This window comes from Micropterus salmoides, unplaced genomic scaffold, assembly GCF_014851395.1.
Source record: "Micropterus salmoides isolate LMB-PRFRI ecotype aquatic unplaced genomic scaffold, ASM1485139v1 Ms_hic_scaffold_21, whole genome shotgun sequence".
NCBI lineage: Eukaryota > Metazoa > Chordata > Actinopteri > Centrarchiformes > Centrarchidae > Micropterus > Micropterus salmoides.
Genome location: NW_024041262.1, coordinates 27,573,688 through 27,677,088, shown reverse-complemented (window position 1 = coordinate 27,677,088; position 103,401 = coordinate 27,573,688). Strand labels below are relative to the sequence as shown.

Genomic DNA, 103,401 nt, shown 5'->3' with positions numbered 1-103,401 from the left:
GTCCGAAGACTCGTGTCTTCATCGTGTCTGTTTTCATTCCCAGAAACACACAAACAAAACTCCATCACAGCTTCCTCAGACTGAAACAAACCCAAGAGCACCGGCGAATAAACAAAATCATGCAAATGCAATGCGTGCTGGGAGGTGTGCTAAATGACAAGCTGATTGCCCAGAGACGCTTTCCAGCAGAGAACGAATGATTTAGTGGAGATTCAAATGTTTGAAGGCAGTTTTTATTGAACTGAACCTTTATTTAACCTGGATTTAACAAGTTTAACAGCTGCCATGTTTCCCCTGCGTGTGCGTGTGATTGTGCGTGTGATTGTGCGTGTGATTGTGCGTGTGCGTGCGTGTGATTGTGCGTGTGCGTGTCAGTAGGTGAAGAGACCTTTACAGAGCACTGTGATCCACATACAGACCGTCGGTCAAAGGCCTCCTGCAACACACACACAGTCCTGCTGGTTGGGTGTGCGTTATGTTTGTGTATTTGCATGTGTGTGTGTGTGTGTGTGTCCACAGATAGCAGCAGTTAAACATTAACGCCGGCCGGCTCGTAAAGCTAACACCAAGACAGTGAACCTTTGGAGTTTGATATGATGTGATCACACACACACACACAGCCGGTGAGGCCGCTGATGACACGTGGACACGCACACACTCTGTCCTCAGAATGACACAGCTCTGAGCGGAGGGAGGTGATCTCTGAAATTGCTCAGGTGAGTTTTTCTGTTTTTCATGAAAAGAAATTTTATTTCTTTTTAAGCCAAAGAAAGAGAGAGAGAGAGAGAGAGAGAGAGCATGCAAAGTAAGTGTTGTTCAACCACTCTTCTTCTCTGGTGTTTGATGACCAGTAGCCATCAGGAAGGCTAACTGGACAAACAGGCCGAGCAGCGTTCATGTGTTAGAAAGGAGAGAGAGAGAGAGTTGAGTCGGTGTCTCTCGACCGCTGTTAAACTGAGAAAAAGAGAAATATAATGTCTGAACTTTAAATATAATATAAACAGTGTATTCAGATACTTTACTGTAGTACTAACACGTTGTAAAAATACTCCATTGCAAGTAAAAGTCCTGCATTCACAACGTTACTGTAGTAAAAGCAGAAATATTATGAAAAATACACAGTGATACAAATACACAAGTACATTTCTGTGAGGTTTAAGGTGTTTTTAAAGGGTTAAATATCCGTTTATTAAAGTACTCAGGGACACAGAGAAGTATTTGGATATTTAAGTAATACCACAGCGTAAAATACTCCATCCACAATGCTACTGAAGTAAAAGTACATAAGTATTGTAAAGCAAAATGTACTTTAAGTAAATTTATATAAAATAAAGTTATAAAGAAGCAGTAATTTATACTTACTACTCATTTCACGATAATGGTGAAAATTCAGCCTTTAAAAATCTCCTTCATCCACAAAGAAAAGACTTTTTAAACCCTGAATAGATTGAAATCCTTAAATTTTAAATGTTTAACAAAGCGACCTGAAGTCCTTTCAAAGTACAAATTAAGGTGCTTTTTTTTAGTATTTGTTCAATTTAAAGAGTTTTTTTTAACTGAACAAAGTACCTTTTAGTCAAACTACAGAAAATGTACCTAAAGTATGTATTTTTAAGTACATTTATATTTCTGTGAGGGTTTAAATAAAAAGAGCCAGAGAACAGTTTCACCCAGCTGACGCAGCTTTCCTCACATCTGATCTGTTCCAGAAGCTTTCATATGGGGTCCAAATCAGGTCCAGGTTTTTAAAATGTGACCTCAGTCTGGGCGCTCAGGTCTCTCTAGAGCGCCGGTCGCCACAGCTGTGGTGAACGCCAACATGGAGGACGTCCTCCTTATCATCTGCTCAGGAATTCCCTTTTTATTCTATTTGAAAATGAAAATAAAACCACAGACGCTGACCTCTGTGTGTTTGCTGGCGTGCGACGTCGGGTCTTTCACAGTCAATCAAAAGAAAACTGGCTCCGGGTAATAATTCAGGACTGCAGAGTGTCAGAGGAGGCGTTAAAACTGAATATAGTGACGGTAAAGTTACAGTTCAGAGCAACGCATGAATGAAACGTCTAGTCCAGTCAAATCCTGGATCTCCAGGTTCAGGTTGGACTCTAGGGAGCGGATTCAGACCTGATCCCAGACCATCTGAGACTATTTATAAACACACAGATCTGAGAACTGCGGTCTCTCCTGGTCTTAGGGAGGACTCAGCTGCAGCGGCGTTTCTCTCAGAGTCTCTGTTAGCACATTAACCAGGACTGTCTTTGTTTAGCGTGTCAGCACGCTAACAAATGCTAATTAGCACTAAACACAAGTCGAGTCAACAGACAGGAAGCTGCTGTGTGTGTCTGTGTTCACGAGACAGAAGATGAATTTTTAATTATTAACCGACTGAGATTAACGTGAGAGGCTGAACCTGGCTGATAAGGCAGGTTGGTTGAAATGCATGCTGGGAATCGTAGGAGAATGCGCGACTGAACCTCACTGCTGTCAATCATGTCGGTGTCAGGGGGCGGGGTTAACGTCACAGCTGATTGGATGAAGAGACAGACAGGAAGGTGACATCATCAGTTACACTGGAGATAACGGATTAATTATTCAGTCAGCTGTCGGTAAAAACTGTTTGTACGGAGGCTCGTTCACGCCTCCATACAAGCCTGAACAGTTATTGTGATTAAAAGAAACATAAAGTCATTTCTGGTGCACATCTGTCCGTCCTGAAAGAAGAAGTTTCCTTTTATTTATTTATTTGGCTGCCTGGATAACCGATCGATCAGTCTGGTTTACGGAGGCTCGTTCATGCCTCACAACAGGCCGTGGAATACGCTTCTTATATCACAGTAATGCTGTTTAGCAACCCTTTACCTGTGATGTAATAACAGTATACTGCGGCCTGAAGTGAGCTGAGGCTTTTATAAAACCAAGACAGGCTAAAGTAACAAAACGGTCCCGCCTGTCTGACTGCACACAGCAGGCTGGGCTTTAAGTTTCCTTCAATATTTAACTATTTATTTATATTTATTTGCAACCCGTCGTCGCTCCCCGACCCGTCACATGTGGACGCATGGTCAAGACCCATCGGCGTCAGTTTGTGACTCTGTAGCGCCACCGTTCAGAAAGCCCTGTGGCGTCAGGTATATGATGTTTAACAGAACAGACTGAGGAAGGAGGTGGATGGAGGGCGAGGCGAGTTACGTAAATTGCGTAAGTTATCTTATGTGTTAACTGACCTACATAGTTATTTTAACCCAAACCATTATCTGCTAAGCCTGGACCGCGGAGCCCTAAACGTCTGAAACCGTCCAGCGTCAGTAGGCTGACTTTGGTAACTTCACGCTCTGTGAGGTGGAGATGTGTTTGTGCTCCTCCTCCTCCGGCAGCCAACAGCTCTGGAGAGGTTCCACTCTTGTAATCTCTCTGCGTCGGACAGTTTCTGCAACATTGTTGGCAGGTGACTGATCTCGAACCCGAAACACACCGAATGTATTTTTAGATGATGCCCTAAAATTATTTTATTTTCTATATTCCCGAGACAAGAAGGTGACAGTTTGTCAGATAAACGTGTAAAAGTGTTGGTTCTCATAAGACACTTTTTATCTGTGTTTCTTTACGTGACATCACACAGTCACAGTTTGGGCTTCAAATGTTGACCTTCCTTCTTGTAAATTTAAAACCCGATGAAACTTCTGTCCCACGGAAGGAAAAGCTGAACGAGTCGCTTTGAACTAAAACATTTGTTTTTCAGCTGAACACTGAAAATAATCTTTAGCGTGTAACGTGTGCACGTGTGCGTGCGTGTGTGTGCGTGTGCACGTGTGCGTGCGTGTGCACGTGTGCGTGCGTGTGCTAAACGCCCCTCTGTCCTCTGTATTGATTGGTGGATTCCAGCTGCCTGTTTGTCCACCAGCAGCCTCTCGGGTCACCTGAACCCGTTCACCTTTGACCCCGCCTCTCCTCCATCTGTTCAAATACACGTTCATTAATTTAACTAAAGTATTTCCATGTTTTCTGAGATGCGTTATTTTCAGCACTAATTTGATATACTTTTACTTTACTTGAGTATTTCTACGTCTTTACTGCACCGCATGTCAGAGGGAAATATTGGACTTTAAACTGCTCTGTATTAATCTGTAGTTACTTTTTACAGAAGAAAACATCTGATATGATGCAGTACTTTACTACCAATACACAAGTACACAAAGTATCTAAAAGTGGCTCCACATTAACAAGCAGTAAAATAATCTTTTATGTTTTCATTAGTGATAAAAACATAATGAACTCAAGGAAATGAGCCAGTTTACATTCTGAGTACTTTTTCTTTTGATGCTTTCAGTACGTTTTGATGATGCTACATCAATACAGACATTTACTTTTACTTAAGTATCAATGTGAATTCAGGACTTTTACTTGTAGGAGACTATTTTTAGACGGTATTTCTACTTTTACTTGAATACCAGATTAATAAGTTCAGCCCGACAGATTTGGGATCTTTTTTGCTCCTTGCAGAGTTTTAAATAAAGTTGAGAGTTTGAACACGTTTTCAGAGGCGACACAGAAACAAAACAGCTGAATTTTGCAGCTTCAAACGCTGCAAAGAGACGTCGTGTGTTTGTAGCTGCTCTCATCATCATCGTCATCCCGTGACCTTCGACCTCTCTCTGTTTTCCTTGCTCTCTCGCTCGTCCCTCCCTCTCTGATGTGAAGTGCTCATCTCTCATTTTCACTGCTGTGTTTCTCTTTGAAATTGAACAGAAAGAAAGAAAGAAGGACAGGAAGTGTGTGATCAGCATGCTAATGGATGCAGTGAAGATGCAGCAGCAGGCTGTTTAGCATTAAACTGATTAGATCAGCCTTTCTTTAAGGTTCAAAGGGTTAGCGTAAAGTAGCCACTTAGCTGTGTGCTGATGAGGGCTCTTTCTCTTTCTGTGAGCTCAGTTTGTTATTTTAACAGATAATTCAGAGGCTCAGTGGTGTTTTTCAAAATGTTCCTTCTTGATACGAAACATCATCCTGTTGGCGGCTCTCTGCTCTGAGCCCATTGGTTCACTGTAGTTTCTAACATCTGTTGGGGACTATTTTCAGCGGAGGATGAATCCACCTCTGGTGCTGTAGTGAGTATTTGCTGCAGCAGGACGGCGTCTGTGGGACTGAGCCTGAATAAACCACAGTGTTTGTGTTCCCATGGCTCAGTCCACGTCTCTTTATCTGCTCAGTGATTCGAACACGGCTGTTTCTCCGGGTGGAAGAACAACCAAACGAAAGTGAAATGTGTTCATCTATAATGCTAATTACTGATCAGTTTATTAAACACGACTGCTTTTGAAACAATGCATGTAAATAAAGCTTAATGAATGACACTGAGGATGGTTCATTTCATCAGGTCATCTCATTTTCTGAGAGCGAGGGCACTTTTAGCAGGTTAGGATGTTTTTAGAGAGTTAAGACATGCTGTTTGAGGCTGAGGCTCAGTTTCGGGGTTTCAGGGTTACAGTTGGAGGGAGGAGTTACAGGATAAGGCAGGTTTTATGTCACTGAGGCCCTCACATATTTAGAAGCATAAAAATGCACGCGTGTTTAATAAATTCAGTTCCCATAATTCCCCGGTGAAGCCTTGTATGTTTCCACTCAGTCAGCCAGGCTGCAGCCTGTCCAGAGTCTCTGTCAATGATTACTGAACAGACCTTGACCTCTCTGCTGCTGACTTCCAAACACGCATCATGTAGCAGGAAAACAGGATGGAGGACCAGCAGCTCTGAGGAGACACGGTCTGTAAAAAGAAGTGGACGTAACCACCGTGACGTCGCCCGTTGGTGTGTGGACTGCCGTTTTGAAGCGTCCGGTTTGGCAGATTATTTGCAGTCCGGTGGTGCGACGGCTTCTGTATCTCTTGTCAGACGGCAGCAGGGTGAACAGGTCCTGGGCCGTGCACATCCCACGCCAGTCGGTACTGTTTCCAGCCAGGATGCTGAGTTTCCTTAAGAAACGCACAGTCTGACTTGTTGGACACAGAGTTAGAGGTGAGGGGCCTTGCTCAAGGGCAGCGAGGGAGAATTCTCCAGCTGGTCCAGGGACTGAACTGATGACCAATCAGAAGGCAGCCTATCTAACCTTTATGCCACCATTGCTCTGTCGTCAAGGACACAGAGGTGTACCGGCACATTCGTAAGGTTTTGAAAAGGGAGCCATCAAGAGCACAAAGATCGTTTTAACTAGATGTTATAGAAGTTACGATACTGCACGTTTCACTCCCAGGTAACCGGCATGCCTTTCGGTCGGTCCTCACCTTCTTCATCTACCAAAGATCATCTAAAATGTTGTGCCCATGTTCTGCAGTTCAGGCAACTTCCAATCATCTGAAAGTCATCAAGTGGGACAGAGTCAAGATTTGCACTGTTGACTGAATGGCTGCTGTTTAATTACACTAACAGTGGAAATCCTGCCAGCGTCCTTGATCCTTGCTGCCGTGCACAATCAATGATCTTAAAGAGTTATTAATCTGCCTGTTATGGTTTGATATTTTATTAGTCGAAGTTGCTGAAATGTAAATCTCCATCTATATGCAGCTGATTTCCTGTATTGTCAACCCATCTTCACCCAACTCGTCCCAAGACGTTAAAAAGCGACATTAGGGGTTCTGACCAAGCGTCCATATGTGAAGCGTTGGGAGTGACAATGTGTTGGTTTCTGTTTTCACACCAGCTTTAAATTCATGTTGATCAGAATGGAAGTTTGCACAACTCTGCGTATCGAGGGACAGCCAATGTTGAAAATCTCTGATTTAAAGCTTCACAGAACACAGTAACAAGAATAACACCTATGCTGTTGTTTTCTGTCATTTTCCAGTGAGCACCCCTAATTTCCCTGATTTTCATATTGCTGTCAATCACACCCAATGGAATCCAATCAGAAAGCAAGCGGGGACGGGCTGGCGGGGACGCCGAAGGAGGCAGCACTGCGAGCGCTCATGCAACGCACAGGATACCAACTGCAGCAGGTAGGAAACTGTTTCAGATGTCTGAAACATCTGGACGAGGCGGACGAGAGGATTTTACTACATTTCAGTCTGTTTCTTTCTGAAGTGGGACAACATTTTTAGAAGCTGCGATGTCTTTTTTCTCAGCGTCCTTCAACAAGTGTGAAGGTTTAAATGTGCATTTTAACAAACAAAACTGATCTTCAAACACAACTTACCGCATGTTGTTATATGTTGAATATTCATTTAAAAAGTGCAAAGTAAAGTTGTACAGATGTTGGTTTAGTTGCCTGAACAGCCGGCCCTTGATTCTCAGATGGAAATAGACTTTAGTACATATTCTTCAGAATCATTACTGTATGTTTTTTACTGTTCTCATTCTTTATTCTTTGGGCTGTGTGTTTCAGGAGAACGGCCAGCGGCGGTACGGAGGCCCGCCGCCTGGCTGGGACGGGCCGCCACCGGAGAGAGGCAGCGAGATCTTTGTGGGGAAGCTACCGAGAGATCTGTTTGAAGACGAACTGGTTCCACTCTGTGAGAAGGTGAAAGGAGTGTTTTTAACTACGGTATGATATTTTGATGGCCTGTCGTTCTTGAATCTTTTTTCATTCCTCTCTTCCTGTCTCCAGTTCGGTAAGATCTACGAGGTGAGGATGATGATGGACTTTAACGGGAACAACAGAGGTTACGCCTTCGTCACCTTCAACACCAAACAGGAGGCCAAAGCAGCCATGAAGCAGCTCAACAACTATGAGATCAGGTCAGGGTTTCCCAGACAACACAACCACAGCAACAACACACTCGAGACTCGAACCAACAGTCATTTGCATTTTCATTATTAACTCCTCGACAGCCGGGCGAGTGCTGCGTTCGTTCAGAAACCCTTCATCTTGATATCAGAACGACCGAAGTTTCAATCAGCTGTTAAGCAGCCTTCTTGAATCTGTCCAAAGAAATGCTAATGAGCTGCTGCAAGTATTAAGCCCGGAGCAAAGCAGAACATCCAAGCAACCACCAAGGAACAGCCCACCCATCATCCAGCAACACATTACAGCCGCACAACCAGCTAAAATCAATCAACCCCCCAGAACCTCGAGACCACACAGCAGCCTAGCAACGGACCTCATAAAGCACTCGCAGAGAAACACATCAGAACCAGAAATCACCAAAGAACAACTTGCCACCCATCTAGAAACACCCTACCAACCATCCCAGCCACCCAGAGACCAGGTGTTACTGATAGAAGCATTTGATTGAATTATCTTATGGAATCAGAATAATCTAGAATCTTTTATTCAGTCTTATGAGGTCCATTTCTAAGTGTTAGGGCTAAAGTTTTTAATGTTCCCAAACTGAACCTCCAACATGAAAATGAGCTGAGAAGCAGAATGACACTTTCAAACAGCTGTAGTCTCCTGATTCACAGCCAGAAGCAGATCAGACTCAAATGTTGATCTGAATCAAATCACACTCACATATAATATTTATCTGAAAAAAACTTTCATTTCAGCCACTACTGAATTTATGTTTATTGGCAACAGCTGATCTACATGCTGCTGCTGATGTCTGCCTTCAAATTAGAATGAAATGTTTTCTGTTGATCTTTGCTCATAATAAGAGTAAGAAGGGTTAGATGTTTGGAAATGTCATCTCATCACTGTGCTTCTCTTCCGTCCTGCAGGAATGGCCGCCTCCTGGGAGTTTGTGCCAGCGTGGACAACTGCCGTCTGTTTGTAGGCGGGATTCCCAAAACCAAGAAGCGCGAGGAGATCCTGACTGAGATGAGGAAGGTCACTGATGGGGTTGTGGACGTCATCGTGTACCCCAGCGCTGCCGACAAATCTAAGAACCGAGGCTTCGCCTTCGTCGAGTACGAGAGCCACCGAGCAGCCGCTATGGCCCGCCGCAAACTGCTGCCAGGTAGACACCGAACACTGAATGTCCAACTTTATGTTTTTGTCAAATTTAAGTGAGAGGATCGCTTCATGAAAGCACACCTGAGGGGCTGGGATGGACTAAACACATGCAGCTGGAATGGTTTCACTAACAAGTTATTTTAAAGTACCAACAATTCCGCTTAAAGAAACACCTTGTAACAGTAAACACAACCTGATAAAAAAGGTCAAAGTCTCCATTTGATTGACAGCATTATCAGCAGCCAATCACAGCCTGTGTCCCTGGGTCGGTGTCCAGTGGAAGAAGAGCTCTGACAGGTGTGATGATAAGATAAAACTCTAAATGATGGGGGTGAGCGCAGCTTTCAGAAATAACCATAAACATCTTCAGAGCTGAAAACCTCAGTGAGCAGAAGATCCTTTACGAAACACTGAAGCAGCTGCTGAGTCCCTGGTGGTCCTGTTGGGCCACGAGTCCAGTTTTTATATTGAGATACTGCAAGCGGTGTAACAGTCAGTTCAGTACTAGCTGTAAATCAAATATTACTGCTGAAGACACTTTCATTAGGTCTATTTCTGAGCACGTGTTGAACATAAATTCTTAAGTAAGACTTTGGCAATGGGTCAACTGTGGTCTGTTAGCTAAACAATGCCATTGTATGTATGGCTCAGTATCTCACCGATAATCTGCACTAGCAACAATATTTATTTCTTCTATTTCTTACTGACGGAATACCATGTTTGAGTGCAGTAATTTTCACAGTGAGATTTATAGCCAATGACACAGCTTATCATTTACATTTTCAAAAGAAGTGACAAACATGCCACACCGAAAATGTTCCGAACCCTGGTCCCAAAACTGAGGTGCATACTGAAATGTGTAAATTGCGAACTGTGAGCTAAGCTCACTGGATCTCCCATTTCTTATTAATTCTAGCGTGACTTGAAGGCATCATAAGACAGGAGGAGGTTTTCCAGACCTAATACATAAACAAAGACTTTAAAGACGATACACAAGAGAGTGAAACCTACCTGTTGTCTCAGGTCGTATTCAGCTGTGGGGTCACGCCATCGCCGTGGACTGGGCGGAGCCTGAGGTGGAGGTGGACGAGGATACCATGGCAACTGTCAAGATACTCTACGTCAGGAACCTGATGCTGCAGACCACCGAGGAGACCATCGAGAAGGAGTTTAACAGCCTCAGACCAGGTACTGCAACACAACGCAATCCAGCAGTTAACTCTCAAAGCATAACAATGGATTACTGATGTGCAACAAGTTTCAGATGATGTAAAGAGAAACCTTTGGTCAAAAAGAGCTCAGTATTTAATAAATGTTTGGGCTTCAAACACAGTTCATATAAGTTGTGGTGTACCACAAGGATCCATTTTAGGAACCTTTTTATTTCTTTTTCATATTACTAATTTTTTGTTGTAAATCTTCTTTTGTGTTCACTGATGATACCAGTATGATGTGTTCACATACAGATTTACAAAGAAAATACTACTGAGGAAATGAGTTGGTAGATGTTTGAACTTAATAAGCTCTCTTTAAATATAAAAAAGTCTAATGTCATTATATTTACACGGTGCAGGAAGTTTGTTAGGGATTACGCTAAAGCGTCAGTAGATGGAGCGGAAATTTATTATTTCATTTTCATTGATGCAATAATGCAAGACTATGAAGTCACTGGGAATTATCAGTAAACACTCTGTAGAATCTATACAGGCTGAATAAAGATAAAAACTTGAGTTTCCAGAGCGGCTTGTCGTGTTACAGGTGCAGTGGAGCGAGTGAAGAAGATCAGAGACTACGCCTTCGTCCATTTTACTCAGAGAGAAGACGCCATCAACGCCATGAACGCCCTCAACGGAAAGGTCAGCAGCTACACAGCCAAAGAGTTCCACGTTTACTCGTTCCTCATGCTTTTGTTTTTTTTTAGGAACGGCCTTATAGAATATGATTCACTGCATCTTACATTCTGATGATTATACGGATAAACTTTTACTTAAGCAATGTTTGGCAGGACTTGGAGTATTTTAACAATGCGACCAACACGCCTTCATACCTACATAACTATGTTTCGATTTTGAAGTGTCCCAAAACAACATGCACAAGTCACATGAATTTTTAACGAGGAAAATGTTGTGAAACGGCCGTAGTTTGGTTTGGGTTAAAATAAGTAGATTATTTACGTCATCTACAAAATGTTATTTAACTTTAAACATGTCACCTTTGACTTTCTTCCACACGGGACTCCTGAGTGAAAGTCCTGAGATTATTTCACTCTTCCATCCACCCCACCACATTTTTGAAATGTGTTTTTTGTCCTGCTCCCTGCAGATGGTTGACGGTTCTCCTATCGAGGTGACTCTGGCTAAACCGGTGGACAAGGACAGTTATGTCCGTTACACCAGAGGGACTGGCGGGCGGGGAGGACCTCTGCTGCAGACCGACTACACTGCCTACACTCTGGGACAGGTAGGACACCGAAGACACCACAATGTCTGACACCGGGTTCATGCGAGTCCTGCAAGAGGAAGTCCTCGCTCCAAATAATCTGACGCACAACAGTGTTTGTTGAAGAGGAGGAAACATCAACATAGTGATAAGGGAATCATTTATTGTTGTTCTCTAAGCATAATGATGATGGTGAACACGCTAATACTGTTTTTTTTATCTGCGTATTTTGATTTGTGTGCTCATTTAGGAATATAGAAGTGGATTATTCTAATTTTACATTTACAGTATTATATTATTGCAGAATAGTTGGCGTATAGGCTTTACAATCTGTGTGTTTTTGGTGCTATTCTCAAGTTAATCCTAAAGCAGCTTTAATGCATTAATGAAAACAGTTTAAGGACATGCACTTTTTGATTTTTCAGTCTGGAATATGTTTAAAAAATAAAAAATAATTAGTCATTTTCTGACGCTTTTAGTGAATGTGCTGGCTATGCATACATGTCAGAGGTCGCACGCCTCTGGAGCAACTAGGGGTTATGTGTCTTGCTCCGGGACACGTTGGTGGATGTCCCTATGTACAAAACTTTGTTGTAACATTAGCTGCTCCCTGAAGGTTAACCTCCATGGAGACAGAGCAGGGGTGTGAGTAGTGATGCTTGGATGTACAGTAGATGTCACTGTGGGAAACAGCTCCATCTAGTGGACAGTTTCAATCATTACACTGCAAAGAGGCAGCTGAAGGCAACTAATGTTAATGCCAATAAAATAGTATTATTATTAATATATAACCCCCCCAAAAGAAACAGATAGTAACAACAACAATAAAGCACAAACAAACGTTAATAAAACGTTCTAGATAAAAAGTAATTTTATCTGACTCATAATCCAAACTAAAACATTTCCTTTTTAATAATAATGTCTATCAAAGATAAACAGGAAGCACTTGTCCCTCCCCTCCTCCTCTAGGTTTACGACCCCACGGCAGCGTATCTTGGTCCGCCCGTGTTTTATGCCCCTCAGGCCTACACCGCCATACCAGGTCAGTTTCGCTTCCCGCCAGCCAAAGCTCCAGTTGGAGGCCGAGGTCTGATCAGGACGCCGTCTGTTAGAGGTGAGGACGGACACACTTTGCTTCCCTCCTAATCTGAAACAGAAGAAGGTGAATGATCCTTCTCTGCTGGCTGCATGTTAAACAAGACTTACAAGGTGAGCTCACATTCAGAAACAGAAAAAAGTGAATGCTTTAAGGGATTCAGGAAAGCACCCAGAATGCCTTGAGTTTAAAAGTTAGTCCACGTCAGCCTGTCAGTCTCTGTGGTGTACTGGGGGTCCAACTGCAGACCTAAAGTTTGGCGACCGCTGGTCTGTGAGCTTTGCTCTAATTCAATTTTATTAATTCAGATTATAAACTTTATTGCTTATAAAAAACAAAAAACATAACAAGTTCAGTCTTTGGGAAAGATGCAAAAAGCTGTTGCTTCTGAGTCGGAGCTCCCCTTGTGTTTTGAATTTTAAACGGCTGCTGTCAGTTGAAAACCCCACATCTCTTTTTTCAGTTCAGATAAGAAGAAACACTACACAGCTGGAGATACAGGGTTTTCACAGGACAGCATGAACGTTTCTACATGATCAAATAGATTTCTGCTGGTGAACTGACCGTTTGCTGAACTCCTCCCCCAAACACTGGAGGACCAATCACAGCTGAGCAACCACTGGCAGAGATACTCTTTATACAAAAAGTTTCCAAAACAAAAATCAGAAGAGCAAAAGAGCAAGGAATGGATTTATCTGCCCCTGCTAGTGTTAGCATGCCCGGCTAACTAGCCTTCTACCTACAGTAGTAACCTGCGTGACTTCCAAAGCCAAGGAGCAGTTCCCACTCTGTGGCATTCGAGGTTACGTAAGAATCCCTGTTCCACAGTGGGAGCTGGTCCTGGAAGCTGTCAGAGCTCAAGCTAACGTTAGAGGTTCTGTCCTGATCTTTACTGGATACGGGGATGTTTGCTCTCAGAAACTCTCGTCAGCGTTGTGTCACCAAACACAAACAAGTAGACCGTGTAGGCTAAGAAGCTAAACAGGGTCATGTAAGAACCAAATTCCCGTAGTTAACACTAGAACAAACTATCTCCACACTGCCATTCAACAAACATCGTGTTTGTTTAAACGGATCATCAACTGGTGAGGATGATGACTTTTTACCTGGGACATATTAGCTTTAGCCTCAGTCTGTTAGCATGATATATTATATATCATATATATTTATCATATTAATACGAGTCAGTTTGAAACCCTTAAAAAGTCGGCTGGAGATGGATTTTTCAATAAACAACTTGAAATATCTCAATTAGCAAGTCAGCTACAGCTGGTGGTAAATCTGCCACTGTTTGGGGATTGACAGGCATGCCAACACTTTTGGAACGGTCAATTCACCAGTAATATTATTTCAATGATGGGCATATACTGCTTTGAAAGTCCACCTGAACTGGATCGAATCAAAATCACCCAAATATAAAGAATGTTATTATAAAAAAGTTTTATGCCTGAATGTTGTCGTTAACCAGGAATCAGATGATCCACTGAATCAAAGTGAAACTTTATTTTGTTAATCAAATATTAAACCCTGGAAGAATGGTGTGAAGATGAAAAACTGGAAAACAAATCATCCAGAGAAATAATCCTCAGTGAACGTGAGACGCCGCAGCAGTACAGGTGTAATGTTACCATGACTACCGCTGTACCTGTTGACTCTGACTGAATAATTTGTCTGACTGTCTGATTCTTCTTCCCGGTTGATTTCCGGTGATTTGATTGATTTCACTGCCTTTTCGATCTCCTGTAGAAATTTACATGACTGTACCTGTAGGGGCTGCCGGGGTGCGGGGGCTGGGTGGGCGGGGCTACCTGGCCTACGCTGCCGGGGTCGGAGCCATGGGTCGAGGCGGCAGCGCCTCCTATGGCCTGAAGGTGGACAAGCAGGCGGAGGAGAAGCTGTATGACCTGCTGCCGGGTATGGAGCTGACCCCCATGAACCCCGCCTCCATGAGCCTGAAGGCCACCGCCATCAAACCTGCACCACAGGTAACAGCACAGCTGACAACCAGGATTTCTTTGCAGGGTTAATACTTGCTGGAAGAACTTCTGTGTTATTTTTGTAGTGTTGTCCATGTAGTTCAGCTAATTGTTCAATGACCAGGACGGAATCAAGGATACTGAAATGGTCTTGAGAGTTTGTCCATCCAATCTACTTTTTTTCTGGGCGCCCCCGTCTCCTTTAGGGGATCTTTTGGGAGGTACTATAAGATACCAGCATGCTTACTATGACCGGAGGCAGAGAAGTGTCTCTGCAAGTCAAGCACATCCTCAGTAGGTGTTGGGTTCTGCCGGGGTCACCGGTTCTGTTTGTGATGTGATGGACAGCATCTGCGGGGTGCAGCGTACGGTGCAGACGCTGTCCGACACGGTGGCCTCAGGATAACGTCTCTGCCGGCGTCATCAGACCGCTACATCACGTCTGACCACGTCTAAGGCCGAGGGACGCTGCAGGAATAATGGTAGTTTAGGCAGAAGCGTGTCACTGCACCCAAGTAAAAGGGTTCAAGTATCTCGAGGTCTGGTTCGTAAGTGAGGGTAAGATGGAGCATGAGAGTATCACAAACTGGCCCAAGCATGAGCGTGTTAGCTGCTACAGAGGTGTTGAAGGTGCAAAAAGAAAATGAGGATGCAGTGGACGTCTGCTAAAGAAGGGGGGTAGTGAGTACGTACAGGAGCCACCTTTGTAGCCTGGAAGGCCCCGCTGAGCTCGACAAGGCCAGCCTGAGACGGGAGGAGGGGCGTCACAAGACGGACTGGTGGACAGGGGATGGGGTTTGATTTTACTGAATCTTTTCAAATCCCTCATCCAATCTTTTAAGGTCTGTGTTTGATGGGAACTGAAGACACCTTAAACGCACTGTTTTTATTATGTGAAAGGATGTCAAGCTTTTACCACATAGTTAATCTCTGTAACATTCATTAACGATGTCCTGAGTCCTTTTTTATTTTGCTCTGCGGGGAAATCGACATTTGCACCTCACTGCGATGCACACAGGAAATTTTATTCATTCTACTTTATCATTTAGCAAATATCTATATATCACTAAATGAATGGATGCTCTGAACTGGTAAAAGTGGCATAGCTACAGGTCACAGTACCTGGTTGGTCACTGGTAGGCCGAGAGCTCGTTAAGTTCAAAAAGAACAGAAGTTCTTACTTTAACATGCTGGACGGTAAATAAATATTTCAGCAAGGGATTTGTTGTTGTTTGTTGTGAGTTCCCTCCTGCAAATATCACATTTGGCAGTTGTTTCATTGACTTTGATGAAGTCTGTCCGCACCGTGTCACCGTGTCACCGTGTCACCGTGTCACCGTGTCAGTTCACTGGTTTAGCACGAGTTTGAGAGTCACAGGTTTTTCTTTTTGGAAAATGTCTGCAGGGTCAGAAAGAGGATAAGGAGTCTATCTAAGAGAGATGGTGATTGAAAGATTCAGAACTTAACAAATGTGGGAATTTTACCATCTTGGAAACGGATCCAGAAAAGAGTCCGTCCTAAGAGGAGCTGTGTCGGCGTAACGGACCACCGTGGTGAAGAGGTTTACTGGTTGATCTATGTTCCCACCCTCACTGTGGCCTGAACGTTGTGTAATTACTGACAGAATGAGATCATGGATAGAAGTCTGACTGACTGTATTTCTCTCAGGTTCTGGAGGAGTTGTGTCAAAAGAATAACTGGGGTCAGCCCGTCTATCAGCTCCACTCTGCCATCGGTCCAGACCAGAGACAACTCTTTCTCTACAAGATCACCATACCAGCTTTGGCCACACAGTACCCCAACGTGTAAGAATACTGCTGCTACCACTACTACTCTTGCTCCTCCTACGACTACATGCACTCACGTTTGTCACGCCACGAAATATTTATACTCATATCAAGGTGAAAAGTATTTCAACCACAGCTCCTGTGCGCCCTTATATAAACCTTACATGCCCAATTATTAGGTCTTATCCAGCTACATTAGATGTGGATTCTCTCTCTGCAGCCATCCCTTCACGCCCGCGAAGCTGTGTGCGGCAGTAGAAGAAGCTAAAGTCCACGCAGCCGAGCACACCCTGCAGACGCTCGGTCTGCAGACGGAGGGCGCCGCCGAGTCCAGCTGTGCTACTGCTGCCGCCGTGGCCTCAGTAGCCTTCCCAGGTATGTGAAGGTCTGTACCCAAAGCCAACTAACTCCTCACTCAACAAACCACTAGCAGACTAACTCTCAGGCAGGAAAGTGTCCCAGCTTGTTGTGGAGTTCTGCAGGATTTCCAGGTCGTGAGCGTTCATTGAAATACAGGGCACAATGAAAAAACACTGATCACACACTAAATTCCTCCTCAGTGACCAACTAACATGTAAACAGCTGACTATAAAGTGAAAGACTCGTTGATAAAAGTTTGGAGCTGTTGTCTCGTCTCTCTCCAGGTTACACTCTGGCGAGCCCGGCGGCGGCGGCGGTCGCCTCCCAGCTGAAGCAGGCTGTGTCTCTGGGGCAGGACCTGACCGCCTACACCACCTATGAGGGCTACCCGGCCTTTGCTGTGGCGACGCGCCACACCGACGGATATGGCGTTTTCTAGATCGGCGTTTTCTAAAGAGGAAAAACACTCGTAGCTGAGGTCGCATTCACACCAAGCTGCTTCACATTTTCCATGTTAAACTGGTTTTTAAAAGTTTCCTCTTTCTGATTGGCTGCTTGAAAACGGTACAGGCTCGTCCGCAGTGTGAACTCTGTGTGAGGCAGAGTTTTCTCTACAAAATCTAAAGCAGAGTCGTGTGAATGCACCTTCTACATCGAGACAAAACCGCTGTGGCCGTTCGACACAGACACATTTTGGACTCGCCAGTCGCCCTGAAACAAATTCACCTCACCTGACACACTTTCTTTTCTCATGTTCTCTCTCTCTGCTCTTCTCCCTTTATTTGATCAGAATTATGTGTACGTACTTATCTGTGATCATTGTATGGTTGATTACGTAGCTGGCCTGTGATTGGCTGTAGCTGTGAATTCATGTTTTGATCAGTTAATCAGTTTTAGTTTGTTTGCTTGTTTCTAGTAGTATGTTTACAATAGATTTTGTTATTTTATCCTACTTTGCAACCCTGCATTATTATCTCCAAGATAAGATAGCTGGGATTTGTAGTTCTTCTCTTAGTGTCTCTAACTTTCAACTGCAAATATATTTTTGCACTGTTGTCTACTTTTTGACCACTTCAGTGATGTAGTTTGTCACAATACAACAGAAGAAAACTTGAAGATACAACTGACATGTGGACGGAGTCTGGGATTGTAAAATGGAAGCCGTGTTTTGGACATTCTGGATGATTTAGTTTAACAAACTGTGAATTTGTAGTTTTTAGATTGCGTCCATCTGAACGGAAACCAAATGAACATGGTGTCATAAACCTTTCCTCCCACATCCTTAACACAGGAGACCAACGCTTGGACTAAATGTTTTCACTTCATTCTGATGTGTGTTACGTTAACAAAAAGAAGAAAGCTCACTGCTGTTCTGCTACACCGATGCTCAGCATTAAACCAAAACGCCTTCATGTAAACCTCAGAATCAGAACAGAAACATCAGCTGTCAAAATGCTTCAGGGCTTCTTTACCTTGTTTCAGTATTTTCATGTTCACATCGTGTGTCATTTGTTCCACATCTACCAAAAAAAGACCAGCCAGCTGCGACCCTAAAACTCACCTCGTCTCCACAATTTTTCCACCCTGTCGCCAAACAACAACGACGATTCGCCAAACCTCAGATTACGTTCAGTTTATTTGGAAAGAGCTTTTACGGCTGTCCCTAAATGATGGTCTCAAATATAGGAATTCAGTTCAAACAAATTAGAGCCACTAAAAATCTAAATCTAAATTTGTTTCCTCATTGAAACCATCTCTGTTTAACTATTGATTTGAATAAAATATTAAAATGATATTTTTCAAAAAAGGTGGTGAGTGTGAGGTTGTGTTGTGCACAAGACAAATCGATGTCTCTTTTTCCAACAACAACCAAAGCAGACGAAGCATCAGCAGCATCAGCAGCAGCACAGATCATTCAGTCCGACTTGAGTTTTCTTTCTTTTGTGTTTCTGGAGAGTTTTACAATTGACGACACACGCTGACATCCGAGCTGTGAACATGCCAAAGCAGAGACAGTATTAAAGTGTGTGAAGCACTTAGAACTTATTTTTATACCAGGAAAAAGAATAAATATCCAGATGCTATTTGTATAGAGTTATTTTGAATTCTCTTTGGCTTCGTAATTGACCTGGAAACAGAAACGTGACACTGAATCAGTACTAATCTGTAATGAGAAGAGAGAATTGTGGGTATTCTGGAGGGTTTTCATAACATAAAAAGAAAACTGCTTTGATAAATTCTGATGTTTTATGATCCATAATATTCAAGAAATAAACAAAGTAAAATCTGAAGAGGCTCTGCTGTGTCTGCATTACTTTACAGGTACCTCATTTACGTAGTTCTACCTTTGTGTTCAGTTGGGTATCATTCAGACTGACTGATCAAGGCACACAGCATCTGACTTCAGATTCTAACGGGGTTTTTGTTTTCCCTATTCCCTTATTTTCACATCCTAATGTTGACAAGTATGCTCTTTGTCAACTGAACATGACGTCAATGGGATGTACAGTATCTCACAAAAGTGAGTACACCCCTGACATTCTTGTAAATGTGATTATAACTTTTCATGTGACAACACTGAAGAAATGACACTTAAATACTACAAAGTAAAAAAAAAAAAAGAAAAGAAAAAGAGTGTCCTGGTCTGGAGCTACAGCTCATTGAGGGAACCGTGAACGCCAACATGTACTGTGACATACTGAAGCAGAGCAGGATCCCCTCCCTTCGGAGACCGGGCCGCAGGGCAGTAATCCAACATGATAACGACCCCAAACACGCCTCCAAGACGACCACTGCCTCGCTGAAGAAGCTGAGGGTAAAGGTGATGGACTGGCCCAGCATGTCTCCAGACCTGAACCCTATTGAGCTTCTGTGGGGCTCCTCAAACGGAAGGTGGAGAAGCCCAAGGTCTCTGACATCCAGCAGGTCTGTGATGTCGTCATGTAAATGTTGCCTTCTACATCCTTTTACTCCACTTGTTGTTCCAGTCATCACCGATCAGGAAGAATGTCAGTTTAAATAGTCATTAACTTCCCCTTCTCTGCAAACTGGGTCAAACCAGTTTCCTTGGCACTATTTTTTTGCTCTGGTCACAACCCCCAGCCAGGACACAGAACCTCTTAAAAATGGTCACTGAGATTTAACATAACATTTGCCTCAATTCAACACATTGTCTTCATAATGTCATCATTTAGCGTGGAATCAGGAACCAAGGAGGAACCGACAACAAACGAGGACCAGGACACTTGGTCTGGAAACTGTGCCAGATCATACCTGGGGGCGTTCTGGTACGGTGTGTGTCACAGTACAAACCCCAACGGGGTTTATCGTGGGGGTGCTGATGGCACTATTTATGCTGTTGCAGTGGAGTGGTCTGCTTGGAAAAGTTATAACTACTCCCTGAAGACCATCAGCATGAAGATCCGTCCTGTGCAGTAGTTCTCCAGGACCAACGTACAGCAGAATATCAGCAGCTGATCTCTCTCCTCATTTCTTTCTATTTCTCTCATTTTTGATTTGTTACCACCTGTGGCTCAAAGCAGTCCCAGCTCCTCTCATCTCTTTTAAAAGCAGCAGATGGATGAAATGGACCGGGACAGCTTCTAGTTTTGGCAACTGACTTGAAATTGAAGCTGTGACCTACCCAAACTCAATTCCGCAACTCTCCTTAAAAGTGATTCAAGAGTGGCATGTGACATTTAATGACAGAATGAGTCGCCACAGATAGAAACTCCAAATAAAAACAAAGTCCTCTGAAGGGGAAACTTCTTCCAACAGTATAAACTCAAGAGGCTAATGCTAAAGCTAGCCCAGAGCTCAGATTGGAAGAGGACAGCGCAGCAATACTCTCCACACTGAAAACATTTAGAATAGAGAACAATGAGAAGCTGAAAGCAGAGACATCGGTTATGATCTCCCTGGAACATCTGACGTACGTAGAGAGACGGATTAACAGGGTGCTAGACTGTCAGATGGAACAAGCCCACAGGTCCCTCCAGAAGAGATTGCAGAAAGCCTGTTCTCACTTTCACGTCGGCACATATGGACTCTCAGTCAAGACCAAGAAGGATTCAAATTCAAGCCTATTTGGAGTTAAACGATCCGGGGGAGGTGGGCCAGCCATGCTATTGGACGCATTCAAGGCACATAAAGGGAAATTTAACTGCATCGACAGGCCGTATTGCAGATCAAATAAAGCTGCAAAGAGAACATAAATCAAACTAACTAGTTTCAACACAACGTTTGGTGGAGGTTGAGTTCAGTTTTGACGTTTTGTGCGGGTTTCCTTTTTGCTGCTTTTGTCATCGTATTCTCAGCATCCAGAGGGAGAGTAAAACCAAAAAAGTTCAAGTGTCAGCAAAACATTAGAAACAGACTCTTGCGTGAAACCATCACAAAACGTCTTCTTAGTATTTTGTAAGTACTATATGCTTGTAACTCTGGTCAAACTACTAATAACAGAGATCAAACATTTGATTTGACTAAATAAATTTCATTTATTGTTTCCAAACTCTCTGCTCAAACACTCAAGTATATAAAAGGTAATGAAGACAAAAGTAATGAAATAATCCAAACTGGATGGATTTTTAATTAAAGTCTTAGCTCAACATTTATCCAGATCAGACAATAAAACTCTATTCATGAAAGTCTATCAAAGAAAGTTACATGTGCTCACATGATAGCAGTTAATAAAACATTTTTACAGATAATGAGAATGGTGTTAGATATCCATCCTGCGTACAGGGTCGTGGGGGGCTGGAGCCAATCCCAGTTTACATCGGGTGAAAGGCGGCGTACACCCTGGAGAGGTCGGCAGTGGTGTTAGATATTTAGATGTGTTTTCTCTGAAGAATTATGAACATTACGGTGCCACAATCTGCAATTACAATTCTTCAGGCTTTTAAATGTAAACTGAAATCTGGACACCACAATTACATAATTATTTAAAGCCCCCTCCAGCCAGTTTCAACTGCCGTTTTTGATGAACGTTCATTCTCAAACAGAGAACGGGGGTGTGGTCAATAGTCGGACGTAATACATTACCATGACAACCAAAAACTGACCGGCTGGAGTGTTCACTAACGATATGCTGTTTTTAACATCACTACACTTTACTGTCTGGCAGGAGCAGCTCTTACTTACCCATGACAGAAACTAATGTGCGCGTATCAGCTGTCAATCATACAGTCGACGGTTCTGTCACGCACTGCACACGATAACTCCCACTACGTTTTATGGTGCGCTTACTTTACCCCGGGGGTGTGGGGGGGGCCTTCCGCTGATGCATTGGTATAACAGGCGTAGTAAAATGCATGTTGCAGACTGTATAGAAGATGGTTGCAGGTGAAAGTGTGATGCGTTTTCTGTCATCTGTCCTCCAAATCAACAGATGCCATAATGACAATGAGCAGCACACTAAACCAAGAGGAGGAAACTAAAAAATAAAATGAAGACCTTCTGTTTGCCGACTTTCTAACTTCACATGGCTAACTGCAACTTTGTTAACTTAACGGTAGCTAACTAAACTAGAAAGACAAACCAACAATCAGACACAGAGAGACATACCTACTGTAAGTTCTAAGTAAATTACGTGATAAATTGGTTAGATGCTCTGACTTAACGAGGCGCGACGTCGTTTTTTAACTTGGAGAATGACGTATGACTTATGGAGTTACCACAGTCATGCGTCACCACCCCGTTTTAACAACTAAGTAATTTTTGCAAACAAAATTAAGCTATTTGGCAAAAAATATTTGGCAAACTATGTGGGTAGTCAACATTGTGAGGAAATGACTGAGGAAAAATATGAAATATCATAGAAATATCTAAATACACTGGCTTTAAGATGTTATTAATGCTGTACGTTATTAGAGCCCAGTTTGTGTTAGGCAACAAGACAACCCCGACCTCCAACAGCTGACATATTTGGACATTATTCCGAGAGATACTGGGCTGCAAAGACCTGGTTGAAAATCCCTGACGGAGCTGATGCACAGTTGTGTTGAAGCTGAGCAATCCATCTGGATGTGGGAAAAGCTCTTTGGAGGTCCTACTCTGCTGCCTCGGCTCCTTCCTCTTCAGCCGGCCCCCCTTCAGCTCTGCAAACACCGAGGTTATAATAATCCAGCTCCACATTCTCCTGTGGGTCTGGCTTCTGCCCCCTGGTGGCCTGGAGAGACATGGCAGCACACAGATATGAGTCGCTGCATCACTGCTCTCTTCAGTTCAATGTTCAGAAGCTGAGCAGCCAGTCCTCTGATCAACAGAGATGTGTACGTACCTTATGGATGAAGCAGATGGCAGCGATGAACAACAGCGGCAGGACCACCAGTCTGGAGATAACAACTGCTGGATCTGATGAAACACATCACATCAGATCACATGACATCAGGAGTAAATGTAAATGTAAATGCTCCGTACTTGTATAGCGCCTTTCTAGTCTTTCGACCACTCAAAGCGCTTTTACACTACATCTGCAGTAGAGTACAACATGAACAAACTTCAGTGATGTTAAATCTTCATGGACAAAATTCAAACAATTAGACAAGCAATCAGTGCCTCCATGTCAGTAACAGGATATGTCTTGTCCCTGTGTCCACTTAAAAACAATTCATATAGCATGAGACAATTTGATTCTATTAACCATAAAAACCTGGAGGACATAATACAACATCTGAAATCCTCCTCATGCTGCCTTGATATTCTGCCAACAGGTTTTTTCAAAAATGTTTCTAAATGCATGGCCTCAGATTTACTACAAATTGTCAACATGTCTCTTCTCTCAGGTTTTTTCCCACAGGCCCTGAAAACTGCAGTCATTAAGCCACTCTTAAAAAAGAGCAATCTAGACAGTTCACTAATGAGAAATTATAGGCCCATATCAAATCTCCCATTTTTAAGTAAAATCATTGAAAGGCTGTTTTTCAACAGCTTAGTGCTTTCTTGGCACTAAATAACTGTTTTGATGTCTTCCAGTCAGGTTTTCGACCACACCACAGCACTGGGACGGCTCTTGTTAAGGTCTTCAATGACATCCATTTAAACACTGACAGTGGCAGAATTTCAGTCTTAGTATTATTGGATCTCAGTGCTGCATTCGACATGGTCGACCACAACATATTACTAGACAGACTTGAAAACTGGGTTGGACTTTCTGGCACAGTACTAAACTGGTTTGAATCCTACTTAAAGGACAGGGACTACTTTGTGTCTATAGGTAATCACACATCTGAGCTGACAAAAATGACATGTGGAGTTCCCCAAGGCTCCATTCTGGGACCTCTTTTAACATTTACATGCTTCCACTGGCTCAGATTATGAAAAACAAAATATGTTATCAAAATTATGCAGATGACACACAGATTTACATAACCATTTCAACAGGGGACTATGATCCCATACGGGTGCTGAGTAACTTCTGCTTCGTTACGAACCATCCAGATCTCTCAGGTCGTCTGGGGCAGGTCTGCTTTCTGTCCCCAGAGTCAAGACTAAACAAGGAGAAGCAGCGTTCAGTTATTATGTTAAAAATCAAACTCCCAGAAGAATGCTGAAACTGTCAGTTCTTTTAAATTAAGACTGAAGACTTTTCTTTTTACCATTGCTTTTAATTAAATATTTAAGATTTTTCTTTTTATTGATAACTTACACTGCACTGTAACTTTTACTGTCCTGTTTGTTTTTGGCTTTGTATTATTTTCCATTTATCTCTTTTAACCCTGATTATAACACTGTAACTTTTATTATATTTTATGTTTCTTTTAAACTTTTACATATTTCCCTGTTGCTTTTATGTTTTATGTAAAGCACTTTAAATTACATTGTTGTTAAATTGTGCTATACAAATAAACTTGCCTTGCCTAAAATCACTTCAGCATGTAACTCTCTGATTCTGTTCTTACAGAGCGAGGTCCTCTGATCCTCTCTGTGTACTGATAGTTGAATTGTGATAGTGATTTACAGCCTGCTGGCTCTCTTCTTAATGCACCTGTCTGGCTGAAATGAAACAGGTTAACATCAACATCTGTCACTGTGAATGATGGTCCTACCTGAGCAGGTGATCTCCATGATGGCAGAAGAGGAACCTGATGACACACACTCCCTCAGAGCAGATCCAGACTCAACACAGTCAGAGCTGATCTCCCATCTAGGTCTGTCTGAGGAGTCCTCTCTGCTTCGTGTTGAAACAGCAGATCCACAATCCAGCTGTCTACAGACTGCAGCTGCTGACTTCAGGATCCAGTTAGAGCCATTAACTTGTCTCCAGTCTCCCTGTTTCACCTCCAGTGTTCCTGCACAGCGACTGGCTCCTCCCGCCAACCTGACAGGTTCTGAACAGAAACAAGACAGTCATCAGCAAAACAAAGTGTTTCACTAGAACAGAGATGAAGCCAAATCAAAGCTGCAGCTCCTCTTCTACCTGAGCAGGTGAGTCCAACAGCTTTTCCAGATGAGCAGGTGTTTCTAGCTGAGCCTGAGCTTCTACAGTCCAGGAGAGCAGACTCATGGCCTCCACACTGGAACTCTTTGGTCCACATCGGAGCCTCCACTTCTCCATAGAGCGCCCCCTGGAGGACTGAAGGAGCCCCACAGCCAAGCTGCCTACAGACCACCTCTGCATCCTGCTGGTCAAAGTCAGCTTCACACACTGAGGACCACCTCTGGTTATACTGGTTAGACTTCACCTCCAGTCTGCCTGAACACAGACCAGTCCCGTTCACCAGCCTCACAGAGTCTGAAGAGAGAGAGAGAATCTTAATTTGTGATTGTATATACTATGAAAAATGCATTATATAGATCATTACAAACAGTACAGATTTACACATTTCCAAACCATTAATTCAAGATTGTTAGCTATTAGCTTCATAGCTGAGCATGATGATGGTCCTACCTGAGCAGGTGATCTCCATGATGGAGGAAGAAGAACCTGATGACACACACTCCCTCAGAGCAGATCCAGACTCCACACAGTCGGAGCTGATCTCCCATCCAGGTCTGTCTGAGGAGTCCTCTCTGCTTCGTGTTGAAACAGCAGAGCCACAGTCCAGCTCTCTACAGACTGCAGCTGCTGACTTCAGGATCCAGTTAGAACCATAAACTGGTCTCCATTCTCCTCGTTTCACCTCCAGTGTTCCTGCACAGCGGCTGGCTCCTCCCACCAACCTGACAAGTTCTGAACAGAAACAAGAGAGTCATCAGCAAAACAAAATGTTTTTATTAGAACAGAGATGAAGCCAAATCAAAGCTGCAGTTCCTCTTCTAACTAATCGCATATTCATAGCAGTAGTGAGGAGTATGTTTTTTTTTTTACAAAACATAATGTTCTAAACGCCACTGGCTGTATTAAAAATTAAAGCAAGTCTCTCCTGTCTAATGTTTTTCTACACATGTAGTTATAAGAGCAGTATTAAGTGTTTTTACAAAACATCAAAAGTTGCTTAATGCCACTTTCTCCAGAAAAGTGCATGCAGCACTAACAGCAGTTTTCATGCTGTGCTGCTTTAGATGCTTCAGTAAATCAGATGTAGAATTGTTTACGGTAGAAAGCTTTTTGCTGGTCGCACAAATCTTGTCAGGTGTCAGGACCAGATGGTCTTTGTAATTTGAAAGAATGTTTACTGAAACAGGGCAAAACATAACCCACTACAGAAGATGAGAAGTTGTGGAAATCAACAAAGGAATGTAACAAAAAGAGATCCTGACGTACTGCTGTAAGCGTGCCGACTCTTTTCCGTTTCCGGTGCTTGTGTGTTGATACCGTGTTGTGCTGCTCTCGCTAAATACCAGTTAAATTTGTTAGATTACAGCAGCCAACTGTCTGCTAAACACTTTTTCTTACAGTAATTTTGCCTAAGCACTCACAGTTCTTTCCATCTTTTAGTGACTGCTGTTCAATCTCATAGTTGTTCAAAAGTTTTGGTAGCTGACGCTACAGTACTTTAGCTTAGCCGTTAGCGACTTTAGCTTAGCAGCTAGCGATGGCTTCTCCTTCTCTCTCTCCTACTTTCTCCTGCTCGGTGTGTCAGATGTTCAGTTACTCCTCTGCCTCCTTTAGCAGTAATGGTACATGTAATAAGTGTAGTTTATTTATAGACATGGAGGCGAGGCTCAGTGATTTAGAAGTCCGGCTCCGCACCTTGGTAGATCAGTCTTTAGCTACTGTAGATTTTCCCCACTCAGCGACACACCCGCTGAGAAACCAACTCTGATCATTGGCAGCTCCATTTTGAGAAACGTGAAGTTAGCGAAGCCAGTGGCCATAGTTAAGTGCATCCCTGGGGCCAGAGCGGGCGACATTGAGTCTTATTTGAAACTGCTGGCTAAGGATAAACGTAAATACAGTAAGATTGTTATTCACGTCGGCGGTAATAACTCCCGGTTACACCAATCGGAGGTCACTAAGATTAATGTTGAGTCGGTGTGTACATATGCAAAAACAATGTCGGACACCGTAGTTTTCTCTGGACCCCTGCCAAATCTGACCAGTGATGACATGTATAGCCGTCATTCCGCCCGCTGGTTGTCGAGGTGGTGTCCAGCAAACGATGTGGGCTTTGTAGATCATTGGCAGACTTTCTGGGGAAGACCTGGTCTGATCCGGAGAGATGGCATCCATCCCACTTGGGAAGGAGCAGCTCTCATTTCTAGAAATCTGGCCAAGTTTATTAGTGGACCAAATCCATGACAACCCAGAGTTGAGACCAGGAGGCAGAGTCGCAGTTTAACACACTTCTCTGCCCTTCTTTTTCAGCAGTTACCCACCCAAAACCCTACGCAGAGTCGCAGTCTAACACACTTCTCTGCTCCTCCATTTCAGGAGTTACTTAGTGAAAACCCTATAGTGACGGTGTCTGCCCCCCGACCATCGAAATTATTTAAATCAAAGGTAAACAGAAGAGTAGCTGTACATAAAAACCTCATAAAAATTAAAACCACAAGAGCAATAGTGCAAACTAATGGGAAAATTAAATGTGGACTCTTAAACATCAGATCTCTCTCTTCTAAAGGTGTACTAGTAAATGAACTAATATCAGATTATGATATTGATTTATTTGGTCTTACTGAAACCTGGCTGGGTGATGGAGAATATGTTAGCCTAAATGAATCCACCCCTCCCAGTCATATTAATACTCACATTCCTCGAGGCACAGGCCGATGAGGTGGCGTTGCAGCTATCTTCGACTCTAGCCTACTAATCAGCTCTAAACCTAAACTAAACTATAACTCATTTGAAAGCCTTGTTCTTGGTCTTTCACACCCAAGTTGGAAATCACTGCAACCAATTCTCTTCGTTATACTGTACCGAGCACCTGGTCCGTATTCTGAATTCTTATCTGAGTTTTTGTCAACTTTAGTCCTTAAAACGGACAAAGTTATTATTGTAGGGGATTTTAATATTCATGTGGATGTTAGTCAGTACTGCGTTTATCTCTCTGTTAGATTCCATTTGCTTCTCTCAGAGTGTTCATGAACCGACTCACTGTTTTAACCACACCCTCGACCTTGTTTTGGTGTATGGTATTGAAATTGAACATTTAGTGGTGTTCCCACAGAATCCCTCTTTATCTGACCACTGTTTGATAACTTTTGAGTTTGTATTGCTGAACTACACGCCATTGGGCAAAAATTTCTATACAAGATGTCTGTCTGATAGTGCTATAGCTAAAATTAAGGATGCGATTCCATCAGCTCTAAATACATTATCAAGTCACAAATTAACGGAGGACTCCTATGCTAATTTCAGTCCCTCCCAAATCGATCATCTTGTTGATAGTGCTGCAGGCTCGCTGCGAATGACACTCGACTCTGTAGCCCCTCTAAAAAAGAAAATACTAAAACAAAGACAGTTAGCTCCATGGTATAATACTGAAACTCGCAAATTAAAGCAAATATCGGGGAAACTTGAGGAATTGGCATTCCACCAAACTGGAAAATTCTTGTTTAATTTGGCAAGATAGTCTTAAAACTTATAGGAAGGCCCTCCATAATGCCAGAGCAGCGTACTACTCGTCATTAATAGAGGAAAATAGGAACAACCCCAGGTTTCTTTTCAGCACTGTAGCCAGGCTGACAGAGAGTCACAGCTCTATTGAGCCAAGTATTCCCATAGCTCTCAGTAGTTACGACTTCATGAGCTTCTTTAATGATAAAATTCTAGCTATTAGAGACAAAATTCACCAAGACCTGCCCTTAACTGGCACCAACTTATCTCTAAACTCAGGAACCTTAGAAACAGCTGTAGAACCAGATATATGTTTAGACTGTTTTGCTTCCCTCAATCTTTACCAACTAACTTCAATAATTTCTTCATCTAAACCATCAACCTGCCTCTTAGACCCCATCCCGACTAGGTTGCTTAAAGATGTTTTACCCTTAGTCAGCACTTCTATGCTAGATATGATCAATCTATCTCTATCAACAGGCTATGTACCACAGTACTTTAAAGTAGCTGTAATTAAACCTCTTCTGAAAAAGCCCAAACTTGATCCGGATGTTTTAGCCAACTATAGACCTATATCTAACCTTCCATTTCTCTCTATGGTTCTGGAGAAAGCAGTTGCTAAACAGCTGTGTGACTTTCTACAGAGCAATAGTTTATTTGAGGATTTTCAGTCAGGATTTAGAGCTCATCATAGCACAGAGACAGCACTGGTGAAAATTACTAACGACCTCCTTATTGCATCAGACAAAGGACTTGTCTCTGTACTGGTTTTATTAGATCTTAGTGCTGCATTTGATACCATTGACCATCAGATCCTATTGCAGATACTGGAACATTTCATTGGCATTAAAGGAACCGCTCTAAGCTGGTTTAAGTCCTATTTATCAGATCGATTTCAGTTTGTACATGTTAACGATGAGTCCTCCATGCATGCCAAAGTTACTCATGGAGTTCCTCAAGGATCTGTCCTCGGACCAATCCTGTTCACTTTATATATGCTTCCTTTAGGCAATATTATCAGGAAACATTCCATAAGCTTTCATTGTTATGCAGATGATACTCAGTTATATCTATCGATCAAGCCAGATGAAACTCATCAGTTAGCTAAACTTCAAATTTGCCTTCAGGATGTTAAAACCTGGATGACCTGTAATTTTCTAGTGTTAAACTCAGATAAAACTGAAGTTATTGCTCTGGAGCCTAAGCACCTCCGTGACGAATTATCTAAAGATATAGTTTCCCTGGATGGCATCGCCTTGGCCTCCAGCACCACTGTGAGGAATCTTGGAGTTATCTTTGATCAGGACATGTCGTTTAAGTCTCACATTAAGCAAATTTCATGGACCGCCTTTTTTCACCTACGTAATATTGCGAAAATCAGGACTCTCTGCATAAGACCAAAGTTGACAGGCCAAGAGATATGACCCTCTCATAAGTGTTCAGTGGAATGTGTGCAATAGGGATGGGTCAAAAAGGGCATGTAACTAAAAGCATATGCATCTGAGATTTATTGTAGGACTTAGATGCTACTCAGTGGGAGAGGAGAAAAGATCGTGTACCCAGATATTATATAATTTCTGGGTCTCATATCTATGAGAGAAGATATGCGGATGGAGACATAGATCTCCATACCTGTGACAGAACATACAGTTACGGAGACATAGATCGTTTATTAAAAAACAGGGCCTATAAATTTGGAAGCTACTGGTATATGACTAGAGACGCTCTTAAGGGGGCCCAAACTCTGGGAAGTGCCTGACCCGAGAGTTTACTGGTGTAAACACATAAATGTCTTAAAAATGTTATGACTACGAAATAGTACCCTCAGATAATGTGTTTTTACAGTTAACTGACAATAAAGATGAATTAATGTTTTTAAGAAGAACAGAAGAATTAGGATTTTAAGGGAGTATAATATTACAGGAACAGGGTTTTTAAGACAGTCGTAAAAGAAAACGTCAAAGAAGAGATTTACACCAGTAGAACTGATTAATGGCCACATTAAACTGAAAAATAGGCAGGTATCTTGCAGGGGCCCCACTTCCCTGGGGAGAGCCCAGGGCTATATAATGAGAAGCTTCACACCATGTTTTCAGTGTGCCTTACCGGTCTGCTAAGGCATGCTCGGATTTTGTCTTGCTTTGACAATAAACTCTATTGCATCGATCTCTGACCGACTCCAGTAATTTCTTTCGAACTCCAAGTGTTATCTACCAGCAATACTTGTTAAGTATTGAGGACAGATCTGGACTTCCAGCGGGCCTGAGTCTAGCGTTTTGTCAGCCAGAGCGTTCAGCTATCAAGCTCCTCTCCTGTGGAACCAGGTTCCAGTTTGGGTTCAGGAGGCAGACACCATCTCCACATTTAAGAGTAGGCTTAAGACTTTCCTCTTTGATAAAGCTTATAGTTAGGGCTGGCTCAGGTGAGTCCTGAACCATCCCTTAGTTATGCTGCTATAGGCCTAGACTGCCGGGGGATTTCCCATGATGCACTGAGCTCCTCTCTCCTCTACTTTCTCTCCCTCTGTATGCAACCTCATCCCATTATTGCATGTTACTAACACAACTTCTCTCCTTTCCGGTAGCCTTGTGCTTTCTCGTCTCTCTCCTCTCTCCTCCTATCACTTCCTGCAGGTGTTTCTGGCTCTGGAGCTGTGGAGTCTGGATCTGTGGTTGCGGGTCACCTGCTGCCCCCGTGTTCCTGCTCGACACCCTCTGCTGCAACGACTATTGTTACTAGTCCTATTGTTATTATTGTTATTATAATCATTAACATTACGATTGTTACCATTAACACTATTATAAATATCTGTACCATTTTTCATTTAGTCTATAGCAACATCACCTTTACTGTCTGTACCTCTGTGTGGATATTGTGTAGGCTGCCTCCCTCCCTCTGTCTCCTAGTGCTGCTCTTGGTGGGAACTGTTGGGCTTCTGTAAATAGCATCATAGAGTACGGTCTAGACCTGCTCTTTATGAAAAGCGCTGTGAGATAACTGTTGTTGTGATTTGGCGCTATATTAATAAAATGTTATTTTATTTAAAAAATAAACAGGCTTAAAACAAAATGTACTTACTGTAAAAAATGAAAGGACTGTCTCTTAGTAACACTGACCGCTGAACATGACATATTTAGGTGACCAAAATTTAACACTTAACTTTCATGAAGTGGAAAAAATTGCAAAAGGGTCAAACCTCTAAGACGAAAACACTGACAGCAGCCAAAAACAATATCACGTTTAGTTAAATTCACACAGAGCAGCAGATACGATTCACCTCTATCCCGATTGACAGGTCGCCATGGTTAATCACAAGGTTTCTATACAATCACACTTATTTCTGCAGCCGGTGGAGTCGCCCCCTGCTGGCCGTAAGATATAATTCAGTATTATGGCACTCCTGCATTGGCTTCACTTTTCAGAAACTGAGGTTCCCGCTTGAAGACAACCAAGATCACAGACCTGGTATGCTTTGTGTGCTTGTTGAGGTTAGCTGCAGAGGCTTCAACAGCAACTCCCTACGCAGGACCATAAAGCTCTGTGTAAGACCAAGATATCGAACTGTTGGAATCCAACACTTGGCCGGTGTGTAAGAGCTTCTAAAAAATCAGATTGAGTCTAATATCAGTGGATCGGTGTGGTGCTAATGTGTATCATGGTTTAATGATGATGGACTCTTTGCCTACCTAAGCTTTTAGCGCTGTTGCAGAGGTTGATGGTGAGGTTGTCAACGATGGCTGGGAGAAACGAGAAGTCTGCGACACTGTACGTGTGAATGTCAAAGGGCTTGGAGGCGATGGATTTCAGCTCAAGCTCATTGGCATTCTTCACCCCTGAGAGAAATGTGTGTTAATACAATGCATAAAAAATGAGATTAGAAACAAAGAAAACTATTTGATTGGCAAAGTAATAAATTGTGGATTGTCCAAACTAAACCTTTGGCAGAGAAAACTAATGCTTGGGAGTTTTTAATCCTGTTACCTAGAAATCATATGACCATACTGCTGACTGTCTGCTCAAACAAACCCCATGTTTTTAGCAGGACTTTCTTCCTTCTAGACAGCCATTAAGTTCTTTATTTTGTTTCAAATTATTAAAACTCAACTTGCAAAGACTTGAAACATGCTCGACCTGATTTTCCTAAAATAAAGACATTAACTGATATAAACAACAAATGTGGTAATTTGTACATCTTATAATAATAATAAAAATAATAATGTTTAAGGGACAAGCTAGCTAACATTTTTATACTGACGAGCATTAAATAACAGGTTCAATTTGTGTTATTTCTGTTGTGGTGAAGTATCGTGGTTTCACCAATAGCATAGATCTCTATGCCGGCGTCCTTCAGGTTCTGTGAGGGGAGCCGTGTGTCGTCCTGGGACTTTCCGTCTGTCAGCAAGACAACAATTTTTTTGGAGTCCGCACGCATTCCCACATCGGGCTGGAAGTTGTTCTGCAGGGTGAAGTTAAGAGCCATTCCTGTATGACAGAAATAAAGAGGCATCAAAAGGCGAGAGGTACGAAGCTGGGGGGTTATTTCAGTCGTGCCTCGTTCCAGAAGTCATCTTCTCTCAGACTGCAGGGTGACTGACAGTTTAACAGCTGTTAGAAGAGATCTGGTTCAAAAGCAGAAAAAGCTTCTGGGCATAAACAAACTGAATGACAGGAGTCAATGACCACTCCCTAGGAGCATTTCAGCAACAACCAATCACTGAGCTTCAAATTCAAGTCACTTGCACTATTATGATTATTAACATTATTATATTATTCTTATTATTGCAATCGCTATTAGTCAAACAATATTAACAGTATTTCATTCATAATATTGAACTAACTGAACTATAATGTTACATCACAAAATGTTATTAAAATAACTTTATCAATACTAAAGTAACAATTATTCATTAAATCTGTATTATAAGAGTATAAACAAGTGTTGTGGACCCTTCACACATTGCTACCTTTATAATGTACACTAATCTATAAATACTATTATAGGCCGTGGGCCCACAGTCCCTCGGCGTGAACCTGCTTTGGACTCGACAGCATGATGTTCAGTCACCTGTATTGGTGTCTCCTCCTAAAGGCTTCAGCCTGTTTATGGCCTGCAGCAGAGAATATTCAGTCTGGAAGGCGTTCAGGTGCCACTCGGTCTGTGGGTTATAACTGAACTGAACCAGACCTGCAGAAAACACACAGCAATGTGTAAAACATCAGGTGATCCAGTCCTTATTTTAAAATCCTAATAATAAAAATAATAATGAGTATTTTTTACAAAAAAGTGATGTGAGTTAAAGCAGTTAGGGGGGGACTGTAGTAACTGAGTGAAGATGTGCACTGCAGGTTCTCTGTAATAAGAATGTCAGTAATGTAAATCTGCAACAACATTTTTCTAATAATAATTATTATCATTTTTCTTTTCTTGTCATCAGTTGTGTTTCGTTCATATTCAACTAAGCTTTTATATGACTTGGGAGTAACGAGCAGTCTCGCCGAGTTGATTCGTTCATTTCACGCGTTCACGCATGCATGAATGGTCTTGGTCTCTTACGTTCACTCGTCACACGGCAGCTGCATTGGTTCACTCAGTACAGGAAAGATGAGCCCCGCCCACGAGCTGTGATTGGACAGTTGATGTTGTCCAGTCTGCATTAATGTATGTCTATATGTCGGGTGTGCGGGTGTGCGGGTGTGTGTGTACTGTCTGTAGTATGAATCCAAATATTACCAATCTGGACTCTGTCTGGGCCGATGTGGAAGGCGCTCACTACGCTTGAGACAACAGACAGAAATATTTTAAAATCTGAGTCGCTGATGCTCGTAGAGCCGTCCACCAACATCACAATGTCAGCCTTGGCCGTGGGGTCACATCGAGCATCTGGAGGAAAACAATTTGCAAAGGTTCAAACACAGAAGTAAGAGTGACAGCCACACGAGCGGCTGATTTTAGGCTCAGTGCTGCTCTGAGCTAAATCAGCATGCTAACATGATCATAATGCTGATGGTTACAGCGTTTACAATGTACACCATCTTAGTTTAGACTGTTGACTGTGAATTCAAACATTTATTTTTAAGCTTACTTTTACCTACAAAGTTTAATTTATTCTACATCAACTACAGTGATGGAACAGTGGATAAGACACATGCTTTTGAATTGTTAAAAGGTTCAATTCCCCACTGTGTCATCCGCCAATGTATCCCTAGTTGCTCCAGAGGCGTGCGACCTCTGACAGATATTACAATTGTAAGTTGCTTTGAGTAAAAGCGTCAGCTAAATGAATAAAATGAATCGAACGCTATGGTGATGCTCTGTTTCAGTGGCTCCCTTGTTGTGGGGTCCCGCAACAGGTCGGGGTCTTTTTTGAGGGTCAATTTTTTTCCACCACCCCTATTGGCTACTGGGGTTCTTGCCTGCCTGTCACTGGGGTCGGTGCGCTGTGGCGTCCCACTCTCACTAACAACTACATTCTGTAACAGGCTTATGCGCACACACATATCCAAACATTTAGATTGCGGGGGGTGGTGATGTTGCAGTGGATAAGACACATGCCTTTGTTGTGAGAGACCTGGGTTCGATTCCCACTGTGACGCTTCCACCATTGTGTCCCTGAGCACGACATTTAACCCCTAGTAGCTGCAGAGGCGTGCGACCTCTGACATGTAGAACAGCTGTAAGTCGCTTTGGATAAAAGCCTCAGCTAAATGAATAAAATGTCCCTGGTTGTCACATGTAGAATTACGCTTTTCTTTCAGGTACTTATTCAGATGAATTGTTATTATCTCTTATCCCCAGGTTGGGAGTGGAAGTTTTGAGGCTTCTTCCTGTGTCCAAAAACACATTTGTTTTGAAGCATCGAAAAAGAACACAGCACACTGACTGAGTGTTTTGCATAAATTATAGCGGCCATGAACCTGGCACTGTGGAGAACAGGAGTAACAGGTTGAAATGTTCCCACACTCACATCAGCACTTTCCACTAGCCATCTACACATTTTATGATATTTGTATCACAGCTTAGTATGAAACAATACTCAAACCTGCCGGCTCTTTCTCCTTTGTCCTTTTAGCTGATGAGATAGCGGCAAAACTTTAAATGAGTCAAAACGCTTCCTGTGTTTCAGTGACGTACGAATCCTTGATACAAGCTTCAACACGCTTTCGAACCTGTATGCTTTGCAAAAGTGAAACGAGCTTCAGCGCCTCGGTATCAAACGGTCCATCCTTACAAACACGTGCATTTTCTCAGTGTTGCTAGGAGTTTGTTTGAGTGATTTTCCTTTGCTTTTTGTGCCTCGGTCATGTGTGTACTGCAGACCACTGTGATGGAAATGTGATATTTTACTGTGTTTACTGTTTCACCCTGCACGCTTCATCAGAACAGACCAGTGTTTCACTGTGTGGTGTTTGATTATTTTATTATGTTACAGCTGGTGAAGTTTCCCGTGGGAAAGATGCTCGAGAGAATTTTCTTATCAGACTGTCCTTGATAGGCCTTCATCTCAGGACAGCTGGTCCCTACTGTCCCTGTGTCACCAGTTCACACTTACTGCTCGTTCATCCATCATTTACCAGATGTACGTTTTCTTTATACATTATGTTAGAGGTGTAATCTGACTGTGTGTGTTAGGCTGCAGCCAACATTACATTTTAAATATATATATTAAAATGTACAACTATGATGGCTACAAAACAGAGAGGCCAGCAAGTTAGGGTTTGAAATATATCCAGACTTAGAGACAGGTTTGTAAGTTCACAATCTGATCCAGTAATAATGTGTTTGGTGATTTGCGCTTGAAAATGATTTGGGTTTGTTGTGCAGTGCACTCTTCTCTGCTGTTTTAACTACGTTTTGTTATATTCAGCTGAATGCAGGTAACAGGTTTAGACTTAAACAAGGTTTATTTAACAAAAGGTGTCACACTTACTGGACGTGGCTGAGTTCAAAACATAACAGGTGAGTTATCCAACAGAAGGTAAATCCACAAAACACAGGGAACGCGAGAGTCACAAGAAACACTGCAGAACAGTAGACTGGAAACCAGCAGCCACAGATGCAACACTAAATGAACTTGCTAGTCAGTGTTATTTTAAAAAGTGTAGAGGTTTCATTCTGAGCTGAGGGGGACTTGATGCGGTGTAATATTTGAATGTGAGGGCAGAAACAGCCGTTCAAATGACTGACATAAAAGCAGTAACAAACAAACTGATATGTGCCTTGAAACGTGCTTTTTGACTGAGTCAGTGATGAAATGGAACAACTTGTCTGGCTTTGAACGCAGGACTGTGGCTTTAATTCACTATTTTTACACTTGGTTGTGAATGCACGACTGGACAACAGCATATTAGCCCACTGTATAGGTTAAACAATTTTTTATCTAGCCGTGTAAGTTGGGTTATATTCTGAGAAAAAATCTGAATTTTCAAAATTGAAGTCATAAGTTTAAAAGAAACAACAAAAAAGGTTTTTAACGCAGGTCTGCAGCTTTAATTCAGTATTTTGACACTGAGGTTTTGCACCTTTCAAACATTCATCATTCCAGCAGAGTCCTACCTGAGCTCCACAGCAACAGCAGCACCAGCAGCAGGTGATCCATGTCCAGGTAGACCGCCTGTCGCTTCTCGTCTGTCATCTCTTCTTCTGCTAATTTCTTCTTCTTTTATCTCCTCATCAGCCAACGGATGAGCAGCTTCTCAGAACTGAAGCCACTAATAAACCACAGGTTAAAGAGAGAGTTCACTCAACTGTTTTAGATTTTAAGATATTGGCCTCTGAGAATTCATGACGGACACGTGCACATGGACACGCACACACAGATAGAAGAACAGATAAACATGAATACAGATAGTGACAGAGTGCTGCTCTTGGTGGGAACTGTTGGGCTTCTGTAAATATCATCACAGAGTACGGTCTAGACCTGCTCTTTTTATGAAAAGCACTGTGAGATAACTGTTGTTGTGATTTGGCGCTATATAAATAAAATTGAATTGAATTGAATTGAATAGATACATACTCATAAAAACTACATGCTTGCAGGCACATGGACACACACACCCATAAAATGAAGCCCATACACACATATTGTCATGAAGGAGGGAACATACATGTAAAATGCAACATGTCAAATTATTGGGAAAATTGTCAGTAAAAAGATTCTCTCACACAGGTCATAGTTCTCCAACAAAGGTTAAATCAAGGTGTTGGAGCCAATTTTTGTGTTTAATTATTTTATCATTTAGAATAGTTATTTGGATTTATTAATTGTTTCTTAATGTAGCTGTTCTGATTAACCTTACTGGTTATCTGAGATTTGGGCAGCTGTGGAAGGAGGAAGTGGTGTGTCTGAAGAGGTGTTTTGGGTCTGAAGCTACGGGCGGACACTAAGGAGAGAGGACGGACACAGTCTTTGACCTCATGTTTAGTTTGACAGCTTTTTTGTTGAGAAAGAGGAAACGAGCGACTCGAGCCTTATTTTTGATCATTTAAACGTGAGGCAGACGTAGAGCCCTGTAACATGGCACAGCGGTATTTAATGAAAAATGTCACAGACACAATGTCACATATTTGGTCTTCAACCGACCCGAGCATGATGTCCAGAAGGACTGTTGTATCCACCCATATTCACTCTCCCTTCCTGAAAAACTAATAGCCTGAAGCCAAGATCAGTTTCACCGGCGCCATTATAAAATGTATCATGCATTCACCGTCAGTGCACCACTATGAAACAAATACCAGAAATAAATAGGCTAATTTCAATCAAAAAACACCGTATGTTCTCAAGCGGCATGTTTCCTCTCTGCAGAAAAAGACGACAGCAGGCAGGCAGCTTGCAGGTATTGCGAAATAATGAAGATGGCGCCCGCTTAGACTCGGAGGAACAACATCAGCGGGTTTCGGAGTTAAAACGGCGGGAAAATAAATAATTTCAATCAGTATCATTGCCCAGAGCACCATCGCCCCCGGTACCGGGGGCAAAAAACAATACAACAAACAATGAACAACAAAAACAATACAACAAACAATGAAGCCCACCGAGCTGAATAGTTTTAGCCTCTTTACATTGGCTCCCTGTTTGTTTTAGGATTGATTTTAAGATTTTATGGATTACTTTTAAGGCTCTCCATGGTTTGGCTCCTGCTTGTATATTAGACCTTTTAACTCATTATGAACCTCTGCGTAATTTGAGATCTTCCGGCTGGGGTTTTCTGTTTTCTTATTGTGTCTTGGCTTAGAACTAAAGGGGACAGAGTTTTGCCGTCAAGGCACCGAGGCCTGGAACGAAATGGTGAAGAAAGCAAGGCTTGCAGAGTAAATCACTTAAAACTTTTCACTTTTAAAAATGCACTTTTATTGGAAGGCATATCCCGATTTTAATTGAGCTGCCTGTTTTATCTTACGTTCTTTACTTTAGCTATATGAAGTTTAGCTGTTTATTCTAGTGTTATTGTTATAGTCAATCTGTTTTACCTATTTGTGATTTCAATTTTAATTTGGATTTTGTGTCTTGTACTGTGCACATGTATTTTATTTTTTATGTTTGTGTTATGTGCCCTTTTTATGCCCTGTTATCTTTTGTAAAGCACTTTGTACTTCTGTTTAATAGGTGCTATATAAATAAAGTTATTATTAGATTATTATCATCATGAAGGAGCTGGAGTCAATGTCACGTATCAGCTGAACAAACAGGAACAGATAGAGCAGGAAATCCTTCTGCAGCACCAACAGTTAGGCATGAACACATTCGACTGTGTCAGTTTTAACGTTCTGTGCTGGTTTCACTTTTGCTGCTTTTGTCTTTGTATTCTCTAACGACTACTTAGAGAACAGAGATCAATCATTTACTCTTCAAAAAACTCAAATATATATATATACACACACACACATATATAGGTGAGCAAAAGTAATAGAACAAATAATCTTAAAGTAAATAACATTTAATATTTGGTGGCCAGTGATCTGGGACAAAACATGTCCACCAGATAAAACACAGTTTTTGGGTAAAACATTTACCTAATATTATTCATACATTTAACCAGAAAAATAACGGGACAGTTTTAACACACCCAATAATTTATTTAATGTTGTTTTATATTTTTTTAATTATAAATGATATAATATGTGACCAGTGCCTGTAAAAAATCCTTGTCCGTGTCATTACATTACAATAGCTTAAAAAGAATTAAAAGTAATGCAAAATGAACCATTATACTAACTTTTTGTTAGTAGTTCATTAAATATTTTCTAAGTATCAAAAGTTACAATTTAAAACTGATTTTAATGTACGTTTTAGACGATTTAACTTGTGTCCTGGGTTTTTGTCCGTCAGACTTTTTTTTAAATAAAAAAAATCAGGAATAATTGAAGGCTGCTAAAACTCTGAGGAGCCCTTTATCACTTCCTTGTTCTTTCTAATGCTATAAGACCACTCCAGCTCTGGTAAGTTGTTTAGATTCTATATATTTCATACCTACTTGTTGACACCTGGCATGTCACAACCGTAGTGTGTCAACACCATAATTAATGTAATGCAAGATTTGTATCATATTCTCTGCTATAAATTCTTAATCTATGTAGATTATAGAGGTCACAAGCAACTAATGATAAACACGATGGCTCCTGTGATGAGCACACGTGTTTTAGGGGAAGTATGCCTTGAGAAGAGATCAGAGATTAGACAAAGGACAGCAGAGTCATCAGAGAACTTCTGGAGGTAGCAGTCTGTGGTGTTGAAGGTGAAGTCTGCAGTGTAGAGGGTGAAAAGGAAGGGTGCCAATACTTCTCCTTGTGGCACCTCTGTGCTGCAGACCACCGTGTCAGACTGACAGTCCTTAATCCTCCTGAACAGTGGTCTGCAGGTGAGGTAGTCCAGGATCCAGGCTGAGAGGTGAAGGTGTACTCCAGCGTCCTCCAGCTTGACTGTCAGCAGCGTAGGCTGGATGGTGTTAAAAGCACTGGAGAAATCGTAAAATGATCCTCACAGAGCTTCCAGCTTTTTCCAGGTGGGAGAAGGATCTGTGGAGAAGGTAGATGAGGGCATCATCCACTCCGATGCCAGTGATGTCCAAACTGCAGTGAGTCCATTGACGGTATATGACAGATATCCAAGACCGAGTCTTTCACGTCTTCATCAGATGAGACGTCAGAGCCACCGGTCTGTAGCTGTTCATGTCCTTGGGGTGTGGTGTCTTAGGCACAGGAACCAGACATGATGTTTTCCACAGCTGTGGGACTTGCCCCAGCTTCATGCTTAGGTTGAACAAGTACTGAAGAGTCTCACACAGCTAGTCAGGCACAAGACCGAAGGAGTCTTGGACTGATTCCATCTGGTCCTGCTGCCTTCCTCATCTTCAGTCTCCTCAGCTCTCCTCTCACCTGGTTAACAGTAAGACACAGTTCTGTAGATGGGTGCTCAGAGCTGGAGGTAGCTTTAGTCTGGGGGATGGGATATGGAGGAGTAGGTGTGCTGGAGGTGTGAAGAGGCTCTGCCAACAATGGCGATGTGCTCGTAAGGAGTGTCTGGACAGAGGGAGGGGCAGATGCCTGGTCAGATCTATTGAAAAAGATATTCAGGTCATTCAGTCACTGATGGTCCACCTCCAGTTGAGGTGTGGTGACTTTGTTGGTATTCAGGCTCCTCCAGACACCTCTGACGTTGTTATTCTGCAGCTGATACTCCCATTTTCCTCTTAGCTGCATTTACCATCCCTGATCCTCTTCCTCAAGTCCCTCTGCACAATTTTCAGCTCCTCTTTATAGCTCCTCTTTGAATAAGCGGTATGCCTGAAATGACCAGCAGCAGACAACCTGCCAAGTCTGGCCGCTGTGGACTGAAATGCAGAATATTCTGTTCAATGTAAGTGGAACCAGAATCGAGTGGCCATTTTCCCGTTTCTGTAAGAAAAGTAGGTGTTGTGGTGATGACATGCGGCGTACCTGGAGCCAATGTATTTGATTCATGGCTCATGGGAGCTGAGTTGAGGTGGAAGATGCAGATGGGGAAGGAGACTCTTGGCTGATCCGTTTAATTCTTCGAAGTGTGAATAGGCCTATAAGAAAGTTAGAGGCACTAGTGGATTGGCCGCCCGGAGGGTCAGGAGATTTACTGTTGGCCTGAAGGCTGTTTTGGCCTGCCGTAAATTAGCCGCTTGACCAGCAACAGCAATAGTATAGAAAGAACAATTAATTAATTTTATCTATCAAGTAGGACGATTAGCACACCCGTCATGTCCGCATAATCTCTCTCGGTTTCTCTTCTGGTGTTTAAAAGCTTCCTCTCTGTCCCCACACCACACCACCCACGTAAAACATTTGGGTGTTGGGGAAGGGAAGATGTAGGGATGGACAGAGGGGGTTGGGGTAAGGACAGACCAGTTGGAGATGGAGAAGAAAGCTGAGGTTTGCCAACTCGCATAGTGAGGACCATTGAGTTGTTGTGAGGGGCTCTTGAATTGTTGCGTTGGCTGCTTGGAAAGAGAGAGGAGCAGAAGTTGTATTGCTAGGAAGGAAGGTTAGAGGAAGGGATGATGGATGAAAGGATGTATGTGCACAAGAGTTTTGTGAAGCATGCGAACACAGGGATGACAAGGAGGCAGAAATCGCCGGCGACATTTCAGACACAGAGGGAGCAGGCACATGGGGAAATACAACCTGACCCCCGCCAGGGGGAGCTGGAGATGCATGCTGTGGCCGCTGAGGCCCTGTGACGTCATGCGTGACGCCAGTGGCCATGGCCGACCCTGGCGGAGAAACCAGAAGTGCACGAGGCTTGGTGTTTGTTGTTGCACGAGTGTTGCTGGAGGCTAAGTTGCAGTTGAAGGGAATGCCTTTCCCTCTGAGGAATCGTTGAAGGCGGGCGACGGTCCAGTCTCTAATGCCGTGCTGCAGAGGCGGGCGCCATGTAGAGTAGCTGGTGTTTGTATGGGAGGAAGGCTGCTGACAAAGAAAGGGTTGATGCCGACTCCCGTGACGTCCTCAATTTCCTGACCTCGCTGATGGAGAGGAAAAGGCCTGAGAGCCACAGGGAGTCGGGGATATCTTGTTTGAGAACTGGAGATCCTGGCCCTGGATCGCAAGCTGCTCCCCTGAGACACTTGACTGAGATCTGCTTGGAACTTAACGTCACTCTGTTTTGAATGGATCGTTTTCTGAATCGAGTTGTGGTTTTGGTTCTCTGGATCCATGATTGTGATTGTGCTGTTAAGCATAGGCTGTTGAGCGTGGATCGTTGTCGGTCTTGCATCGAGCCATCTGAAACAAGCAGGGCAGGCTGAACAGAGCGGTATATGTAGCTTTGACAGGTGATGGAGGTGTGGTGGAGGCGTGGCCCTGCTCCCGAACCTAAGTTAACAAATTAACTTCATAAGGACAGCTGTGCTGAACTGACCAAACTCGTAAACATCTAAATTATTTTTGGGATGTAAAACCAACAAAGTTCAAAAGTGATTTATTTGCCTCAAACTGTCACAACAAATACTTACTAGTATAATATTTTGTAAAAGTACTGTGCTTTTAATACAGTTAGCTGTAACTCTGGTCAAACTACTAATAACAGAGATCAAACATTTGATTTGACTCAATGACTTTCATTTATTGTTTCAATACTCAAATAACAAATAACAATAGCGAAAGTAAAATATTTCAGCTGAATAACAATGCATATAAAGTATATAGTATAATACAGTCTAAAACGGTAATGATGAAATATACAGAATGAAACAACTGGATGGATTTTTAAAATAAAGTCTTAACCAAGTACAGATAATCAGAATGGTGTCAGATGTGTGTTTTCTCTAAAGAATTATTAACATTTTGGTGCCACTGTCTGGAATTAGTTTTTTCAGGCTTTTAAATGTAAACTGAAATCTGGACACCAGTACACTTGATCAACAGACTGTACTTAACTTATTATTTAAGATGTTATTAATGCTATATGGTATTAGAGCCCACAGAGAACCTATTACACAGAGTTAGACAACACTAGGTTAGCAGTATGGAAAGATTGTGGCTTCAGTTAAAAAAAAAGGCAAACGCACATTAGACGACCCCGACCTCCAACAGCTGACGTATTTGGACATAATTCCCAGAGATACTGGGCTGGGTTTGGTTCTTGGTCATCTTTTTTTCTGGTCTCATTTCAGTAGAAGTCTAAAGGTAAAACATCTGGTGTAACTGAAAATCCTTGACGGAGCTGATGGACAGTTGTGTGGCAGCTGAGAAATCCATCTGGATGTGGGAGGAGCTCCTACTCTGCTGCCTTGGCTCCTTCCTCTTCAGCCGGCCCCCCTTCAGCTCTGCAAACACCGAGGTTATAATAATCATGCTCCATGTTCTCCTGTGGGTCTGGCCTCTGCCACCTGGTGGCCTGGAGAGACATGGCAGCACACAGATATGAGTCCCTGCTCCGTGTATCATCCAATCGATTATTCCATTTAATCTGACAAACCAAAAATGAATCAATATTTTGTTTTTCTGTATGAACCAAATATGAAAACTGACATTTGTTTCCTTGATTTCGGCTTGAAGCGGGGAATATAATAAACAAGGAAACCAAAATGAAATATTATGTAGAATTTACATTTTCATTATTTTTCTTTATTTGTTTTCCCATTTCCCATGGTGCAGTCAATTCTGTTGTGTGCATGCGCAGTGGATAATCTAATAATCTAAAAATAAAAGCTTGCGTCTAATTTCGATCTTTCTCGTATAAATATCTGTCAATAGGATAAATGCAGATTATCATGCTGAATAAAAATCGCCTACTTAAAAATATGTCAGTATAAGCAGTGGTGTAGTCTAGTTTTTTGTTGTGGGTATACTGTGATTTTTCCCTCCCAGCCTCATACTCACGCATCCCAGAACGACGTCACGTAAGCACCACTACACACACTAATACTTACAGCATGCATGTACATGTAATAGAATAATAATATAATAATAATAATAGAGAGCATTCTGATGGAGTGGCCGTGGGTACAGCGGGTTGGCCGTTAATCATATGGTCGGCGGTACAATCCCTGGCTCCCCCTGGTTGCGTGTCGAAGTGTCCTTGGGCAAGATACTGAACCCCGAATTGCCCCTGGTGGCTGTTCCGCCAGTGTATGAATGTGTGTGACTGGTGAATGCAGCTGTACACTACAAAGACTCTAACAGCCAGTGACACAGTCACAGGTGGGCAAGGGTGTCACTTGTTGAAAAGGGGTGGTGACATTTTAGGGCTCAGATAAGAGTTGTGACAAAACACTTAGCAATCAAGACACGACAATAGAACAAGACTAGAAGATTTTTACTTAAAGAAATATTCCTTGATGAAATATATACCATTGGGGGGTCTGGGGGTCCACCCCCGGAAGATTTTGAGCATTAAACACTTAATTTCTTGTATTCTGGAGACATGTTTTGCACCAATTTATGGTGGAAATGTCTTTATTTACACAAAGGTGAACAAAATTCAGGTGGCAGGTGTCAATTCAGAATATAATAATATAATGCAGTAATCAGTAATTTTTTTTAGTAACTATTTGTTTGGACAGATCTGTTTTTTCTACATTTAAATTGCGTTGCATGTTTCCTAATTGTGCCAAAAAAACTTTCTCATAGCACTTACATTTGTTATTTAACATTTCTTGTTGCTATTTTTCAGAACATCTTTAACAAATGGTTTCAAAAAGTGGTGGGGACATGTCCCCAGCGTCCCCAGTGTAAATGTCAACTGTGCAGGTGGGGAGAATGGACTGAATTTCTAGTGTTTATGAAGCCTTAGATGATATATGATTCAGGTTTTCAGCTTATCAGCACATTTAGTAGTGTAAGTTGCAACTATTATTAACAATAATGGAAGGCTTAAATTTAAGTGGGTACCAGAAGGCATGAAGTACCTTGGAATTAAACTCAGTCAAGATTTAGGAGAGATGCCTTTAGTTAAACTTAAATCCAGTGTTGCAAAAAATTAAAACAAACTTGGAGAAGTGGCAAAAGATAAAACTTGTGAGGAAAAGTTAATATTATTAAAATGATAGTAGCTCCTCAATTTAATTACTTAGTTATGATGTTGCCAATCACAACCCCCCCCCGGCGCCCAGGCCTTTCAGGCCAGAAAATCAGCCAATGTTGTTGGGGGAGTCTTCTTTCTGCGAGTCATACTCTTTACAACAGGATCTATAATTACACGTCGTTTTGGAGTTGTTACTCCTAATTGATTACCTGCGATGTCCATGACTGAGGATGAGGCCGGACACGCCCTAATACACACACCCATTTTCACACCTCCATGTCTTTGTTGTTCGACCTTGCTATGACCCCAATCTTTTTTTTTCTTTTTCTTAGCCCCGAATGTAACTCAACATCAAAAATATTTTCCTTAAGGTGTAGCCTACTAATCCTGACGCAGCCTGTTCACAGCTTATTCCAGCAATCTGGTAGAAAGAAAGATTGTTTTAGACAAAGTATCAAGGGTCGTGAATTATGTGTGTGCTACACACTCCTGTACAGTAGTTGGCAGTTTGCACCTAAACGTTGTTAGCAACCCGCTCTTAATCAGGAGAAGCAGCAGCAGCAGCAGCAGAAAGAAAAAGAGTCAGAGTCACAGATAAGTTCATAAGCTAGTTTGATGCAATCAATTGAAAATTTTAAACTTTTAAATCAACAATTTTGGCCATTCCTATAGTTTGCAGATTGCTGGATGTTATTGTTGTGTCCCTGGCATTAATGTACATTTATCTTATGAAACCTGCGATGACTTTAACACCTAAAAGTGCAACAGTGTTTAAATATGACTTTTGTTAGTGAATATTAATGTTACCTCTAGAACAGCAGTCTTTTTAAAAATAACACATGCCAGGTATAGGCCTACTGTGCTGTGTAAGTCACTTAATCACTAAGTCAAAAAAGTGTCTGAAACAAAAACAAATCTAAACCCTGTATGAGAGCAGATCAAGAGTATGATTTAGTTCTGTTTTTGCTTTAAACACAGGCACGTTGGAAGTCTGTCTTTAGGCTTCTTATACCAACATAGTTTTAAGTAGGCTATTTTTATTCAGCATGATAATCGTATAGGCTTGCTCCACGCAGTTGGATACAGTCGGAGATTATCCTCTGCGCATGCACAAAGCAGAACTGACTGCATCGTGGGAAATGGGAAAACAAATTAAAAAAAATTAAGAAAACCTAAATTCGACCTATTATTACGTTTTGATTTTCTTGTAGTATATTTTCCATTTTGAGCTGAAAGCAAGGAAACAAACATCAGTTTTCATATTTGGTTCATACAGAAAAATGAAATATTGATTTTTTTTTTTTTCGTTTTTGGATTTGTCAGATTAAATGGAATAATTGAATGATCGGATGATACACGGACTGTCCCTGCTTCGTTTCAGCCAGTCCTCAACAGATGAACAGAGATGTGTACGTACCTTATGGATGAAACAGATGGCAGCGATGAACAACAGCGGCAGGACCACCAGTCTGGAGATAACAACTGCTGGATCTGATGAAACACATCACGTCAGATCACATGACATCATGAACAAACTTCAGTGATGTTAAATCCCCTAAAAGTACTTCAACATGGGGTGGTGATGGCGCAATGGATAAGATGCCTGCCTTTAGTGTGAGAGACCCAGGTTCAACTCCCCACTGTGACCCATGCACCATGTGTCCCTCTGACATGTATAGCAATTGTAAGTCGCTAAATGAATAAATGTAACATATAGCTGATTCTGAAATGACACAGGTGAGTTATCATCAACATCTGTTGATGACAGTTTAAAGCAGTAAGCCTCCAGACAACAAAGGAAGCTTTGCCTTTACAAAAGACACTGAGACTGATGGTCCTACCTGAGCAGGTGATCTCCATAATTGAGGAAGATGAACCTAATGACACACACTCCCTCAGAGCAGATCCAGACTCCACACAGTCGGAGCTGATCTCCCATCCAGGTCTGTCTGAGGAGTCCTCTCTGCTTCGTGTTGAAACAGCAGAGCCACAGTCCAGCTCTCTACAGACTGCAGCTGCTGACGTCAGTATCCAGTTAGAACCATAAACTGGTCTCCAGTCTCCTCGTTTCACCTCCAGTGTTCCTGCACATCGACTGGCTCCTCCCACCAACCTGACAGGTTCTGAACAGAAACAAGAGAGTCATCAGCAAAACAAAGTGTTTCATTAGAACAGAGATGAAGCCAAATCAAAGCTGCAGCTCCTCTTCTACCTGAGCAGGTGAGTCCAACAGCTTTTCCAGGTGAGGAGGATATTTAATTATTAGCTTCATAGATGAGCATGTTAGCCTGTTGCTGCATATCAGATGGACTGCTGAGTTCCAGGGTGGAAGAAGTATGTGAACCTTTGGATTTAATAACTGGTAGCAATAACCTCAACCAAATGTTTTCTGTAGTTGCAGATCAGACCTGAACAACAGTCAGGAGGAATTCTGGACCCTTCCTCTTGTTTACAAATCTGTCTCAGTTCAGAAATATTCTTAGGATGTCTGGTGTGAATCGCTCTCTTGAGGTCATGCCACAGCATCTCAGTCAGGTTGAGGACAGGACTCTGACTGGATCACTCCAGAAGATCAACTCAAGTCAATTTATTTATAAAGCACATTTCAAAACAGGCACTGTTGAACAAAGTACTGTACAAAGTTATACCATTAAATCAAGGAAAAGATGTACTTTCTTCTGCTCAAGCCATTCTGTTTATGATTTACTTCTGTGTCTTGTGTCGTTGTCCTGTTGCATCACCCATCATCTGTTCAGTTTCAACTGGCAGACAGATGGCCTTACATTCTTGATAAACTTTGGAATACATTTTTCCATCGATGATAGCAACCCTTCCAGGCCACAAGGCAGTAAAGCAGGCCCAAACCATGATGCCCCCTCCACCATACCTCACAGTTGGGATGAGGTTTTGATGTTGGTGTGTGTACCTCCCAAAAAAAAACCTCTACTTTTGGTTTCCAGCAGTGGTGGTTCACATCAGGCAATGCTTCATGAAAATAGCAACATTTTGCAAATTTATAGGGCAGCTCTAACCAACACCAACCAATCTCGTCTCATTGATTGGACTCCAGGTTGGCTGACTCCTGACTCTAATAGGCTTTTGGAGAAGTCATTAGCCTAGGGGTTCACATACCTTTTCCACCCTGCACTGTAAATGTTTACATGGTGTGTTCAATAAAAACATAAAAGCATATAATTGTTTGTGTGGTATTAGTTTAAGAAGTGTTTTTCTATTGTTGTGACTTAGATGAAGATCAGATTACATGTTATGACCAATTTATGGAAAAATCCAGGTAATTACAAAGGGTTCACATACTTTTCCTGCAACTATATGAGTTGTTCTGACAGACGCAAAACCCCATTCGGGACTGTATGTTAGAATGAGACAAGGATGTAGAAAACGATTGTAAGTCAGAAATCTCCCCAGAAATCCACATGTTAACTTCAGCGGCTATGAAACAGTGCATTCCACAGTCTCAAACAGAGCACGGTTGCGTTTCAGTTTTTAGATGCGTATATTCCAAAAGTACATTACTTTTACATTACATTACCACGCTGTCACAAAATGTCTGTGACTCACAGCGTGAGAGCAAGTCCGCTTGATTACTATCATGGAGTACTCTGGTGTCGCATCAGCTGGGATTTGTTTCACTTGGAGTCAAAGTTATCCATTTTCAAAGTGTTGGGCAAGTTACTCAGGAGTTGTAATAAATCACTTAACTCAGGGCGGCTGTAGCTCAGGAGGTAGAACGGGTTGCCCACTAACCTGAAGATCGGCGATTCAATCCCCAGCTCCTCCAAGCTCAATGTTGAAGTGTCCTTAGGCAAGACACTGAACCCCGAATTGCGTGTGTGAATGGTAGTTCTGTTTGAGCATTTAAATTTAGTCCTTAAAAAAGTAATATTACTTTACTTATCACTGGGTATTAAAGTAGTTACATTACTGTATTACTCCCAAAAAGTGTCGGACAGTCGGTTTAGCAGCTTATTTTAAAATGGAATCCACTTTACTGGAACAATAATTAACCTGAGGAGTCAACAAGCAGCCAAACTGAACAGCCTCTCCAGACCAGATGATGCTGTACAGTACAGGCTCTGGATATCAGAATCAGATAAACTATGTAACTAAATAAAAAATAAAGTAGTTCTCTTCGGACTTTTTAACTAACAGCATATTCATAAAAGCAGCATGGACATGGTTTTAAAAAAAAATATATGCATCTTGGACTTTCACACTATAATGGCATTACTTCCAGCTATGGAAAGAACGGCTCTCTCCCTGACAGCTGACTTGAACAACAGAAGGTCCGGCTTCTCAACTGCTCCTGACCTGCTGAGCAGTCGCACATTCTTGTCAAGGACAAGCAAACAAATGTATGTATCACCTGTGCAGGTGATCTCTATGATGGAGGAAGAGGAACCTGATGATACACACTCCCTCAGGCCATATCCAGACTGAACACAGTCGGAGCTGATCTCCCATCCAGGTCTGTCTGAGGAGTCCTCTCTTCTTCGTGTTGAAACAGCAGATCCACATTCCAGCTCTCTACAGACTGCAGCTGCTGACTTCAGGATCCAGTTAGAGCCATAAACTGGTCTCCAGTCTCCTCGTTTCACCTCCAGTGTTCCTGCACAGCGGCTGGCTCCTCCCACCAACCTGACAGGCTCTGAACAGAAACAAGAGAGTCATCAGCAAAACAAAGTGTTTCACTAGAACAGAGATGAAGCCAAGTCAAAGCTGCAGCTCCTCTTCTACCTGAGCAGGTGAGTCCAACAGCTTTTCCAGATGAGCAGGTGTTTCTAGCTGAGCCTGAGCTTCTACAGTCCAGGAGAGCAGACTCATGGCCTCCACACTGGAACTCTTTGGTCCACATCGGAGCCTCCACTTCTCCATAGAGCGCCCCCTGGAGGACTGAAGGAGCCCCACAGCCAAGCTCCCTACAGACCACCTCTGCATCCTGCTGGTCAAAGTCAGCTTCACACACTGAGGGCCACCTCTGGTTATACTGGTTAGACTGGTTAGACTTCACCTCCAGTCTGCCTGAACACAGACCAGTCCCATTCACCAGCCTGACAAAGACTGAGACAGAGAGAGTACATTCAGATCCTGACACAAGCCTTTAAGTATCAAAAAATATAGTACCATAAAGAATCACACTGTGGTAGACAGCAATGCATGATGAATAATATAAACAAGATCTGCAGCCTCAAAAGGGGGTGGAGTAGGGCAAACCTTAGCAATTCTGGTAATTTGTGCAGTATAAAGAAACTAAATTAAGGATGGGATCATCGCTGTGTGCACCATTTTAGTGATTCTGTTAGGCTTGGCTATGAACATGGTTCTCAAAGCAGTAGAGGTAGAGCCCCCCATCAGCAGCCCCCATCAGAGCCCAGCTGAGTTTTTAACCTACAAAGTCCAGGTCCATAGTCTTGGCGGGATAGGTTCACTGGAAGGTTTTGAGTCTTCCTGATCCCTTCAGTAAATGAGATGCATTATCGCTGAAACAGTGAGTTTGGGAAGACAAGACTTGCAGAGTACGAGGAAGTTTGTGCCGGGAGATCATAGGAATGCGGTAGCAGCAAGGACCTGATGGGATTAAGGCATTGATTGGTTGGTTCGCATGAACTGTGATATTGGGATGCTCATTCTAACGAAAATCAGGCTTAAAACAAAAAGTACAAAATGTACCAGAAATATTTAACAGCCGACTCCTCAGAGTATCTTTAAGCAACACAGACCACTGAACAAGACCAGTGGTCCAACCAAAATTTAACAGTTAACTTTCATGAAGTGAAAACACATCATGTCAAAGCTCTGAGACAAAAACACAGACAGCACACAAAAAGATGCGGGTATCTTTAACAAAGAATTTCCCCTCAGGGATAAATAAAGAATTCAGATTCCGGTAAAATTTTCACAGAGCAGTGGATACGATTCGCCTCTATCCTGATTGCCAGGGATCACAGACCTGGTAGGCTTTGTGTGCCTGTTGAGGTTAGCTGCAGAGGCTTCAACAGCAACTCCCTACGCAGGACCATAAAGCTCTGTGTAAGACCAAGATATCGAACTGTTGGAATCCAACACTTGGCCGGTGTGTAAGAGCTTCTAAAAAATCGGATTGAGTCTAATATCAGTGGATCGGTGTGGTGCTAATGTGTATCATGGTTTAATGATGATGGACTCTTTGCCTACCTAAGCTTTTAGCGCTGTTGCAGAGGTTGATGTTGAGGTTGTCAACGATGGCTGGGAGAAACGAGAAGTCTGCGACACTGTACGTGTGAATTTTAATGGGCTTGGAGGCGATGGATTTCAGCTCACTCTTTTTGGCACCCCTCACCCCTGAGAGAAATATGTGGTGTTAATACAGAGCAGAAAAAACGAGACTCAAAACAAACAAAACTATATGATTAGCAAAGTAATAAATTGTGGTTTGCCCAAACTAAACCTTTGACAGACCAGACATGCTTGTGTGTTTTTAAACCTATTAACTAGAAATCATATGTACTTTACATTACTGCTGTCTGCTCAAATATACCATATGTTTTAGCAGGAACTTCTTCCTTCTGCCATTTCATTTCAAACTGTTCAAATCAACTTGCAAAGACTTTAAAAAAAGCTTGACTTGATTTTCATAAATATGTTAACTGATATGTGCGGTGCGGTCACAGCAAGAAGATCGTGGGTTCAAACCCCGGTTGCCCCGGCCTTTCTGTGTGGAGTGTGCATGTTCTCCCCGTGTCTGCGTGGGTTCTCTCCGGGTGCTCCGGCTTCCTCCCACCATCCCAAGACATGCAGGCTAGGTTAACTGGTGTCTCTAAAATTGCCCTTAGGTGTGAGTGTGAGTGGTTGTTTGTGTGGCGTGAGTAAATAATGTATAACTGCAGTTATATACATTATATAACGCGATGGATTGGCGACCTGTCCAGGTTGTACCCCGCCTTTCGCCCAATGTTGGCTGGGATTGGCTCCAGTTCCCCTGCGACCCTGTACGCAGGATAGGCTGTTGACGATGGATGGATGGACGTTAACTGATATAAACAACAGTAATTTGCATATCTTATAATAATAATATATAAGGGACTAGCTAGCTAACATGTGACAAGCATGAAATAACAGGCCCAATTCATGTTATTTCTGTTGTGGTGAAGTATTCAAACTGAAAGTCAGTCACCAATAGTGTAGATCTCTATGCCGGCGTCCTTCAGTTTCTTCGAGGGGAGCCGTGTGTCGTCCTGGGACTGTCCGTCAGTCAGCAAGACAGCAATTTTTTGGGAGTCCGCACGCATTCCCACATTGGGCTGGAAGTTGTTCTGCAGGGTGTAGTTAAGAGCCTTTCCTGTATGACAGAAATAAAGAGGCATCAAAAGGCGAGAGGTACAAAGCTGGGGGGTTTCAGTCACCCCTCCTTCCATGAGTAAATATCCCGTTAGCTGTTAGATGACTGACAGTTCAGACAGAGAGGAGTTCAGTTATATGTTAACATCCAATCACTGAGTTTGAAATGTTGAGCTTGCATCATGACTTCTAACATTGTTATTGTATTATTCTAATTACTGTTAGCATTATTAATAAAACAATATTAACGATCTTTTGTTGATAATATTGTTGTGCTATAATGTTGTAACACAATATTATACAACACTATTACAATAACATCAATACTAAATAACCTGTCTTGGTGCTTCCTGTAATCTGTCGCAGACTGCTTGTGGCCCCCAGCAGGGAATATTTGGTCTGGTAGGTGTTCAGGTGCCACTCAGTCCGTGGTCTAAAACTGTACTGAACCAGACCTGCAGAAAACACAAACACAAGAACAGGCTGAACCAGCCCTCTTTTCAATCATAAAAGAAATAATGAGTATTCTTTACAAAATTCTAAAGTGATGTGTGTAGAGAAAAAAAAAGGTGTCATTTGTCAAAACTTTTTCCTCATGTTACTCCACTCAGACCCAAGCTGTTCATACTGCAGCATTGGCCATTTTATCAGGAGGTAAAGAACCACATCCAGGAACCCCATACCACGCATTCAGGAGATACTTGATGGTCTTGGTGGGAACACGTGGTTCAGTGTGCTGGACCAAGGAAAGGCTTACTATCAAGGTAGCATCAGTGAGGATTCAAAGAAATTACAGCCTTCACATCCCCATGGGGGCTTTATGAATGGAACAGAATTCCATTTGGCCTCACAAACGCACCCTCAGCTTTCCAGTGTAGTATGGAAGAGAGCCTAGAAGGTCTCAGGAACCAGATATGCATTCAAACCACATCAAACAAGGGGACTAAGTGAAGCCAGACAAATGTGACTTGTTCAAAAATGAGGTACATTATGTTGGAAAAGCAGTTTCAGCCGAAGCCTCCAGCACGGACAATAAAGAAATAGCTGCAGTGCAGGCACCAGTGTTAGCTGTAATAATATTACTTTTCCCAGTAACTAGTAGTGTAACGGGTTACTTTTCCAAAACAGTAATATTATTACAGTTACTAATGCAAGTAACGACAGATTACTGAACGCACCATCCTTGACGTGAATGCGCAACAGCGCTGCAGGTCAGCAGCACCGGATCATGTGTTGTTCAAGTCAGCTGTTAGCCAAGAAGGTAAAGAAAGAATGGAGAACGAGGGAGAGAGGTTCTTTCCACAGCGGGAAGTACTGCCATTACTATGTCCCAGTCTAAGATGCAAAGAACATTGTCGTCCGTTTTAAACTCTGTGCAACCAGCAAAAAGATTTCCACCGGCAACAATTCTACATTTATTAAGGCATCTGCTGAAGCAGCTGACATGAAACTCCGGCAGCTACTGCCAGTGATGCTTGGACTCGTCGGGAGAAAGTGGCGTTAACGTAACACTTTTGAAAAATACTGAATACTGCTCTTATTAATAATTATTAATATGTCTCTCTCTCTCTCTCTCTCTCTCTCTCGGTGCTATGCAGCAGCCCCATCACTCTGACGTCTCTCCACATTATTGTGTGTCTATATGTGTGTGTACTGTCTGTAGTATGAATCCAAATATTACCAATCTGGACTCGGTCCGGGCCGATGTGGAGGTTTCTGACTATGCTAGAGATAAAAGACTTGAAGATTTCAAATTCTAAGTTGCCGATGCTCCCGGAGCCGTCCACCAACAGCACGATGTCAGCCTTGGCTGTGGTGTCACACCGAGCACCTGGAGGAAAACAGAGGATTGTGGGATACAATACACAAAAGATCAAACATAGAACTAACAGCCATGCTAGCGGCTCAGTGAGGCTGTATTTAGCCACAGTGATGCTCTGAGCTAAATCAGCATGCTAACATAAGATTTCGCTCAATGCAGGCTCGTCAGATGTCATTCAAATAGATGAGAACAAGTGTTTCTTCAGTGTTTTGGGTGTGGCTGCCGTGCCGCTGTTTTAAAGGCTGTTATCATTTTGGGGTCAGGAGCTGAGCACCTGTTTGATAGTGTGGATGTGCTTGTTTTCAGGACACGGTGTTGTGTTATGAGTAGGCCGCTTTTCTTTCTTATTCACCACAATCTCTCGCCTCTCTGTCAAAGAGGAATGTGGCTGCTGTGATTCGGGAGGTCATTGTACCGAAAATGCCCAAAAAAGTCTGCATCATTTCGGCACAGTGGACTCCTCCTGCTCAGCTGTTTGTAGTGATGTTTCAGGATTTCGACAACGACAGCACTGACCACGCTCCCTATAACTTTCTCTTTGACTTCTGTACGTTGCACATACAAAAGTCTCGGTGACACCGTCTGACATCACATGATGGTACTTTACTGTAGGCTGCTGCGTCCAGATCAGGTGAGCTGGAGAGAAGTACATAAAGAGAACTGTTGAATCTAATATGTAAGAAATTTAAGTAGGGTTATAAGAGCCTGCATTGGGGCCTGTTAGTGCCTTACGCTACTGATGCTAACATGATCATAATGCTAATGTTTAGCAGGTATAAAGTTTACAATGTTTACAGATGTTCTTAGTTTGCATGCTAACATTGTTTAGAAAAATAACTTTTATTGTGTGACTTTGTTGTATGCAGCTTGTTGCTGAACATCTGCACTCTGAACAACCATACTGATGTCGCGTAAGATGTCTGTGTCAACCACACATCCGGTTTAAACCAGTTCTAACCGAGGAGCAACTGAGCTGTGCCTAGTTCTTCTACTTGTTAACCACAAATGGTGGTTCGTGTACCTGTCTGACTGATTAAAAGGAGTCGACTCAGCTGCATTTTCCACAAGCTCAAATAAAACCTATCAAGACGAGCTTGTGTTCTAATCTTTATTTTCAGACTTGCACAACACTCTAATCCCAAAGTACAGCTGAGGCTGATGGGAATGTCATTCATTTTGCAAGTATTAGTAATCAACTAAAGTACTGGACAAACGGAAACATCAAGCGCTCATTGAAACATTAAGGGAAGAATAGGTTCAGCCGGGGGCTTCGTTCTGCAGATGACACACAAAATACTCAGGCCTCCTGATCCAGGGGGAGCGTCTCTGAGTCAGAGGGAGATCTACAGAGGACGCTGTTTTTTTCCTGCTTACGAACAGCTTGGCTGCTGACTGACCAAAATGCTGCCACATTCCCTTCACATGTTTGTCCTCCCTCCCTGCTCTGTGTATCTGTAGCTCTCGTCATTATCATACAGTATATCTTTTCAGCTGTCTGCCTGATTTACGGGATTATTTTCTGCTGATGGACGTTGTGGATTACCTTTGTTGTTTTTGGTGGACTTCCTTGGTTATGTTTCAGACCGCCTCACGCTGAGTGCCTGGACTACGACAGTAAGTTTGTACTCTCTCTATGTTTTTCTTAATAAATCTAGTAAAATCATCCTGCTGAGGTTCAAGCGTCTGTGACCGGGTCCTAAACCTGTTACTGCCAGAGAACACTGCACAATTTCTGATAGAACCAGGTGAGCAACTCACATCAGTCCAATCAGAGACATGACCATCTCCGCTGTGACGACGGCGGCTGGTTCTGTTTACTGAAGCAGGTGAAGCAGTGTCATTAGTTTATGAGTTTATGGACTGCATTTGCTGCAGTTGATAGCAAAGTTAAGTTGAGTGACAAGTTGGATTACCAGAGACGTGTGGTCAAGCTTCCTGAAGTGATGAAGCAAGAATCCACAACCGTCCATGTAGGTTAGAATTCGTACCCCCGTTTCAATGCCGTTTCTACTTACACGCACAGGGACAGAAACTGGCTGAAGGTGAGGCAGCGGTGCTGAAAATACAATTACCCTCAAGGCAAACTCATGCTCTTTCCTGTCGACCAAAGCTAGACAGCAAACATGTACAACATAGATTTATATAATAAATTACAGCAGGAGATAATATTACTTTTTCATTATCAATATCTCCTATATTTCTTGTCCCTTTAAAAATCTTTTCTGCTTTGATGTTCCTACTTTTTGTATGTCTCTTCCAACAAGCCCTCCAAACTAAAGAATAAAACACGTTACCTAAAAACAGCCCACTTCAGTCAATAATAATAATAATTTACAGTGTCAGCGTCTGATTTATCAGAAATGTAATTTGGACAAATGGAGGAACACAAGAGCCGACACAGTGTGAAACTTCGTCGTCAAGGAAGTGAAAACATGATCAAGCCAGACAAAATTGGGACAGATCATGGCAGAAATCAAGGATTAAGTGAGCAGTTTGTTGCAATTCGTTGGCAACCCTTTCCACTACACTGAACCTTTAAGAGATGTTTGGCTCGGCTTTGGTCAAAATAATCCAGCTCTGACTTTCAGCAGGAAACAGGATGTGAACTCAAAGTCAGACCCTTTGTTGGCTTCATTTATCTTTACGTTCTCTGTTTACCTGTTGAGGTGTGATTTCTTTCAGCCTGGAGTCCTGAGGAGAAAGTCAGAAAACAAACATCAGTATAAAGCAGTTTTCAATATGTGCCATCGACATTCAGAATGTGCAAATAATAATTCATAGATTTTCAGAATGTTGGACGAAGATTTGGAAACAAAGAGTCTGTTAGGAGTGTGGTATTTGTGTTCATGTCTTTCCTGTTTAAGTCTGTTTTTGGTTCTATGTTTCTCTGTATCTTGTTCTGTTAGTTCCTTGTCCTGTACGTTAGTTAATATCTTCTGTGTTTACTCCTGGTCTTGTGTATTCCCTTGTTCTTTTACTGGTTCTGTTTAGCTCTGTCACATTCTTGGTTATTCTCTCTGCCCCATGTCTGCTTTTTAAGTGCTCTCTCTGTTGTCTCTGTCTGCCTGCCTCTCTGTTTTCCTGCTCTCTCTCTGCCTCCCTCGTTAGTCTCATGTCTGTCACCTGTGTTGCTCCCGCCCTGCTCGTTATCCTTGGTATATATGTGGTCTTTCTTTTCAACCCTTGTCCGGTCATTGTTCATGTTACCCCCCAGTCTGTCGTCTGTGCACTCTCTGCCTTCCTGTAACCAGTCTTGCTTGTCTTGTCACCCTGTACCTTTGGATTTCTGTTAGGAACTACCTTTGTTTTGGATTCTGTATCAGCCACTCAATCAGTAAGTGTGCTCGCCTTTTGTTTGTTTAATTAAACCACTGAACTATACCTGCTCCGCTCTGTGTCCTGCGTTTGGGTCCTCCAACCTGCCTCCACACCACCCACCTTAACAGAGTCGGGTTCATTAAAACTTCTTTATTATATGTTCACAGTTGTGAACATCACTGCAGCGGCAGGAGCAGAATAGAGTGAAAGCTCACGTGGAAACAAACTACTTGTGAAGCTTTAAGTGTTACGTTCAGCTGCTGGCTGAACACAGGAAACAGGGGTTTTGGACCCAAAAGCAGACACGTTGATGGAACTTGTGAGAAGGTGAGGTTTATTTGCAAACCGGGAAACTTGCAGGTGGAGTGATGTGAGTGATCCAAATGTTCAATCAAGGAATAAATCCACACAAGCAGGAGAAACACAAAGGCTACATGAAATCAACAGTGAACTGGCAAGGAATGAAAAACAACCACCCAATAAGACACAGGTGAATCCACTAAAGCAAGCACAGGAAGTAAAACATGACAACACAGAGTAGGAGCAGACAAACTAAAACAGGAAGTAAAGCTAACTGAAACATTCAGGGAAGGATATAATAACACATGACTGCCTAACTAACCAAACATATACAAAAGCTGGGAACACAGACAGTAAATCAAGACCAGAACACTAGAGCAGAATGAAACAACACACAAACACAGCCAACCAACACAAACCTGTGACATTAAGGAGCTTCAAATGTTTCCAGCTAATTAGAACACAGTGAGTGTCCACATAAAAATAAATTCATCCATCACTGTTTTGTGTTTGACTTTTGACTTGTTTTTATTTAGGCATTTTAAAACTTCCATATTCCCATTCAGTTAACCTACAGGCCGCTTCTTAAAGAGTTAATGCAACATAGAAGCCTGAAATGTCAGTACCCAGAAATCCTGCTGCGCGATGGAGGGAGAGAGTCTTAACTTCCTACATACACATAGATTGGATGCAGCAACCTTTCTCACTGCACTCGATTACGGTGACCTGCTTTATAGAAATGCGCCTGGCCGATGTTTATCTTTGTTGGATTCTATCTACCATAGTGCATTGAGATTTGTGACTGGATGTAAAGCATCAACACACCATTGTACCTTGGCCCTCATTATCAGTGAGGAGGCCCAGACATTGGCTCACTTTTATTTACAGGTCTATGTTGCTGCCCTCTTATCTTTGTACTTTTATGTCACACAAAATCACTTCCTATTTGTTATCTGTACCTACGGTCCGTCCAGAGCTCGGTAAGAAGGCCTTTAGTTATGCTGCTCCATCCACCTGGAACTCATTGCAGACTGATTTGCAGTTGATAAATCTGTTGATCTCTTTTGGTGAATTTAAAGGCTTGGAAGTAGATGCTATAAATTGTTGTCACTGCTTTTAAAATAACCAAATCCTTTAAACCAATGGTATGGACAAATTGTACTTAAGTAGTCTAATGTTGTTTGTTTATGAATCTTAAGAGTCTTGTTAGATAATCATCTGGTTAAATAAAGGTTAAATAAAAAATAAATCATTTTTATGTACAGGATGGAAGTAGTGTTTCTATTTTCATCTTGCTCTGCTGCTGTTAAATTACTCTGATAAGAAAAAAGGATTTCATGTGACGACAAGATAATAAAGCAGATATCAGTTTTTCCTCTAACTGTAACAGCTGAGCAGAGTGTGGTAGATAAGAGGTTTTCCTCTGACACTAACAGGCACATCTATGATGAACTGATGAGCAACTGAAGACACGTTATAACATTTCACTGATAGTGGTTATGTTTACTGAGGTTTTTAACGCAGGTCTGCAGCTTTAATTCAGTATTTTTACACTGAGGTTTTGCACCTTTCAAACATTCATCATTCCAGCAGAGTCCTACCTGAGCTCCACAGCAACAGCAGCACCAGCAGCAGGTGATCCATGTCCAGGTAGACCGCCTGTCGCTTCTCGTCTGTCATCTCTTCTTCTGCTGATAAAACATTCTGTTTCCTCTTCTTCTCTTATCTCCTCATCAGCCACCTGATGAGCAGCTTCTCAGAACTGAAGCCACGAATAAACCCCAAATTAAAGGAACAGTTCACCCAACTTAAAGATTTCGAGATTTCAGCCTCTAAGACTTCCTTTAGGTTATCACACAGAACAACAGATACATAAATAAACATACGTACAGACACATTCTCATAAAGACTACATGATTGCAAATACTACGACACACCCATACAATGTAGCTCATACACATATACTGCCATGAACTAGGGAACATACACATAGGCAACACGTGTAAATGATAGTTGTGTAAACACTGTAATCTTTATATGATTATGTCTCTTGTCACAGAATGTCATTATTTATTATGTACTCAGTTTAACTAATGTGCTCTTGGTACTGATGAAATGTTACGACACAGCGGCTGCAGATCCTCTCTGCAACATCTCTATCATTTTACTGGAACCTGTTCTAGTGTTTTTTTAATTGTGCCTGACTAATAAACCAATAAATTATTAACAAAATGTTTAGTATTTATGTGATTTCACAGAACACATTTACACCTGCGTGATCATGTAAGAAGGGCACGGCGCCACAACAACCTCAGAGCTTAATGCAGAGTCAGCAAGCTCAATAAATTATTGTTAAATATTTGAATAATTTAAGCATTTAGATTTTTAGGATATACAGTATGAAATTAACCATAAAAAGAAAAGCAATTTCTGAAGAAATTGTGGTGTGAATGCTGTCGGTTGAAGGGCTTGCACTAAACTGAATTGCTGGCTTGAAAAAAGTTGAGTAGTACAAATGTGTGAAAGATGTGGAAAGTTTGAAGGATTGTTGAAAAGCTGATGCTAAACTGCATTGCTAGTTTTTATGTGCATGAAGTAGCTTAAGGATTGTCCAAACTTGGAAAAATGAGAATGTTCTAAATAATATCAACAAGATTTTAAACATGAATAAACTTCTAATTGCACTAAAAGTTGTAGAACATTTTAAGGTTTGAATGTAATTTCTAGTTGAATAAATGTGAGAAAGTCCCGAGTGTTGTAAAGATATGACCTGAAAAGATTTAGAAAGGATTATGAAGACTTGGAAAAGTTTGAAATGGTGTAATTAGTTTCAATGTGACATAATTGTATCAGCTCCCACTGGAGGTCCTGGGAGATGATGGTGCCCAGGAAGTGTTGACTGATGAGTCAAAAAGTCCACGACCATCTCCACTGTCTTCAGAGCGTTGAGCTCCAGACTGTTCTGGCTGCACCAGGTCACCAGATGGTCGACAAACAACATCCTGGCGTAGGTTCCTGGGGGGTCCAGGTGCTGGAGGATGAAGTGAAGGGCCATGTTTACTGCATCATCTACAGACCTGTCGGCTCTGTAGGCGAACTGCAGGGAGTCTGTAATGGACTTGAGGTGGAAAAACCCAAGGCACTCAATAGTCTTTAAGACCACAGAGGTCTGGGTTTTTTGTAGACTGACAGCACTCTCCGTGCTGTTGGAGTCGACTGGTCTACATGGAAGGGTTATAACTACTCCCTGAAGACCATCAGCATGAAGATCCATCCTGTGCAGTAGTTCTCCAGGACCAACGTACAGCAGAATATCAGCAGCTGATCTCTCTCTTCATTTCTTTCTCTTTCTCTCATTTTTGATTTGTTACCATCTGTGGCTCAAAGCAGTCCCAGCTACTCTCATCTCTTTTAAAAGCAGCAGATGGATGAAATGGACCGGGACAGCTTCTAGTTTTGGCAACTGACTTGAAATTGAAGCTGTGACCTACCCAAACTCAATTCCGCAACTCTCCTTAAAAGTGATTCAAGAGTGGCATGTGACATTTAATGACAGAATGAGTCGCCACAGATAGAAACTCCAAATAAAAACAAAGTCCTCTGAAGGGGAAACTTCTTCCAACAGTATAAACTCGAGAGGCTAATGCTAAAGCTAGCCCAGAGCTCAGATTGGAAGAGGACAGCGCAGCAATACTCTCCAGCAATCTGTTGAGAAAAATGGGGGACCATCTGACGTACGTAGAGAGACAGATTAACAGGGTGCTAGACTGTCTTCTGCGATGCCAGAGGCAAGTAGGAAGAGGAAAAAGTTCAAATTAATGGTGTTACAGATGGAACAGGTCCCTCCAGAAGAGATTGCAGAAAGCCTGTTCTCACTTTCACGTCGGCACATATGGACTCATGAAAGGAAATTTTACTGCATAGACAGGCCGTATTACAGATCAAATAAAGCCACAAAGAGAACATAAATCAAACTAACTAGTTTCAACACAACGTTTGGTGGAGGTTTGAAACCCTAATGTGAATCATTATCTGCTGTACGCTGACAATAAATGAGAAGCTGAGCGTGAAGCTGATGTCTTCACTTTGTCTTGCATCAGCTGAACAAACAGGAACAGATGGAGCAGGAAATCCCTCTGCAGCACCAACACTTTGGCATAAACACATTCGACTGTGTCCTTATGAGTTCAGTTTTAACGTTCTGTGCCGGTTTCCCTTTTGCTGCTTGTCTTCGTATTCTCAGAGTCCAGAGGGAGAGCTGTGCTGAACTGACCGGAATCGTAAACATCTTAATTATTTTTGGGATCCATTTTTGTAAGTAAAGCCAGCAAAGTTCAAAAGTGTCAGCAAAACTTGAGAATGGATGGAACCATCACAAAACGTCTTGTTAGTATTTTTGTAAGTACTATGCTTGTCAGGCAGTTAGCTGTAACTCTGGTCAAACTACTAATAACATAAAAGAAAAACAAACCTTTGATTTGACTCTATGACTTTAATTTTTTATTATAAAACTCAAAGAACAAATACAAATAGAGGAAGTAAAATATTTCAGCTGAATAACACTGCTCTCTGCTCAAACACTCAAGTATATAAAAGGTAATGAACACAAAAGAAACTGAATTAAATAATCCAAACTGGATAGATTTTTATTGGCTGAACATTTATCCAGATCAGACAATAAAACTCTATTCATGAAAGTCTCTGAACATTATGAACATTATGGTGCCACAAACTGGAATTACGAATCTTCAGCGTTTTAGTGAACCAGTATACCTGATCAGCAGCTGTACTTACTGATTTACTATATTATTTAAGATGTTATTTATGCTATATGTTATTAGAGCCCACAGAGAACCCATTAGAGTCAGTTAGTGTTAGCCAATAGGTTAGCGGTATGGAAAGATTGTGGTTTCAGTTAAGGCAAACACACATTAGAGGACCCCGACCTCCAACAGCTTAGACATTATTCCCAGAGATACTGGGCTGCAAAGACCTGGTTTGGTTCTTGGTCATTTTTTTCTGCTCTCATTTCAGTAGAAGTCTAAAGGTAAAACATTTGGTGTAACCTTGACGGAGCTGATGCACAGTTGTGTTGAAGCTGAGAAATCCATCTAGATGTGGGAAAAGCTCTTTGGAGGTCCTACTCTCCTGCCTGGGCTCCTTCCTCTTCAGCCGGCCCCCCTTCAGCTCTGCAAACACCGAGGTTATAATAATCCAGCTCCACGTTCTCCTGTTGGTCTGGCTTCTGCCCCCTGGTGGCCTGGAGAGACATGGCAGCACACAGATATGAGTCACTGCATCACTGCTCTCTTCAGTTCAATGTTCAGAAGATGAGAGCTTCGTTTCAGCCAGTCCTCTGGTCAACAGAGATGTGTACGTACCTTATGGATGAAACAGATGGCAGCGATGAACAACAGCGGCAGGACCACCAGTCTGGAGATAACAACTGCATCCAACCTGACAGGCTCTGAACAGAAACAAGAGACTCATCAGCATAACAAAGTGTTTTATTAGAACAGAGGTGAAGCCAAGTCAAAGTTGCAGCTCCTCTTCTACCTGAGCAGGTGAGTCCAACAGCTTTTCCAGATGAGCAGGTGTTTCTAGCTGAGCCTGAGCTTCTACAGTCCAGGAGAGCAGACTCATGGCCTCCCACAGACCATTTTTTAAAAATTGTATTAACTTAGGTTCAGTAGTGGGGCCTCAACCAAACCTCCAATCACCTGTCAAGGCTATGTATACCTATTCTACTCAGCCTGCCCTGCTTGTTTCAGTTTGCTTGAAGCAATACAGACAGTGCTTGATGCATAACTTAATTATTGTTTATTTGAAAAGGGACAATTTACACTGATCAACATTCAAAGCAAATGTAAATTTACCCGAGTAAGCCACAGGCTAGTTTTCATCGGCAGTCCCTTTGCCAGATTTTGTTGGGCATCCTATAGTAAACAAATATAATACAATAAAATACATTATACTATAGACAATAGTAAAAAGTACACTGTGTTAAAAAATCATTATCGATTAAACTACATGAGCCGATAAGATCTAAAAATAGATGATACAGTTATCGGTGATGGATGGGACCAGCGTCAGTGTTGACAGTGTAGGTTTTCTACAAGCCATTTCTTAACATTACCTTGAAATGAGTGATGGGGACACCAATTGTGGAGTTTAGATTTAGATTCTAGAATGAAATGACTTTTTGTCTAGAGTTTTAAGTGCTTGTTTGTATAACGATTTCAATGGTTTTAAAGGTGTAGACTATGCATTGGACCAACTTATCAGACAATAGGTGATGTGGGAGAGAACCAATGAATGGAAGGTTTCTGATATACCTGAATTTTGCCATACTGAACTTCACTATATTACAGACCCTTATGTGGGATTTATAGGCAAGGTGTGTGGTCCTGAGTAGTCTTACATACTTATGTTCTGAGACAACTTTTAGTCTGTCTCCTGACCTATGCTGCAGCCTTTTCAAAGAAACAACAAAAAAAAACTGTTTTTGAAACATTTAGTTGCAAACAAAAGTGCTTAAGCCAAGATGTGACCTTCACTAAAACATCTGTTAGCTTGATTACAACCTCTTCAGTCTTACCATGAGTAAAATAACCTTATCATCAGCATACATTAAAATAACACATTTTCCACAGACAGAGGGCAGATCGTTGATGTATATGCTAAACAGGTTTGGACCCAGTATAGAACCCTGCTGGACCCTGGCTGATAGACATAGGGGGTTAGATTTATAGTTACCAATGTGTGTCGCAGTAGTGGTCGGCAATAGGCGGTCCGCGGGCCAGAACCAGCCCGCCAGCAATAATATCTGGCCCTCTCATTATCACTTCCTCTTAACTGATTGTGCCTACTAAATAAAAGCGCAAGAAAGTTTTTTGCAGCAATGCTTCATGTAGAGTTTATTGAGAGCCTTTACTTTGAAAAGTTCTGTAGGACATTCAAAAGAGTTTCTGGCTTGCGTGACACACCTCTGAAAAAGCCATCAGTAAACGTGCGATTGGTTTCCCCCGAATTTCCTCAGAGAAATGACAATAGTCCTTCCAGACACTCCTCACCCGAGGAAGACCGGTGCTTTACACACATATTTTCCACAAACATATTTACATATCCTCGTATTCAAAAACGCCCTGCAGCGGAATTCCGGCACAGCGCCAGAGAACTTTAAGCCCTGAGGGTCTACCAAGTTCAAACTCAACCACCAAGATGACACCATAGTCGTAGAGATTCAACCAAGTTGATCCCATTTCACAGTCAGCACCCAGCTCTGTCGCAGACTTACCCAAATCTCGGTTATACACTGGTTCATCCTCAGGGCAGCTCACACTGGCCACCACAACACCATTGCATCACCATCATCGTCTCGTCTCTCAGACACTCTCGAGGAAGCTTGAACCGGATCTTAATCTGACTCTTTTGGGGGCTTGAAATAAGCTCAGGTGAAAACACTTCTGAGACGGAACCCCCACACTGAGTCTCCTCTGCCTGGTCTTCTGTACACCCTCCCAGACCAGCCAATCAGACCGCATCCTTCTTCCACCATCACCGTTCCTCATATGCATTAATCCATCCTCCATAATCCATGCATTCCACCTTTGCATGTACCTCTAAATCACATACTGTTGTGGCATGGTCCTTGCTAGCTAAGTGGACGGAGTCACCATGACGTCTTGCGGACTGCTGTTTTGAAACCTCGAGTATGGGATTATACGTAATTCTCATTAACTGATTTTAACCAGGATGGTAATTTTGACTAGGAAAAGAGAGAATGCAGGTTTAAGGTGCTTCAGTATTGGCTTCACTTTTCAGACACTGAGGTTCCCACTTGAAGACAGCCAAGAGCACAGTCCTGTATAGTCCAGTATGATGATGGACTCTTTGCCTACCTAAGATTTTAGAGTTGTCACAGAGGTTGATGGTGAGGTTGTCAACGATGGCTGGGAGAAACGAGAAGTCTGCGACACTGTACGTGTGAATTTCAGTGGGTTCGGAGGCGATGGATTTCAGCTCACTCTCTTTGGCACGCCTCACCCCTGAGAGAAAAATGTGGTGTTAATACAGAGCAGAAAAAACGAGACTACTATATAAACTACATACGTTTGACAGACCATACTGATGGTTGTGTGTTTTTAATCGTATTAACTAGAAATCAGATGCACTTTACCGTTGACTGTCAGCTAAAACAAACCCCATGTTTTAGCAGGACTTTCTTCCTTCTGGACAGCCATTGAGTTTAGTTAATATATTTTTGTTTCAAATGATTAAAATCAACTTGCAAATACTTAAAACATGCTTGAATTGATTTTCATAAAGACACTGACTGATTAAAAACAACAAATGTAGTAATTTGCATCTCTTATAATCATCATCATAATATATAAGGGACTGGCTAGCTATCATTTTCATTGTGACAAGCATGAAATAACAGGCCCAATTCATTTTATTTCTGTTGTGGTGAAGTAATGTGGTTTCACAGCTGTCCCTATTCAAACTGAAAGTCAGTCACCAATAGTGTAGATCTCTATGCCGGCGTCCTTCAGTTTCTGTGACGGGAGCCGTGTGTCGTCCTGGGACTCTCCGTCTGTCAGCAAGACAACAATTTTTTGGGAGTCCGCACGCATTCCCACATCGGGCTGGAAGTTGTTCTGCAGGGTGAAGTTAAGAGCCTTTCCTGTATGACAGAAATAAAGAGGCATCAAAAGGCAGAGAGGTACGAAGCTGGGGGGTTTCAGTCACCCCTCCTTCCATGAGTAAATATCCCGTTCAACTTCCCATAGCTGTTAGGTGACTGACAGTTCAGACAGAGAGGAGTTCAGTTATAAGTTCACATCCAATCACTGAGTTTGAAATGTTGAGCTTGCATCATGACTTCTAACATTGTTATTGTATTATTCTAATTACTGTTAGCATTATTAATAAAACAATATTAACGATCTTTTGTTGATAATATTGTTGTGCTATAATGTTGTAACACAATATTATACAACACTATTACAATAACATCAATACTAAATAACCTGTCTTGGTGCCTCCTGTAATCTGTCGCAGACTGCTTGTGGCCCCCAGCAGGGAATATTTGGTCTGGTAGGTGTTCAGGTGCCACTCAGTCTGTGGTCTAAAACTGTACTGAACCAGACCTGCAGAAAACACAAACACAAGAACAGGCTGAACCAGCCCTCTTTTCAATCATAAAAGAAATAATGAGTATTCTTTACAAAATTCTAAAGTGATGTGTGTAGAGAAAAAAAAGGTGTAATTTGTCAAAACTTTTTCCTCATGTTACTCCACTCAGACAGCTGCAGCATTAGTGGACCCAAGCTGTTCATACTGCAGCACCGGGAACAAACTTACAACAGACCAGGGCTGTCTAACAACTGCAGCTGCTTCTGTGTGGCTTGCCTGCATATATTGTAGCTTATCCTGCCACCTACTGGTAATCCAAGGAAAAATAACTGGACAATCACATATTCAAAGTATACTATTTAACAACTTGTTGCATTAAAGTAACTGGGCATGTATTAAACACGGGGGAAACAAACATTCCTGCAAAATAAATGTCCTCAACATAAACACTTATTACATTTAAAGTACAACATTAACCATGGAATGTCAAATGTCAGGGCAATACCCAGTTCATAACATTAAAAACACCTCCCTCTTTTAATCCTCTCACTCGATGGCAGGACTCTTTGAAAGTTAGAAACAGGAAAATGGTCTTAAGTGCATTTCCCAGGCATTACCATCAGAGTACATTAGGACAGTATACCATGTGATCTCTTCACAACCCACTCTTAACACCATAACATTTTGGCCATTGTATCAGGAGTGTTATGACCCCTCCCTTTCTGCCAGCTGTGGCTTCATTGGTTGCTTCTTGCAGGAGCTGGCAGTTTGGGAGGGCTCGTTCAGTAATGGACTGACACCTGTGTCGGCCTCAGCCTAGGCTACATATTTCCCCCTGTCTCATTGTCTGTCTCTCTCTCCTAGGCTCCTCATCTCCTGGTTTGGATTTGTTTCCTGAGTTGCGGTCAACCTTTGTTCATACATTTTCACTAATCTATGCATTCCATTCACCACTGATGCCACTGATAATCACGTTTTCTCTGTTGTAAATAGTTCTTTTTTTGTTCATAGTTTATTTAATAAAATGTTCTTTTTTGGCACTTTAACCTGCTTGGTCTCCCCCTTATTGTCACATTCAATGAGCCGGGAGGTGACAGGAGGTAAACCACATCCAGGAAGTGTTTTGGCGGGAACGCTTGGTTGAACATGTGCAAGCAGCTCAAAGCTTTCAGCCGTGAACAATTCTACATTTAATTTATTGAAGAATCTGCTGATGCAGCCGACATGAAACTCCAGCCGCTTTGCAGATTAAACCTAATTTACTAAATGTTTAGTTTAATAGTCCTTATTTTTTTCTTGTAAAATGTTGCTATTTCAATAAAACAGGCTATATTTAGGATAAATAAAATGATTAGGTTATATATTATATATATTGTTGTTTTTCTTGTTATTGCCGGTAGCCTATACGACCATAATATGAAAAGCCTACGTAATGAGTTAGCATAATAATGTCACTTAATATTGGTCACACCTGACCTATTTGGGCATAGCTAATATGACAACGTTTGTGCTGTGAAAGTCAGACAAACACACCTGGAAACATGTTGGTTCGAACTAAGTTAGTTCAACCACAATGGAACCAACAAGTTAGGAAAGTTTTTGGAAACGGTAGATGTTTGTTAATTTAACAATGCGTGATACCAAGATGGTTAAACTCTACTTTCCGTTGTTGAACGGGAAACGCACCCTGATCGAGAACAGCTGAATAGCCAGCCCTCAGTCAGGGACAGAACACAGGGGAGCCAATCAACAACCTGAGAGTGGAGCAGCAGGTGAACGAGGCTGATTTAATGCTGGGAGAATGAGAGGGGAGGGTTAGGGTTGCTGGGTGGATGCTGGAGCATCAGCTCGGGCAAGTGAGTACAGTTTCATGATACAACAGGTGTAGTGGTGACAGCCTTGCCGGGAGTTCCTGGGCTACAACAGAGTTACAACAGAGTAGCCGTTGTGTTAGCAGTAAATGTTTTCTGGTGGAAGAAGCCCCTTGTTGTTCAAGAGGATCCGCTCGCTGGCTGTGGACTTGGCTACTAGCCCATGCTAGGAAGGTAGAGGCAACAGATCACACTGTAGGACTTATTTCTGACAATAATGAATCAGTTTACAGAAACATCCCAGGTGGCTACACACCAGTTAAATTGTTTCCTAAACAAAAGTAGTGTTTATGGACTTTAATAAGATGCACAGTGGCCATCTGGGCTGGTAGGTAACAGATCTCATATGTTTATTAAATATCATAGACTACATATGAAGAGGTACCCAAAGTTCAGGTGGCAGGTCAAAATTCTAATTCTAACCCTCTAAAATAATCTGAGTCTGTGCAATGAGAAATTAATTCATTTTAATTCAGTTAGAAACTTCTGGACTCCTATAGCTCCTGTGTTTCAGCAGCTTTTCTGCTCATGTTCAAAACTTTCTGCACATTAAAAAAATCTTTCCCCACATATCTGTGTTCTTTGACATTTTCAGAATAACATTAATTATATATATACATTTATTTCAGTCATAATATTTTGAGAATAAAATTGCAGTTTGATGGAATAAAGTCATAATATTTTAACAAAACCTACCTGCCCCTCTGCTGTGCATTCATGTGCGCTCCTCTGGGACTGTACCGGATGAGACAAGAGCACTGCTCTTCATCGGAGGTAAAAACCGAAACTGCAAGCACTGATGATCAGACAACAGACCACAAGTCCACACATGTGGGGTGGGTCACGTTACCTGATCTTCAGACAAATTGTAGCATCTCTCTCTCTCTCTCTCTCTCTCGGTGCTATGCAGCAGCCCCATCACTCTGACGTCTCTCCACATTATTGTGTGTCTATATGTGTGTGTACTGTCTGTAGTATGAATCCAAATATTACCAATCTGGACTCGGTCTGGGCCGATGTGGAGGTTTCTGACTATGCTAGAGATAAAAGACTTGAAGATTTCAAATTCTAAGTTGCCGATGCTCCCGGAGCCGTCCACCAACAGCACGATGTCAGCCTTGGCTGTGGTGTCACACCGAGCACCTGGAGGAAAACAGAGGATTGTGGGATACAATACACAAAAGATCAAACATAGAACTAACAGCCATGCTAGCGGCTCAGTGAGGCTGTATTTAGCCACAGTGATGCTCTGAGCTAAATCAGCATGCTAACATAAGATTTCGCTCAATGCAGGCTCGTCAGATGTCACACAGTATCTTCAGATCGCAAGATCGCTGACGTAATTGCTGACCTAATCTGCACTCTGCGTCTGTAGCCGCCTGTCGGAAGCTCCGTCTTAAACCGGACTCTTATCCAGTTTTAATCCACTCTTTTTCGTTACATTTTTTATATCCTTTTTATATCCTTTTTATTTAACTTAAGTTTTATGTGGGTTAAGGATTTTAGCCATCCGACATGGATTTTAAGCTAGATGACCGTAAAACACGATCAACGCTACTGATTGCAACAAAGCTCCGGTGACTATGCTAGCCGAGATAACTCTGCCCCATGAGGACTGCTCACTCCTTAAGAAAGCAAACAAGAAGATTGCTGACCTTATGGAAGACATCCGACGACTTTCAGAGGAACTCAAAGAGAAAGATTCCCTGCTGACTGGCTTTATGGATGTGGCTTCAGTACAAGCCAAACAGATTGTTTCTCTTAGCGCAACCGCTAACATCCAGGACACCGTGTTTTGGGACCCCTCTAGTCTTCCCAGGCTTTCATCCTGCTCGACTCCGAAGCATCAGTCAACCTGGGCTGAAGTGGTGGTCCGTGGCTGCAAGAGAGGCTCGGATGGGGCTGCCTCTCCTCCGTCCATCGGCCTCTCCAACCGCTATGCAGCCTTGTCTAACGACACTCCGGTCCATCCAGCGGATGCACCTGCGGCTTCGAGTCTCCCTGATACGGATCTCTTTCGGCGCACAGTGCCTGCCGACACTGTTGCATCTCCTCCACCGGCTACATCTCCTGCACTGGGCCGCCGGTCTGCCGCCGGACCTGATCGGCGGCCGTCATCCCGGTCAAAAACCTCCGCTTCCCGACGTAGGATCCTGAAGGAGGCTGTGCTCAGACGCTCCGGAGGCCGTCTCCACCCTGCACCGTCGGGTAGCCCTTCTCTCAGGTCTGTTACTGCTACTCCAACACAACACTCAACAGCTCACACACTCCATCCTCAGTCCGCACGCAGTGTTGAAGCAGATTCTGCTCAGTCCTGCTCTGGAACCACACAACCAGCATCTCCTCGTCCTCTTTTCTCCCCAACCACACTAATAATTGGTGACTCCATAACCAGAAACCTCCGTTTCTTTAACGCTACCACTCGCTGCTTCCCGTCCTCCATCACAAGAGTGATAGTCCATGTCGGAACAAATGACACAGCTCTTCACCAGTCTGAGCTGACAAAATCAGATTTTAACCGTCTTCTTAACTTTTTAAAGCAGTGTGGAAAGTCCGTTTTTATCTCTGGTCCCATTCCCACAGTTGGTTGCGGTGCTGGCCGCTTCAGTAGAATCCTTGGCCTCCACGACTGGCTCCAGTCCGCCTGCAGGGCTCACCGTGTGTGTTATGTGGATAATTTTAATATTTTCTGGCAAAGAATGTCTCTTTTTAAGACAGACGGACTTCACCCAAACAAGCGGGGCTCAGAAATGTTAGCTGCTCACATACAGCATGTGGTGCGGTCCACACATGACTTACGTGAATGACTCATCATTCATGCAGCACACCTGGACACACCACCGATCACTGAACAGATCTCTGCCTCACTGCCACAAACAACTGTCTCCACCTGCTGGCATGTAAAGCCGTCTGCTCCCAGCGCTGTTCCACAGACTTCTATTCCTGTCATCATCACGCATAGACCAGTAAACCGAAATGTGCACATCCCATACACAGAAATATTAGTAATCTCTTAAGGATTAGGACAACTGCACCAACTCCAGCACCCAGAACAAACTCATTTAAAATGGTTCTCTTCAATGTGAGATCTCTCTCAAGTAAGACTTTTATCTTAAATGATTTTATCTTGTCTGCAAATCTAGATTTTATGTTTTTAACTGAATCCTGGTTGCAGATGAATGACTATAGCCAGCTAGCTGAACTGTGTCCGCCTCAATATGATTGCTTTAGTCAACCGAGGGTCAGTGGTCGTGGTGGTGGGCTAGTGAGCGTGTATAGGAAAATTTTTAAATGTCATCAAGTACGCTGTGATGAATTTAACTCATTTGAAGTTCTCACTCTTAAACTTGGAGGGCTGCGACCTATCATATTTGTTATAATTTATCGCCCCCCAAAACCGCCCGGAGGATTTTTATCAGAACTTCCTGAATTTTCATCTACTCTGGTTTTAAATTATGACAGAATTGTTCTTTGTGGCGATTTTAATATTCATGTTGATGACCCCAACAATGTTAATGCAGCTGACTTTTTAAATATGGCCACTTCTTTTAACTTCAAACAACATGTCAAAGGGCAAACACATAACCGTGGTCATACACTGGACGTTTTTACCCTGGGTGTCAGCATTTGACCATATCTGACCACAGATGTATTGTTTTTAGCTGCGATTCGCCTGTTACTCATGCCGCCTCACCAAGCTCTGTGTGTTCTTGCATCTTTAATGAACAAAGTGTTTCAAAGTTTTGCACATTCTTTCAGAGCCAAGGCCAACACCTGTCTGATTCCAACACCAACAATCTGGTCGATCACTTCAATCATATCTGCTTGTCGTCACTAAATATTACTGCTCCTCTAAAGGTTAGGCCTACGTCTAAAGCTAGTAAGCAACCCTGGATAAATGACAGCATTCGCAGCCTAAAAAGGGAATGCAGGAAAGCAGAGCGCAGATGGAAAAAATCCAGTCTCCAAGTCCATTACCTCAGTCTGAAGGATTTATTAATTAACTACAATAACATGGTTAAGGATGCGAGAACACACTATTTTTCTGAACTCATTACTACACATAAACACAATCCCAGGTTTCTGTTTAAGACTGTGGATCAGCTGGTAAACCCAACCCCTCCTTGTGCCTCAGCTGGAAGTAATGATGACTGTCAATTGTTTTTATCTTATTTTACCAATAAGGTGGTGTCAATCAGAGCCTCTATTACCCCCGTGGCCTCTTACTCAGAGGTTCCTCACCAGCAACAAGAGAGTTTTAACCAGTTTTATCCCATCGACTTGTCTGAGCTTTTGAAAACAGTAACACAAATGAGAGTGTCCTCCAGCTCACTTGATATAATACCTACAAAATTTTTACTGAAAGTAATAGATTCTGTTGGGCCCCATTTGAACTCTGTTTTCAACAGCTCCCTATCTACTGGTTGTGTCCCTGATTATTTTAAAACGGCTTGCGTGAACCCACTTTTAAAGAAACCTGGTTTAGATCCCTCCCTCCCACATAATTTTAGACCAATTTCAAAACTGCCTTTTATTGCAAAGATTCTAGAAAGAATTGTGTCCAAACAGCTGCTCACTGTACTGGAAAATAACAAATTATTTGAAAAGTTTCAATCTGGTTTTAGGAAGTACCACAGCACTGAGACTGCCCTGCTTAAAGTCACCAATGACCTTTTAATGTCTGCTGATGAAGGCATGTGCTCAGTCCTGGTACTCCTGGACCTTAGCGCTGCTTTTGACACCATTGATCACAACATCATGTTAGACAGACTGAGGCACTGGGTGGGGATCTCTGGTACTGCCCTAGAATGGTTTTCATCCTACCTGTCAAATAGGAAGTTTTGTGTGTCTGTAAACAACTATGTCTCCTCGTTCTGTCCAGTTAAATATGGTGTGCCTCAGGGGTCGGTCTTAGGACCCATTTTGTTTTCCTTGTATCTGCTTCCCCTTGGACATATTATCCATAAACATGGCATTTCTTTTCATATTTATGCTGATGACACACAAATATACTTGCCCGTCAGATCCACAGACCCTGGAATGCTGAGTTCACTTAACAACTGCCTTTGTGAAGTTAAAAATTGGATGTCAAATAATTTCCTCCAGCTGAACTCAACTCAAGACAAAACAGAAATCCTGGTCATCGGGTCTCAGCAGATGGCAAATCAAATACTGCCATCTGCTGGTTCCCTAGTAAATCACATTAAGCCTGTGGCAAAGAACCTTGGTGTTTGGTTTGATAGTAATTTAAATTTCGAGCAGCACACCACATTTGTTCAATCATGTTTTTATCAACTTAGAAATATAGCTAAAATTCGATCTATGCTAACTTTTAAGGACACCGAGACCATTTTACACGCCTTCATCTCATCACGCCTGGATTATTGCAACAGCCTTTTCACCTGTTTAACCCAAAAATCTATTGATCGACTCCAGACTGTCCAGAACTCAGCTGCCAGGCTTTTAACCAGAACAAAGAAATATGACCACATTACTCCTATTTTAGCTTCATTACACTGGCTTCCAGTATGTTTTAGAATTGACTTTAAAATTCTATTGATCACTTTTAAAGTTCTTCATGGCCTCTCACCTTGTTATATTTCTGACTTTTTAGTCCCATACGCACCAGCACGTACCTTGAGATCCTCAGGCAGAGGTCTGTTGTCTGTTCCAGAGTCTCGACTGAAAACTAAAGGGGACAGAGCGTTTGCTGTCAGGGCCCCGAGGCTCTGGAACAGCCTGCCCGAGGAAATCAGGTCGGCTGAGTCAGTGAAATCTTTTAAGTCCCTTCTTAAAACATACTTTTATAGGAGAGCCTTTCCCGATCTTATTTGACTTTATTTTATCCCTTTTATTTTATTGTATTTTACTAATTTTATATTAATCTGTATTGTAGTCTTTTCAATGTTTTCATGCTCTTATCTTGTTTTTTTGTATTATTCTTTACACTTGTTAAAGCACTTTGTAACTTGTTTTTGAAAAGTGCTCTACAAATAAGGATTATTATATTATTATTCAATAGATGAGAACAAGTGTTTCTTCAGTGTTTTGGGTGTGGCTGCCGTGCCGCTGTTTTAAAGGCTGTTATCATTTTGGGGTCAGGTCGCCGCTGAGCACCTGTTTGATAGTGTGGATGTGCTTGTTTTCAGGACACGGTGTTGTGTTATGAGTAGGCCGCTTTTCTTTCTTATTCACCACAATCTCTCGCCTCTCTGTCAAAGAGGAATGTGGCTGCTGTGATTCGGGAGGTCATTGTACCGAAAATGCCCAAAAAAGTCTGCATCATTTCAGCACAGTGGACTCCTCCTGCTCAGCTGTTTGTAGTGACGTTTCAGGAGTTCGACAACGACAGCACTGACCACGCTCCCTATAACTTTCTCTTTGACTTCTGTACTTTGCACATACAAAAGTCTCGGTGACACCGTCTGACATCACATGATGGTACTTTACTGTAGGCTGCTGCGGGATGTGTCTGCCCCCCGACCATCAAAATTATTTAAAAAGGTAAACAGAAGAGGAGCTGTGCATAAAAACCTCATAAAAATTAAAACCACAAGAGCAATAGTGCAAACGAATAGGAGAGTTAAATGTGGACTCTTAAACATCAGATCTCTTGAAAGTCTTGTTCTTAGTCTTTCGCACCCAAGTTGGAAATCACTGCAACCAATTCTCTTCATTATAGTGTACCGAGCACCTGGTCCGTATTCTGAATTCTTATCTGAATTTGCAAGATGTCTGTCTGACAGTGCTGTAGTTAAATTTAAGGATGCGATTCCATCAGCTCTAAATTCATTATCAAGTCACAAAGTAACGGAGGACTCCTATGCTAATTTCAGTCCCTCCCAAATCAATCATCTTGTTGATAGTGCTGCTGGCTCGCTGCGATTGACACTCGACTCTGTAGCCCCTCTAAAAAGAAAATACTAAAACAAAGATGGTTAGCTCCATGGTATAATACTGAAACTCGCAAATTAAAGAAAATATTGCGGAAACTTGAGAGGAATTGGCGTTCCACCAAACTGGAAAATTCTCGTTTAATTTGGCAAGATAGTCTTAAAACTTATAGGAAGGCCCTCCGTAATGCCAGAGCAGCGTACTACTCGTCATTAATAGAGGAAAACAGGAACAACCCCAGGTTTCTTTTCAGCACTGTAGCCAGGCTGACAGACAGTCACAGCTCTATTGAGACAAGTATTCCCATAGCTCTCAGTAGTTACGACTTCATGAGCTTCTTTAATGATAAAATTCTAGCTATTAGAGACAAAATTCACCAAGACCTGCCCTCAACTGGCACCGACTTATCTCTTAACTCAGGAACCTTAGAAACAGCTGTAGAACCAGATACATGTTTAGACTGTTTTGCTTCACTCAATCTTTACCAACTAACTTCAATAATTTCTTCATCTAAACCATCAACCTGCCTCTTAGACCCCATCCCGACTAGGCTGCTTAAAGATGTTTTACCCTTAGTCAGCACCTCTATACTAGATATGATCAATCTATCTTTATCAACAGGCTATGTACCACAGTACTTTAAAGTAGCTGTAATTAAACCTCTTCTGAAAAAGCCCAAACTTGATCCGGATGTTTTAGCCAACTATAGACCTATATCTAACCTTCCATTTCTCTCTAAGGTTCTGGAGAAAGCAGTTGCTAAACAGCTGTGTGACTTTCTACAGAGCAATAGTTTATTTGAGGATATTCAGTCAGGATTTAGAGCTCATCATAGCACAGAGACAGCACTGGTGAAAATTACTAACGACCTCCTTATTGCATCAGACAAAGGACTTGTCTCTGTACTGGTTTTATTAGATCTTAGCGCTGCATTTGATACCATTGACCATCAGATCCTATTGCAGAGACTGGAATATTTCATTGGCATTAAAGGAACCGCTCTAAGCTGGTTTAAGTCCTATTTATCAGATCGATTTCAGTTTGTTATGTGTTTGTGTTTGTATGTTAACGATGAGTCCTCCATGCATGCCAAAGTTAGTCATGGAGTTCCTCAAGGATCTGTCCTCGGACCAATCCTCTTCACTTTATAAATGCTTCCTTTAGGCAATATTATCAGGAAACATTCCATAAGCTTTCATTGTTATGCAGATGATACTCAGTTATATCTATCAATCAAACCAGATGAAACTCATCAGTTAGCTAAACTTCAAATGTGCCTTCAGGATGTTAAAACCTGGATGACCTGTAATTTTCTAATGTTAAACTCAGATAAAACTGAAGTTATTGCTCTGGGGCCTAAGCACCTCCGTGACACATTATCTAAAGATATAGTTTCCCTGGATGGCATCGCCCTGGCCTCCAGCACCACTGTGAGGAATCTTGGAGTTATTTATCCTGTCTAAAAATGATGCAGAAAAACTAGTCCATGCATTTGTTACTTCTAGGCTGGATTACTGCAATACCTTATTATCAGGCTGCTCGAAAAAGTCCGTTAAGACTCTTCAGCTGATCCAGAATGCTGCAGCACGTGTTGGAACCAGGAAAAGAGATCATATTTCTCCTGTTTTAGCTTCTCTGCATTGGCTTCCAGTAAAATCCAGAATAGAATTTAAAATCATTCTTCTTATCTACAAAGCTCTTAATGGTCAGGCACCATCTTATCTTAAAGAGCTCATAGTACCTTACTACCCCACCAGAGCACTGCGCTCCCAGAATGCAGGGTTACTTGTGGTTCCTAGAGTCTCCAAAAGTAGACTAGGAGCCAGAGCGTTCAGCTATCAAGCTCCTCTCCTGTGGAACCAGGTTCCAGTTTGGGTTCAGGAGGCAGACACCATCTCCACATTTAAGAGTAGGCTTAAGACTTTCCTCTTTGATAAAGCTTATAGTTAGGGCTGGCTCAGGTGAGTCCTGAACCATCCCTTAGTTATGCTGCTATAGGCCTAGACTGCTGGGGGATTTCCCATGATGCACTGAGCTCCTCTCTCCTCTACTTTCTCTCCCTCTGTATGCAACCTCATCCCATTATTGGGATATAACACAACTTCACCCCTTTCCGGTAGTCTTGTGCTTTCTCGTCCCTCTCCTCTCTCCTCCTATCACTTCCTGCAGGAGTTTCTGGCTCTGGAGCTGTGGACTCTGGATCTGTGGTTGCGGGTCACCTGCTGCCCCGTGTTCCTGCTCGACACCCTCTGCTGCAACGACTATTGTTACTAGTCCTATTGTTATTATTGTTATTATAATCATTAACATTACGATTGTTACCATTAACACTATTATAAATATCTGTACCATTTTTCATTTAGTCTATAGCAACATCACCTTTACTGTCTGTACCTCTGTGTGTATATTGTGTAGGCTGCCTCCCTCCCCTCTCTCTCGCTCTCTCTCCCTCTCTCTCTCTCTCTCTCCCTCTCTCTCGCTCTCTCTCTCCCTCTCTCGCTCTCTCTCTCCCTCTCTCTCTCTCTCCTCTCTCTCTCCCTCTCTCGCTCTCTCTCTCCTCTCTCGCTCTCTCTCTCTCTCTCTCCCTCTCTCTCTCTCACCCCAACCGGTCGAGGCAGATGGTCGCCCACCCTGAGTCATGGTTCTGCTCGAGGTTTCTGCCTCTTAAAAGGAAGTTTTTCCTTGCCTCTGTCTCCTAGTGCTGCTCTTGGTGGGAACTGTTGGGCTTCTGTAAATAACATCATAGAGTTCGGTCTAGACCTGCTCTTTATGAAAAGCGCTGTGAGATAACTGTTGTTGTGATTTGGCGCTATATAAATAAAATTGAATTGCGTCCAGATGCAGCAACAGAACTGTTGAATTTAAAAAGAAATCGATTTGAGGAGGTTAGTTATTTACTGCATATAAAGTCGTCATTCGGTAGAATTTGTACCCCCGCTTCAATTCCGTTTCTACATGCACAGGAACAGAAATTGGCTGAAGGAAAATACAATTACCCTCAAGGCAAACTCAGGCTCTTCCCTGTCGACCAAAAACAAAGCTAGAGAACAAACGTACAACATAGATTTATATAATAAACTACAGTAGGCGAAAATATAATATTACTTTTTCAATATCAAATTTCTATATTTATTGCCCCTTAAAAAATCTTCTCTGTTTACCTGTTGAGGTGTGACTTCCTTCAGCCTGGAGTCCTGAGGAGAAAGTCAAAGCTGGGAACACAGACAGTAAATCAAGACCAGAACACTAGAGCAGAATGAAACAACACACAAACACAGCCAACCAACACAAACCTGTGACATTAAGGAGCTTCAAATGTTTCCAGCTAATTAGAACACAGTGAGTGTCCACATAAAAATAAATTCATACATCACTGTTTTGTGTTTGACTTTTGACTTGTTTTTATTTAGGCATTTTAAAACTTCCATATTCCCATTCAGTTAACCTACAGGCCGCTTCTTAAAGAGTTAATGCAACATAGAAGCCTGAAACGTCAGTACCCAGAAATTCTGTTGCGCAATGGAGGGAGTGAGTCTTAACTTCCTACATACAAAGGCCAACAGCATTATCTGGTGAAAACCTCGTATCTCCAAACAACAAACTTGTAGCCGGAGGACAAAATGTATCCCATCATATAACAGCTTATATGAGTTTGAAGTGATGAACAATGACTCTCTATAGTTGGGATTTTAATTTTTATAATTTTTTACGATTTTATTTTTATCAGTTTTCATTTTATTCAGTTTTCACACGTTATAACATTTCACTGATAGTGGTTATGTTTACTGAGGTCTTTAACGCAGGTCTGCAGCTTTAATTCAGTATTTTTACACTGAGGTTTTGCACCTTTCAAACATTCATCATTCCAGCAGAGTCCTACCTGAGCTCCACAGCAACAGCAGCACCAGCAGCAGGTGATCCATGTCCAGGTAGACCGCCTGTCGCTTCTCGTCTGTCATCTCTTCTTCTGCTGATAAAACATTCTGTTTCCTCTTCTTCTCTTATCTCATCAGTCACCTGATGAGCAGCTTCTCAGAACTGAAGCCACGAATAAACCACAGGTTAAAGGAACAGTTCACCCAACTTAAAGATTTTGAGATTTCACCCTCTAAGACTTCCTTTAGGTTATCACACAGAACAACAGATACATAAATAAACATACGTACAGAACATTTTGAATGTAATTGAGGTCTACAAATAATATTCAAATCTTATTTACATGTGCTCTGTTCCAGCTGGTATCAGTCTCCTCTGTTGACCAGCTGCCAGCAGCTCGTCTTCCCACTGTGATTTGACAATATGATAGCAGCCTCCCCAGTGGAGTGTACACCATCTATCCCCTTGGAGAGAGGTCTGCTGTCCAGGTACACTTCACCTCTAACAGAAACATAGTTACAAGTTCTGACTGATACTTACTAATACAACAGATATGGATAACAGATGTTATTGGATGGATAAGTATGTTAGATAGTTGTTGCACCAGTAGCATGTTTGAATATGCCGTGTTAAGTTTACTACTGAATGTGTTTGTGTGTAGGTGTACTGTGACATGACGACAGAAGGAGGTCGCTGGACGGTGAGTATTACCACAGAGTGACTTTCAGTATCAGCACTTCCTGTTGGACTTTCACAATAAATGACACAGCAGTAAAACCTTGTTGCCTGGAAACATGAGCTGTCAGGTATCTGGTGTGTTTAGCTAGTTCTCCCTCCATCCCGTCCCCCCCAGGTGTTCCAGAGGAGGATGGACGGCACCGTGAACTTCTACAGGGGCTGGGATCAGTACAAGCTGGGCTTTGGTAGCGCTGCTGGAGAGTACTGGCTCGGTGAGAAACCAAACCTAACTAACACTAATGTGACTTTGTGAAACTTTGTTGTGTGAATCCAGAAATGAGACTGACCAAGTTTTGTGTCTAAAGTCTAGATCAGTTAGTGTGAGAGTGTTTTAATCAATTATCTCCACGTCTGAAATGGAGCACACTGAAGAACCGAATTACAAGAGAAGAGAGCGAGCAGCTCTGCTGTTTGTTTGTCTGGCCCCTTGGGGCGTGTCCACAGAGGGCTTGGCTCTCCCCCGAGACTTCAGTGTATTAACTTTTAATATGGTTCTAAGACTATATGCGCGTATTTTAATCAAATACCTCTCCACCATGGAACCTTAGATGTCAAACAGTTATACCGTTCTGAGTTTTAAGCATTTGATAAGAAGGAAAGTTACTTAATCGTTGTAATATTATAATGTTTACCAGTTAAACACATTTTCAGGATTTCAGAAAGAAAGAGACTTAACTCAATATTTCTTGGATAATATTGGCTGTTACACATTCCTACTCAGAGAACATAAGCAAGTTACACGAACATGGCATCAAATTACGAACAAATAAGTACGTGATAAGAGTGATACATTAAACAGCAGGTGTGTCATTTCAGAACTTAGTTTGTCCTCTTGGGGGAACTCTGGTTCCATGAGGAGACTGAAGATAACTTTGATTATTTCTTTAAAACAATCATTTGCTGGGGAAATTATTTACCATTTGATAATATTTCTGGATCATATCATTTCCAAAGGAAGTGTCAGAAAGTGTTGCGAACAAAGCATTGGTTACAACATAAACTGAAGAAATGTTAGGGATCCTTGCTGAAAGTTAAAGCACCTTATCAGGCAGATAGTCCATTAAGACTGTTCAAGCAAATTCCCAAATTGCACCTTTGAAACATAAAGCTGATGATACACAGGGCAAATTTTTGAGCAATGTTGTCGGGCAATCTTGCTAGGGGCAAGTCCGACTATGTTTTGACCGCGAGGCGGGTGGCGGAGGAAGGGGATTACAGTAGTAATCTTTATTCATTACAATGATGGTGCACTTCTACACCACCATCATTGAGTCCATCCTCACCTCCTCCATCACCATCTGGTTCGCTGCTGCCACTGCCAGGGACAAGGGCAGGCTGCAGCGCATCATTCGCTCTGCAGAGAAGGTGATTGGCTGCAATCTTCCTTCTCTTCTGGACCTTCTCCCCCACTCCCATCCCCCCTTGCAAATGAGACAAATGGCACGTTGCACGTATTTGTTGTTGATTGTTGATCTTTGTTGTTGTATATTTTTATGTTGTCAGTTTATATATTTATATGTACACGATATTCTCTTTTTATTTTTTTTTTAATTTAAAAAAATTTTTTTTATATATATATATTATATTCTCTTCCGTTGCGTTACTTCTACACGACACAGACCCAGAATAATGCACATGTGTATATCTGCAAACTTGTTCTTCTATTCTATATTTATATATTTCCACATCAACATGGTTTATGTTGCTGTATGTTTGTCTGCGTGTAGCACCTTATCACCACAGCAAATTCCTCGTATGTGTAAAACACTACTTGGCGATAAAGCTCCTTCTGATTCTGATTCTGATGAGAACCTGTGATTCATCTGAGTTTAACATCAGAAAATTGCAGGTCATTAAGGTTTTTACATTCTAAAGCTTGAAGTTTAGCTAAGTGATTAGTTTCATCTTGCTTGATTGATAGATATAATTGAGTATCATCTGCTAACAAAACAAGCACAGTCTGATGCAGTTAGAAGATCATGTGTAATGTTCACCAGTGCTGTCTCTGTGCTATGATGAACTCTGAAAATCCTCAAATAAACTATTGCTATATGGAAAGACTCACAACTGTTTGGCAACTGCTTTCTCAAGGAACTTAGGGGGAAGGGTGTCAAGGTTAAGGCTTAAGTGCAATTTATACTTCTGCGTCAAATCGACGGCGTAGCCTCTGCGTAGCCCCCTACTCTACGCCTTTGACTATGTTGTGGCCCGCCATCTAATGGCTTTAAAAAATTGGCCCAATGCCAAACTTACTTGCCGACCCCTCAATTCTGCATCATGTGCCTGCTACTTGTCTGGGCTGAAACAGTAAAGAGAGAGAGTTGTAGACCTTATACACACTTTACAGAGCCAGAAACTGTAATGAAAAGGACACAAAGTGTTGAAGATTAGTCATAAATTGGGAGTTGTGACTCTGGGGAGAGCAATGAGTCTCCTGTGAAAAACGGGAGTGCTCTAGAGTATAAGCTAACTTCTGCCTGGCCACATTTAAATAATATTCTCAACAGTCTATCAAAAAAGTCAGATCTGGGCAATAAATTGGAATTGAGCATTAAGTCCTGCAGCATACTGAAGCTACTGCAGGAGGTGAATCTGAGTCAGAAATCCTGCTTCTAGGTGAGTGTGTTGTGTAAATCAGCGTCCTCACAAGTATAAAAGTACGTGTGTGTGATTCCTGAGCTGGACTCCAGATTATCTGCTTATATAAGCGCTTGTTTAATTCACTTTTCAGTGCGGCCTGTAATCCTCCTCCTGATGACATTATTTTTTAATCCACAGATGATGATGTCATTTTGGCAGAACACAAACTAGAGAGTGCAGACCTCCACCCGGGCTGCACAAAGAGACGTATCCAGCTGATACAATATAATATAAGCTGCATAATGTTAATGTTTTGAGCCTGCATGGTCCTGAAGTACAGACCAGTAGTTTTTTTTTGTATTTTGCCCTGTTAGATTAAACCTTTCCTCCCGACTGTATGTGTGTTTACACACCAACCAAATTAAAAATCAATACGAAGTTTGAGACTAAAAAACTAAAAACAGATGTTTGAACTGCTTTATATCCTGTTGGCTAGTCTAGTATTTCCCTCTGAGTTGTGGTGGAGTAGGAGTAGAAATAAAGTCATATTCTAAAGTAAAATAAAAGTACCTTGAATCTGTACCGTGTGAAACCCTTTAGTAAGTTACCTAACGTACATAATTTAAGTCACGTACTTATCGCAGTTATATTAACCCAGACCACGAGCTTTTCCTAAACTGTTTTATTTTGAAAGTGTAATCAGACTTTTCATATTTATTCTTGCTAACTTGACTGCGGAGCCCTACAAGTACCAGGGGTCTTGACAAACGGTCCATATGTGACGCCTGAGATGAGAACAGGTTGACTGAGAGGGAACCAGAACAGGAAGCTGCAGCCGGACACATAAACAACCAGCTGAGAGTCTGTCAGCTCACAGCAGTTTGTAGCTGCATATTAAATCCTTTAAACTCCCCCTCCCTCCCTCCCTCCTCTCTCTCTCTCTCTCTCTCTCTCTCTCTCTCTCCTTGATCGTCCCCTGACATCACTGAAGCAGAGAGAGAGAGAGAGAGAGAGAGAGAGAGAGCTGCAGTCAGACAGGAGCTGAATGGAAACTACCCGGAGCTTCACAGCTGAACTCTTCAGCTGATGTTTTCTTGTTTGGGACGTTTAGTTTTGCTGGATCTTCCTCTCTGGGTGTGAACATGACGGAGCTTCCTCACAGCAGCCTGAGCAGCCCGAGTGCTGAGCCGAGGAGCCTGCAGCTGTGCGAGCGGGAAGGTCAGTGTGTGTGTGTGAGACTTTAACGCAGCCGAGGTCGACTGTGTGTTGGACACCGTTGGTGCACGTACGTCAGGTGACGCCGCTCCGACTTTCCAACAAGACAACTCTTACAGATGTTCTGATTTTAACGAGCCGGCCACCTTTCACCTTTTCACTCCAGTAGGGGTCACCAGGGGGGCCCTGCCCGCCATCTGTAAGCCGGGATGAGCTTCATGCCTGCGTGCTTACTGAGGATCAGCAGGTGTAGAAGATGGATGCTTTTCATCCCAAATACTAAATAACACTTCATCAAACACTGTGAACCAGCTGAAGGCTTCCCGTCTTTTTCTCCTTTGAGCGACGCAGAGAAGATTCTTGTTATAAAAACCCACAGAGATTAAAATCACTGAGCAGAGCAGGTGGTGTTAAAATCACAGCATCGGACAGACAGCCGGTCTGAATGGAGCTAAAACCCACTGTGGGTAGAAACTGAGCTAAAACAACATAAACTCACTGAAGTAACATAAGTTTAAAGATCATAAAGGAGGAGTTCTATAAAACCTGGTCGCTTCCTCAGCTGACACACTGCCAGCCTGCAGCATCAGGGGCCCCTGGGTTCCTCAGTGGCAAAGATGAAGTTAGTAGACGCAACAAGAGAAATGATAAAATGGAAAAGGGAATAAAAGGGTAACATGCTGCTCACGCAGTAAAGACCCTGCAGGAACCCGTCGTGGTCCGTTCTGAGTCTGCTGTTGAACGTCGTTGAAGCGGTGACGGAGGCGTTCAGGGGAAGCACTCGCTCTGCTGGTCCTGTTGTTCAGAAGAATCCTGCAGCTGCTGTCACATGACTCCAAAAACTCAGTTAGTCTGAAGAGGAAAGTGAAACAGACGAGATCACAGTTAGTCACAGCATGGCTTCCAGACAAGAGGACCTGACTCGGTCCACTAGACCACTCCGGATCCAGAGAACCAGAGCAGGGAATCCACAACACATTCTTTCTGTATTAGTTCATTTTAATTACATCTTTAAAGAGACTATAATGGAGCTGACAGCGTGTCCGAGTCTCTGGTAGAGAATCATCAGCTGAATCTTACAGTGACTCTGTAAAAAGACGCTCAGACTCAGAGAGCAGCTGGTGAACATCGTGGAGCGTTTATAAAACTCCATTACAAGATTTTATATTCAAAATGCACTTCAATATTACAGACACACCTACGTGTAGGCTGTAGTTCACTGCTGCCTCCTGTCTGGTCTCACCTGTTCCTGCAACAACACAGACTTGTTCTAACAACACGTGTCAGCGTCTCAGTCTGGACATTAGAGGTAAAGATATCAGGTGACGGCATGTAAATGCAGCTGATTTGGCTGCTGACAGGTGAGGTTTGGCAGCTCTGATTTGAATATAGATGTAAATGAGGCTACAGAGCAGAGCGAGGCCGCAGGTACACAGGAAGTCATTCACCCTGAGCTGCTCCAGTGGAACTACCAAAATAAAGTTAGAACTTGCACCCTAAGACTAAACAACTACAGAAATGCTCTTTAAGAATCAACACATAATATTAATGATAATAATGAAACAAAACCAGCCGCATGAACCTGAGGGCCACTGATCTCAGAAAAACGGAGGGAGGTCCTCAGGAATGTGTTTCAAGCGGGCAGGTTGCTACCAGCCGTGTCTCCGCACGCTATGGGAATATGCATTACAAACGGACGCCAAGGGGTCAGCATTAATCTGTCTCACCGGTCGGAGTAGGAGTAGCCACAACCCAACCAAATCAAAGGCTGCGATCCTCACAAGGGGACAAGCAAAACACCACGACACAGCTTAACAAAAGTACGAGCTCTCTCTTCCAGTGGAAAACATGACGAGCCCCGACGTCGGAAGCCACAAACTCACAGTAATCACAAGTCTAACCAAACAAGTCCTCACGCCCTGCCAAAACCAGCCTTCACCCAGGATTTGCTCCGAAAATAAAAAAGGCAAAACAAGAAACGAGTGTCCGATGGAAAAGCTGGACACTCCTATCTAACCTGAGGAAGCTGTTAACACGAGACAACAAAACTCAGCGCGTTAGCCACCAGAGAGAACATTAAAGAAACACTAACACAGACACAATAAAGCTGGCCCCCAGTTTCTACAGGACCTGCCCCCAAATTTGTTACGTCGTACTCCCCACAACTCGTCCCCCATCTGTGGGACTTGGGACTCGTCCCCCTTGGGAGGGAGAGCGGGTTGGTTATAAAGTGTTCTCACGGTTAAAAAAAAGATATCTTCTGCTTAAATGTGGTTGTTACTGATGATCCTGGTCTCCGGCACAGATGCATGTCTTTAGCAGTTACTCAGGTATTTGTTCATGCACAAGAACTGTTGTATCAAAAGGGGAAGGGGCCCCGCTGAGACTGCAGGGCCCTGAGCTTCATACTACAGAGTGTCACATTCAATCCATCAGTTAGTGTTTGTGTTTTGTTCTTCATCCTCTGATGAAATGAAGCAGCTTTGGGTTTGAGGTGATAAACAAGCAGACTTCATTTGTTGGGCTGGTTTACAGCCCCGTGTTTAAGGCCAACAGTCTGCCTTGGTGTTAATAATTTCAGTCTAAATGAAAATCTTTATGGTGATAGCAGGTGGGTCAGAGAGGCGGGCAGGTGAAGCGTTTCTCAGCATCTCCTGCTGTTTGTCAGGAACTCGACGTGGCACCAGCTCCAGTCTGGTGAATCACCTTCCCATGGTGAGTGAATAGATGCTTCGCCTCCTCCATTCACTGACAGGATGGAGGGAGGAGGAGGAGGAGGGAGGAAGGAGGGTCAGCGGAAACTCTCTTTTCTCTCAGGGTTTCCCCGTTTGTTGGCTATTAGACCGGACAGAGTGGGGGTGTCCAAACAGCGGCCCGTGGGTCCCGTGCGACCCAACGGCATCCCGTCCTGTGAGAGGGATCCGTCCTCTGCCGCTCTTCCAGAGGTTTCTAACATGTGTTCTTCTTTGTGGGGGGAAGTTTTCCTCAGTTTGTTCCTTCCTGGGTGTCGCATGCTGTACAGGCCGTGAAGTGCAGTTTTAAATAAAATGGCTCGCTGGTTATTTCAAAATTAAACCTACATTTGCGTGGACTGCTTCGTCAGTCTCACACAGTAGATGTGGCGGCAGTTCAAAGAAAAGAAAAGGCCAGGTCACGTGGACAACAGTGTGCAGAAAGGTGTGAAATGACATCAGGAAGCACCAGTGATCAAGAGCGTTTAGTCGCCGGGAGGTTCGGGTCTACAGACTGGAAAAGTTCGATCTCCCTAAAGCTCACAGGACGCTCAGTTTTATCAGCTGAACAACGTCCTCCTGTTCTGCTGCATCTCAGAGGAAAACATTACATTTATCTGATGGCTCTAACGTTGTGATGGCGTCACTTTGGGCTCTGGGTAAGTGTGACCGCAGAATCTTTACTAACCGAACAATCGATCGATGGAGGAAATAATGAGCAGATTGATCCAGAATGAAAAGAATCATCAGCTGCAGTCTGATACTAGTTCAACAACTACAGCAGCAGCATCCTGCTTTACATAAAATAAGACTCTGATGAGGGAATATATAATAGTACAACAGGTACATTTTACTGCTCTGATACTTTAAGGACATTTTCATGATTATACTTTGACTGAAGGAACATTTTCAATGCAGGAACAGAGTATTTTATACTGTGGTATTAGTACTTTATTGAAGTAAAGGATCTGTGTACAGCACAGAGTGCTTAGAAATTGTGTGTTAAATTAAAATGACTCAGAACTACAGACTTTTTCCCTCCACGTGGCCCCTGGACTAAAAAGTGTGGCCCCCGATCCAGAGATTGAATTAGTTTCCTGTTTACACTGACGACTTGTACAAATCATCAGATGTGAGTGGTAACAAGACGTTAGCTGGCAGTGTGGACCGTCCTCCTTCTCCTCAACAGGCTCCTTGTTCAGCCTGCGAGGGCCCTGCTGACTGAAGCCTTTTGTCCCCTGAGCCGAACTCTGGACCGAGCAGAAAACAGGGAGGGAGGGAGAGGAGATGAATACGGAGAGACACAAGCTAGACTCAGACACACAAACATTTACTACAACGTGTCATCGTGTTACTGTAGTATTTTATCTTCGAACAAAGAAGCTCAGATTCAGATCTGTTTGTTTTTTAACATGTCCAGAGATGAAGCGCTGCAGATATCTGCAGGATGGACATAGCAGAGGGTCGGGCAGCAATACTAAAGGCTCTGTCTCCGAAGGGACAGAGTCTGGTGAGGGAAGGAGAGCAGATTCCTGGGTGGGGAGGATGGAGGAGGTCAGAGAGGTACTGTGGGGCATGGAGGGATTCAAAGGAGAGAAGGACTTGATTGGGAGCCAGTGAAGGTGGATAAGAGTTGGGGTGACGTGCTGCCAGGTTTTGTGGGGACCACATGCAGGACACCATTGCAGTGGTGCAAACGAGAGGTTATTACAGCATGTTTCTGCCATGGAGTGAGAGAGTGACGGCTGGTGGATGAAGGCAGATCAGGTGATATAAGGCCGGAAAGAGAGGGAGGAGTCCAGGATGACACCAAGGTTGTAGACCTCAGAGGATGGGCAACAGTACGTCAACATATAGGATGAGGTCTCTAACCTTCTGGAGCAGCGCCTGTTTGTTTGAGTGGGTTTGCTGACATCCAATTCAATCCAATTCAGGGTTCAGTATCTTCAGACACTTCGACATGCAGCCTGGAGGAGGCGGGGCTTGAACCACCGATCTTTCGATTAACGGGCAGCCTGCTCTACCTTCTGAGCCACAGCCGCTCCATGTGGGTCTATCATGTTCATCCTCTTAGTTTAAAGGTACTTTCTTTGTCACATGATCAAACATGCAGCGACATCCATTCTCTGCATTTAACCCGTCCCTGAAGGGAGCAGTGGGCGGCCGCTGTACAGCGCCCGGGGACCAACTCCAACGAATGCAGTGTCTGGTCAATGGCACTGACTGAAGAACCTAACATGTTTTTAGCCTGTTAGCATGCGGGCATTGGCTAATTTGCAGTTAACACAGAGTGCAGCTGAGGCTGATGGGAATGTCACGGCTCAGCAGATGTTTGGACACGTTAACATGTCGGCCTGATGATTCTCTCCACGTTCTCAGTCATCCAGGCCATAGTTCTCAAAAGGAGGGTTAATATCGAGGGCGACTGGACTGGTCCCTGTAGGTGGGGGATGAGTAGTGCCTTAGCCCTCTTTCCCTGTTAAGAGATGGCCTCTCTTTGATTCCTCTTTTCGAAAATATCTTGACAATGACCCCGCAGAGGTTAAACAGCTGAGACCACCTACCACCCAATCAGAACTGAAGAAGACTTTAAGTGTTCAACCGTCCAGCTGTCCTTGATTTTAACCTTCCTTGGATGAAAGCGTGAACCACATTTCATCCCCATCCATCCGACAGCGGCTGAGACGTCTCAGTCTGGACGCTGCCGACGAGGCTGAAAGGGAAAAGACTTCATGTCGTGGCTCTGATGTGACATGGATCTGATGTGGAATGTGAGTCTGGGTCAGTGTACCCTGAACATCGATGGGTTAATCCCTCAGTGTGCCCTAACGATGATGAAACACACACACACACACTGCTGTTGACTCTGACATAATCTCCTTACATCATCAGCGAGCCTCGTCTCTCAGGATAAACGGATGCAGAGAATTTTCTAGCACTGAAACGTTGCTCTTCTTAATCTTTTGTAGTGATTTTAAAATGTGGCCGACTTTAAGCTTCAATAAACGTTTTCTAACAAACCCGTGCTGCTAAAGGTGGCGTTGACATCTTGTTGTTAAGCAGCTGAGCCTCCGTCTTATTCAGTGACTGGGCGTGTTTACGTGGGCTTTAGCGAGGGGCAAGTTATACATTTAAAAAAGTAGGTTATTACTGAACACAAGAAACATGAAATGATGCGTTCAATTTCTCTCTGTGTGTTCATGATTCACACTGACTGTTTCCAGGCACAGAGTCGGCAGACAGCGGCCTCGGAGACGTGGACGACCTGCCGGTTCCTCAGCAGATCCGGATCAGCAACATCACCTGTGACTCGTTCAAGATCAGCTGGGACATGGACAGCAGAGGCACGGAGAGGATCACGCACTACTTCATCGACCTCGACAAGAAGGAGCACAAGAACTCCAACAAGTTCAAACACAAGGTGGGTACGACCCAACGTCTGACCCGCTGCAGGAGCTGGAGTCTGATCAGCCTGACTTTTCATGACTCTTGGGTCAGTCCAAAGAGAGGAAAATCTCAGGAGATGCCTGCAGCAGATTGTTTGGCTTGAGATCACAGTGACATTCGTGTCACTCTATAAAAAAAAGAAATGAAAAATCACACTTATAGCTGTGGGTTAAAATCACATTTACCCTCTGTCTGCTCCCCCCCAGAGAATCAGAATATTGTGAGGTGTGAAAGTAGTTTGTGGATAAAGAGAAACAGCCTTGATGATTAAATGCTGCCCTACCTGAAGCAGTGGCTGAAGGTGAAGAGCTGGCAGCATCAGCTGTGTGCGGAGCGATGACGAGGCTGGAACCTTCCTCACATTAACACGTGAAGATAACGTGTTAGTCAGCCGTCTGAAAAACTGGGGTTTGGGCTACAACGCCGACAGGAGAGCGGATGAGGTCCAATATAAAGGTGACTTTATATTACAGAAGCAGGCAGTCCAAACAAAAACACAGTAACCACAAGTGAGAAAGTCTAACTCCAAAGAGAAGCGACCAGAAACCCAGAGAATAATCCAGAACCAGGGGTTGGTACCATCCTCCGAGTAGAACAACCAGCAAGTGAGAGGTCACGGCCAAATAACATACACAGGTGAAAGCACTAGACCTTTTCCCATGTCACCAGTAAATCTTTAAACCCAAGAAATAAAGTTTTATTTACTACAAACAATCAGCTCCACCAGCTGTTTATCTGCTATCAGCCAATCAGCTCGTGTTCTTCTCACATCCACATTTTCTTTGCTCCATCTTCTGGAAACTTGGCTACTTGTCTAATCTCCATTCACGGACAGTAAGACATCCTGCGCTCTTTGTCTTTCAGGACGTGCCCACTAAGCTGGTGGCGAAGGCGGTTCCCCTGCCGATGACGGTGAGAGGTCATTGGTTCCTGAGTCCTCGCACAGAGTACACCGTGGCCGTCCAGACGGCCGCCAAACAGCCGGACGGAGAGTACGCCGTCTCTCAGTGGAGCGAGAGAGTCGAGTTTTGCACCGCAGGTGGGACACCTTAAACACCTGTCAGCCCATGAACTCGCACCAACATCCTCTCTGCAGCAGTCTCAGTAACGTTTACAGGTTTCCTCACAAGCTGCATTCAGCCCGACAATGTTCACAAGAAGGTGGGCTGCCTGAGATGCAAAGTCCGCCGCTGCTAGCAAAGCTTAAAAGCTGTGAGTGCACAGCGATAACTGAAGACTGACGATGACTTTCACATGTTGATGAGCTTCTGTCACCTGGATTTTGTCCGGCAGACATCAAGAGGACAAAGTTTCATGTTCTTTTAGAGAATCAGGCCTGTGTGTTAAATGTTCAGTTTGAGAGGTGTTTGGAAGGCTTTGAGCACAGAGAGATCTTACAATGTTCTGAATTCATCTTGCAGACAGTTTCCCTCAGAAGTGAGAGACTATATTTAGTTGAACATTTGAAAATCAAATCCTCACCCGCTGTTGTTTCCTGTCTCCTACTCAGAAGTGTTTGTGACTGAAAGTGTTTGTAATATCAGCGCGTTCACATTCGTGCACCGTACATGTCTCCAGATTACTCCACCGTCCATCTGAACCAGCTGCTGCAGAAAGCCGAGGCGATCGCCGGCAGGATGCTGCCGTTCACCGTCTTCTACAGGAACCAGCAGCAGGACTACTTCCAACAGGCCAGGTGTGTGTGTGTGTGTGTGTGTGTGTTGCCCTCCAGGGCGAGTTGATCTGAGTTTTAACCTGCTCTGTTCTGCACCCAGCCCCTCTTATCGCTCCAGAGACGCTCAGTGCCGCCGGATGCTGCCGTCAGTTAAAGACAACAGCGGCAGCCACGGCTCCCCCATCAGCGGCAAACTGGAGGGGCTCTTCTTCAGCTGCAACACAGAGTTCAACACAGGAAACCCCCCCCAGGACTCCCCATATGGACCCTACCGCTTCCAGGTACAGACATGGTTGCTTTGTGTCTAAACTACTGCAGGAACTATTACAGAAAACCCGCGCAGGTTATTTTTCTCCCACTGCTTTCAAATAGTTTCATGTCAGTGAGCTGTCACATCCGCCAGGTGTCTGAACCCTCAGTACAGTCTTCTTCCTTTGTGGAGTCAAACAGCTGCAGTCTGACAAGGATGAACAGCTCTGCAGGGATTTGGTCGTACAGGTGACGTCTTTTCGCAGGTTTCTGGAACCTCCGCTGCTTCACCTGTGTTGCAGCAGCAGCTCAGAGAGTAACAGCTGCTTTTTACAAAGTCGCAAACCTTCTGATCTTCTTTGTTCAGTTAGAACCAAAATGCGTCCTCTGCCTCTCAGACCCTTCAGTGCTATGTTCAGCTGAGTGGACCCGTCTCTGCAGGGCCTTGTGGTTCTGTTTCTGTATCAGGCAGTGATGTTCCCCATCAGGACGCTCCCGATGGTGCTGTAGAAATGTCTCAGTATCTGAGGTGAAACGGTCTCTGCCTTGCCTTTCTCAGTACTGTCAGTATGCAGAGCCAGGTCGGGCCGTCTGTGATGTGGGTCCGGCTTCCCCACCGAGTGTTTTAGTTCATGGATTAGTCTGGAGAGCCATTAATGCTGCACTGTGTCCATTTGTTTCTGCACAGATCCGAGCAGACATCCTCTTCAACCAGAACACCAACATCTACTTTGGGGATTTCTACTGCATGTACACGTCCTACCACTACGTCATCCTGGTCCTGGCTCCTGACGGCTCCAAAGGAGACGCCTTCTGCAAAGGGAGGCTGCCGGCGCTGGACAGATCCAACAACCGCTTCCTGAGCTGCACCGAGGAGGACGACGGCTCGCTGTCTTTCCGTCACGCGCAGGACGTCATCCTGGAGGTGATCTACACGGAGCCGGTGGATCTGTCTTCAGGGACGGTAACGCAGATCAGTGGGCACCAGCTCATGAGTCAGTCCACCGTCAACGCCAAGAAAGACCCCAGCTGCAAGATCTGCAATATCAGCGTGGGGCGTTAGCCGGATCTTTGGACTCAAACAACTAACTTACTATAACTGCCACAGTGACGAGACGGTAGCTACACGCCACTAACGAAGTCCAACACCCACTCTAGCTCAGTGCTAGCACTGCCTGGCTAGCTAGCAGGCAGTCCCTTTAACCAAACACTAACTCCACTTCCTCTGGTGTAACAGCCCGTCACTTTCGGTCATCCAGAACTTTACGGTTCTTTTCCAGAGATGAGAAAACTTGATTTTAACACAAATATTTTAAAAATCAGCACTTCAAAACAAGTCTACATACAGAGCAGACCGTGGCAACGCTTTGCCTTCTGCAAGTGTTCCTAGAAGGACTGATGCTGTTTGCAGGTCACACCAACTCCTGATCTGAGGTTTTTCTCTTGTTCACTCACTTTGCATTTTGGTAACTGATTAATATAATCTATTAACATGTTTATTTCTGAAAGCATTTTAACTTTACAGCAGTTTTCCTCACCTGCCTAAAACTTTGCACGGTATCGTATTTATATATTTTGATCCCATCCATAATCTGAACTGTGTTCTTCTTTTATTTCAGTAATCAGTGGACAGATAACTGACATATTAATTACCTGACAACAATGTAACTGTTTATATGTTTCTGTACTTGACAGGTAATGTCACCACACACTGTTAACACTGTTGACACTTTAATAAGACAAAGGGCTTTTTGTTGTTGTTGTTGTTGTTGTTGTTGCTGCTGTTGTTGTTGCTGCAGACTGAAATACAAAGTCTCTAAATGTTTCACCTTTCAAAGGTTTCAGCTGGTTTTGGTCGCAGGATAAACTGCAGATCTGTGAGGGTTTGACTCGTTCTACATGTACAGTGAAAGCTGTTTGGAATAAAAAACAAGTAGAACTTCAACACTGTAAACATCAAAAACCAAATTACTCACAGCTAATCAACCAGTGGTCTGTACTATGGAGCGGGGTAACTGGCTTATCCGGGTAACTTCAGGTGGAACTTCCCGGTTAACCCGCTCTGCTAAAGGTGGACAGGTGTTACCCGAGGTCTGTTGCCATGGCAATTTACGCTGCATCTCTAAACTGCTCCGAGCAGGTTTTGTTGGCGGTTACCTCGAGGTTTCCCTGCACGGGGACTACACATCTGTACTCTGTTACTGATGAGAAGTATTAATACACACCACTTCATAAAACATTAGATTTCTTCCTGATTTGTTCCACTGCGGCTGAAATGAAGTTCTGAACACAACAGCATCACGTTCAGACAGCGAGCCCTGCAGCCCAGCTGTGATTTTAGAGAGGAATCTTAATTAACGGGATAGTTTCTGCAGTCTATAATTGAATTCTCCTGAGTGGTTTCACATTTATAGATTGATTATTCTACGTGCACAAAAAATAGGGAGCCAGGGTTAATAACCAAGAAAAAAAATCCTAGACGAAAGTTTGAAATTTACAAGAAGAAAAATCGGAAATTCCCAGAAATTCATGTAATAAAAAATCGAAAATCACTCTGTTTTCTTCTGAATACGCCCAAGTCTCTGAGGTGCAGGACAGTGACTGTGGGCTAAACTCACGAGTGTTTCCTCACTGCTGAATCTGAGTGCAAAGTCTAATATAACTTTCCACTGCCTGCATTCTACACGGCAGACATGTATGTGTGATGTTGCAGACTTGCAAAGTGAAGTTTCTCTCATAAATGTGTGACTATAATCTCAAAAAGAATATTCAAGTTCTTTACTTGTAGATTAATCTTGGAAGATTAATCTGGCTCCTTTCTTTCTGTGACAGTGGGCCTCATGTGCAGCTGGACCTTTACATCTTCATCATATTACACATAAAAGAAGAGCCCATAAAACACAGAATAGAGATTTGAACAACAATAAGAACACTGAACATAATCAGGCTACAGATTTACTCAGTGCGATGCCAACAAGCCTCCCTTGCTCTGTCGCCACAATGTTAGATTTAACCGTTCACTTGTCTTTGCATTGAGAATTTTCTGACACTACCAACGTGCGTTCTTCTGGAGAAACACGGAGCATGCGCCGTTGTGAAAAAACTCCTCCTCCGGCCGCTTTTACGCTCTGATCCACCTTCGTAGTACCGTTTAACTCTAGTGTAGCGGTCAGAGTTTGTCACCCTGAGTTTGCCTGATAACCCCGAGTTAACACTGAGTAGGTTAAACTCCCTTCGTAGCGCAGGTCACAGATCACTCCTAACAAGACCTCCCAGCTCAAACACCACAGAGAGGACAGAACCGAGGCGCTGCCGTCAGACTGGTGGGAACCCCCCATTTTAAAAGGCAGGATGTTGGGAACGGACCAATCAGCTTCACTCCAACACCCACAAATCCAGCCAGTTGGATGACACTCAAAGATCCTTGCACTCAAAGAGCACACACTCTCACACAAAACACAAAACGGAGAAGAAAGTGAACACAGCGCAACCGTAAAACACGGCTCGGTCGCTGCTTCCTGTCGAACTCTCTGTGGACTGCAGATAAACCTGTTTTATCCAATAACGTCAGAGAACTTTTCTGGCCGAGGCAGAACGTCACTGAATGCACAACCCGTTCTCACTCCCAGGTAGTCACGTACGGACGCTTGGTCAAGACCCCTTGACTTAGACCCTAGTGTAAATGACAGGAAGGTCTGAGCAGCTGGTTGGGGCGGACTGGTGGGTTAGAAACTGGGTGTCCATTTTTATTTATAAAACACATTTTAATAACCGGGTTCACAAAGTGTTGCACGATAAAACAGCGACAACAAACGAATGGTTCACAAAGAATTGAAAGGCAACAACAGCAGGCCACACAGCTGTTTAGTTATGTTTTGTAAGTAACGTAGTTATTTTAACCCTAACCAAGATCTTTCCCTAAACCTAACAGAGTAGTTTTGGTGCCAACAATAAAACATTGAATTTATTTTAAAAGTCTAACCAGACGCTGTTAATTCTTGTCCACAGATGGTAAAGCATCCGTATGTGACGAGTTGGGAGTTCAATTCAATTCAATTCAATTTTATTTATATAGCGCCAAATCACAACAACAGTTATCTCACAGCGCTTTTCATAAAAGAGCAGGTCTAGACCGAACTCTGTGATGATATTTACAGAAGCCCAACAGTTCCCACCAAGAGCAAGCACTAGGCGACAGAGGCAAGGAAAAACTTCCTTTTAAGAGGCAGAAACCTCGAGCAGAACCATGGCTCAGGGTGGGCGGCCATCTGCCTCGACCGGTTGGGGTGAGAGAGAGAGAGAGAGAGAAAGAGAGAGAGAAGAGAGTGAAAGAGAGAGAGAGAGAGAAAGAGAGAGAGAGAGAGAGAGAGGGATGTAAGGAGAGAGAGAGGGGAGGGAGGCAGCCTACACAATATACACACAGAGGTACAGACAGCGAAGGTAATGTTGCTATAAACTAAATGAAAAATGGTACAGATATTTATAATAGTGTTAATGGTAACCATCGTAATGTTAATGATTATAATAACAATAAGACTAGCAACAATAGTCGTTGCAGTAGAGGGTGTCGAGCAGGAACACGGGGGCAGCAGGCGACCCGCAGCCACAGATCCAGACTCCACAGCTCCAGAGCCAGAAAACCTGCAGGAAGTGATAGGAGGAGAGAGGAGAGGGACGAGAAAGCACAAGACTACCAGAAAGGGGAGAAGTTGTGTTAGTAACATGCAATAATGGGATAAGGTTGCATACAGAGGGAGAGAAAGTAGAGGAGAGAGGAGCTCAGTGCATCATGGGAAATCCCCCGGCAGTCTAGGCCTATAGCAGCATAACTAAGGGATGGTTCAGGACTACCTGAGCCAGCCCTAACTATAAGCTTTATCAAAGAGGAAAGTCTTAAGCCTACTCTTAAATGTGGAGATGGTGTCTGCCTCCTGAACCCAAACTGGAACCTGGTTCCACAGGAGAGGAGCTTGATAGCTGAACGCTCTGGCTCCTAGTCTACTTTTGGAGACTCTAGGAACCACAAGTAACCCTGCATTCTGGGAGCGCAGTGCTCTGGTGGGGTAGTAAGGTACTATGAGCTCTTTAAGATAAGATGGTGCCTGACCATTAAGAGCTTTGTAGGTAAGAAGAATGATTTTAAATTCTATTCTGGATTTTACTGGAAGCCAATGCAAAGAAGCTAAAACAGGAGAAATGTGATCTCTTTTCCTGGTTCCTGTCAGAACACGTGCTGCAGCATTCTGGATCAGCTGAAGAGTCTTAATGGACTTTTTCGAGCAGCCTGATAATAAGGAATTGCAGTAATCCAGCCTAGAAGTAACAAATGCATGGACTAGTTTTTCTGCATCATTTTTAGACAGGATGTTCCTGATTTTCGCAATATTACGTAGGTGAAAAAAGGCGGTCCTTGAAATTTGCTTAATGTGGACTTAAACGACATGTCCTGATCAAAGATAACTCCAAGATTCCTCACAGTGGTGCTGGAGGCCAAGGCGATGCCATCCAGGGAAACTATATCTTTAGATAATGCGTCACGGAGGTGCTTAGGCCCCAGAACAATAACTTCAGTTTTATCTGAGTTTAACATAGAAAATTACAGCTCATCCAGGTTTTAACATCCTGAAGGCACATTTGAAGTTTAGCTAACTGATGAGTTTCATCTGGCTTGATCGATAGATATAACTGAGTATCATCTGCATAACAATGAAAGCTTATGGAATGTTTCCTGATAATATTGCCTAAAGGAAGCATATATAAAGTGAAGAGGATTGGTCCAAGGACAGATCCTTGAGGAACTCCATGAGTAACTTTGGCGTGCATGGAGGACTCATCGTTAACATGTACAAACTGAAATCGATCTGATAAATAGGACTTAAACCAGCTTAGAGCGGTTCCTTTAATGCCAATGAAATATTCCAGTCTCTGCAATAGGATCTGATGGTCAATGGTATCAAATGCAGCACTAAGATCTAATAAAACCAGTACAGAGACAAGTCCTTTGTCTGATGCAATAAGGAGGTCATTAGTAATTTTCACCAGTGCTGTCTCTGTGCTATGATGAGCTCTAAATCCTGACTGAAAATCCTCAAATAAACTATTGCTCTGTAGAAAGTCACACAGCTGTTTAGCAACTGCTTTCTCCAGAACCTTAGAGAGAAATGGAAGGTTAGATATAGGTCTATAGTTGATAAAACATCCGGATCAAGTTTGGGCTTTTTCAGAAGAGGTTTAATTACAGCTACTTTAAAGTACTGTGGTACATAGCCTGTTGATAAAGATAGATTGATCATATCTAGTATAGAAGTGCTGACTAAGGGTAAAACATCTTTAAGCAGCCTAGTCGGGATGGGGTCTAAGAGGCAGGTTGATGGTTTAGATGAAGAAATTATTGAAGTTAGTTGGTAAAGATTGAGGGAAGCAAAACAGTCTAAACATGTATCTGGTTCTACAGCTGTTTCTAAGGTTCCTGAGTTAGAGAGAAGTCGGTGCCAGTTGAGGGCAGGTCTTGGTGAATTTTGTCTCTAATAGCTAGAATTTTATCATTAAAGAAGCTCATGAAGTCGTAACTACTGAGAGCTATGGGAATACTTGGCTCAATAGAGCTGTGACTCTCTGTCAGCCTGGCTACAGTGCTGAAAAGAAACCTGGGGTTGTTCCTATTTTCCTCTATTAATGACGAGTAGTACGCTGCTCTGGCATTACGGAGGGCCTTCCTATAAGTTTTAAGACTATCTTGCCAAATTAAACGAGAATTTTCCACTTTGGTGGAACGCCAATTCCTCTCAAGTTTCCGTGATATTTGCTTTAATTTGCGAGTTTCAGTATTATACCATGGAGCTAACCGTCTTTGTTTTAGTATTTTCTTTTTTAGAGGGGCTACAGAGTCGAGTGTCATTCGCAGCGAGCCAGCAGCACTATCAACAAGATGATCGATTTGGGAGGGACTGAAATTAGCATAGGAGTCCTCCGTTACTTTGTGACTAGATAATGTATTTAGAGCTGATGGAATCGCATCCTTAAATTTAGCTATAGCACTATCAGACAGACATCTTGTATAGAAATTTTTGCCCAATGGCGAGTAGTTCAGCAATACAAACTCAAAAGTTATCAAACAGTGGTCGGATAAAGAGGGATTCTGTGGGAACACCACTAAATGTTCAATTTCAATACCATACACCAAAACAAGGTCAGGGTGTGGTTAAAACAGTGAGTCGGTTCATGAACACTCTGAGAGAAGCCGATGGAATCTAACAAAGAGATAAACGCAGTACTGAAGCTGTCATTCTCAACATCCACATGAATATTAAAATCCCCTACAATAATAACTTTGTCCGTTTTAAGGACTAAAGTTGACAAAAACTCTGCAAATTCAGATAAGAATTCAGAATACGGGCCAGGTGCTCGGTACACTATAACAAAAAGAATTGGTTGCAGTGATTTCCAACTTGGGTGCGAAAGACTAAGAACAAGACTTTCAAATGAGTTATAGTTTAGTTTAGGTTTAGAGCTGATTAATAGGCTAGAGTCGAAGATAGCTGCAACTCCACCTCCTCGGCCTGTGCCTCGAGGAATGTGAGTATTAATATGACTGGGAGGGGTGGATTCATTTAGGCTAACATATTCTCCATCACCCAGCCAGGTTTCAGTAAGACCAAATAAATCGATATCATAATCTGATATTAGTTCATTTACTAGTACACCTTTAGAAGAGAGAGATCTGATGTTTAAGAGTCCACATTTAACTCTCCTATTTGTTTGCACTATTGCTCTTGTGGTTTTAATTTTTATAAGGTTTTTATGCACAGCTCCTCTTCTGTTTACCTTTTTAAATAATTTCGATGGTCGGGGGACAGACACCGTCACTATAGGATTTTCACTAAGTAACTCCTGAAATGGAGGAGCAGAGAAGTGTGTTAGACTGCGACTCTGCGTAGGGTTTTGGGTGGGTAACTGCTGAAAAAGAAGGGCAGAGAAGTGTGTTAAACTGCGACTCTGCCTCCTGGTCTCAACTCTGGGTTGTCATGGATTTGGTCCACTAATAAACTTGGCCAGATTTCTAGAAATGAGAGCTGCTCCTTCCCAAGTGGGATGGATGCCGTCTCTCCGGATCAGACCAGGTCTTCCCCAGAAAGTCTGCCAATGATCAACAAAGCCCACATCGTTTGCTGGACACCACCTCGACAACCAGCGGCGGAATGACGACATGCGGCTATACATGTCATCACTGGTCAGATTTGGCAGGGGTCCAGAGAAAACTACGGTGTCCGACATTGTTTTTGCATATGTACACACCGACTCAACATTAATCTTAGTGACCTCCGATTGGCGTAACCGGGAGTCATTACCGCCGACGTGAATAACAATCTTACTGTATTTACGTTTATCCTTAGCCAGCAGTTTCAAATAAGACTCAATGTCGCCCGCTCTGGCCCCAGGGATGCACTTAACTATGGCCGCTGGCTTCGCTAAATTCACGTTTCTCAAAATGGAGCTGCCAATGATCAGAGTTGGTTTCTCAGCGGGTGTGTCGCTGAGTGGGGAAAATCTGTTAGAAACGTGAACAGGTTGATGATGCCCCGTGGACTTTGAATGCTTACTATTCCTCCTTCGGACAGTCACCCAGCCCCCCTTTCCTGGCTGCACAGGGGATGCCGGAGGACGGCTACCACAGGCTAACTCAGGCCGTTCCGCACCGACTACCGGGGACTGGCTAGCTACAGTAGCTAAAGACTGATCTACCAGGGTGCGGAGCCGGACTTCTAACTCACTGAGCCTCGCCTCCATGTCTATAAATAAACTACACTTATTACATGTACCATTACCGCTAAAGGAGGCAGAGGAGTAACTAAACATCTGACACACCGAGCAGGAGAAAGTAGGAGAGAGAGAGGGAGAAGGAGAAGCCATCGCTAGCTGCTAAGCTAAAGTCGCTAACGGCTAAGCTAAAGTACTGTAGCGTCAGTTACCAAAACTTTAGAACAACTATGAGATTGAACAGCAGTCACTAAAAGATGGAAAGAACTGTGAGTGCTTAGGCAAAATTACTGTAAAGAATAAGTGTTTAGCGAACAGTTGGCCGCTGTAATCAAACAAATGTAACTGTTATTTAGCGAGAGCAGCACAACACGGTACCAACACACAAGCACCGGAAACGGAAATGAGTCGACACGCTTACCGCAATACGTCAGCACGTCAAATGACAGATGACAGGAAAATTCCAGTGAGAACGAGTCGGAGATGCTTCTTATTAAGGGCAACAGGTCAAACAGCTAAATCAACTCCCGAACAACAGCTGTTATTGGCTGGAGGAGGAAACTGTTTGCGTGTGATTCTGCAGCTCTTTGAATAAGAAGCAGTTGTTAGTTCATTTGTCCATACGGCCGTTATCTTTTAGGCTCTACTGGTTGATGAAAAACTTCTCATCATAGTTCTCTTTTTGTCCAACATACACTCACCTAAAGGATTATGAGGAACACCTGTTCAATTTCTCATGAATGCAATTATCTAATCAACCAATCACATGGCAGTTGCTTCAATGCATTTAGGGTTTGTGGTCCTGGTCAAGACAATCTCCTGAACTCCAAACTGAATGTCAAAATGGGAAAGAAAGGTCATTTAAGCAATTTTGAGCGTGGCATGGTTGTTGGTGCCAGACGGGCCGGTCTGAGTATTTCACAATCTGCTCAGTTACTGGGATTTTCACCCACAACCATTTCTAGGGTTTACAAAGAATGGTGTGAAAAGGGAAAAACATCCAGTATGCGGCAGTCCTGTGGGCGAAAATGCCTCGTTGATGCTAGAGGTCAGAGGAGAATGGGCCGACCGATTCAAGCTGATAGAAGAGCAACTTTGACTGAAATAACCACTCGTTACAACCGAGGTATGCAGCAAAGCATTTGTGAAGCCACAACACGCACAACCTTGAGGCGGATGGGCTACAACAGCAGAAGACCCCACCGGGTGCCACTCATCTCCACTACAAATAGGAAAAAGAGGCTACAATTTGCAAGAGCTCACCAAAATTGGACAGTTGAAGACTGGAAAAATGTTGCCTGGTCTGATGAGTCTCGATTTCTGTTGAGACATTCAGATGGTAGAGTCAGAATTTGGCGTAAACAGAATGAGAACATGGATCCATCATGCCTTGTTACCACTGTGCAGGCTGGTGGTGGTGGTGTAATGGTGTGGGGGATGTTTTCTTGGCACACTTTAGGCCCCTTGGTGCCAATTGGGCATCGTTTAAATGCCACGGCCTACCTGAGCATTGTTTCTGACCATGTCCATCCCTTTATGGCCACCATGTACCCATCCTCTGATGGCTACTTCCAGCAGGATAATGCACCGTGTCACAAAGCTCCAATCATTTCAAACATGACAATGAGTTCACTGTACTAAAATGGCCCCCACAGTCACCAGATCTCAACCCAATAGAGCATCTTTGGGATGTGGTGGAACGGGAGCTTCGTGCCCTGGATGTGCATCCCACAAATCTCCATCAACTGCAAGATGCTATCCATCAATATGGGCCAACATTTCTAAAGAATGCTTTCAGCACCTTGTTGAATCAATGCCACGTAGAATTAAGGCAGTTCTGAAGGCCAAAGGGGGTCAAACACAGTATTAGTATGGTGTTCCTAATAATCCTTTAGGTGAGTGTATATTTTTCTTGAATGAAATAAACACTGACAGGAGGATAAAATCCAGTTGGTCCTCGACATTTCTCCCGCCCCGGCA

At 42.8% G+C, this 103,401-nt stretch overlaps 4 protein-coding genes and 1 long non-coding RNA gene across 10 annotated transcripts; 2 read left to right on the top strand and 3 right to left on the bottom strand.

Annotated features, from left to right (window-relative positions):
• The first annotated feature begins 563 nt into the window (after positions 1-563).
• On the top strand, positions 564-18,833 carry a1cf (apobec1 complementation factor). 3 transcript variants are annotated; one of them, XM_038735664.1, is made up of 13 exons: positions 564-716; positions 6,838-6,988; positions 7,375-7,509; positions 7,597-7,727; positions 8,649-8,887; positions 9,907-10,071; positions 10,642-10,739; positions 11,206-11,343; positions 12,292-12,436; positions 14,189-14,403; positions 16,064-16,200; positions 16,403-16,557; positions 16,827-18,833. In XM_038735664.1, exons 2-13 carry the CDS (start codon positions 6,887-6,889, stop codon positions 16,979-16,981), a joined length of 1,815 nt encoding a protein of 604 aa, XP_038591592.1. In that variant the 5' UTR covers positions 564-716; positions 6,838-6,886; the 3' UTR covers positions 16,982-18,833. The 3 variants fall into 3 exon arrangements, with proteins under 3 accessions (XP_038591592.1, XP_038591591.1, XP_038591593.1); XM_038735663.1 differs by having other exon boundaries at positions 14,165-14,403; XM_038735665.1 differs by having other exon boundaries at positions 14,165-14,403; positions 16,403-16,567; positions 16,827-16,968.
• Positions 18,834-21,009: 2,176 nt separating this feature from the next.
• Positions 21,010-80,151, bottom strand: LOC119915878 (collagen alpha-1(XII) chain-like). Of its 4 annotated transcripts, XM_038735672.1 has the most exons (9): positions 80,033-80,151; positions 79,314-79,364; positions 70,252-70,401; positions 67,282-67,401; positions 66,771-66,935; positions 32,170-32,316; positions 25,433-25,714; positions 22,823-22,896; positions 21,013-22,711 (listed from the first exon to the last, which is right to left on the bottom strand). In XM_038735672.1, the coding sequence occupies exons 1-9, from the start codon at positions 80,109-80,111 to the stop codon at positions 22,592-22,594; spliced, it is 1,188 nt and encodes a 395-aa protein (XP_038591600.1). In that variant the 5' UTR covers positions 80,112-80,151; the 3' UTR covers positions 21,013-22,591. The 4 variants fall into 4 exon arrangements, with proteins under 4 accessions (XP_038591601.1, XP_038591602.1, XP_038591600.1 ...); XM_038735675.1 differs by lacking the exons at positions 21,013-22,711; positions 22,823-22,896; positions 25,433-25,714; positions 32,170-32,316 and adding exons at positions 63,284-63,509; positions 63,631-63,716; positions 66,151-66,297 and having other exon boundaries at positions 80,033-80,146; XM_038735673.1 differs by lacking the exons at positions 66,771-66,935; positions 67,282-67,401; positions 70,252-70,401; positions 79,314-79,364; positions 80,033-80,151 and adding exons at positions 32,801-32,965; positions 33,549-33,668; positions 34,215-34,343 and having other exon boundaries at positions 21,010-22,711.
• On the bottom strand, positions 41,498-48,114 carry LOC119915919. The gene is made up of 3 exons (XR_005447050.1): positions 47,316-48,114; positions 46,892-46,965; positions 41,498-43,845 (listed from the first exon to the last, which is right to left on the bottom strand). It is a non-coding gene; the product is annotated as an uncharacterized LOC119915919 (long non-coding RNA).
• LOC119915902 (collagen alpha-1(XII) chain-like) lies at positions 51,693-60,567 on the bottom strand. The gene is made up of 5 exons (XM_038735708.1): positions 59,851-60,567; positions 57,290-57,322; positions 54,491-54,640; positions 53,145-53,264; positions 51,693-52,810 (listed from the first exon to the last, which is right to left on the bottom strand). The coding sequence occupies exons 1-5, from the start codon at positions 59,927-59,929 to the stop codon at positions 52,638-52,640; spliced, it is 555 nt and encodes a 184-aa protein (XP_038591636.1). The 5' UTR covers positions 59,930-60,567; the 3' UTR covers positions 51,693-52,637.
• Positions 80,152-84,283: 4,132 nt separating the features above from the next.
• On the top strand, positions 84,284-94,684 carry LOC119915879 (phytanoyl-CoA hydroxylase-interacting protein-like). The gene is made up of 6 exons (XM_038735676.1): positions 84,284-84,564; positions 90,518-90,714; positions 91,605-91,779; positions 92,319-92,436; positions 92,516-92,696; positions 93,353-94,684. The coding sequence occupies exons 1-6, from the start codon at positions 84,489-84,491 to the stop codon at positions 93,725-93,727; spliced, it is 1,122 nt and encodes a 373-aa protein (XP_038591604.1). The 5' UTR covers positions 84,284-84,488; the 3' UTR covers positions 93,728-94,684.
• The last annotated feature ends 8,717 nt before the right edge of the window (positions 94,685-103,401 follow it).

Excerpts from the sequence above, each read along its gene's own strand:
- LOC119915878 (XM_038735672.1), bottom strand. The coding sequence starts at position 80,111 with ATGACAGACGAGAAGCGACAGGCGGTCTACCTGGACATGGATCACCTG. Across the intron at positions 79,365-80,032 it reads GCTGTTGCTGTGGAGCTCAG|CTTTGACTTTCTCCTCAGGA; the intron begins GTAGGACTCTGC and ends CTGTGTTCCCAG. Across the intron at positions 22,712-22,822 it reads CCATCTGCTTCATCCATAAG|GCCACCAGGGGGCAGAAGCC; the intron begins GTACGTACACAT and ends ATGTCTCTCCAG.
- LOC119915879 (XM_038735676.1), top strand. The coding sequence starts at position 84,489 with ATGACGGAGCTTCCTCACAGCAGCCTGAGCAGCCCGAGTGCTGAGCCG. Across the intron at positions 84,565-90,517 it reads GCAGCTGTGCGAGCGGGAAG|GCACAGAGTCGGCAGACAGC; the intron begins GTCAGTGTGTGT and ends GACTGTTTCCAG. Across the intron at positions 92,697-93,352 it reads ATGGACCCTACCGCTTCCAG|ATCCGAGCAGACATCCTCTT; the intron begins GTACAGACATGG and ends GTTTCTGCACAG.
- a1cf (XM_038735663.1), top strand. The coding sequence starts at position 6,887 with ATGGAATCCAATCAGAAAGCAAGCGGGGACGGGCTGGCGGGGACGCCG. Across the intron at positions 6,989-7,374 it reads CAGGATACCAACTGCAGCAG|GAGAACGGCCAGCGGCGGTA; the intron begins GTAGGAAACTGT and ends TGTGTGTTTCAG. Across the intron at positions 14,404-16,063 it reads CCATCAAACCTGCACCACAG|GTTCTGGAGGAGTTGTGTCA; the intron begins GTAACAGCACAG and ends TATTTCTCTCAG.
- LOC119915902 (XM_038735708.1), bottom strand. The coding sequence starts at position 59,929 with ATGACAGACGAGAAGCGACAGGCGGTCTACCTGGACATGGATCACCTG. Across the intron at positions 57,323-59,850 it reads GCTGTTGCTGTGGAGCTCAG|GACTCCAGGCTGAAAGAAAT; the intron begins GTAGGACTCTGC and ends CTTTCTCCTCAG. Across the intron at positions 52,811-53,144 it reads TACAGGAAGCACCAAGACAG|GAAAGGCTCTTAACTACACC; the intron begins GTTATTTAGTAT and ends TCTGTCATACAG.